Genomic DNA, 144179 nt, shown 5'->3' with positions numbered 1-144179 from the left:
ATTGAATAGATGGACCTCCTAACAGATTTAAATAGGACTACAATTACTTCATTTCCCCCAGAAGTCAGACTATGTACCGCTTTATAGTCCATAAAGTATGTAAGGGGTGAGACTTGAGTTCTTGAAGAGCGAGGTTGGCCCAGTTGGGCGGGGCTCAGTGTAACAGCTCCGTTCTCCACTAGATGGCGATGCTAGCCACTGGGGTGAAGTGTTGTAGTGCTCGTAGATGTGTATGCGCATGCGTGGGAGTGGTAAAAATGGCACCATCCAGCTACCCATTCTGTTCTTCAGAACAGCAGTCTCGCAACCGTCTTCTGTCGTCAGCTTTCCTCCACTCCCCGCTGTTTCACTCTCCGTGACCAGGCCCTAGGCAGTACCTCTCCCAAGTTTTGCCTCAGATGCGGCTGTTTTCCCCGGCCCCTTATGCGGCTTTGACCCAGTCCGCCCCTCTGGGGGAGGGTCTCGCCGTGCAATGGCTGAATGCAGGTTGCACCCAGGAACACCTGCTGGGCCTTGCTGCTGCCGCCGGTGCGGCAAGACTGTGGCCAGGTGCCAGCCCAAGCCAGAAAAAGTTTGCGAGATAGCATAGCAGCAGCTTTTCAGGGATTATAGAAAATCACAATACACATCTGGCACCAGGCTTCACAGTTAATGACCGTGTTCTATCACCAGCAAATGTGGCCCCTTTCTGGGGTCTGCTGGGACCAGGTGGCTTCAACAGTCTCTACCAAATGTCCTTCTAGCAGAGGAACTGCTTTTCCCCGTGTGGCCCGAGAACCTCCCAGACACCACTCTGTTCCTGGGGATTCGCCCTTCCCACCAGAGCACCGCCAGGTATGGAGCTGCAGAGTTGCAGCCATTGCGCTCCCCTTGTTTACAGTCTTAATGAAATTTAAACCCTTTCCTTTCTCCTTTCTCCCTTTTTACTTTAGTCCCTGCGTCTGTTTCCAACTTTCCACTTTCTCTCCAGCTGCTTTTGGGGAGGGGTTCTTTTCCTGTATTCTCCCCTGGCCCAGTCTCCATCCTGTCTCAGCCTGCAAAGGTGTCTCCCTGCCCGCTGCCGGCTTCTCTCTCCCCAAGTTCACCTCTCTGCACCACGTACCTGCTGAATTCTGTGGTTCAGGTTGTGCAGATTTTTGTGTTTTTAACACTTATTTATTTTTGAGAGAGAGAGACAGAGTGTGAGTGGGTGAGGAGCAGAGAGAGAGACACACACACACACAGAATCCGAAGCAGGTTCCAGGCTCTGAGCTGTCAGCACAGAGCCCAACACGGGGCTCAAACTCACGAACAGTGAGATCATGACCTGAGCCAAAGTCAGATGCTTACTGACTGAGCCACCCAGGTGCCCCAACATGGAAATTTTTAATACCAGAGATAAGCATCCAAGCTCAAGTAAGAGCAGGTGTTAGGGAGTGTCAGGGCAGGTGGAAGAGATACTGATTCTCAGGTGACAGAATGTCCTATTGTATACACTGTACTTTTGATAATTCTATCATGAAAGAAAAATACATGAAATCACTTCCACATTGTTTGTTGACTTTTAAATTACATATATGTTAAATTATAGCTCAAATGACATTTATTTAAATTGAAATGTAAGCATTGTGATTTCAATTTTTGTTCAATTTTTCTAAAAATTGCTTACTTTTCTTTTGTAAAAATAAGCAAAATGCTCTCTTTCTCTTTGGTGAATATTACACAAATATATCTATTGTATTGAAATGATACATGTTTTTATTTTTTAATTTAAATTTTAAATTAATTTATTCCACTGTGATTGGATAATTATTTCTCAGTCAACCTCAAATCTTTCCTCTCTCACTTTGGTTGAAACCATCTAATTTAAGTATGAGTTTGGCATGTGTATCTATGTAGAGTAGAGTATTACATGATTATTTTGGGGAGATGATTCTTTGCTGGGGTGCCTGGAGGCTGTCTTGTGCATTGTAGAATGTTTAGCAGCATATCTGTTCTCTCCCCACTAGACACCACTGGCACCCTTTGAACTAGTTCTGATTAGCAAAAATGTCTCCAGACATTGCCAAATGTTCCCTATGCAAAATCTCCCCTAATGGAGAACCACTGATCAAGAGATAGATGATAGTAGTAGTAACATGTCTATTATGCTCTAGAAGCTCTCCAGAAGCTCTCCCATTATCCCCCGTGATATTCAGTTGACAAGATCTCAGTAGACCTCTGAGAGATGTTGTAGTGCTGATGTATTGAAAGTACTCACCTTACTTTCAAATTCCAGTTGTTCATTGCTGATATATAAGAAAGCAATTGACATTGGTATATTACCCTTGCATTGTCCAATATTGATATAATCATGTCTTAGAACCAGAAGGATTTTTTTGATTATTCTTTTTTTTTTTATAAACAAATGTGTCATCTATGAACAAGCACAATTTTATTTCTTCCTTCCCAAGAGCTATACCTTATATTCTATTCTCTTGTTTTATTGTATTAGCTAGTATTTTCACTATCATGTTTAAAAGTAGTAATGAGAGGAGCTATCCTTTGTCTTGTGTTCCCTAATCTTAGAGGAAAGCATCCAGTTTTTCAGCATTAAGTATACTGTTAGAAGGTAAGGTTTTACTGTGTGTCCTTTATCAAGTTGAAAGTTCCCCTCTAGCCCGTTTGCTGAGTCTTTGTTATAAATGGGTGTTGGATTTTATCAAGTGCTTTTCCTGTGTATTATCATATGCTTTTTTTTTTCCTTTAACCTGTTGATATTGTGAACTACATTAATTTTAAATTACACTTGAACATTGTCCTCCTCTGCCACATTTGTAATGAGATTATGGCCTAACAAGGATAATACTTGTGAGAAATTACTGTATGTTTTGCTTACCAAACATTTGAGCACTCATGCCCTAGTTTTTAGACATTTAATCATTTATAGAATGTAGATTAAATTACATTAACTTAAAATGTTGAAATAGCTTTGCATAATTGGAATAAATTCTACTTGGTCATGGTGTATAATTCTTTTTATGTATTATTGGATTCAGTTTGCTAATATTTTGTTTAGCATCTATGTTCATGAGAGATATAGGTCTGTAGTTTTTCTCCCTTGTATGTAATATCTTTATCTGGTTTGGGTATTTGGGTAATTGATTGAATTAAGAAATGTTCCTTCTGCTTTTATTTGCTAGGAGAGATTATAGAGAATTGTACTTAAACATTTGGTAGTATTCACCAGTGAATCCATATGGGCCTTTTTTTTTTTTAAAGGATATTAATTATAGATCTTATTTCTTTAATATATTTAGGCCTATTCAGGTTATCTATTTGTCCTTGTGTGAGTTTTGGTAGTTTATTTCTTTCAGGAATTGTCAAATTATCAAATTTGCAAGCATAGAGTTGTTTATAATATTTCTTTAGTATCATTTTGATGTCCATGAATCAGTAGTGATCACCAATCTTTCATTTCTAATATTGATAATTTGGGTCTTCTCTCTTTTTATTTTGTTTAGCCTGACAAGGGATTTATCAATTTTATTGTCTTTTCCAAGAATCAGCTTTTGGTTTTGTTGATTTTTCTCTATTGTTTTCTTGGTTTCGATTTCATTGATTTATGTTCTTAATTTACTTTTATTATTTTGTGATTTCTTTATAGTTAAATTTCTATATTGTCCTAAGGCAGAAGCTAAGATTATTGATTTTATATCTTTCTTTATTTTTAATATATACATTTAATACTATAAATTTCCCTGTAAGCACTGCTTTCACTCTATCCCGTAAGTTATGATAAATTTTCATTTCAATTGATTACAAATATTTTAAAAATTTCTCATGAGATTTATTTGATTGATATTTACTGGTGTTTTATTTCATCTCTAAATATTTGGGAGAATTCTGACTATCTTCCTGTTATTGGAAGGCGGCTCCCTTCCAATGAGTCTAGTATAGTTTCAGTGTGGTCTGAGAACACACTTTATGATTTCTCTTCTTTCAAATTTGTCAGTAAGTTTTATGTCCCCAAATGTGGTTTACAGTAGTGAATGCTCTTTGTGAGCTTGAGAGTAATGTGTATTCTGCTATTTTTGGTTGAATTATTCTATAAAGTTAATTAGGTCTAGTTGATAGATGGTACTGTTTTATCAACCATATCCTTAGTGATTTTCCACCTAATTGATCTATCATTTACTGGAAGAAGGATGTTTAAGTCTTTAACTATAACAATAGATTTGTTTATTTCTCCTTACATTTTTAGACTCACATATTTTGACACCATTGTTAGGCACATACACATTAAGGATTGTTATGTTTTCTTGGAGAATTGACCTCCTTATTATTATGTAATACATCTCTCTGTCCCTGATAATTTTTCCCTATTCTGAAGTCAGCTTTTTAAGAAATTAATATAGCTACTGCAGCCTTCTTTGGATTAGTGTTAGCATAATTATATTATTTTCTGTCCTATCATTGTTAACCTACCTGAGTCTTTAGATTTAAAGTGAGTTGCTTGTAAACAATATTTAGTTGGGTCTGTTTCTTTTTTTAAACCCACTTTGTCATTCTCCACCATTTAACTGATATGTTTAGACCATTCACATTTAAAATAATTATTGAAATAATTGATTTATATCTCCTATGTAAAGTTTTCTATTTGTTGTATTTGTTTTTGATTTTTATCTTCCCGTTTTTATGCATTTTTGTTTTTTTTTTAAATTTATATTTAAAAAAATGTGTAACATTTATTCATTTTTGAGACACAGAGAGAGACAGAGCATGAGTGGGGAAGGGGCAGAGAGAGGGAGGCACAGAATCTGAAACAGAGCCCGACACAGGGTTCGAATTCACGGAGTGTGAAATCATGACCTGAGCTGAAGTCTGACACTCAACTGACTCAGCCACCCAGGTGCCCTGCATTTTTGGTTTTAACAGACCATTTTATACAATTCCATTTTTTCTCTTGCCATATCAATTATAATTCTTTAAATTTTTTTTTTTGGTGGTTACCTTAGAATTTGCAATGGACCCTTATAACTAACCTAAGTCCACTCTCAAATAGTACTACTGCTTTATGCATAATATAAGTATCTTAGAAAAAATATTACTAATTTCTCCTTCCTGTCCCTTATAGCATTGCTTTCATTTATTTCACCTATAGGTGAGCTATAATCTCTCAATATATTGTTACTGTTATTACTTTGAACAAATAACTTAGCTATTAAATGATAAACTAAGAATAAGAAAATATTTTACCTTCATTTGTTCTTCTCCAATGCTCGTCCTTTATGTCAGCTGAATTTCTGACTTATATCACTTTCCCTCTTCCTGAAGAACATTTTTTAACATTTCTGACAGGGAAGGTCTACTGGTGACAAATTCTCTTTTATTATTTCTCTGACACATTTTTTTTCTCTGAGACATTATGTCTCTGAGACATTCACTTTTGAATGATAATTTCACTGCTTAAATCATTCCAGATTAGTTTTTAGAATTTTCAAAAAAAAAAGTTTTATTGTTTTTGTTTATTTTTGAGAGACACAGAACGAGAGAGAGAGAGAGAGAGAGAGAGAGAGAGAGAGAGAGAGGAGAGAGAATGAGCAGGGGAGGGGCAGAGAGAGAAAGGGAGACATAGAATCCAAAGCAGACTCCTTGCTCTGAGCTGTCAGCATAGAGCCCAATGCCAGGCTCAAACTCGTGAACCACAAGAGCATGACCTAACCTGAAGTTGGATGCCCAACAGACTGAGCCACCCAGGCACCCCGGGTTAGTTTTGTTTGTTTGTTTTCTTTCAGCACTAATATTTCATTTTAATGTCTTCTTACTTGCATGGCTTCTAACAAGGAATAAGTATAATTCTCATTCTTGTTTCTCTATGGGTAGTATGTTTTATTTCTCTGATTGCTTCCAAGGTTTTTTATTTATGTTTCGTTTTCTACAGTTTGAATGTAAACCATCTAATTCAGATTTTTTATTTACTCCATTTGCTATTCTCTGAGCTAGCTTCCTGTTTTGTGGTTTGGTGTTCGCCATTAATTTTGGAAAAAATCCTTCCAATTATTTCTTCAAATACTTCTTCAGCTCCACTATTTTTTTTTCTTTGCCTTCTGGTATTCCAGTAACATATAATTAAACATTTTGATATTGTTCCACAATTCTTGTATTTTTTTTCATAACTTTTTCTCTTTAATTTCAGTTTGGGAAGTTTCTATTCATCTGTCTTAAAACTCACTGATAGTTTCCTAATGAGCTCATCAAAAGGATTTGCCATTTCTGTCACACTGTTTTTGATTTTCAGTATTTTCTTTTGATTTTTTGAGTTTCCATTTCTCAGGTTATATTACCCATCTGTTCTTGCAAGTTGTCTGCTTTTCCACCAGAGCTCTTAGCCTGTTAATCATAGTTATTTAAATACGAAGTTTCATAGATCCAACATATCTCTATTATATCCACATCTGATTTTGATTCTTATTTCATCTCTTTAGAATGTATGGTGGTTTTTTGTTGTTGTTGTTTTGTTTTGTTTTTGTTTTTGTTTTTGTTTTTTTGTTTTTTTCTGGTCTTAGCAGTTTTTTTGTTGAAAGCCAAGAATGTCAGGTAATAGGAACTGAGGTGAAGAGGCATTTAAATGTGAGGCTTTATGTTAATCTTGTGAAAAGTTGGGCTGTGCTTGATGTTTGCTGTAGCTTCTGGTGTCAGAGGCTTCAATTTCCTCTAGTGTCCTTGTTTTTTGTTTCTTTAAAATTCTCCCTGTGTTTTGGTGTTTTCCTAGCATTCCTTCTTTAATAGACTCTGAGCTTTGTGGCTCTTTTAGCTATAATCCAATGTTATTATACTGAATCCCTGTTGATACGGTAGCAAAATGTTGGAAGAGAAGTATTGTCCTCTGTTTCATTCTCCTAGTGGGTGTGTCCATGGTGGTCTCACAAGTGTTTCTCAGCTTTTTCTTTTTCCTCCATTAGGTGAGACAGAAAGGCTAGAGGGGCTGTAGGTGGTTAATTTCCCTTCCCCCACAGATAACTTATTGTGGATGACCAGTCTCATAGTTTTTCTCTTGTTGGGTAGTCCTTTACTGTGAAGAATAACATGTCAAAATGGTTTTCCTCCCTATCCTTGCTAGAAACACAAGAGTATTTCTTGCTTCTTCAACATGAAAACCTAGTTGGGTTCCTGGACATTAAAACTATAAAAATGTGGGGATCACTAAGATTTTGAAATGTGAAACCCAGGAATTTCTTATTGTCATACTAGTTTATTTTCTGCTTCTAGCAATTCATCAAAGTTATCATTTAAGCGATTCTATCAGTTTATGACTCTAGTGACTTCTGATCCAGGTAAGTTAATGTAGCCTGTGCTTCTGTATATTTTCCTGTCTCTACAGATTTTAGGTTAGGCTTTATCCTGTGACCTCAATTCTCAGATGAGTCTAATTAAAGTCATTGATTTTTGTTTTATTCAGCTTTCCTTGGCTGTAAGAGGGAGTGATGACTTCCAAGGTCTTTACATGTCAGAGCTAAAACCAGAAGTCAATACTATTTGTTTTGAAAGAAAAAAAAAAAAAAGAAACAATATTCTGCTGAGGCATGTAGTCTGGTATTGTAATTTAATATTACTCTAAAACATAATTCTTCCTTCAAGCAGACGGAAGAACAAAAGTGCAGCTAGCTGGGTCTGTGTAAAACCTTTGGTCTGCAAAACCTAGTCTGCAAAAACCTTTTTTCATGGATTGCTCAAAAGCAGTTATGATAACATGGCTATACAATAATTCATCCAGAGTTTACATATACTTTTAGACTGACCTTAACTTTGGTGTGTAATATTATAAAAAAAAATTGAAACATTTAACAGAATCATTCATTAATCCTGTTACATTATATTTTTTAATTAATAAACATCAAAATACCAAACTCATTCATTTTTCTATTTTAAATGAAAATAAGTGATTGAGAACATAGGTTAATTTGAATTTTGAAGTTAGCATATTGAGTGATTTGTTCATAGTATAACATAATTTTGTTATAAATGTTATTATACAAATGGCTCTGTATAATCATATTATTATACTTATTCATCCAGTTAATTAGAATTCTTTAACAAAGCATCTCTTTGGAGTTCATTTTTTTCTTAACTTTTTAAAATTATGAAACCATCAATTTAATTTTATTGATTTTTACATGGTTATCTCTGAAAATCATAATCCTATTCATATCTTGGTATTATAGTATATTTTTAACATAAGACAATAAAAAAGTAACCTTGGTAAACATGGTAGAAAAATAACCAAAATGAATTGAATTTAAAATGCTTAGAAAGTCATTTGATGTACTTCTTTAAGCTTTGACATTCAGATGTCAATGTTATCTATAATTAGATAACATTTCCAGATTATAAAATACATAACTGTTTTATCAGAGAAAGAATTCTGCATGATGTGTTTTCATTGTATAATATCCAACTAGTTGTATCCAAGTTATTTAGTTGCCCAAAGTTAATTACTGTCGTGAAGTATATAATAGATGTGTCCATATAGTGTTTTTCTAGCCTAGACTGCCTTTTGGAGGAGATTATAAGTCTATGTTTTTATGCTTATGATTTATGATACATTGAAGTTCTGCTGCTTTCATGTAAGCATTCTTTTTTTTTTTTTTAGACATTTAGAACTTTATTTTTTTTTTTTTAATATATGAAATTTACTGTCAAATTGGTTTCCATACAACACCCAGTGCTCATCCCAAAAGGTGCCCTCCTCAATACCCATCACCCACCCTGCCCTCCCTCCCACCCCCCCTCAACCCTCAGTTTGTTCTCAGTTTTTAACAGTCTCTTATGCTTTGGCTCTCTCCCACTCTAACCTCTTTTTTTTTTTTTCCCTTCCCCTCCCCCATGGGTTTCTGTTACGTTTCTCAGGATCCACATAAGAGTGATACCATATGGTATCTGTCTTTCTCTGTATGGCTTATTTCACTTAGCATCACACTCTCCAGTTCCATCCACGTTGCTACAAAAGGCCATATTTCATTTTTTCTCATTGCCACGTAGTATTCCATTGTGTATATAAACCACAATTTCTTTATCCATTCATCAGTTGATGGACATTTAGGCTCTTTCCATAATTTGGCTATTGTTGAGAGTGCTGCTATAAACATTGGGGTACAAGTGCCCTATGCATCAGTACTCCTGTATCCCTTGGATAAATTCCTAGCAGTGCTATTGCTGGGTCATAGGGTAGGTCTATTTTTAATTTTCTGAGGAAGCTCCACACTGCTTTCCAGAGCGGCTGCACCAATTTGCATTCCCACCAACAGTGCAAGAGGGTTCCCGTTTCTCCACATCCTCTCCAGCATCTATAGTCTCCTGATTTGTTCATTTTGGCCACTCTGACTGGCGTGAGGTGATATCTGAGTGTGGTTTTGATTTGTATTTCCCTGATAAGGAGCGACGTTGAACATCTTTTCATGTGCCTGTTGGCCATCCGGATGTCTTCTTTAGAGAAGTGTCTATTCATGTTTTCTGCCCATTTCTTCCCTGGGTTATTTGTTTTTCGGGTGTGGAGTTTGATGAGCTCTTTATAGATTTTTGATACTAGCCCTTTGTCCGATGTGTCATTTGCAAATATCTTTTCCCATTCCGTGGGTTGCCTTTTAGTTTTGTTGGTTGTTTCCTTTGCTGTGCAGAAGCTTTTTATCTTCATAAGGTCCCAGTAATTCACTTTTGCTTTTAATTCCCTTGCCTTTGGGGATGTGTCGAGTAAGAGATTGCTACGGCTGAGGTCAGAGAGGTCTTTTCCTGCTTTCTCCTCTAAGGTTTTGATGGTTTCCTGTCTCACATTCAGGTCCTTTATCCATTTTGAGTTTATTTTTGTGAATGGTGTGAGAAAGTGGTCTAGTTTCAACCTTCTGCATGTTGCTGTCCAGTTCTCCCAGCACCATTTGTTAAAGAGACTGTCTTTTTTCCATTGGATGTTCTTTCCTGCTTTGTCAAAGATGAATTGGTCATACGTTTGTGGGTCTAGTTCTGGGGTTTCTATTCTATTCCATTGGTCTATGTGTCTGTTTTTATGCCAATACCATGCTGTCTTGATGATGACAGCTTTGTAGTAGAGGCTAAAGTCTGGGATTGTGATGCCTCCTGCTTTGGTCTTCTTCTTCAAAATTACTTTGGCTATTCGGGGCCTTTTGTGGTTCCATATGAATTTTAGGATTGCTTGTTCTAGTTTTGAGAAGAATGCTGGTGCAATTTTGATTGGGATTGCATTGAATGTGTAGATAGCTTTGGGTAGTATTGACATTTTGACAATATTTATTCTTCCAATCCATGAGCACGGAATGTCTTTCCATTTCTTTATATCTTCTTCAATTACCCGCATAAGCTTTCTATAGTTTTCAGCATACAGATCTTTTACATCTTTGGTTAGATTTATTCCTAGGTATTTTATGCTTCTTGGTGCAATTGTGAATGGGATCAGTTTCTTTATTTGTCTTTCTGTTGCTTCATTGTTAGTGTATAAGAATGCAACTGATTTCCGTATGTTGATTTTGTATCCTGCGACTTTGCTGAATTCATGTATCAGTTCTAGCAGACTTTTGGTGGAGTCTATCGGATTTTCCATGTATAATATCATGTCATCTGCAAAAAGCGAAAGCTTGACTTCATCTTTGCCAATTTTGATGCCTTTGATTTCCTTTTGTTGTCTGATTGCTGATGCTAGAACTTCCAGCACTATGATAAAGAACAGCGGTGAGAGTGGGCATCCCTGTCATGTTCCTGATCTCAGGGAAAAAGCTCTCAGTTTTTCCCCATTGAGGATGATGTTAGCTGTGGGCTTTTCATAAATAGCTTTTATGATCTTTAAGTATGTTCCTTCTATCCTGACTTTCTCAAGGGTTTTTATTAAGAAAGGGTGCTAGATTTTGTCAAAGGCCTTTTCTGCATCGATTGACAGGATCATATGGTTCTTCTCTTTTTTTTTGTTAATGTGATGTATCACGTTGATCGATTTGCGAATGTCGAACCAGCCCTGCATCCCAGGAATGAATCCCACTTGCTCATGGTGAATAATTCTTTTTATATGCTGTTGAATTCGATTTGCTAGTATCTTATTGAGAATTTTTGCATCCATATTCATCAGGGATATTGGCCTGTAGTTCTCTTTTTTTACTGGGTCTCTGTCTGGTTTAGGAATCAAATACTGGCTTCATAGAATGAGTCTGGAAGTTTTCCTTCCCTTTCTATTTCTTGGAATAGCTTGAGAAGGATAGGTATTATCTCTGCTTTAAACGTCTGGTAGAACTCCCCTGGGAAGCCATCTGGTCCTGGACTCTTATTTGTTGGGAGATTTTTGATAACTGATTCAATTTCTTCGCTGGTTATGGGTCTGTTCAAGCTTTCTATTTCCTCCTGATTGAGTTTTGGAAGAGTGTGGGTGTTTAGGAATTTGTCCATTTCTTCCAGGTTGTCCAATTTGTTGGCATATAATTTTTCATAGTATTCCCTGATAATTGTTTGTATCTCTGAGGGATTGGTTGTAATAATTCGATTTGCATTCATGATTTTATCTATTTGGGTCATCTCCCTTTTCTTTTTGAGAAGCCTGGCTAGAGGTTTGTCAATTTTGTTTATTTTTTCAAAAAACCAACTCTTGGTTTCGTTGATCTGCTCTACCGTTTTTTTTAGATTCTATATTGTTTATTTCTGCTCTGATCTTTATTATTTCTCTTCTTCTGCTGGGTTTAGGCTGCCTTTGCTGTTCTGCTTCTATTTCCTTTAGGTGTGCTGTTAGATTTTGTATTTGGGATTTTTCTTGTTTCTTGAGATAGGCCTCGATTGCAATGTATTTTCCTCTCAGGATTGCCTTCGCTGCATCCCAAAGCGTTTGGATTGTTGTATTTTCATTTTCGTTTGTTTCCATATATTTTTTAATTTCTTCTCAATAGCCTGGTTGACCCACTCATTCGTTAGTAGGGTGTTGTTTAACCTCCATGCTTTTGGAGGTTTTCCAGATTTTTTCCTGTGGTTGATTTCAAGCTTCATAGCATTGTGGTCTGAAAGTATGCATGGTATAATTTCAATTCTTGTAAACTTATGAAGGGCTGTTTTGTGACCCAGTATGTGATCTATCTTGGAGAATGTTCCATGTGCACTCGAGAAGAAAGTATATTCTGTTGCTTTGGGATGCAGAGTTCTAAATATATCTGTCAAGTCCATCTGATCCAATGTATCATTCAGGGCCCTTGTTTCTTTATTGACCGTGTGTCTAGATGATCGATCCATTTCTGTAAGTGGGGTGTTAAAGTCCCCTGCAATGACCACATTCTTATCAATAAGGTTGCTTATGTTTATGAGTAATTGTTTATATATCTGGGGGCTCCGGTATTCGGCGCATAGACATTTATAATTGTTAGCTCTTCCTGATGGATAGACCCTGTAATTATTATATAATGCCCTTCTTCATCTCTTGATACAGCCTTTAATTTAAAGTCTAGTTTGTCTGATATAAGTATGGCTACTCCAGCTTTCTTTTGGCTTCCAGTAGCATGATAAATAGTTCTCCATCCCCTCACTCTCAATCTAAAGGTGTCCTCAGATCTCAAATGAGTCTCTTGTAGACAGCAAATAGATGGGTCTTGTTTTTTTATCCATTCTGATAGCCTATGTCTTTTGGTTGGCGCATTTAATCCATTTACATTCAGTGTTAGTATAGAAAGATATGGGTTTAGAGTCATTGTGATGTCTGTATGTTTTATGCTTGTAGCGATGTCTCTGGTACTTTGTCTCACAGGATCCCCCTTAGGATCTCTTGTAGGGCTGGTTTAGTGGTGATGAATTCCTTCAGTTTTTGTTTGTTTGGGAAGACCTTTATCTCTCCTTCTATTCTAAATGACAGACTTGCTGGATAAACGATTCTCGGCTGCATATTTTTTCTGTTTAGCACACTGAAGATATCGTGCCAAGCCTTTCTGGCCTGCCAAGTTTCAAAGGAGAGATCAGTCACGAGTCTTATAGGTCTCCCTTTATATGTGAGGGCACGTTTATCCCTTGCTGCTTTCAGAATTTTCTCTTTATCCTTGTATTTTGCCAGTTTCACTATGATATGTCGTGCAGAAGATCGATTCAAGTTACGTCTGAAGGGAGTTCTCTGTGCCTCTTGGATTTCAGTGCCTTTTTCCTTCCCCAGTTCAGGGAAGTTCTCAGCTATAATTTCTTCAAGTACCCCTTCAGCACCTTTCCCTCTCTCTTCCTCCTCTGGGATACCAATTATGTGTATATTATTTCTTTTTAGTGTATCACTTAGTTCTCTAATTTTTCCCTCATACTCCTGGATTTTTTTATCTCTCTTTCTCTCAGCTTCCTCTTTTTCCATAACTTTATCTTCTAGTTCACCTATTCTCTCCTCTGCCTCTTCAATCCGAGCCGTCGTGGTTTCCATTTTGTTTTGCATTTCGTTTAAAGCGTTTTTCAGCTCCTCGTGACTGTTCCTTAGTCCCTTGATCTCTATGGCAAGAGATTCTCTGCTGTCCTCTATACTGTTTTCAAGCCCAGCGATTAATTTTATGACTATTATTCTAAATTCACTTTCTGTTATATTATTTAAATCCTTTTTGATCAGTTCATTAGCTGTTGTTATTTCCTGGAGATTCTTCTGAGGGGAATTCTTCTGTTTGGTCATTTTAGATAGTCCCTGGAGTGGTGAGGACCCGCAGGGCACTTCCCCTGCGCTGTGGTGTATAACTGGAGTTGGTGGGTGGGGCCACAGTCCGACCTGATGTCTGCCCCCAGCCCACCGCTGGGGCCACAGTCAAACTGGTGTGTGCCTTCTCTTCCCCTCTCCTAGGGGCAGGATTCACTGTGGGGTGGCGTGGCCCGTCTGGGCTACTTGCACACTGCCAGGCTTGTGGTGCTGGGGATCTGGCGTATTAGCTGGGGTGGGTAGGCAAGGTGCACGGGGGCAGGAGGGGTAGGCTTAGCTCGCTTCTCCTTAGGTGATCCACTTCAGGAGGGGCCCTGTGGCAGCAGGAGGGAGTCAGATCCGCTGCCGGAGGTTTGGCTCTGCAGAAGCACAGAGTTGGGTGTTTGCGTGGAGCGAGCAAGTTCCCTGGCAGGAACTGGTTCTCTTTGGGATTTTGGCTGGGGGATGGGCGGAGGAGATGGCGCTGGCGAGCGCCTTTGTTCCCCGCCAAGCTGAGCTCTGCCGTCCGGGGGCTCAGCAGCTCTCCCTCCCTTTGTCCTCCAGCCTTCCCACTTTCTGAGCAGAGCTGTTAACTTATGACCTCCCAGACGCTAAGTCGCGCTTGCTGTCAGAACACAGTCCGTCTGTCCCCTCCGCTTTTGCCAGCCAGACTTGGGGGCTCTGCTTGGCCGGCGAGCCGCCCCTCCGCCCCGGCTCCCTCCTGCCAGTCCGTGGAGCGCGCACCGCCTCGCCGCCCTTCCTACCCTCTTCTGTGGGCCTCTCGTCTGCGCTTGGCTCTGGAGACTCCGTTCTGCTAATCCTCTGGCAGTTTTCTTCATGTAAGCATTCTTGAATAGAATTTCTTTTATTCCTGTTGCACAAAAATAAACAATGATATTTTTTGCAGTATTGTCTATATTAAGGTGTTGAAAGTTTCTTTGCAAAGTTTAGATAGATCATAACAGTGAACATAAAATAAGAAAAGGAATATTTTGCATATATTTACTTGAATGAAATATAGAGTTACAGCAGTAACAAAATTTTTAAAAATAAAACATAAAAATCTTTATTATAATATGAAAGGCCCTGTGGCAAAGGATTCTAGATTGACTGAAGAGAAAAAGCTTTCACAGGAGTTTTGTGGTACCTCCCTATTTTGATTAGTTGAAAGCAGGAAGAGGCAAACAACAAGAGAGATTTGTATCCAACACATATAAAGATACACAGTTATCTTCATTTTGCAGTAATATGACCATGAATATCACATGAAATAAGTAAGCTAACTCATGGCTGTGATGCCATGAGCTTAGAAGTATGGTCTATGGTTTACAGAATTCTAGTAGGATTACAGCTGCAGTAGCAGTACAAGAGAGGACAAATGAAAGAATGGTCATATAGTCCATCATCATAGACAATGTTAGAAGCTGAATTATGAGGGTCTTCTTTTACACACACACACACACACACACACACACACACACACACACATGCTTTTATAGGGGTATATATAAGGAAGTCTATAAACTTGTTATTCACTAAATTCATGTTATTCTTGTTAATTGAATGGAATTTATTCAACAAATAGTTACTACTTATATTTTAAGTCATATTCCACCTTCATGGTGCTTATATTTTAGTGGAAAAATAGTTAATATTCAAGTAAACACAAAATACATACGTTTATTTCAATGCTCTAAGAGAAATATAAAGAACAATTGATTGGAGAGTTGGATATCTTCCAATTTCCTATTTCCTTCAAAGAACAGGGAGCCATGATATATAGGGGTTAAAGGCAGGATACTTTTGCATCGGTGCCATGACCTCTCTCTCTTCTTTGGATTCCACCATTTTGGGGTATTTTCTTGTTTGTGCATTAGAAGGATTTAAATAATCATGACTTGCTTCAGTTCACAAGATTTACCAATGTAGAAAGAAGTCATTGTGCAAATTAGCTCCTTATGCTCCAGGTTTTAGAGACGGATACTTTTTTTCTCATTTGCTTTCCCTTTCCTCCTACTGGTTTTCCTCTCCCTCATATGACTGTCATTTGTGCAGTAAGGAATGTGTGCCTGGAAGAAAGGGCAGGTATTGCTCAGTCATGTCTAATCTTGGCAAATGATGTTCCACATATACTGTAGGAAAGAATCTAGTTCCAAATATCTGGCAAACAAAAAGTATAGCAACACATTTTATGGTATTCAATGTTTTCTTTTTAGAATTTTAAATTCTGTGAAATAATTAAATAATTTTCCATCTTTTAGCTTATTAAGAATACATATTTCTTCTTATTGAAAAAGGTAACTTTTGCCTGTTGTAGAAACTACAAAAATTATCACTAAACCAAAAGAAAATATCTAACTTATATTTCTACTACCCAATATTAAACCTTGGTTGAATTCTAGCAAACATCTATATTCATTTTTGTATCTCTTCATCAGGTTGAGTTGGAATGTTATCAGTTTTATCATACACTTCTGAAAAGAAAAAGCTGGGAGGCCTAACTTTCTTCTGTTACCCAGGATTGTCCTGAGTTTTTTCTTGGCCTGATTACCAGTAGTACAAGTTTCCTAGAAAAAACAGTAATTTCCTATTTAATGAAGTATTTATCAATATTCTAGTATATGCAGAAACTGTCAGATGTTGGGGATACTGCAGTGAACAAAAAGTCGGTGCTCTTGTGGAATATGCATTATATTGGAAGAGGACGTACAATCAAGCAATAAATATATACATATGGAAATGATTAGGAAGTCAAATAGAAGTAAAATTAATATTTTATTATCATGTGGGGTTTTGGTATCAAGCAACAATATGGAACTCAATTAAATTGAACTATTGGAAGACTACACTATTCTAATATAGTTGGTCCTAAGTAGTCCTCTTTGTAAGTAATAAAAGAACAATACATATTGAGCACTTATAGTATGCCAGTATTTTAAGCACTTTACATGAGTTCATTTTGCATAGTAATTCAGTAAGGAGGGTAAATGGAGAAGTTAGATTGTTTGATTTCAAAGTTCCTGCTTTTAACCACTGAGTATTATGTCTCTCTAGATAGCAAACTGTGTTTGGTAATAATGTTCAGAAGGTGAGACATTTGTAACAGAAAAAAAGTTGTATCAGGCTTAATTCATAGAAATTTAAATTATACTGTTGAAGCCCAAATATAATAAAACGTAACAGGAAGAGAATGATGTGATCAGCAAGATTGTCCTAGTAAATGAGATTCCAAAGAAGAAGTCTGTGTTATTTTTACATGTCTGTGACCACTAGAGTTGGGTCAGTGAGCAAAGTCAACTTAGAAATCAAAGATTTAGGGCAAACATTGGCAAAGATTGAACGGTAGCGCACCAATCTCTGTCACCCTAACAATAGCCTGCCAACAACCTACTTTAAGTTAATGGTTGGAGAAAGATGGCATTATGTTACAGGATCACACATTTTTGGGCCAGTCTTTTATAACATTTGTAGTTCCAGACATAGAATACATTAAAAGTCTTTTTAAGGGTTGTACAGTGTATTTCTTAAGTGTCATATTTAATAAATTCAGATCATGAATATTTAACTTTTTTCAGAACAAAGAAAATTGAATTTGATAGTAGTATATGTAGGATTTTATCCTTAGAGAGTTTTTATTTCCTTTTGCAAATAGAAATATTGCTATACTGACTTTGGGTTTCAGCTGGTCAGCATATTTTAACTGAATATATGTAACTCAGAGTTAACAATGGACTGGTCAGTACAATCCAATAAATAAGTGTCTAGATATGCCATTTGTCCACACAGTTCCGCTAAAATAGCTAATATGAATTAGAGTCCCACTCTTTTGATTGGATTTTGGAAGATAATGAACCAGTGAGTGACGATCCCCATGTTTCTTAACCAACGACATTTGGGAATGAGGACCAGTAAGACATTAGCAATACTGTAATGGGGGTGATGTGCTGTCAGTCACATAGAGAGCATCATAAAAATTCATTTCTCTAACCTTATACCTGGACTGTTATTGCCAGTAATCCATTTATCTAGAGGGAATGCAGCACAGAAACTTCACCCTATTTCTCTGGTTTTCTACCAAGATGAAAGATTAGGTACTTGAAGTTGAGTCTAAGGAGACATTATTTCCATGGAATATTACCTACATCCTTTTCCTCGTGAGAAAAATGCTTAACTAAGTATGTCTGGAGAGACTGTGTTCTTAGGGCCATATCTACAACTTTTTTTTTCCTTTTGTCTATTGAAAGATAGGTTTCTCTTTTTAAAGTTTTAAAACACTGTTTTAGGGGTTGCCTGGTGGCTCAGTCGGTTAAGTGTCCAACTTCAGCTCAGGTCATGATCTCATGGTTTGTGGGTTCAAGCCCTGCATCGGGCTCTGTGCTGACAGCTCAGAGCCTGGAGCCTGCTTAGGATTCTGTGTCTCCCTCTCTCTCTGCCTCTCCCTCACTCATGCTCTCTCTCTCTTTCAAAAATAAATATTAAAAAAAAAAACTTAAAACATTGTTTTAAGTGTTTAAGGGTTTAATGGTGTTGAAAAATATGTGCAAATTTAACAAGTGTATATAAATCACTCATTGCCTAAATTATCTAACACATACTAAATGAACCATGTAGCATGGGTTTGTATTTATTTATTTATTTTCTTTTTATGAAAAAACAAATTTTAACTTTTATTTATTTTTGAGAGACAGAGACACAGACAAAGTGCGAGTGTGGGAGGGCAGAGAGAGAGAGAGACACAGAATCCAAAGCAGGCTCCAGGTCCTGATGCAGGGCTCGAACCCACAAACTGAGATCATGACCTGAGCCAAAGTCAGACACTCAACCAACTGAGCCACCCAGGTGCCCCTGTAGCATGGGCTTTTAAAAGCTTGAAACCTCTTTAATTTATTTACATTCTACCTAATACCAAAATGGATTTAGTATACCTGCAATATTGTGATTTATAGTAAGAAATATATATTTGATCTTTATCCCTGCTTCTGGCACAGAGCTCCTAAAACCCTTGGAATTTTCTAAATGAAGAGAGTGACAAAGCTGTCTTTTGTTCTGTTGATAAGGAGATTTTTGGACAGCACCTAAGGATGGGGCTTGTTTCAGGGGATCCAAGGTGATCCTTGGAACTTTTAGTCCCACCCCCCCTAATTTCCAGAGAGGAGAGAGAGGGGATGGAGTTTGAAGTCATGCCTATGTAATGCAGCCTCCATAAAATCCCAAAAAATGAGGGTTCCGAAAGCTTCCAAATTGGTAAACACATGAAGATGCTGGGAGAATCTCACTAGGAGTGTAGAAGCTCTGAGACCTTTTCCTGTACCTTACCCTATGCTTGTCTTCCACCTGGCTGTTCCTGATTATATGCTTTGATAATAAACTTGTAATGTAGTGAGTAAATTATTTCTCCTGAGTCCTGGGAGCTGCTCTAGCAAATTAATTGAACCCAAGAAAGGGGTTGCCGGGACTTCCAACCTATAGCTGGTACGTCAGAAACACAGGTTGCAAACTGATTTTGTGATTGGGGTCTGAAGTGTGTGTGTGAAGAGGGGGGCAGTCTTGCTGAACTGAACGCTTAAACTACGGGATCTGAAGCTATCTCTAGGTAGATAGTGTCAGAATTCAGTTGAATTCAGCTGGTGTCAGAGAAATAGTTGGTGTGGGAAAACCCCACAGCACACATTAGAATTGGGTGCAGCACTCTTAATACCCTAAGTATATTTAGTTCTTGGAATATTTCAGCACTAGAGAACATGCACACACACATCTACACTCACACATAAAGACCACTTTATTTGAACACAGAGTTTAGAATTTTAAAAAAGAGGGCCTCTGAGTGGCTCAGTCAGTTAAGTGTCCAACTCTTTGGCTCAGGTCATGATCTCATGGTTCATGAGTTTGAGCCCTGCATCAGACCCTGGGCTGACAGTGTGGAGCCTACTTGGGATTCTGTCTCCCTCTCTTTCTGCCCCTCCCCTGCTTGCTATCTCTTTCTCAAAATAAATAAAAATAAACTAAAACAATTTTTTTGTAAAGAAAATACTTTAAAATTTATTTGTGCAATCCCTCTTGCTTTAATTTTAAAATTGTGAAAAGTAAGTTTTAAAGAGTTTAACATGAAAGGATTAACCAAGGCTGGTTTCCTGAGCCCGTCCGTTGCTCTTTTCTCCCCAACAGGCATTTATTGCATGTGCATTTTTCCTTTCAGTCCCTATGGGAGCCACATGTGCTGCTTGTATCCTGTTTTCTCCACTTCCCCTTTCTCCACATTACTTTGTTTCTTTTATACACAATTTATTATAACATTCTTCAGAAAGATAAGTCAGGATATTGTAGCAGTTCTTGGGTGCTACAGTCAGACTAAAAAGATATAAGGAAAAAGGAAACTACCTCTGTAATCATCTGTATGAATGACAGCTACAATTCTACTTTACCTTTCCTATTTCTTGCTGCTATAAACCTGTGTATGGGTATGTTAGTAAATCTTCCTCTTCTAGGTAAGTATATGTAAGGATTTATTAATGCAAGAGCCTGCCTCTAGGCAATTGACCTTATTTATTAAAAAAATCTATTTTATAAGTGGAAGAATACCAACAAATTATTTTCAGTGTCATTTATTTACTCATAATGCTAAAATTCATTATATTACAACTGACTTACCATAAATCATTAGTTATTACCTTTCTTATTATTTCCTTAATTGTGCTTTTTCGTGTTTGCCGCATTTATCCACATGACTGTACCAGTATTCAATGTTAGTTCTCAAAACTAATAACATTGTGTTTCACTGAAATAGCTTTTTCACTCCAGGGTAATTTTAAACAATACTACTCTCTATAGCTTGGTTCATCTAAATGAGATATGCTGCTATGATGGAGGTAGTCAATTATCTTTCCAGAAATTTAAACACATTTCTTAAAGATTATGTAAAAAGGCTCCTGAATCTATTATGAAGACCTACGCATTTCTTATACTTAGGCAACTTCAGAATGAATGATTTAGTTTTGTTTGAGATCTTTCTGTGTGACAGTAAAACAGCTATGTCTAGGATTTGAATACATTTAAAGCAACCTATGGCCTGTGGCTATATAAGTTTTATGTCATTACTGTATAAAGTAAACACTGAGGTAAATTTTTGCAGACATTCAAGCTGAGAAAAGACTTAATAATCGTCTGGTTGAATGGCTTCCAATCATTTCCTGACTCAGACACTTATTAAGAAAGTGGATATCCAATTTCTTTATGACCCCTTGTCACCTGTGAACACCAAGACATTGACTGTACTTTAGGGATTACCCAATACAGGAATCTCTCTCTCTCTCTCCCTCTCTCTCCCTCCCCCCAGAATACTCTTTATATATTTTAGAGGGAACCATTCAGCTGCTGTTTGAAAAAGGTTCAGTAACAGAGAACGCTCTTTCTCAGTGTGGGCTGTTTCATTGTTTAGTTAGTGGAAAGTTCTTCATACCTTTTATTTTTCTACAAATTCAAGTTAACTTTAAGGCTAAAGAACTAATGATAACATTCAGTTGTTTGAAAGAGATAAAATGCTTCATTTTGTTGAAAAAGTCAGATTCATTTAAGCTGCGTTTAGATCTTAGTGAAAAATATTAGATTTTAGATTTTAGTGAAAGCTGAAGCATAAAATTTTACATAAATATCTTAATGTCTATAAAGGTCAATTATTTTGTAATTTCATTAATTTTAAAAATATTTGGCATGTTTATTCATGTCTGCATCCAGTTAGAAGTACATTGTTTGTTTATTTACTTATTTATTTATTTATTTATTTATTTATTTATTTATTTATTTAGAGAGAGCAGTCAGGGGAGAGGGGCAGAGGTAAAGAGAGAGAATCTTAAGCAGGCTCCATGCTCAGCTCAGTGCTAAGCCCCATGTGGGGTTCTATCCAATGACCCTGGGATCATGATCTGAGCTGAAATAAAGAGTTGGGCACTCAACCAACTGAGCCACCCAGATTCCTCAAAAGTAGGCTTTAAGACAAAATTCAGAGGTTTATAGGGGGTTAACAAAAATTAAGTTTCCATTATGAAATAGATTTGGGAAGGACACATGCTCTTGCTGACATACCCTATACTCACTAATTCATAAGATACATTAGCATATAAGAGGCTTTGAGAATTCATATGCGTATGAATTGATTAACTTGATTTAACCCAAGTTTCCCAAATGCCTGTGGCCAAAGACCTTTTTAAAGATAGGAATAATTGTTAGCAACTGGAGGGACACTCATTACAGTGTGAGAAATGATGCTTTACACATCAGTGCTTACTGGATTGCTTGGACTGCCCACTCCTGGCCACAGTACCTTGACTTTAGGTTTTAGTCCTAATCTACTAGTTCAGATCTTTTCTAAAAACTATAGAACGAGATTGCTTAAATTGGAAATTTGTAAAGATATTTAAAAATTAGATGAGGATGGTTGATTCTGCACAATAGATGGAGAACAATGTATAGTAATTTTCTATTTTGTTAATGAAATATTGAGACATGGTACCAAGGATGTTATCAAATTAGAAAGGAACTTCATTAAGGAATCAATGAAATTCATATCCAGCTAAAACTAAGGGAATTATTTCTGTTCCATCCAGCCAATTTTTTTTATAGTATCTACACTATAGAGAGTAATGTATAAACAAATGTCCAACATAGGCCTTTGCTATTTAATGGGAAACATCACAGTGTTTGCTTTTTGACAATTATACCTCCTCACAGACAAGTTTTTATTCTTTTAGTTATATAAAATGTATGGTAACAACATTTAAAATTTAAGTATGGATTATTTATAATCCATGAAAATGTGTCCATTATTTTCTTAATAATACAATTTCAAATATGTTTTAGCCCTTCTGTTATTCCTTTCTGAACACATTTCCTTCTTTCCCCAACACCCCCCCCCCCACCGCCCCAGAAACAGCTAAGACCACAGATTTGGTGTTTATAATTCACATGTATTTCTTTGTAATTTTCTCTATATGTATGGATCCCTATGAATTCTGCAAAGTTGCATTTCTTTATATGAATGTGTTTTATATACTGGATGTATTTTTCTTCAAATTGCTGTTTGCACAATATTATGTTAGTGAGATTCATGTTTATGCTTTTACTTCTAGTTTTTACTTTTACTTCTAGTTCATTTACTTTTCCTTCTATATAGTATTAAGTTGTATGTATATGTCAAAATATATTTAACTGTATTCATTTTGATGAGCTTAAATTTTATTAAGATTTGTACTTTGTCCTTTCTTTCTTTCACTGGTTTATATAGTTTTTCTATTTGCAAATACTCTTGCTCTATACTCTCGTGCCTATAACCTTCTGTACATGTGAGAATGTTCTGGTTTAAAGAGCAAAATTGTGGGATTGTAAGGTATGTATTCAAATTTATGACATATGTTCAAGCTGGCAATATCATTGCTAAATTATTCTCTTGGTGATTTTATTTTATTGTCCAAATCTAAAGTCTGGATTTAACTCAGAAAGAAAGGGCTCATAGTGGTCCTCTCACTCATTCCTTCCCTACTTGGATATCTAAAAGAATGAATGTTCTGGACCAGACTACCTTCTAAAATGTCAATGACTTTGACAAGAAATATATAAAACCAGTTCAATGCTATGTTAGAGGATTATATTAGCAGGGTACATTTAATCTGTATTTTTATTATCAATAAAATATATATTTATGAATTTGTAGATTATGGATGGTCAGATTACTTACCTGTATATCAAGAGAGAATAAAGCAGAGGAGCCTCCAAACCAAAATGAATTCCCCAGAGAACATTTTTTACATGCATTATTCAAAACTGGCCTGTTAATCTGAAACCAAAATGCAGTATACAGGAGAAAGGGAACATTTTTGTAAGTTGCATCTGAAAGTTTCAGTTTCCTTCAAAAAGAAGTTTAGTCTATACCCAGTGCTTGCCTATGTTGAGTTCTTAGTCAAGTTAGGTGTTGGGTAAAATCTATGGTTTGTGTGAGTTTGCCTTGGCTATTCACTCTTTGCTATTAAAAAATCTAAACCTGCGTTTTATTAAATTTCTGCTGTCTTCTGCTTATAGTGGCTTACACTTTATTATGTGTTATGGAATGTTTTATTGTGAAATCAGAATTGGCTAATATTTGTGCGCAAGAAACCTAGAAAATCTGATTGTCTTATATTTTAACCAAATTAAATTCACAATTTCATGAATAATTTTGTGCAAAAACAAACCTAAAATAAAATACAGGTCTAGATGGATTCTGTTATGGAGTGAATAGTTGTGTTCTTCCAAAATTTATTTGTTGAAATCCCAACCCCTAAAGTGATGGTATTAGGAGGTGGGGCCTTTAGAAGGTGATTAGGTCATGAAAGTGGGCACCTCATAAATGGGATTGGTGCCCTTATAAAAGAGACCACAGAAAGTTCTCTCAAACTTTGTGCCTTGTGAGAACACAGTGAGAAGAAGCCATCTATGAACCAAGAGATAGCCTCTTACCAAACATCAAATCTGTTGGCACTCAATTTTGGACTTTCTAGCCTCCAGATCTGTGAAAAATGGAACGTTTGTTTTTTAAGCCACACAGTCTATGGTATGTTTGTTGTAACAGCCTGAACAGATTAAGGCAGATTCCCTTATGAATCCTTCCAAATATTTTAGCAAGAAATGATACCAGTCTCAAAAACCTTATAATTCATAGATTTAGTTAAGTACTCAGAATAATCTTGCTTCAGTAGTGGGAAATAACTAGCCCTCAACTAAATTGTATTCAGGTCCTTAGTAACAAGTCTTAAAAGTAAGACCCAAATAAAAAGTTTTTTCCAAGTAATTTATCTCCAACACAGAACTAAGCTAAAGAGTATTTTATATGAATGTGAAATAGTATAGCACACAATAAGGTTGAGATTCCACTTGTCTGACATTCAGGTATGATTACCCGACATGCAAAGCAGCAGTAAAATGCAACGTAATAAGCCCCAAAACCACTAAAACCAACCCAGAACTAGAACTAACAAATGTTAGAATCGGCAGACAAGGACATTTAAACCTAATATTGTATTCCATATATTCAAAGAGTTAAGTAGAGCCATAGTGGATAAAAAAAAGAAATTCCAAATCCAATTTCTAGAGATGAAAACTACAGTATAGGAGATGAAAATATACTGTATAGAATTAATGGCTGACATGACATCACAGCAAGAGTGTTAGTACATTTGAAAAAATAACAACAAAGACTATCAAAACAAGTATGTAGAGAAAAACAGAATTTTTTTTAATATATGATATTTATTTTCAAATTGGTTTCCATACAACACCCAGTGCTCATCCCAACAGGTGCCCTCCTCAATACCCATCACCCACCCTCCCCTCCCTCCCTCCCACCCCCCATCGACCCTCAGTTTGTTCTCAGTTTTTTTTTTTTTTCAACGTTTTTTATTTATTTTTGGGATAGAGAGAGACAGAGCATGAACGGGGGAGGGGCAGAGAGAGAGGGAGACACAGAATCGGAAACAGGCTCCAGGCTTCGAGCCATCAGCCCAGAGCCTGACGCGGGGCTCGAACTCACGGACCGCGAGATCGTGACCTGGCTGAAGTCGGACGCTTAACCGACTGCGCCACCCAGACTCCCCTGTTCTCAGTTTTTAAGAGTCTCTTATGCTTTGGCTCTCTCCCACTCTAACCTCTTTTATTTTTTCCTTTCCCTCCCCCATGGGTTCCTGTTAAGTTTCTCAGGATCCACATAAGAGTGAACACATATGAGAAAAACAGAATTTTAAAAAATGAAAGGCATTAGTGAGCTGTTGGACAATTTTAACTGACTTAATATATGTGTAATTGGAAGACAGAAAGGAGAGGGAGGAACAGAAAAGAATGTTTAGAGAAATAATGTTGAAATATTTCAAAAAGTGGTGAAAATTATAAACTCAAAATCCTAAGAAGCTCAATGAACCAAAGCACAAGAAAAAGGAATTTAACTACACAAGGCACATTATGATCAAATTGTTTAAAACTGCTGATAAGAAAAATCTTAAAGCAGCTAGAGAATAAGGGCATATTATACATAGAGAACAAAGATAAAGATGCCAACAGATTCATCATCAAAAACAATGCAAGTCAGAAGACAGTGGTTTAAAGTACTGAAAAACAAAACAAAGCTATCAGCCCCAAATTCTAAACAGCAAAAATATCTTTCAAAAACAAAGGTAAAAAAAAAAAAAAAACAAAAAACCTTTTTCAGACTTACAAAAACTGAATTTATCACCAGCAGATCTACCCTACAAGTCCTTTAGACAGAAGGAAAATGACACAAGATCACTGGATAGAAATACAGTTTTTATTCTTAGGGATGTGGGGATAGTGACTTAACTGAAGCATGAGATGAGTTCCTATAGTGGTCCTGGGATTCCCTGAACTCCCAAATGATTTTTTAAAATTTTGGTTTACTCTTTGTGCTGTGAAGTCCTATGGGTTTTGACAAATGCATAGTGTCATGGATCCACGACTATAGTGGACCATACTGAATTGGTTTCATCACCCTAAGAAATCCTCTGTGATTAACATATTCACCACTCCCACCGCATACTCTTGACAACCACCGATCATTTTTTCATCTCCATAATTTTGTTTTTTCCAGTATGTCATATATTTAGAATCAAACAGTATGTAGCTTTATCAGACTGGCATCTTTCTCTTAGCAATGTGAATTTAAGATTCATTACTGATGCTGCACAGATTGCTAGCTTATTCCTTTTTATTGCTGAATAGTAGTTCACTGTATGGATATACCAAATTTGTTTATCGATTAACCTGTTGAAGGACATTATGGTGGCTTACAGATTTTGGTAATTGTAAATGAAGCTGCATTCTCATGTAGGTTTTAGTGTGGAAATGTTTTCAAATCGAGTAATAATCTAGGAGTGCAATTGCTGGATCACATGATAAGATTATACTCAGGTTTATAAGCATTGCCAAACTGTCTTCCAAAGTGGTTTGTTGTTTTGAATTCTCACCAGCAATTGGTTTTGTCAGTTTTTGGATTTTAGCCATCATAATAGATGTGTAGTGGTATGTCATTGTTTTAATTTAAATATCCCTAATGACCTACGATATTGAGCATTTTTTCATACACTTATTCACCACCTGTATAGTTTCTTTGATGAGATATATATTCAGATCTTCTGCTCAATTTTTAATTGGGTTGTTTTCTTATTGCTGATTAAAAGAGTTCCATGTAAAAAATAAAATATAAAATAAAATAAAATAAAATAAAATAAAATAAAATAAAATAAAATAAATAGAAGAGTTCTGTGTACGGGTGCCTGCGTGGCTCAGTAGGCTAAGTGTCACTCTTGATTTTGGCCCAGGTCATGATCTCATGACTAATGGGATGAAACCCGGTTTCAGCCTCTGTGCTGACAGCACACCACATGCTTGGGATTCTCTCTCTTCCTCTATCTCTGCCTCACCTTCCCTCCCTCAAAGTAAGTAAATAAACTTAAAAACAAAAACAAAAAAAGAGTTCCTTGTATTTTCTGGATACAATTACTTTTTTTCAGATATGTGGTTTTCAAATATTTCTCTTAGTCTATGGTTTCTCTTGATTCTCTTAATAGTGTCTTTCACAGAGCAAATATTTTTAATTTTAATAAAGTCCAATTCACCATCTTATCCTTTCATAGACAGTACTTTTTGTGTTGTATCTAAAATGCATAACCAAACAGAAGGCTACACAGATTTTCTCCTACATATTTTCCTTGAAATTTTATAGTTTTGCATTTTACATTTAGGTAAATGATCCATTTTAATTTAAATTTATGTAAGATATGAGGTTCATATTTTTTTCCATATGGACTTCCATTTTTCCCAATATCACTTATTGAAAAGACTATTATTTTTTTCTGTATGCATTTTATACTTCAATAAATTTCTTACAAAGCAGTTAAAACCATAAGCAAAGATTAATTGATTTAAAATTTTTATTTAATAAAGTGCATCATGAACATTATGGAAAAAGTTAATAGAAAATGGAAAGATAAATATATGTATTGTCTAAAACTGACAAGGGGTTAGTGTCTATAATCTAAATGGAATGTTTACAAATTAGAAAGTAGAAGGCAGGAACAGCAATAGAAAAATTGTCAAAGTTATATGCAGAAATTCATGGAAGTGGAATCTCAAAATGTTAAATATAATAAAGGAAGTGATAACTAAAATAGCCATGTGATATCCCTTTACCTCTAAGCCTGAATACGTCAGAAATCTGGATAATTCCAAGTGTGTGGGGATAGGGCATTAGAAGTAATCCCAGGTCCTGCAAGTTGCATTTGAATTTGGAATAAACTTCTGGCACCTACCAAGTAATGTTAGAAGCATATCCCAACTAAGACTTATTCAATACAAATTCTACTCCTGGGTAGTATTTCATGGAAATTCTAACGTAATACCATAAATGGGCACATGTACAGTTGTTCACTGTTCTCTGATTTGTACTTTCAGTAAGTTAAAAGGCAATCTGCAGGGAACTTGTACTGATTTCAAACCTTAGAGTATTATGCAGAGGTTTGAAACAACCAATTATGTGTTATTCCAGTTGTAAACAAAATATGACACATAGGGTTTAATGAAAACAGCAAAAAAAAAAAAATGGGATGCATAACACAATACTAATTATATAAGTTCAATTTCATGCTCAAAATAGAACATATATTTTCAAGAACAAATAGAAGCCAAACATATAGAAGCCAAAACTAGAGTAGTTGCCTAGGGGATGGAAGAAGGGACTGAGAGTGGGATCTGAGAATAAAATATAATAAATAATAAAATATAATAATAAATCAATTAATTAATTTAAAAGGACAGTGAGGCAAGGTAGAAAAAATGAGGAGTTTCTCCAGGAAGCAATATGTGTGTGTACAAGCAAGTGTTGATGGGGTTGTGGAATCTTTGTATTGTTAATACCAAATACAAGACTGTTCAAAGCCTCAAATCAATTTCATGCTTTGAGATGATCAACATAATTGAGATTGGGAAGCTGGAGGATGCAAACACAAATACTATGGAAAAGAAACCCATACCTTTTTGTCCCAGTAGCCTTTTACTTTAGGAGTAGGGCAGCTTCCTTTTGTATTGAGCCAAGATCTTCAGAATATTTTTCAAACCTTTACTTAGCCCTTAAGATGAAACCCCATTTACTCTAGGATGATTTCAATTCCATATCATTCAGTAGCTAAACCAGGATTTTTCCAACATTTTAATTTGGCAATATGCTTTTTATGTTTGAGAAGTGTTTTAACGCACATTATGATTGCAGGAAAGATTGGCTTTTTTGTCAGATTGGAGTCCAAATTTCAGTACCCATATTTACTAACTTCATGGGAAAAATATAATATTGCTTAAAGTTTCTCATTGATGGTGTTATCAATGTTGTGAAAATAAATGATAAGGTCGATGTTAAGAGTGAAACCTCAGAAAATGTTAATTCTTTTCCTTTATTCTCAAATTGAGTGGGTTATCCTGAAGCAGTGACCGTTATTTAAAACAACAACAACAACAACAACAAAAGGTATTGTGAAATTCAACATGCAAAAACAATGTTTCTATACACACAAATGAACTATCTGAAAAACAGATTTAAAAAAAATCTCATTTACAATTGCATCAAAAACAATAATAATATGCTTAGGAATAAATTTAACCAAGGAGGTGATGGATCTGGTTTTTTTTTTTTTTTAATTTTTTTTTTTTTTTGGCGTTTATTTATTTTTGAGACAGAGATAGACAGAGCATGAATGGAGGAGGGTCAGAGAGAGAAGGAGACACAGAATCTGAAACAGGCTCCAGGCTCTGAGCAGTCAGCACAGAGCCCAACGCAGGGCTTGAACCCACGAACTGCGAGATCATGACCTGAGCTGAAGTTGGACGCTTAACCGACTGAGCCACCCAGGCGCTCCAAGGATGTGATGGATCTGTACACTGAAAACAATTGATGAAAGAAATTGAAGAAGACACAAATGGAAAGAAATCCTGTGTTCATGGGTTAGGAGAATTAATATTGTTAAATATTAATTTAACTAACCAAAGTAATCTATAGACTCAACGCGATCTCTATCAAGATCCCAATAGCATTTCTTAAGGAAATAGAAAAAATAATCCTAAAATTTATATGAAATTGCAAAAGATCTTAAATAGCCAAAGCAATCCCAAGAAAGAACAGAGCCAGAGGCATCGTATTTCCTGATTTCAAACTATATTAGAAAACGATAGTAATCTGAATATTGTGATGCTGGCATCAAAAGAGACACACAGATCAATAGAACAGAATTGAGAGCCCAGAACTAAATCCACCATGTATATGGTCAACTTATATTTGACAAGGAAACCAAGGAGACTCAATGGAAAAAAAGTCTCTTCAATAGGTGTCTTGGTGGAGAAAAGCTATTAGAAAAATATTGTGGTCAAAGAAAGTTTATCTTTTGAATATAGTATTTTAATTTTCTTGCGCTGGGAATGAAGCTCTCTTCCAAGATAATTACATTCTTAGTATTCACTAGAATCTAGTAAACTAATGTTTCATACTTCAACATTTGAAAAAAAAATCTCATAGCTATTGTATGCATATATTCAATACATTTCTGTTATCGTTATGCATTAGCAGTTTTTATCTACTGAACATATGTAAAAAGGATGAAAATTCTCAATTTTAAATGTTATTTTGTAAGTAAATTCCTAAATAATTTCCAAAGATTTTTTTTGTTTTCAGTTTGTTTATCAAATTTTGGCATAAACTACATTCAATCATTATTATGTTTTTTAGTTTAAAATTTCATTAAAACTTTTTATTAGTAGACTCCAATTTTATAACAGTTTTATATACACAAAAAATTGAGAAGATAGTATAGAATTCCCATATGCTTCCTCCCTCTACACAGTTTTCTGTATTATTAACATCTTACATTAGTATGGTACATTTGTTACAATTAATGAACTGGTACTGAAATATTATTGTTAGCTAAAATCCATAGTTTATCCAGATTTCCTTAACTTTTTATCTAATGTACTTTTTTGTTCCATGATTCCATTCAGGTTACTAGATTACATGTAGTTGTCATGTCTCCTCAGGCACCTCTTAGCTTTGACAACTACTCTGACTTTCCTGGTTTTTGATGACCTTGACAATTTTAAGGAGTACTTATCAGGTATATTGTAAGATGCCTTTCTGTTGGAATTTCTCTGATGTTTTTCTCATGATTAGAATGGGATTATAGGATTTTGGAAGACAGCCACGGAGATAACATTTCACTTTCATCCTATTTTATCAACAGTATATGCTATTAACATGACTTAGCACTGTTCATTTGGCCTTGATCACCTGCTTGAAGTAGTGTTTGTCAGGTTTCTCCACGGTAAAGTTACACTATTCTCCCTCTTTCTACAGTGTATTCTTTGGAAGGAAGTCCAATACTTAAGGAGTAGGGAGTTATGTTCAATCTCCTTTAGGGTCAAAGCATTATTATTTTTAAAGCATTTATTAAAAAACTTACACAAAGTTTTCCCCTATACCTCAGAAAATCATATAAATTAGGATTGAAGGTGAAGTGAACCAGGGCCAAAAAGAGTAATTCTTTTGAGGTTTTTAATTCCATTCTCTTTTTGCTTTAGTCTCTCTGATCACTTCTTCCTGTTGATTTTCATCTATAGCTCCCAAACTAATCCCCAGGCTAAGTTTTCTCAATTTTGGCAGTATTGGTATTTTAGACAGATAATTCTTTGTTGGGGGGTCATGCCCTACACACTGTAGGGTGTTTATCAACATCCTGGCCTCTTACTAGATGCCATTAGCACATCCTCTATATTTTGCCTCCAACTGTGACAACCATAAATGCCTCCAGACATTGCCAATTGTCCCATAGATGGCCAAATGGACCTGGTTGAGTACACCTGCTATAGATTGTCACCCATCTTCTGAATTGGTGTCTAATTATTTCACCTATACATTTAACAAATACACTCAATTGTCAATAAATATCAATAAATATCCTAACACGCTTAAATTTTTCCCAGATTATTTATGCTGTCCAGTTATTTATCTTATTTGAAACTCTCACTACATTTTAGAAAGGGAGGATTCTGCCTTATGTCCCAATATCCTGAAAAAAACATATTAAAAATATTCTTCTGAACCTTTACAGCATTTTCCAATCCGTTTTATTTCTCCTTTGTTTAAAAATTCCTCCGCTAGAAGATAAAATTGTCTCATTATACTACTATTTTTCTACCTTCTAATAGCCACTAATTTCCAAACTCTTCTTTGATTCATTGAAGGGTTTGGCACGTGGCTCTCTGCCTCAGTCTCTGCTTGCTCTAAAAGAATGTCAATAGTAAAGACTATGTGTGACCAGGAACCAAAAATGCCGCGGCCAAATTTCTGAGTAGATAGCTGCTTCCTTGTACCACACCCATTCATTTAGTTTGTCCTATGAAATCTCCTCCCTGTATGTCTTTAAACCTGTCTCCCAACACCCTCATGCTCTAGTTCATCATCTCACACTCTCTCACTGAATACATCTAGTAGCGTCATTTCTAATCTTTGTCCCTAGGCTCTATCCTCTATCCTCTTTAATTTATCTATACTACTCTGTCAGGGTAATCTTTTAACATTAGATTGGTTTTTAACTACAATGCTTTAAAAATCTTCTGTTGCTTCCCATTGCCTGAAAAATGAGGCATAAACACCTTAGTATGGCCAAAGGGCTTTCTGATTTGGTCCTTAGGTGATGGTGAGTTCATCTTCTGTGCATACTCTCCTTACACATAGAAACTCAGCACTGCAAGGTTTCTTTTGTTTGTTTGGTTTTTTGTTTGTTTGGTTTTTTGTGCTTGTGTGTGTGTGAGCAACTTTCCAACGTTTATTTGTGCTGTAATAATATGGTTTTGTTGCATAAAGCATAATTTCCAACATTAGTTCAGAAATAAATAACATTTAGCAATTTTACTCCGTGTTTGTTAAAATAGTGAACTGCGTCACAGTTGGCTTTCTTTGGAGAGATGGGTTGATCTACGATAACAAGGATAAGGAAAGAAAGTGAGGTGTGATGCAGTGACATTTATCACTGAGATCATCGACTAGGTCTGTAGCTAAGGTGAATACTAGTTACAGTCTTGGGAACACAAGATAAAAAATAACAAAAAAGTAAACTACTGAATTAGTATATTATATACATGATACATTAGTTTCCACTTTTATTTTCAGAGTTTTCATGCCTTAAAAACTTTACACTCAAATGAGAGTGATTTTAAAAGAATAACCAAGCTTCCAGAGGTCCTCATTAACAATAATAGTATTTAGATATATACGATGTATTTTAAGTGTATTCATTATCTTTATACCATTTTGTTCTATTACTTTTCCTAATAAGGCAACAAAAATTTCTTCCTATTTTCAAATCTTAAGTAGTAAAAGAACATTTACACAATGTAAGCTGTTTTATTTGAATAATGAATCATGACAATGACTAAACAGATTATAGTCAGGCTACAAATCTATCATATCAGTAAGTAAAATCGATAAGAACCATGAAGTTACTGGATTTATGGTTCTAACTAATTTATAATGGGGCACAGGTGACTAGTTGCTATTGTGAAGTGTTATATTTACTTGTTATAAAATGGATATATTACCATTAGTTATTGATTTAGTCAAACTTTATATATTATTTTCTTTTGTTACAAATGAGGCCTGTTATGATCTTTCTCTCTTCCTCAAACCCATATATAATATTCTTACTGTCCAACATATTGTTCCCTAGACCCATTTTAGTATAAATGGGGAACGAAGAATTTTTCAGAATAAAATGCTGAATAAAATTTGCAATTCATCATAAGTATCAAAAAAATCCAATTTCCTAAGGCAAATAAAGTATTGATACAAAGCAGAAGCATCTCATTAAATATAATTCTGAGGTTAGACATTTGCTATAATAGTTACTTTTATGATCATCATCATACTTCCATAGGCAAAATTGTCTAATTCAGTAAGAACTGACAAAAGAGTCTAAGATGTTGCACATTCAAGTGTAAATGAAAAACAAAAGAGACACATAGTGAATTAGGCCATTACATTGATCAACATCCTTGAAGTTTTACTGAACCTCACAGACAATTCCTTTCCTATGAAATAAAGGACATGTAGTTATATATATGTATTACTTTAAATTTATTAAGGTTGAATGACTTAAGAGGAAAAATATCCTTGTAATTGAAAAAAAAAGTTGGCTATTTCTTTCTGATACATATGATTTCTGTAATGATACTTGCTGCTTTGGGTAGATTCTTTTTATTCAAACTTTATATAACTATACTTGCTATAGAAACGTAGTTTCAGTTAGCCAGGATTTTACACAGCGTATCTTTGTCAAACACATGTAGTTCATTTGAGCATATTACATGCATCTAATCAATTCATCAAAAAGTTAAAAAATAAAGGTTCTGTTGCTACTGTTACTTTTGATCTTTTGTTTCTTTTCTCCTTTCAGTGTTCTTATAAATATTTAGATTTAGGGGCACCTGGGTGGCTCAGTCGGTTAGGTGTCCAACTTCGGCTCAGGTCATGATCTCACTGCTGGTGGGTTCGAGCCCTACCTTGGGCTCTGTACTGACAGCTCACAGCTTGCACCCTGCTTCGGATTCTGTGTCTCCCCCTCTCTCTGCCCCTCCATGCTCGTGCTCTCTCTCTGTCTCTCAATAATGAATAAATGTTAAAAAAAATAAAAAAATGAATAAATGTTAAAAAAATATATTTAGATTTATGTTTAAATATTTACAACTTAAATAAATTGCAGCATGTATAGTTTAATTTTACTACTTACTAACAATAGTAAATGAATTAATACAGTTACCTGAGGAATAATTAAATAACATTTACCAAGGAGTATATATTTCCAAGGAATAAAGTAATGTCTTCATACTAATTTAGAGTTCATCATTTCAGATGTTCTTAAATTATATAGAACTAAGCACTGAGAATGTGAGGTAATTTGAAGGTATAGAGTTCAGTAAATCAGTATAGTTCAAGGTATTAGTTATGTAGGAGGTCATCTGATAAAGGCTCTAGCCTCTAAATAAGTGTGCATTTTAAGAACACAAGGCAATATTTGTAAAGTGTCTTTACTTCTAGATTTTCTGCCAATGCCTCAATTAGGATCATGATGCTTCTGAATATAGTAACATTAACGGTGTCCTAGAATTACTCAGCTTGCTCTCAAGTACCTGAATACATTTCCTCAGAGTTCAACTGGATGGGGATGCCTCCCCTAGGACATACTCTAGTCAGGTGATAAATAGTGACTATTTATAAGAATCACTGTAGTTTTAAGCACTGGGTTATTTAATATTTAAAATGTTAATCTAAAATTTTTCTTCTAGTATGAAATATAAGAACTAATTTGTAGTCCATGGATTTATCCAGAAAAAATAACAAGAGAAATAGGCCAGGTTATGTGATGCCTGATCAGGTGTTTAGTCCATTCCTTCCACTCCCTTTCCATTGGTAAAAACTAACAAGGGCAAACCCCACTTCACTGGCCTAGGAAGAATTCTCCTACTATAAATCACATGGTAATGGGTCAAAAAATGTCATATGATTATGCTTGAGTTCAAATGGGTAGAAAAGTGCAAATATTCTTGGAATAAGAGGACTGGATATTTGTGAATAACAAATTATAATCTTTGAGTTGCTGGCAGAAACTTTTTATTAAGGATGTTAGTTGAAAATTTTGCTTGGAAACAATCCTATAGTAGAATAGAATTTAAGTCACATAGTGTTTGTAGATTAGCACCAAATTAAGACGTCTTTGTGGCAGCATAATTAATACTGTTGGAAAAATAATAATTTTGAAGGGAGTTTCGTACAGAAATTAGTTGTGAATTGAAAAATGTGCTCAGAGGCACCTGGATGGCTCAGTTGGTTGAGCTTCTGTCTCTTGATTTCGGCTCAGGTTATAATCTTGTGGTTCATGGGTTCGAGCTCTGTGCTGTCATTGTAGAGTCTGCTTGGGATTCTCGCTCCCTGTATCTCTGCCCTTCCCCCACTCATACACTCTGTCCCAATTATTTTGAGCACAAAAAGGAAAATGTGCTCAAAGTTATTCATCAGAATATTTAAGATTTATTTCTCATGAATAAATTAAATTATATATATGATTATCAATTATTATATATAATTTATTATATATTATTATATATTTAATTATAAATTAAAATTTATATATATGCTTTGCAATTACCCAATAGTTTCTTCTTTCATGGTACTTTTGCTAGGCATTGTTGGGTACATAATCCAAGAGCTACCTATTCCCAACATCTCAATTGCTAATCTTTAAACAATAAAGCAAAAACATAAGACTAAGTATATTGTCATCTGAGTTGCAGCTAAGGTTGGCCATGGTTCCAGTTCTGGCAGATTAGAAGGACATGTAAGTGGAAGTCAGCTTGAGAGGCTTATAGATATTTTTCTTACTCTCACTGATAAATGAGATAAAAGTCCCATTTGCTTCTGACCCCACCCCGTTCCTGCTTGTGATTTTCTTCTCATTCATCATGCTAGGACCTGGAGAAATCAACTTGCAATCATAGCACAAAAGATACTGGAAAAGAAGACAAAGAGAAAAATGTAGAATCTTAATGATATTGTTAAGAGACTGAAGAATGTTTGGAACAGACTACTTCCTAATTCCTTTTTGTATCAGGATAAATTCTACCCTCCTCCCAACCTTGTTTAAATCTCTTTTAATTTTATTCATAAACATTGCTACCTGGTACATTGTTCTCAGGAACTATCAAAACTAAAATTATGTTTGTGTCCATCAAAATTAAAACCATCTCTATGAGCATTTTTTTTTTTAATGTTTATTTCTGAGAGAGAGAGAGTATGAGTGGAGAAGGGACAGAGAGAGAGGGAGATACAGAATCTGAGGCAGGCTCCAGGCTCTGAGTTGTCAGCACAGAGCCTGATGCAGGGCTCTAACTCAGGAACTGTGAGATCATGACCTGAGCCAAAGTTGGATGCTTAATGGACTGAGCCACCCAGCTGCCCCAAGCATTGGTTATTTTGCTAAAACAGAATCATGATTTACAGAAATTTCTAAGAAACTATAACGTAGTTCAGGTTCATGAATCCGTGTTTTCCTCATATTTCACTTGTATTACAAGTTTATATATATATATATATATATATATATATATATATATATATATATATATAAAATGTAAGTCATAGCAAGTCACTTCTATAGATAAAAGCAAGTTAATTTCAAAGTATTGTCAATATAAATTATGTTTACTCAGAAGTGTTTAATTTTCTTACTAGTTTTGTATACAAAAAGAAGCATATGCTCCTTTTCTAAAGAATGATCAACATGAATAGAAGGACAACTTTTTAGAAACTTCTGGCATTTTTGATAATTGCATTGGTAATATTAAAATACTCAATAAATCCTCAAATGCTTGATTTAGAGTTTATTGATCTAGTGCTTGTTCAACTATTACTAATATGTTTTCTTTGCCTGTAGTGATGTTCAAACTGTCTTTTTAAAGAAAGAATGATCATTTTTACAATACAATACAATACAAAAAAAGCCATTTTTGCCAGTTGTTTTCTCCATTAGGGTGGGTTTATGTAACGAAGCAATTCTTAAAGGGTGACTTGGAATAATCTAGTTGCTTAGCTTAAGCTCCCAAAACATTTTCACTTGAAAAAAAACATTTTAGGGGTGTCTGGATGGCTCAGTTGGTTAAGCGTAAGACTTCGGCTTAGGTCATAACCTCATGTCTCATTAGTTCAAGCCCCGCATCTGGCTCTGTGCTGACAGCTTGGAGCCTGGAGCCTGCTTTGGATTCTGTGTCTTCCTTTCTCTCTGCCCCTCCTCTGTTCACACTCTGTCTCTCTTTCTCAAAAATAAATAAGACATTAAAAAAAATTTTTTTAACTTTTTATATTTGCTTACATTTCTTATTTTCAAAAGGCTTTCATGTATATTAAATCTTTGAATTTAAAATAATTTATGTTTGTCTAAAACATAAGGAGACTGGAGACTCAGAGATGTTGAATAATTGCTAAAGCTCATCTGGTTAATAAATGGCAGATCCAAACTTGGATTCAGAACTTTTGACTTCTGTGCCTGTGATTTTTGTTTTGTTTTGTTTTAGCTTTCATCATTTTCCCTGAGAAGTGGGTCAACAACACTGAAGTGGGTCTTCATTCTGTCATGTCATAAATTGGTCCACTGTACAATAATTTTGATGTTTATTATTATATTTCTAGATAGGGCTAAACTGAATTGAGAATTACTAATTTTATTTATTTATTTATTTTTAAACATTTATTTTTGAGAGAGAGAGAGAGAGAGAGAGAGAGAGAGTGTCAGAGTGCGAGCAGGGAGGGGCAGAGAGAGAGGGAGGCACGGAATCCGAAGCAAGCTCCAGGCTCTGAGCTGTCAGCACAGAGCCCAATGCAGGGCTCAAACTCACAAATCTCGAGATCATGACCTGAGCCGAAGTCAGATGCTTAACCAACTGAGCCATCCAGTTGCCCAGAGAATTACTAATTTTTAACCTAAAAAAAAGCACCGTAAGAATCAGAGTCATATAGTTTTTGTGTGAATGATGTAATTTGTTCACTTAGATCTGTTTCTATACTTTCAGTGCAAGTGAAGTTATGTGAAATATAAATAGAGTTTTAATCTCTAATTATAAACATAAATATGCAAATTTCAAACTATTTGCAGGAATTTAATATCCTGTAATTTTTTTTGGCAGAATGATGACTAAGGTAGAACAAATTGATTTAAATAAAGGAAATTATTCTAAATGACAATAGATATGAAAATCAAGGTTTTTTTTAAATGTATAAATTTGGTATTTTTCTTTCTTTTTCCAAACTTCTGCCAATTTTTTATCTTTAGCAATGATAATTACAGTACTGAAGTGCAATTACCAGAATACATTTTTTTAAGGGTGAGATTAAAATTTGGGAAATATAAACGTTTGTATAAATATTAAATCTATTCTGTTAAATACCCCAAAGAGACTTGTCTTTTGAATAAATAAAAACAACAAAACTCAGAGTAATTTCTTAAAAATTATTGCGGAGAATAGGATCTAATTTACTTACAGTTTCTAGTTACAAATTTATTTTTATAAATCGGTGTCTCAGCCATATTTTAGACTGCTAACATAAACGTGTGCCAAGTGATTGCATGATAAGAATGAAGTGTAGACATAATATTTCTACCAGTTTTTCTTTTCTAGTTGACTTTTTATTTGAAAACCAACTGAAAATATTACATAAGAAATTAATTACAGAGTAAAAAATGAGTGATGCAAGTACGAAATAGTCTTCTATCTAAGATTCTTCCTTCTAAAAGGTACCCAACATGGTGCTTTCCTGCTCAGAAAATGGGAAAAATGAATAACACCGTAGACAAAAGTACAAATCCTCTCTTGTAAAAACATAGCACTTTGAAACTACATAGAATTTAAACAGATGTTTCCCCACTTGAGTTCTAAACATATTGTCATTGTCATTACAGAGCCAAAGCATCCAATAAAAGACTGTATTTCCAACTTCCCTAATATTAAAGTTCCACATAAAAAAAAATGTTTATTATTTTTGAGAGAGAGTGAGCCCAAGTGGGGGAAGAGCAGAGAGAGAAGGAGATAGAGGATCAAAAGTGGCTTTGTGCTGACAGCAGTGAGCCTGATGCAGGGCTCAAACTTGCTAACCATGAGATCATGACCTGCACCCAAGTCAGAGGCTCAACCAACTAAGCCACCCATGTGCCCCGATTAAAGTTATGCTTTTTAAAGTCAGAATCAATAAACACATTAAAACATTATTCCACTTTAAATCCAGTACAAATACTTTATCAGTCGTGATGTAGAGAACAAAGGCAAAAGGAAATGTAGACAAAATTAAATTTTCTTATAACTTGCGGCCATTGACAAGTATTTGAGAGAGGCAGAATATGACATTCCTCCAGGAACTACAGAATTAACATTCTGCCCTTGGGCCCTGTCCCTGTGCTTTAATAAGTCCATCTTTTTTGTACTGAAAATGTATCAAGAATCCTTTCTTGACCATTTGCTCCTGGACCCTATGTCAAATCGCATCTTGTCACACTTTTTGAGACTATATTAAATTAGTAGCTTTTTTTATTTGGTAGAATCAACTCCTGTAGTTGTAAATTTTAAGGGAAAAAAATTATGGTAGATCATTTATTTGAGAATCTGAGAGCAGAATGTGTTTTTAATAATCAAATCAATGTCTAATGAAGGGATATATAAAGTAAAATTAATAAATTATAAAACATAATTCATTAAGCAAGTACTTATTGAGTGTTTACTCTGTGTAAGGTACTGGTCTACATGCCTTCCTTTATTAGTTTTTACTCTCATTTCCATACATTTTGGAAATTTTTATGCAACTCCATACTGTAGTTTGCTCCATTGAGATCTCTGAACTCAAGAAATAATTGACCTCTAATCCCAAATTCCTCCTTTGTCACATCAACCTATGCTTTAGGAATAGTGTTCTTTTGGGGTCTAATGTAAACAAGAAGAAAATTGTGAATTAAACAGTGAAACTTTTTTCTTTACTTTCAGGAAAAATACAATTGTAGCTGAGAGTTAAATGGCTGTTTCTATGTGCCAGATATTGTTCTAATGGTTTCACAATTAACTTGTTTAATAAGGACAGCCAGCCTTATGCTGTAGGTCACCATTACCCTCATTTAAAAGGAGATGCTATGTCACTTTCCCAAAGTCACACAGCAGAGAGTCATTAAACCCAGTCTGGCTCCAGAGTCCCTGCTTCTCCTTCTGCACTGTACAACCTGTGATCTGTGACACAATATCTGTAGTTCTGGATGCTTCCATTTCTTATTGCTCTGGAAGTCATCTTTTCATGACTCACCTCTCCGTTTTGTATTTGATAGTCTTTTTAAACAAAAAAGAGGGAAGAGTTTGTCTCATTTTATCAACCACAAAACCTAACTTTACCAACCACCTAGCCTAATTCCTCCTGTATAGTTTCTAAGGGAGGAGGTAGGCCGTTTTTACACCATTCTCATGGAAAACAACATAGGACTCATAATTATTTCTGTGAATTTTATCAGTATAGCTACTTAATTGGATTTTTTGACTTTGTTTATTATTCATGTTAGCTACTTATGATGATGAAAATACCCTTTTCTGCGCCCTTCTGGTGCTTTAACCTTGGTATAAGCCACCATCATCTTTTGCCTGTGGTCATATTGTAATTGTGTCCTACTTCTTCTTACTTCCACCCCAGTCCTTTTTAGTCTACATGCAACACTCTTTCTAGTATAATCATGTCAGGGCAGATGACATCATTTTAGCTCACAACTCCACAATGAGTTTGTGTGTATAGTAGATCCCTCATCCACAGGAATAGAGCCCAACACTCCCGTGGATGCCTGAAAACATGGATAGTGCCAAAACCCTATGTATGCTATGTTTTCTCCTATATATACATACCTATGATGAAATTTAATTTTCAAATTAGGCACAGTAAAAGATTAACAATAATAACTAATAATGATACAGAGAAACTATAACAATGTGGTGTAATAAAAGTTGCGTGAATGTGGTCTCTCTCTCTCAACATATCATATTGTACTGTAGTCACCTTCTTGTGATGATAAAATGTTCACATGGTGAGATGAAGTGAGGTGAATATCATAGACATTGTGACCTAGCATTAGGTCACTCTTGATCTTCTGCTACCAAGTCTGAGGGAGGATCATCTGCTTCCGGACCACGATTTTCTGTGGGTAACTGAAAATGTAGAAAGTGAAATTGAAACCGCAGATAAGAGAGGACTAGTGTAAATTAGAGGAAAGTCTGCCCCTTCTCCTCCACCCTGTTCCTCTCCTGCTGTCCTCATTACAATTCCTTTGTGTTTGCCAGGCCAGCTCAGGAGTCAGGGCATTCACTCCTGGCTCTTTCATCTGCCTGGAGTGCATTTCTCTCCAATATCCACATATTTCACTCCCTCTTTGCCTTCAGGTTTTAAACTTATTGCCTCAGCAACGCCTTCCTTCTCCATCTCTGCCTAAAATATTATACTGCAATTTCTCTCTCCCTTCCTGATTTATTTATTTGTTTGTTTATTTATTTATTTATTTATTTAGAAAACATCAGTATCTGATACACAACATATTTTGTTTATTTATCTTACTTCCTTATGTATGATGTCTGTTTTAGCCATAGCTGGAGCTTTAGCATGAAAAAACAAACACCGTCATATAGTAAGGACTTCATACATATTTGCTGAGTGAATCAAGAAGGAACTTTAGACGCAATACTGAATGAGCTGACTCACTCTGAGGCAAGCAGGGGAGGGTTAGAGAGAGGGAGAGAGAGAATCCCAAGCAGGCTCCACAATGTCAGGGTGGAGCCCTATGTCGGGCTTGACCCCATGAACCATGAGATCATGACCTCAGCCAAAATCAAGAGTGGGATGCTTAACTGACTGAGCCACCTAGGTGCCCATAAGGCAATATATTTCAAATCAATTTGAAACAAGTCAATGTTACCCATTCAGGTTAAAAAAAAAAAAACAAAACCTCAGACTAATTGCTAAATTGTTATTTAACTTTTTTTTTTTTTTTTTTTTTTTGTAGTTGTTTGGCTATTGTATTGTTGCTGAAGTCTATCAGTCCAGGGAAGCACTTAGGAACTGTGAGATATATGCCTATAACTCCTGAACTGTACCATCCTGGACTATCACTGTCCCACTTGTGATCTCTCTCTCTCTTTAACTCTGCTTATCGAATTTGCACAAGTAGTCCAAGTCACTGGCTGCATATAAGAAAAAACAAACAAACAAACAAAACAAAACAAACTCTATTTCCTTCACCTTATAGAAACACACTTAAAGAACAGTCTACTGAATAATTCTCCAGTTTTTTACCTTTGCATTATACTCCAAGTTCCCCACCACCCTAAAGAAAAAAGCAAAGACAAAACAGACAGAAACAAAACAGATTTTTCTGTTTTCTGTATATTCCATACTTGGTCATGACTTCACAACTCTGAATTTGTCCTCCCCTACGCCTTCATTTTCTTCTTTTTTTTTAATCTCCTATCTCTCCAGGTAAATATTCCCTCTCAGACTGTAGAAAATGTTTTGGTCTTGTTCAACATTGGTTTTGTTTTGGTCTTATTTAACATGTTTACCAATTAGTCTGGGATTTGAAAGGTGCTGGGTGATTCATATTTGCTGACAACCTTCAATACATCTTTCAGGCCTCAGGAGGATTTGGAGGCCAAGGTCCTTTTTTTGAATTGTACGGATCATGGTGTAGCAAATATTCACTACATATATTTTCACTTCCTGAACTTGAAACTTTTGAGAACAGCAATTTTTTTTTAAACAACATTCCTGGCTTTATACTTTGTGACCAGTAAATATTAGCTAAGTGAAATAACAAATGTTAGAATCATATACAAAAACCAGAAATGGCAAATGTGAAAGAGAATATATTTTCCTAGATGATAGAGCTTTAAAACTATTTCAGATTGTGACAGGATATTTATTATCAGGCTATCTTAAAAAAGCCATTTTAATAACATAAGCTTTTACATAAAAATATCACCTTATATAAGCATGTGTGATTTTCCAAAAAGTAACTGATTATCTACATACTGAGCATGAAAGAGGAAAAGAAAAGTGGACTAGATAGAGCCAAATAGAGTGGAGAGGAGAGAAAACACTACAGGTATTAGAATATACCAAAATTTTAAAGTGAGACAAAAAAATTACGAGGTTTGAGAATAAGAATCAAATGCATAGGGTTTGACGTAAGAGAAGTGTGACAATGGTTCATCTGTCAGAAATTAAAAAAAAAAAAAAAATCCCTGTCCACGTTTTTTAAAGTTAAAAACAGGGAGTAAAATAGAGGTGATTACATTTTATTTTAGTGTAAGTCTTGGCTTTACATAACACCAAAAGTTTGTCAAAACTACTTTATATTGTTGAGACTAAAAGTTACAATATTAATTATTTTACCTACAAAATAAGAAAAGCACTATTTTTTTAAAAAACAAAGACTAAGCTTTATGAATATCATGTTTTATTTCAGCAATATTCATAGCATGAATGTTTAGAACTCAGCCCTCAGCTCATTTTCCACTGAGTATTACCTGCATTATAGAAATTCTTCAGAGTACAGAGGAAAGATTTTTCACTGTGTAGATTTTCAATTATATCAACTCATAGAAATGTCAGAACTATAATTCTACGTAACAAGGTTTAAATTTGCATATGCTTTACACAAATGTTTTAGATAATCAAAAACAAGTGTTTATCCTTAATCCAATCATCTTTGTGTACAACACACTACTAAACACAACTTTTATTTCTGTTTTTCATATTTTTTTATTTCAGAAAGAGAGAGTGTGCAAATGGGGGAGAGAGGCAGATGGAGAGAGAGAAAGAATTTTAAGCAGGTTTCCCAATCAGCATGGTACCCAACGCGGGGCTCAATCCCACAACACTGGGATCATGACCTGAGCTGAAATCAAGAGTTGGATGCTCAACCAACCGAGCTATCCAGGCGCCCCACTAAATACAACTTTTAATTCAGCTCTATGATGAAATCTAAGAATCTTCATTGGGGATTTATGGTTTTTAGTTAACACTTTTGATGTGCAAAACCCTGGATTAGGAACTAGGAATATAAACAAAAATGTGTTTTGACCCTTGACTGCCAAGAGCTCAATCATTATTAAAAGAAGAAATATGTAGACATATAATTTGCAGTATAACCTGGTATGTATAAACCTTTGGCAAAACTCTTGTAAGAGTGGCAGGGAGAAAGGGAGGGTTTCTGGCCAAGGAATTGTTCAAAACAACTGAGTAAGGAAGGATAAAAATGGAGACTGGTGCAATTACACTGTGGCTGAATCTCAAGAATGATGGAGTTGTAGACGGAAAAGGTGCCCTGAAGATACATTGGAGCAAACTTTAAAAGGATGAGTGCCATGTGTGTAGTGCTCAAATGTGCTGAAAGCAAGAAAGTTGAGTTGTCAGATATCCAAGTAGCTGGTTAAAGGATTAAAGCTACAAGCCCAAAATTAAAGAGTTAAGCTTTTAATCACTTCCTGTGATGATATAAGCAAGAAGCTAAAACTAGAGAAAGTGTAGACTCCCTCTGTTCCATTTTTCCCCATGGAATGGTATACAGGTCAAGGGTCAGGTGGATCAGTGCAGATGTAGGTGGGAGTCATCTCACTATCAAGGGAGTCCAAACAAAAGATTCCTAAAGTCAAGGGAAGGGTGGGAGGAAAGGGTTTGGATTGTAAAAATACTGGGAATAGGGTTAGAATAGAGGAAAGTGTCTTCAAGTTTTCCCCCTACTCTTCCCCATAAGGAGGCTTCTGCAGAGGTGCCTGAAAAGGATGTTTGTCCAAGGCCTTACAAAAAGAGATCTAGGATGAAAACACTTGGGCTAGGAATGCAGCAGTACAAAGAATGTGAACAGCCCTGGGAAGGTGGGGTGGAGGTTGACTCTTTGACTAACACTCTCTTCAACAACCGCAATGCTTTGGCTGTGCACTGTTTGGCTGTGGTTGAGGTAGGTGAAAGCAGTTTGGTCCTATGAGGCCTGCCAAGTAAAGTCTTTGTAACTGCCCATATTTGGGTCTGAAAAATAATGCAGAGGTTGGGCTCCTCATTATGGTAAGACAGTGTATACATAATGATACAGACAGTGGGGAAGTAGGAACAATTTTGAAGCCTAGGATTTACCTGATATGATAAAAGTTTCTGGAAAACAACCCTGATGAGAATTTGAAGAATGCACTAGTTGGGGGTGCTGTGGACAAGAAGAATAGTTAGGAGACCATCTCGATAGTTTAAGTACATCTTTCATTTGTTTGTTTGTTTGTTTTTTAAAATTTTATATATTTTGATAGAGACAGAGACAGTGTAAGTGGGGGAGGGTCAGAGAGAGGGAGAGAGAGAGAATTCCAAAGAGACTCTGCACTGTCAGTGCAGAGCCCGATGTGGGGCTTGAGCTCACAAACTGTGAGACCATGAGCCAAAACCAAGAGTTGGGCGCTTAACCACCTGAGCCACCCAGGCACCCCAGGTACATCTTTTAAACCTTAGGAAAATCCTTTCTCCAACCAAGAAGAGCCCCCTAGAACAGTTTGGAAGGTACTTTTCAGTCAATAAGTCCAGACCTGAGGTTTCTAAGGCACCATGCTTTCAATTCCCTTGTATTAAATAATAGGAAACTTGGAATTACAGTACTGGTTTTCTTCTTTGCTCACATCTGTACATGTTGCTGCCACTTTTTCATTAATTAATGATTGAGAAGTAGGAATTGGGTTCTAGAGTTCTCACATAGTTATTAAGGATTCCTATTTGGTATATATATACATATATAAATATATACATATATATATATTATATCTCTCAGAGCTTCTTTCCATACTTGATATAGAGATAGTAGAATCAGTGGAGTTTTTGTATAACATTGGGGTACTGAGATTAATTGTACTGAGATTAATTGGCTTTCTAGATACTTGTTTCTGCAGTTGAAATGATTAAAAGTATTTGTATCAGGATATTGTGTTTATTTTAAAAAGCAATAAAGTTACAGATGTTCAAATATAAGTTTGATGAGTCAATGGGTTTAATCATGAACTGATATATTCATACATGTATTCATAGTTCAAGAAATATTCATAGTTCAAGTAACTAGTAATAGTCTAAAATATATATTATTTTAGAGTTGCTATGGTAACTTGTTTTCTTGGAAAATCCAATAGATGTGTAGAAACCTACAGTGGTTGTTTATTAGCTATTGGAGAAATAGCACTGCATTTATTTTTTTTAAGTTATGTTTATTAATTGACTTTATTGTAAATTGTCATACATTTTCTCGGTATGAAGCATTTTCAATTGGCATTAATTAAAAGGAAAATGCAAAGCATTAATAATTAGTGTCAGTAAAAGTAATTTTAGAAAATTGTATCTATATCTATAAAATATTTATTGTTAAAATATTTTTGCAGGAATAAGTCCAAAAAATAGAAATGCTATATACAAGTTTTGTTTTTCACAAAGGCAGAAAGCTATTCTCTAATTGCAGTTATTATCAGGGTGAAGTATAGAGTTTGGGTTACATCAATTAGCTTTTACTATGTAAGGAATTATCCCAAAATTTAATGGCTTAAAACAACCATCATTTACCAACTCATGACTCTTTGGTTTGGGAATTTGGTCTGAGTTTAGCTGGGTTATTCTTCTGTTTTCTTTGCCTAGCTCACTCAAGCAACTGTAGTTAGTTTCTGGGTTAACAAGGGGCTTGTTTCGTCTTGGATGACCTCACTTATGTGTCTTACGGATGTCTTGAAGTATCTCACATGGTGACTGCATTTCAAAGCTACAAGAGAAGCAAGGCCAATGAGCAAACATTCTTTGTTTCTCCTTGTGACACATTTGATATAGTTCCGTTGGCCAAAGTATGTCATGCAGCCAATCTCACCCTGTGGGAGGAAATACCCAAGGACAAAGAGCAACAAGTGAAATTATGATGGCCATCTTATGAATGATGTGTCTCATTCGTTCTCTGGATGCACTAATTTATACCTCTTTCATGTGGAAAATGTACTCACTCTCATTTAAAAATTGAGTCTTATGAATTCATCATCTAAATCAAGCTCAGATGCAGATGAAATTTCTTGGACAAGTCTCCTCAGTGATCTTTTCTGGTGTGACTACACTCTCTGAATGGTAGCTAGTTTCAAATAACTTCAAGACAGGGCAATCTCCAATGTACAAGAACTTTCATATTTCTGTTTATGCTACGTTTTCTAAAGTCCAGTACCCAAAGCAATCATATGACTAAAGTTGAATCACATAGATACTATTCAAAAATAAGGATGAAAGAGTAAGTTATGGTGGCAATTTTACAAACAATTTGCTAAAGTGAAGGCGGAGGAAATAGGGAAAGTCAACGGACTAAAACCATGAACTTAGAAGACTATATTACAAGGATCTTCTATGTATCATTTTAATACATTTAAGATATTTTTGTACACTTTAGATTTCTAGAAGTGGTTTAATTTAATTTTTTTTTTTTTTTTTTTTTTTTTTTTTTTTTTTTTTTACTTGAGAGAGAGAGAGAGAGAGAGAGAGCAATCAGGGGAAGAGAAGCAGAGGGAGAGACAGCAAGATTCTTAAACAGGCTCCAAACTCCATTTGGGATTAAAATCCTAGGATCATGACTTGAGCCAAAATTAAGAGTCAGGCGCTCAATAAACTGAGCCACCTAGGTGCCCCTAGAAATGGTTTTAAAATAGAAAGAAGTAAATATTTTCTAAGAGGAATTTGTAGATGGCAGAAGAACACCCCTTTTTGGGTATTATGTGATAAGAGAGATTTACCTTTTTTGAATATTTTCTTCTCTTGGTTGCTGACTCCGTCATTGCATAGCATTACTGATACTGTGTGTTCCACATTTTAGTACCCGTGAATTTTTCTCCAAATAGCTTTATCTGGAGGGCACATCTAGTTATAGTCCCGATGCAGACTTTGAGTTTTCTTATTAACATTCCAGCACAAGCAGCAAAGTAAGTGCAGCATTTGCCTAAGTAAAGAAAAAAGACAACCTATGAAATGGAAGAAAATGTTTGCAGACCATATACCAGATAAGGTGTTAACATCCAAAATATATAAGGAACTCATAACTCAGTTGTAAAAATACCAACAAAACAAAAAACAAAAAACAAACAAAGAAAGAAACAAACAAAACAAACAAACAAACAAAAAACCCCCACAAATAATCCAATTAAAAAGTAGGCACCTGGAGAGATTTTTCAAAGAAGGCAGACATCCAAATGTCCAGCAGGTACATGAAATGATGCTCAACATCTAATCATCAGAGAAATGCAAATTAGAGCCACAATGAACTATCACTTCACACATGACAAGATGGCTACTATGAAAAAGAAAAGATAACAAATGTTGGTGATGATGTGGAGAGAAGGAAATCCTAGTGCACAACAGTGGGTATGTAAATTAGTATATGGCTATGGTTTAGCCACACTGGAAAACAGTATGGACTTTATTCAAGAAATTAAAAGAAGAGCTACCATATGATCCAGCAACTTTGCTTCTGTGTATATATCTGAAGGTAATGAAATCACTGTCTCAGAGATATCTCCACCCCCTTATTTATTGAGGAATTATTTATAATAGCTGAAACATGGAAACAACCTATGTGTCCATTGACAGAGGAATGGATAAAGAAGTGGTATGTGTGTGCCACCCAGGTACCCTGAGATTATTTTAAATTTAACAGAAGTTTTCCTATTGTTTGTATAAATTTTTGAACTAAGTTAAGCACTAGAAAAATATATTTTTTCATGAGAATATATATAATCCAGATTTTTCAGAGAGAAAAATAGGGATAAAGTAATACATGAAAGAAATGAAAAATTTATAAAAAAATATACTCTTTAAAACAACATAAGGATTAAACAATTTACACATCCAGATTACTTTTAAGGAAAGATAGTTCATAATGTAAAATTGTTTTAAAGAATGGAAAAGTTGAAAAATTAATCGTTTATTTTTTAAGCTATGATAACTCTGAAATCAAAGTTCTATAAAGATAACAAAAGAAAATTAAAATATAGATCAAATTAATTTGTGTATATAGATTCACCATTCATAAATAAAATATCCACAAGTTCACATCAGGAATACTTAAAACTGTGTCCTGAAGAAGTAGACATTTATCTGAAATGCAAGATTGATCCACATTAGAAAGTGTTATCAGTGTAGTCCACTGCAGAAGAGATTAAAAGAATAAAACATGCGATAAATTCCATGGATTTCTCAAGAAGTTAACAAAATTAAAGTCACATTGGTAGTGTTCTAAGAAACAAGGGTTCTTCAAAAACTTGAAAATAGATCTATCATATATGATCTAGCTACTCCACTTCTGGTATATATCAGAAGGCAACAAAAAACACTAATGTCAAAAGATATCTGCACCCACATGTTCACTGCAGCACCACATCTAAGACATGGAAACAATCTAAGTGTACCTTGATGAATGAATGGATAGAGAAGATGTGGTGTATACATACAGTGAAATATTATTCAGCCATAAAAAAGAAGAAAATCCTGCCATACCATAACATGGATGGACCATGAGGGCATTTTGTTGAGTGAAATAAGTCAGAGAAAGACACATGCCATATGATCTCAATTATATGTGGAATCTGAAAACAACAGGAACAACAAAAACTGATAGATACAGGGAACAGATTGGTGGTTATCACAGGCAGGGGGTGGGCAAATGAGTGAAAGTAGTCAAAAGTTACAAACTTCCAGTTAGAAAACAAGTACATTTTGGGAATGTAATATACATATAAAATGGTGACTATAGTTAATGATACTGCTTTGTACATTTGCAACTTGCTAAGAGAGTAGATTTTAAAGGTTCTCATTATAAAAAAAAATAATAACTTGGGGTGCCTGGGTGGCTCAGTCAGTTAAGCTTCCAACTTCCGCTCATGATCTCACAGTTTGTGAGTTTTGAGTGCTACGTCGGGCTCTGTGCTGACAGCTTGGGGCCTGGAGCCTGCTTTGGATTCTGTGTCTCCCTCTCTCTCTTCCCCTCACCCACTCACACTCTGTCTCTCTCTATCTTTCAAAAATAAATAAATATTTAAAAAATCACTATGTGTTATGATGGATGTTAACTAGATTTTTTGTCTATATATTTTATAATATATACATATATTGAGTCATGTACACCTGAAAATAGTATAATATTATATGTCAATTATCTTTCTTTTTTTCTCGTAAAGTTTATTTATTTATTTTAAGAGAGAGAGTGTGAGCAGGGAGGGGCAGAGAGGGAGAGAGAGAATCCCAAGCAGGCTCCACACTGTCAGCCTGAGCCTGATGCAGGGCTTGAACTCAAGAAGTGAGAGATCATGACCTGAGCTGAAATCAAGAGTTGGATGACTGTGGCACTTGGGTGGCTCAAGTCAGTTAAGCATCTGACTCTTGGTTTCAGCTCAGGTCATGATCTCATGGTTCGTGAGTTTGAGCCCTGCATTGGGCTCTTTGCTGACAGTGTGGAGCCTGCTGGGACTCTCTCTCCCTCTCTCTGTCTCTCCCTGACTGGTACTGTCTCTGTCTCTCTCAAAATAAATAAATAAGCTTAAAAAAAAAGAAAAAACAAAAAAACAAAACAGAGCTTAACCAACTGTCACCCAGGTGCCCCATCAATTATATCTCAAAAAAGGGAAGCTATCAGAATGGCTAATAAGTACATGAAAGGTGTTTATTAGTCATTAGGAAACATCATTAGTCATCATAAAAATGCAAATTAAATTCATAATGACATATTTCATACCCACAGAATGTGAAAGAAAGGAAGGCAAGAAGGAGGGAAGGAAAGTAGGTTATAAATAAACTTGCACAATTTTGAGAAAACATATATAGCAGAAGCTTACATCAAATGTATTTGTCAAATAGTAGAATAATTCTAATTAAAGTCAGGAATAAGAAAAATATGCTACTGTTTTTACCGACATTAAAGATGATAGCAGAGTTCCTCACAGACACATTAAGGAAAGGAAAAGACATGTGAAGTATAAATATTGGAAAGAGAGAGTTAAAATTATCATTATTTTCAGATAATGTGCTTATTTCCATAGAAAACTCAATGCTCTCAGCTAATGATGTGATTTAAGATAATCTAGGAGGGTGGCCAAAAACAAGATCAAAATAAGAAAATTGTTAGTGTTTCTATATAACAAGAGTAACCAACTAGAAAATGTAATTGAATGGACATCCCAAAACAATTGAGAAAAAATTCTGGAATCTTTAATAATATACCCAATAAGAAATGCATAAGGCTTTTATGAGGAAAATTAAAAGCCTTATTGAAAGGAATAAAAGTAGTTCTAAATGAATAGAAACTAAATCAATTTAATAGATACAAAACTTTTAGAGATATCATTTGTATTCCATGTTAGTCTATAAGGTTATTACTATCCAAGTCAAAATTGCAACAGTTTCTTTTTTGGAAATTGAAGGGAGTCTTGAATACTTCTTATATCTGTAGATAGAAGTGTGATTGTGCAAGTATAGGCCAGACAAATTTTAGAGAGAAGAAAATGCAGGGCTGGGAAGAGGGGGAAGTACTTGAACGTTTCCTTCCAGCTATCAAAAATTTTTGTATTGTAATGTAAACAATATAATATCAGATCTGAAGGACAAATCAAGCAATGCAGCATTATGGAAAATCAAGAAATAAACACATGAGTAGATGAATATTTAGTATGGAGTGATAGTGGCTTTTAAACTGAGGATAATGATAGAATATTTAATTATTAAAATTGGAACAATTCTTAACTCATTTATAGAAACATTAAAATAAGTTCTTAAGTTCAACAAGTATTCAAACATACATTAAAGAAAAACCTGTAAAGTATTTAAGGAAAAAATTAGGATGTATTTAGGATCCTTATATTTTTCTCTATAATTTCAAAGATGGAAGAATAAATTTTTACCTCTATTATAGGAGAGGCCTTCTGACATAGGACAAAAAACTCATAGTAAAAAATTGAAAAGTTGCGAAGGCAATACAACTTAGAGAACAGTTCATTTTGAGAATAGGATTTTTAGGACTTAAGACAAGAGGCAACATTTGAATTAAGCTTTAATTTGGATTTTGAACAGAAGACAATCTGAAACAACTCAAGAAAAAAAATGGAAGCATAAAATTATAGTCAGGTTTGAAAAATTGTTCAGAGTGGCTAGAGTTCAAAATGTCCACGGGGTGCCTGGGTGGCTCAGTTGGTTAAGCAACCGACTTTGGTCCAGGTCAAGATCTCAAAGTTCGTGAGTTTGAGCCCAGCGTCAGGCTCTGTGCTGACAGCTTGGAGCCTGGAGCCTGTTTCGGATTCTGTGTCTCCCTCTCTTTCTGCCCCTCCCCAGCTCATGCTCACACTCTGTCTCTGTCAAAAATAAATAAACTTAAAAAAAAAATGTCCAGTGAGAGTCTGTATGTTAAGATTTTATGAGAGGAGGAAAGTTTTTCAATTTTGCATCTGATTTCTCTACTAAACAGTTCTAAAACTATATGTATTCAATTTAATTTTGTAGTACTACTTAGTAATACACTAAACTAGTCCAGTGCTAGTGTTTAGTAATACACTAAACATTAAAATGGACCCATTTATTTAGACTATAGGTTTAGTTGGATGGTTTGCTTGTGCATAAAAACAAAACCAAACAAAAGCGATCATATATGATTTTGTATGGATTTGGTAATCAGCTTGAAAATAGTCCACTGATCAATTGGGTTAGTCTTTGATTATATCTCAAATTATTTACCAATTAGCATAGTTAGGCAAACATTTAGCAATAAGTCAAGATTGGATTGGCCTATATTTTGATATTATTATGTGCAACATGTGTCAGCCTTATGACTCATGGTTCTGCTACCTTTTCAATAGGCTTCTTTGGCATTCTGCTTCTTATATTACCTATCTATATTTATATTACCTACCTACCTATATTACCTTCTTTATATTACCTAATTGAGTTAAACTTGAATTTAATTTTTTGTGGTCTTGGAAATATTAAATTTACAGAATTCTACAGAATCATGAGTTTACAAATATAAAATCTTAACATCACCAGAAATAGTATTTGAATGCCATTATCTTGTAGGCAGGTTTTGGAGTTATTTCTATTCACTTGTTTATGATATACTTAGGCATAAAAAAGTAGTATTAATATCATAAAGTAGAGGCTCCTGCGTGGCTCAGTCGGTTAAACGTCAGACTTTGGTTCTGGTCATGATCTCGTGGTTTCCGAGTTTGAGCCCTGCATCAGGGTCTGTGTGGACAGCTCAGAGACTGTTTTGGATTCTGTGTCTCCCTCTCTGTATGCCCCTCCCCACTCTCTCTCTCTCTCAAAAATGAACATTAAAAATTTTTTTTGAAAATATCATTAAGTCTATTAATCTTAAATTTTACATGCCAAAACATATCTAGCAATTATTATATGCCTGTAATTATTCTAAGCACTTCACAAATATTAGCCCAGATAATTCTTGTAAGGTATGTATGAGATCAGTTCTAGTATCCTGTTTTCTGATGAGGAAGCTGAGGCACATAGAATTCAATAATTTGCTTAATTCTTACTGCACTGTAAGTGGTGGAGCTTGGATTGTAGCCTAGTCAGCCTGGCTATCTATAATCTGTTCTTAAACCCTGCCATACTACTCTTTTATTCTGTGATAGAAAATTTGTCTGTTAAAATTATTGGCAAAAAAAATGCATACATCCCAAGGAAACAACAATTACACTCTTTTATTTCATTCAAAAGAGATTACATATATATATATATATATATATATATATATATATATATATATATATATATAATTTTAAAATTTTAAACCATTATATACATTTATTTCAATGTCTCTTTAGGGTTAACTGCATTATCTACTGGATACTCTAGAGGTCACTCTGAAAATTTGATATAATTCAGAAATACACAAATTTCATGAGCTAATTTTATTTTTTGGGTAATAAGCCAAAAAATGTTTTCTAATGTTTTCAGAAAATTTTATTTTCTATTTAATATTCTTTCTTTCTTTTTATATATCCATAAGGTATGTTAAGCTAAGTTTTAAACAGTTTCAAATGCCATTCTAAAATAAATGCAGTAACAGATAACCTGCAGATACAGATAATGCATGTTTAAAAACCATTTAAAAGATCTAGCAACTATCATGTGAAATTCTGAAATTAAAATGGTGAATAGTGGGGAAAATTAATTTTATGTTAAAAGTTGTATGCTAAGATAAGCCTTATAGTCTGTGGATCTTCCCAAGATTAGGAAGGTAAAGTCAAGGCCACTAGATAAGTCCATTCTAGAACCTAATTTTTAGTCTAAACCTATAGGTATCTGTGAGATTATTTATGTAGCTAGAGGAAAAGATAGCAGTAAACACTTGGGAAGAAACAGCAGAGAAATATATATTAGGATATTTTTTACTTTATCCCACTGATTACAGGAAGGGTACAGAGAGAGTCAGCATGTTGTATGTGTAACAACAGTCATACCACACCTGGATAAACAATTATTTATCCTCTTGTGCTCTCTAAGGATGAGATACTAAATGAAGAAAAATAGCAGAATGGAAGCATCAATGTGTTTAAGTCCCAGGGGGACAAAGCTTGCTATAGAAAATGTTGTTGGAAAAGGGAGACATCTCATTGATCAAGCAGAAACACTGCTAAGCTTTATACAGTACTCTACTGGGGGAGTAGGAAGGGGGATAAAAATAAAAAGAGGATAGAAACCAACAAGTATATTTTTGTCAACTGTGGACATCCCCAGAGAAGAAATAAAATAAACTTACTCTTGTAATCAATATATCGTGACCACTAAAAATGCAAGAAGATTAATCGGCAACAGACTGCGTAGCACATTCAAATACATTTTTTAAGGATCAGAGCTGATAACATTATTTGAGAGATCCAGTGCAAAATGAAAACACAGGGCCATTTGTTAAAAAAAGAAGGAAAAAGTTTCATTAAAGGTACAATTTGAAACTTTATAATTCCTTCCATAGTCTTTCTCTCAACCTATCTTGGTACTTTTATTTAATTTCTAAATAAAAAAAAACCCTACATATATTTGTAATATATATGATATATGTGATATATATTATGTATATATAATATATATAAAATGTTACATATATACATGAATTATTACCATGGATTTTACCATTGATCTTTATAGTGTGCGAGTTTAGTTTTAATTTTTTTTAATGTTTATTTTTCAGAGAGAGAGAGAAAGAGGCAGAGTGCGAGTAGGGGAGGGGCAGAAAGAGAGGGAGATATAGAATCTGAAGCAGGCTCCAGGCTCTGAGCTGTCAGCACAGAGAGAGATGTGGGGCTCAAACTCATGAGCCATGAGATCATTACCTGAGCTGGAGTCAGATACTTAACTGACTGAGCCACCCAGTCACCCCTAGTGTGTACGTCTAGTTTTAAACACAAATATTAGAACATTGAACTCATATGCAGAATTCCTAAAATTGCACAGTTTGTATAAGATACCTTGTACATGCCTATATATTTCATTTTACAAGAATAGTGAAAATGCTGCACAAAACTAACTGTTTTCATTTCACTTCCTGATATATGCAGATTTTACTTAAAATATCTACCTTCAGCTTACTGGTAAGTAAGGAAGGACTGAAAAGAAAAGGAACTATGGGTTGCCCTATCTTTCTCTTCATTACCATGTGATTATTGTCAGCATAAGTGGCTGACTAATACAGAGAAATAACTAACACACATAAGAAAGGATTCTTTTACCATTAACATACAATTGCTTTCCTGTATTTGGAGCAAATTCTGGTTCTGATGGAAAGTGTGGCCTCTCTGGGTTATAGACAAAACAAGCTTATCTTTTAGTCACTCTGAGTCTCACTGAAGTCCCACATGTCATGTTTCCAGTGGAATTCTGTGCTCTGAATTCTTTTTCTTCCCAGTAAATAACCCATTATTATGGCCCTGTTTATAAGTAAATTCACTTTTTTGCTCAAATGAAATGCAACCTTGTCATATATTAAATCGTCATACATAATCAGATAAGATAGTCAACATTTTTCTATATTTTTAATCTATTTTTCTCTTCATAATGTAATACCCTTATATTTTAATTTGGGTAGATTTACTGCAATATAATATCTGGCAAGCTCCTCACATTATTCAACTTTTTCATTGAGTTAGTACATATTATCAGATATATCTCCTTCTGTATAAAATTTAATATTTTATTCAAATGTAAAAGACATTATTGTCATTACATTTGAAATAGAATTAAATTGATCAAATAATAATTTAAGAAATATTCACATTTTTATTTAGTCTTTCTACCTAAGGATATTTATAGAAATCACCTATTTAGAAGTTCTAGATAGAATACAAATGGCACTATGACTGTAGGTGAAGTTCTGAGAATCTGTACTTCCAAATTCTACTGCACATCCCCACATTGGGACAGCTTCTAAAAACCTCCAAGGTCATGGGTAAACTCAGCCCTGATCAATGGGAATCACTATGTTTCAAATATTATATGTCAGGAACTTTCCCAAGATATAAGAAACTATTCCCAAAAAAACTATTAGTGTCAAATGTGATGATGAATGATTCAATGATGACAAAATAAAAATCATCCTTTGTGCTCATAAATAGACAGTTGAGCATGCAAAAAGAGTACTCTGAATGTCTGTAAGTAAATACACATTTCACTGGTAACTCAGAATTTCCATGAGAAAGGGTTCTTGTGTTAAATATATTATGGGGATTATACTAAAGTTACTTTAATAGGCTAACAACTGGGTAAAGAGATCTCATTTAAGATTTTTGCCTTATAAAACAAATATTTTACTTAATCATTTGTTGGATCACTGGTACCAACCCAGTTTTCATGATTGTATGAAAAGTCTTTATATTTCCTTCAACACTCCCTTTATCTCTTTTAAAATAAAAAAAATTACAGTAGTTATCCATTAAGCCTTTTTAGCCCTTTGATAATCTAACTTCATAGCCAAATATACTCTTGACAATCTATGACTATTACCTAATGTTATTTGCAAGGTTTTAACAAAAGTTTTCACTTCCTAAGAAAAGGGTGAAAATCTTAAAAACTGACAAGGTTTGTGAAAAGTCTCAATTCCAATCAAGTCCAGATTTTTCTTCATTTTATAATCCACACTATGTGAACTGTTTTTTGTTTCAGAAAATATTATATTAATTCAATTTAAACTTAATTTTGTGCACTTCTTTTGTAGGAAGAGAGTAGATTTCTGGATTAGTGAATGTTTCCTTTTTTATTTAATGTTTGTTTATTTTTGAGAGAGAAAGAAGGACAAAGCATGAGCAGGGTAGGGGCAGAAAGAGAGGGAGTCACAGAATCTGAAGCAGGCTCCAGGCTCTGAGCTGTCAGTACAGAGCCCAGATGTAAGGCTTGAACTAATGAACCAGGAGATCATGACCTGAGCCCAAGTCGGACACCAAATCGAGCCACCCAGGCGCCCCGTGAATGTTTCATTTCATTATGGTTTAATTTTATGTAAATATGGGAATTTGAGAGATATAAAATTTAAAGTCATTATATCTGTAAAAATCAGAAACAGTCCGTCTGTGAGAGATTAGTCTTTGGAGCTAGACTAGGCTTTCGTTAATGCTTCTCTAGTTACAAGCCACTGAACCTTGGACAAATTAGTTATATTTTGTGCTTTCAATTTTCTTACATTGAGGATTAAATGAGTTAACACAGGTAATTGCTTATCAGAATGCCAGTATGTTAGTTATCATTATTTTTTTTTACTTGACTCAACAACTTTGAGTAGTTAGGTAAGAATTGCACTTTCTAACACATGTAGACACAGGTGCAATGATTTATATCTATCCAATCAAGAAGCAGTCATGTCCTATTATCAAACCAGGGTTTCTTATTTTCTTATCCAATTCAGTTTCACATGCTGTTGCAGCCAAGTTCTATTTGTATATATGACATATTTAAAATAAAAAAGGAAAAAAAAATCAAGCTCTTGAAGGTGTCAGGTTGAGGGAATGGATATGAGTCTCGGCATCTTAAGGCTTTTTTTTTTTGGCGGGGCGGGGAGGGTATTTTACTCAACCATCACTACTGCAGTGCTTACTCTGTTCCAGGCCCTGTACTATGTTCTGGGAAGAACCAGTAAAGAAGGTTCAGTCTCATTGATAAAATATGAGTTTAGATTAAAGAATCATTAAGGATCACTCTTCCACCTCCTGAATTAGAATAGTTTATGTGTTCCAAGTAAAGCTTTGAATACTTAAAGTGTGGCTATATGTGAAAATTATCTTGTTAATAAATTGATCTTATAAATCAACTTTGTTTCTGAAAATGATTTAGAAATATATGTATATGTATACTTTTATGAAAATGTATATATACACACATATACATAACATGTAAAAGTATATATATAAGTTTATATATTTTCCCTGTAAAACAATTTCCAGAAGACAAGACAGTTCCTAAGTATTATAAGCACATATTAATTAACAAAATTTTATGGATTTGAATGTTGGCTTCATGAGTTAACAGATGTGTGACATTGACCAATTTCTTTAATTTCTTGTGCCTCCATTTTCTTTATCTATAAAATGGGGATAGTAATACTATTTACCTAATCAAAAGGTTATGAAGGTTAAAGAAGTTATTATATACAAAGCACTTAAACATTACCTAGGATATAATAAATGCTTTATAAGTGTTAGCTAACATGTTTTCATTATACTTAAACTAACTTTATTTTTTTAATGCCTATTTATTTATCTTGAGAGAAAGAGATAGAGAATGAGCAGTAGAGGGGCAGAGAGAGAGGGAGACAGAGAATCCCAAACAGGCTCTGCACCATCAGCACAGTGTCCAATGTGAGGCTAGAACTCACGAACCTTTAGATGGCGGCCTGAGCCAAAATCAAGAGTTGGACAGTTAACCGAGACACTCAGATGTCCCTGCTTTCATTGTACTTAAATAAATTTGATCAGTTTACTAATTTCCACCCTGATAAAGGTTGCAACAGGTAAATACAAGCATATCTTTCAGTCTTCTTGATCTAAACAACACTGATCAAGAAGGATCATTTCATGTGCTAAATTCTCACTGTCTACATCTTCTGCCCTCTAGCTTAAAAGATTAACAGGCTCTCACACTTGTGATAAGATTATTCTTTTCCTAGGAAGAATCAAGATTGAGTCCTACATATTTGGAGAAGACCTTGCCTATCCTGATTTAACTCATTCTCCTCTGGTTCTTAACCTGTACCCACAAAATTGAAAATAGTTGGAAAAAACACAACTACTTTGACACATGGTTAAAACCATGACATAAATCTCAAATGAGCCCGTAAAATGCTGCTTGGAAATTGAATTACATTTCTCCAATCCAACCACTTTGTTCATATATTAGAGCATTAACCATTACTTTATACATTCTTTTCAAACCTGAGTCATCTCCTCCTGATCCTCAATCCAAACTTCTTAGGGTTGTTTGGGTGGCTCAGTTGCTTAAGGGGCCAACTTGGGCTCAGGTCATGATCTTACAGTCTGTGGGTTTAAACCCCATGTCAGGCTTTGTGCTGACAGCTCAGAGCCTGGAGTATGCTTCAGATTCTGTCTTCCTCTCTCTCTGCTCCTTCCCCCACTCACACTCTGTCTCTCAAAAGTAAATAAACATTAAATTTTTTGTTTAAATTAAATTTCTTAATGCCTGAGAAAATCAAAGCAATAGGAAAATATAAGGTCCCACTGCTATATCCCTACCACCTTCTCACACCTTTATTCATTTTCCGAACTCTCTCCTGTCACTCAAATTGAACTGTTCACTGCTACCTAAAGCCAACATTTTCCCTTCACCTTTTCATTCCCTCTTTCACAATGAAACACAACATTCTGGGAATTCTGTCATCTCTACTGCATAATCACATTTTTCATAGGTGTATCAACATGGTGTTATTTTCCAATCTTAAAAATCCATCTCTAGAAATTATCCTTCACTAACTCACTCTCTCTCTGTAGCCCGTTTATATGAACACTTCTTAAATGAGTGCTCTATACCTTTGCTATTCAAATAATGGTCCTTGGACCAGCATCATCAACATTATCTGCAAAATTGTTAGAAGTGCAGAACTCCAGCTAGACCAACTAAATCAGGATCTATGTTTAACAAGATTCCCACGTGATTGGTATGTACATTAAAGTTTGAGAAGCACTGGTTTATACTCCTCTCCAATTTTAAAGTAAAGGATTCTTTTACCATTAACATACAATTGCTTTCCTGTATTTGGAGCAAATTCTGGTTCTGATGGAAAGTGTGGCCTCTCTGGGTTATAGACAAAACAAGCTTATCTTTTAGTCACTCTGAGTCTCACTGAAGTCCCACATGTCATGTTTCCAGTGGAATTCTGTGCTCTGGGACCTCAAATATTATATGGAAATAGGGTGACAAGGAACAGTGGATGTGCATATTGCAGGTAACTTCTCTGCTGATGTGTATTGCCTATTCATCTATTGGAATTCACTCCAAAACCGAAGTTTAAAGATGAAATTATTAAGAATTTCAACATGGTGACAGCATAGCATTAAACCAAGCATGGAATCCTTCTCATCACGGGGGTCTGTGTTACTGCCTAGTTTCATATCCATGAATCTAGTTGTGTTAAAGGGAGTATTACCTTTACATAAGTGTATGAGATTGGATTACTTAATTTTTTAGAGTAGGTGTTTTATGCAAATACACCTCCTTCAGGGAAGAATTAAACTGTTAAGGAAAGACTCACTTGCAATACCTGCACAAATCAAAATAAATGCAGATATAAATTGCAAATCAGAATTTCTCTTAAAGCTAAAGCTAAAGAAGGTGGCACGGCTATGATGGGTCATCAGCAACACTAGATAATGAAGAGAAAAGCCAGCAGTGTTAGGGCAGAAGAGAGGAGATGGAGCAGGAAGTCTAAGGCACAGAGGGAAAGAGCCATCCCTGGAGTCCGGATGGGCAATCTGAAATAAGGCAGGACACAGCTGAGGCAAGGCTAGCTTATCATCCCTGGGAGCAAAATGTGGAGAGAAAGTAATTTCTGATGGATCCATTTGTTAAAAACAGATCCAGGGGCAAAAGTGAGGTTATCAAGACAAAACTGAGGCATTGAGGGAGAAAGCTTAGTGGGAAGTAATTGAGGTACATTAGCCTTATATCTGGAGAGTGATTGATCTACTGGGAAGAAATACCAGATTGTCAAAAGGGTGGGAAAGCAGTATGAAATTATAATTCACAGGAATGAGTGATGTGATAAAGGGAGCGTGGAGTTCTGTAACTGGGAGCTAAACTAGGGCCCAGAGCTCGCTGAATGTGGCACAGACTGGGTATGGCTGGAGTCAGACCCACAGGGCAGTGTGAGGTTGATTGTGATAGCTGCTCATAAGCATTGGAGTCAAAGCTAACCTACTAGCCTTTAGATTTAGGGAGTGAACTTAAATTAAAAAGCACAAGGTTGGTGTGTATGAGGCTCCTTTTTGCGTTCTGCTTAAACAGAATTGTCTTGAGACTGGATATTGTTGTCTTCATAAGGGTGTGTTACATGTGGATATCACTAAGAGAATGATGGAGGACAGAGATGATGGAAAAAAGATAGGTTATATTATCAAATATTGCAGTCAAATTTTTCTGGGACTAAATTATCCAACTAAATGCTTTATGTTTCTCTTATCTTTTAAAAGTAGACCTTGATTTAAGTATACTAGATATTCAATTGAGCAAATTAAAAAAAACCATGTTTTAGAAAATGCATGAAATGTGTTAGAGGTTTTACGATGCATTTAAAAAATTTTGCCTGATAACCATGAAGTAAAAGTAAGTAGGGGACTGTTGAAAAGGAAGATGTTTTCATATAAACAGACACATAACATTTTCTAGCCATCTGCTTAGCTCCTTTAAGACACCAAATTATAGTTAGAGCAAATTAAGTTACAGTACAGGAGGAAGTCCTTAACTTCTTAAAGGTTAGGTTATGCAATAAAGACATTTGCATATTGTTATAAATATTTACTATTTAATTTTCATGAAATGAAGAAATTAGAATATAAACTGGCTAATATGTAAACACTGTTATAGTATCTGCAACTACATATTATACAAGTTACTACAAGTTAAACATTAATTTATATATTATTTTATATGAGTATTGCAACTTACTAGTAAGGAAACTAAAGATAAGTTACATTATTATCAAAAACCAGAAACAGGATTTATGTCTGCTGATTTTAGAACCTAATAACTGTTAATAATATTATACTTTATGTATTTATGATAATACATAGAGCTTTTCAGGTTAGATTTATATGATTTTTTAAATGGATATAAAATGTGCACACAGTGATATAAGATTCTGTAAGGAAGTGTTCCATCCGCCTGGTCTATGCCAGATAGGAGAATGTTGTAGCCGTATTGAATCAGAGTTCTGTGTTTTACTATTAAAAATCCCTAGTGTCCTAATCTCTGCCATATTAGCTTAAAAGGTGTTTCTGTTCGAATGTTTAGGCTATACCCCAGTAGTCTCTTCATTGTTTAGTATAAAGAGAAGACAACTGTGTTTATGCAATTAATAGAGTGCTATGGGACTTTGGGAAGTTTGGGCAGGACTGCTGAGGCGTGTTCTTGAGTTACCTAATTCAAATTCACACATTTTTTTCCCCAATGTTTATTAATTTTGAGAGAGAGAGTGTGAGTGGGAAAAGGGCAGAGAGAGAGGGAGAGAGAGAATCCCAAGCAAGCTTTGTGCTGTCTGTGCAGAGCTGGACGTAAGGCTCAATCTCATGAACCGTGAGATAATGACCTGAGCTGAAATCAAGATTCAAACACTTAACCAACTGAGCCAACCAGGTGCCCCACACTTGTTCTTTTCAAGCATTTGTACTATTCTTTTGAGGAGAAAGGTAGACCTCTCTAATTGTTTAGATTATAGAAAGCCAATATTTTGGTGGGGAAAACTCTCTTCCATATAATCAAAGAGAACAGTTTGGAAGAAGCATGTTCCTGACATATTTCTCTAGGGGAACACATTCCGTTGCTGAAATACTGTTGCTCAAATGTTCCCTTTCAAAACATTCTTCAATATGTAGTCACAACCAGAGGAATATCCCAATACCCAAAAACCTTACCCATATTAAAAGAATTGGCATTTAAATTCAATATCTTTACAACTTCATTTTTAGAGTAATAGGTCTTATGGCTCAGAGATAACCAAGGGAAAATTTGCAATTTTCCTGGAAGTTAGACTAAACTAACTGGAAAGGAATCACAATTTCATAGTTCTAAAATAAGAATATATGTGATAAAAAGTAATCTGTTTGACAAATTCTATATGCTATTCTATATATGTATTTTAAATTATGAAGTAATTGATTTTCTAGATTATTTTGAGAATTTAGAAAGTCAGTAACACATTTGAGAAAAGATTTATTGGATAATTTTAAAATATTTTACCAAGGGCATATACAATGACTAATGCCATGACTACAGAGGTTATGTATAAGAAAAATTCTATTTCCAAAATAATTCTATAGGAAAGGAAATTATAGGAAATAAAAAAAGTATGTTGTGAGTTTATGAGCATTATGATGATAATATTTGCCTTTAAGGTATATTACAAGTATTAAAGTATTTGATCTGATTCTTAAAAACTAACTACTCATTCTTACTCTCTAGGTGAATCAGTCTGAATCTTAAAACATGAGCAATTTCCTAGTTTAAACTAGGAATTTACAAGTACATTTTCCAGAATATGTCTACAATTATAAAGTCCTTGAGGCAATTCTACATTCCTCAAGCTTGTTCTGAAAATAATTGACATTTTCATAGGCCATTGAATCAGATTAGTTATGCATTTTAATGCATAGTAAACTCTTGTTCACACAGAATAGTAAATTGGAATTATTTTGGTTAACTGAGAGCTATAGTGTAATCCATATATACATTATGAATTTTCAAAGAATTAGAATACATTGAAGTACATTTGACATAAAATCTAGGCTAATATAATCTGCCTTTTTTGACTGCTATTTTGCTTGTCTGATGATACAATGCATGTTGTATTTGGCAGAAGACTAATAATATACACTAGAGTATAAATTTATTTTAAAAACAAAACCATGATAGCTTATTAGTTACATTTTTTTACTCAAAAATGTCTATTGCAAAGTTGTTTTGCAGTTTTGTGTAGCCCATTGTATATGTTGAGCTTTTCCTATTCTGCTCTTTTTTAGCTCTTTAGTGTATTTTCCTCAAGCATCATATATCTACAAGAATCTAACTCTCAGCCTTCATTGTAGCTTTCATCCTACATTGTATGTGTATGTATGCATATATATTTGTATGTCTATATGTGTGTGCATGTCTGATCTTTATTTCCTTTCATCTTTTACACATCTAACATTTCTCCCACCATGTCAAATTTACCAGTTTTGCATTATACTACTCATTGTTTCATTAATTCTATCATTCCTTCTCATATAACATAACTTTTTTCCTCTGTGCTTTTTTATTTCCATGGTTTATAAATGCTTTCAAGCCATCCTTATTCTAAAAACAAAGACAAAACAAGGTTTTCCATCATCCCTGCCTTCCTGTGTGGTTAAATTCTTAGTTATATTTCCAAACTACAGAACTTTTTGGAAAAAAAAAAAAGCCCTCCCTGCACCCAATACCAATACTCAGTTCCTGAACTCTTTTTTATGACTGCATAATGGTCAAATCCAATAACCTATTTTCAAAGACGAAGGGGAGCAAGTAAAATCAATTGAAGCACTCCACTTTCACAAACAAGTTTTATATTAGGCAGGTGGCCACTGTTGTAGTAGTAAATAAACCTGAGCAAAAATAATGTGTTCAACATCATAAATATTAATTTGTCATTCTTGTAAAGCCCCTAATGAGAGTTCTTGTTTGGCATGTGGCTTTCCTCGTCCAAGTCATGAGACAGGGACTCAAGTCAATTCCATCTTATAGTTCTACCATTTTTAGCATATGGACTCATTGTCACTCTGTTCATCTGTATAAAGATGCTGGAAATGTAGAGGATGCGGTATTGTATATCTAAGTTTTTTATGGTCTGACCCCAAAGTGATTTCCCACTTCCACTCATACTCTATTGGCTCGAACTTAGCTTTGGACACATTTAGTTGCAAAAGAAGGTGAGAAATACAAATCTACCCGTGTCCAGAAAGACGAGAATGAATTTTATGAGCATGTGCCAGGTCTCTGCCATACCACATCAAGATTTTCCCTCAGAGATTTCTGTTTCTTCCATCCACCTCCTTAGTTTTAAAATTCTCTTTATTTCAAATGGAACCCTATCTATGGTTGACCCACCCATCTCTAACTCTGACTCTAATACTGATGACAAGAAAGAGCTATCTATTACAAAGTGCAACCCAAACCATTAACTTCTGCTGATCATCACAAAGGGCATAATATAAGTTTTGCAAAATAGAGGTTAATTTTCAACTCAAGTTATCATATGCAGCCCAACATTGTTTGAGGAATCCACTGGGGGCTCCTTTTACGTTCTACTCCTTAGTCACTAACTGGGCATGAAGACTTTATTCTCAAAACCAGGGACTTTCAGAATGATAGCCTTTGCTCTAAAGAGACCCATTTTACCTACTCCTCTTCTTTCACACCTCTTATTCTCAGTTCACATATATAAATTTTTATGGTTGACATGCTTAGAGATTAATAACCATTTACTATATTTTAGTGTTACTATTTTCCAACAGCCAGAGAGAGCAGAGTTGTCTTTTCAATACACATATTTAAAAATTTTTACTGTGGTATGAGTTCATTCTGAGACACTTCTCCATGGACAGATGATTCTGTTTATCATGTTTCTTATAGTCTTGTTTGCTTCCCTGTAGAAGAGAGGCATGAATCATATTGTAGCTCCTTTTAGTGTTAGAATCTTATAAATGTATATTTATTGAATAAATTTCCTGTTTCAATTTTTTAAAATTATTATATATATATATATATATATGTGTGTGTGTGTATATATATATATATATATATATATATATATATATATATATTTTTTTTTTTTTTTTTTTTTTTTTTTTTTTTGAGAGAGAGAGGGAGAGAGCCAGCAAGCCAGGGAGGGGCAGAGAGAGAGGGAGATAGAAATCCCAAGCAGGCTCCATGTTGTCAGCACAGAGCCTGATGCAGGTCTCAAACTCATGAACTGTGAGATTATGAACAGAGCTGAAACCAAGAGTCAGATGCTTAACCAACTGAGCCTCCCAGGCGCCCCTCAATTTTTTTGATTATTTAAACACTCATGAATTATTTAAGCACAGATAATTTTTATAAAATGCATTCACTATGACTGTACTTTGTTAATTACAAAGAAAAGAAAAGGCAATCTAATTAACTTGATCATTGTAAAAGTCAAAAATTACCTAGGACCAAAGTTATATTTTTGCATAGGTAATTAAAGTTTCTCATTGATTTTTTCCTGTCAAAATTTACAAATCTTTATTTCATTGTTTAATGAACAAAATACATTGTTCGATTTTATTTCATTGAGTTTTTTTTTTTTTAAATAAATGATGTATCTCTATTCTAGGGAAGTAGAATTTATACAAAAGTTAATTTACTGTCCAAAATTACTTTAAAAATATATCAGCTTGAAATACCAATTTTATTTAGGATTTCAAATTTGAAGAGTTAGAGTAAAAAAAGCACATTCTCAGTGATTAGTGAAAAATATTTTGTGTTGTTTCATTCCAATTGTATGGTAACTTTTTTTTCAAGAAATTGTTCAATTCACTCTCCGTTGCATCTGATATTGCTTGTAGATTAGCACTAAACAAGGAATGAGTATAAGATAATAGAATGGTTCTTTTTTTTTTTCAATATATGAAGTTTATTGTCAAATTGGTTTCCATACAACACCCAGTGCTCATCCCAAAAGGTGCCCTCCTCAATACCCATCCCCCACCCTCCCCTCTCTCCCACCCCCCATCAACCCTCAGTTTGTTCTCAGTTTTTAAGAGTGTCTTATGCTTTGGCTCTCTTCCACTCTAACCTCTTTTTTTTTTTTTTTTCCTTCCCCTCCCTCATGGGTTTCTGTTAAGTTTCTCAGGATCCACATAAGAGTGAAACCATATGGTATCTGTCTTTCTCTGTATGGCTTATTTCACTTAGCATCACACTCTCCAGTTCCATCCATGTTGCTACAAAGGACCATATTTCATTCTTTCTCATTGCCACGTAGTACTCCATTGTGTATATAAACCACACTATGGTTCTTAAAGTATTAAGAATACAATGTGAATTTGTGAAAAGTGTCTTTATTGAGTTAAATAATTCTGTAATTTTAGCAGGACTGGAATTAGGCAGACATAGCATTGTAATTTTAGAATGTGAACAGAATTTAAATTGTTATCTCTTCAATGAATTCAACTTAGTGGCAGATTTAGATAAGGCATCAATGGGGTATGCTCATCTATGAGAGGTACCAATTTCCATGTGATTACAAGATTCAGTTTAGCTATGTAAAATTTATGACTGAAAACCAACTTAATTGTGGGTAAAGTGATTATACAAGTTCTTTTCTTTGGAAAGTATAGAATTATACCATGGTAATTCTGGTATAATCATTTATAACCTCCCCCTTTAGTCTCAGAATGTCCTGATCTGAATAAATTATATACTTATTATTGGATGACACATCATATAGTTATTCTAATTATAATTTTTTAAAGTTATAAATATTCTACTTCACATATGATTCGTGAGTTACTAAAAGTTAATGAAAGATGTACTTTATTTTTTATAGATAAAATTGAAAATAATTTTAAAATAAGAGTTGTTAATACTTTTTATGGATCTTTTTTTCTCATGACATTGTGCCACATATATAATTTTATCTACCTAATAACTCTATTAATGCAGATATTATGAATAACCCCATTTCATAATTGATACAGCTGAAGCTGTGAGAGTTTAAATTATATTCTCATGGTTACCCAGTTGGCAAATGGTGAAGCAGGGATGTGAATCCCTTCTGTTGGCACTAGAAGTAGACACCTTAACCATGTATATAGTTGCTTCTCTGAGAGACTAACTGAATCTAATTGTTAATTAGATACATAATGCTTCATAATACTATGAAGAATTTGGCCACTAGTGGCATTGAATTTGAAATGTTCTTTTATTTTTCTTATTAAAGAAAAAGTCTATTGTTATAAATATATCCAACTTTCAGGCTAAAGTGGGTTTTTAAAATCCTAATTTGAACATCAATGCTTTTTTTAATCTGGTATTATGCATCAATCCAATAATATAAATCAATTTAAATCCAGAATTTTCAATTCTGGAAAATTCGGTTGTTGTTTCTTCAACATTTGTTTTCCTTTATTTACTCTTTTTTCTTTCCTTCTGAAAATTCTGTTAGTCATATGCCTATTTTCTACAGTTTCTTCTCATCTATTTTTTCATCTCTTTTATGTCACTGCATTTCTTAATTCATTGTTAGTTACTATTTTATAATTCTCTTTTTAATCATGTATTTTTTAGTGTGTAGCCTATATATTCTATTTTATATATTTTGTTTTCTATAATAACGTTCATTTATGTATTCTTTTTTTTTTATCTCTTTGAAATTGATATTGGCTCAGATTTCTGAAGCTGCATTTTGCCTTGTATTTCTCAATAACAATAAATTAAATGCAGTGTGTTTGGGTCGATAAGTCTAGTAAGTCATTGAAATGATCATCAATCAGTTCAAGACATAGTTCAATCTGGGAGCTTAGAGTAATGACCATAATAGTCAAGGCAAGTAAATGAAGCACAATGATAGAGTTTAGCAGAACATTTGCAACTTGATGTCAACAAAGGAAAAGAAACTATTACAAAGTTCCCAGAGTCAAAAAGTTACCAGAGGATGAAAAGAGGAAAGGAGGAGAGGAGAGAGGCAGAGGAAGAGAGAGAAAGAGAGGATGAATTTGTGTTATAGAAGCAAACGGATGTTAATAGGAAGAAGGGATAATAAGGGAAGGAGATGAAGATGTGGTTGGAGACATGAAGTGGACCGAGGAGCAAGTGAAGTTTTTTTTCTGTTTTTTTGATGGTTGATTATCTGTTTTATATAAATACAGACACACACCTATAGATTATATACATATATGCATACATATACATATATATATATGTATATGCATATATATGTGTAGATTATTATTTATCTTTGAGAATACAGTTTGAGTAAATTGCTGTCATGGAAGCCATTTTGTAGGTTGATTTTTTGGAGTTCTTTTTTTTCAATCATTCATTATGAATACTATTAGATGTCTATTTGTCAAATATTATTCTAAGTGGGGATCAAAGTGAAGTGTGTGGCTCAATGAGCTTACATTCTAAGTGGAAAGGCAAATGATAAGCAGGTATAACAAAAATATACAATGTATTATCCTTTAGCAAAATGCTATTGATATATAATATGATTACACTTCATAAAATACTGTTTATCACTAAACCCTTGGAAGGGAATAGAAGTGGAAAAGAAGTTGTAAAGTATACAAAGTCCAGGTAAGACATTAAAATTCTGGGTAACAGTGGTGTGGATGGACTCAAAACACTGAGGCAGTCAGATTGCTATAATAGCAGATAAAAGCAACTCAATACTTCATTGAAGTTTTTGAGTTTTGGAGCATTCATATGGAAAATGATGTAGAAATATAACAACTTAAAAAAAAAGTCAGTACAAGCCACTGTCCTAAAGGAAATTGAGAAAGGACAATTTAAACAAACAAAGAAACAAACAAATATATCTTGCCCATGGAACCCATGAGCCTAAGAGATACACAACTTTGAATGTTTCTGCTGCCAGTGCTCAGGTCCTTTGACATCTGTGGCCAACCCCTGTGATAGAATCATTTAATAGACTTGGGTTATGGAGGAGGCACATCCCCAAAGCAGGGTTGTGTTAGAGACAGAACTTACATTTGGATGGCTTACACTTGTGTAGCCAAATGAATGCTCAAATATCGAACTCTTTCAGTATTAACTCCAAGCCATGTTGCCCCTATTGTAGAACTGCCCCGTTGTCCATCAATGAAAGAATTAATGGCACACATCTCTATTCTGTCTCTATGGCTTGTCTTCCTTCTGTTTGGTCAGTATCTCTGCTGGTTTTAAAATATTTTATTATCTCCTGTATTAAATTTCCTTGGAAATCTGTGGAGGTAATTCTAGCAAACTCTTTTAAGGTATCCTCATTTAGAGGGATGAAAGTTGTAGTCTATGAACTATGGAGTAGATGTAATTTGTTCAATTTTGAGTCAGTTCCTTTGCCACAGAATAGTGTTATTTTGATTTTGTAAGTGATGGCAAAGTGGTGTAATAAATTCAGTTTTTACCTTTGAATGAAATAAATTGCTTGTTGCTTATTTCTTTTAATTTTAATGTTGCTATTATTGACATTTTACTTTTATGATTAGTCACATTAAATGTCAATTTAAATTAGTGGAGAAGAAAACATAATTATGGTATTTAGCTTCATTTTTACTCTGTCATCCTGGAATGCTTTAATTTGAATTACATCATGTTTAACCTTTATTGGCTTAATAGTTGCACATTGAGATCGATTTATGCTAGATCCTGATTGAAAAATTAATAATAATAAGCAAAATGTGTGCTTAAATTATGCTTGCACTTTACTTATTATTTAAGGACTGGTAAATTGAAGTAATAATTGTAACAATTTTAAAAATGATTCTTCTATAAATATAAATATCCATTTAATTGAAACTAATGATAAAAACATTAATTTATTGAAATTAGGTTTATTCCATATTCCAAGACAAAAATACCCAACAATTGCTTGTTCTAAATGATAGGACATACACAAACAATGAACAAAATTAATAATGAAAAACTAATAGTGAAAAAAATACTGATTTCTCAATAGAAGAAAAAAGATACTAGTGTCTCTGCAGATAATCTTTAATAAAAACTGATTTTCCTAGGAGATAAATATGCCTATTCTTGCTTTTGATATATTTTATACTTGGTTCACATCATTGTTCCCAGTTCTCGTATTTTCGATTATGTTCATAATGCTGACCTTAAGTAAATAATATGTTTAACCACAGGAGAGGGTTAGAAAGTTATGATATTCTGAACTGAGAATATATTAGTTTTTCTTCAAAATTTCAGGCAGGGAAAGATGTCAGAAGAGCAAACACTAGAGAGATCTTGCAATAAAAAAAATCCCTAGAAAACTAATCTTTAATAACATTCACTCAAGAACTATTCTTCAGGGCTCGTTTATTCAAATTCCATAGAAAAAGAAGTGATGACTAGACTTTTGTTTGACTATAATAGTAACCTTTGCTCAATGTAGATGCAACCACAGAATGCACCATTGGATTTTATCTCTTTTCCAGGACGGGCTACTAAAATTTTAAGTATGCACTGGAAGGCAGATAAAAAGAATGATCACTCTTTTAAAATTTGTCATATCCAGGGAAATGCTGCTAACTTTTTAAACAAATCACCCTCAATTAAAATACGATAAAAATCTTCACTATTGGAAACACTGCCTGTGTTTCTACTGGAAATAATTTTATCGTGTACTCCTGGCATTTCACCCTTGTAGCATTTATTGGCTTTAGAATATCTTGCAGGGTTATAGATTTTAGAAAAGTTTTGTCTTTCCATTTCTGCCTCTCTCCACCCCCTAATAAAGATACGGTCTCTATAACTTCAGGTATGTCTTTTTTATAATTTGAAACTGCTTTCAGCAAGCAATCACTTTACTTACCCCCGATCTTTTTGAACTGTTGCATGTACCTATTGAGAGCTGAAGTTACTAAATGACTTCTATACATGTATTAATAAGTTCGATCCTTGATTTTTCCTTTTTATAACTGAAAGCACAGTTTTATATTTATCTATTTTTCTTGTCAACTTTATATCGATCAGGTATGTAAAACTGTAGAACATAGACTCATTTTCACAGTTTTAATCATCACTTTTACACCAGTTCAGAAGTAAGTGATATTGTTTTCTGTGTTAGGCTATTTTTGTATAATGATTTAAGGCAGATATGCATCTGTGATTTGCTCATGTATTTTAAGGAAAATAAGCCCTTATTACGTAAGGTAGAACAATCAAAACAACAACAAAAGTCACACTAGAACTAATAAATCATACTAACTTCAAAACCTCTGTGACCAATATATAATTCATTTTATCTGCACCATTTAAAATGTAATAGCTACATATTTAGGATAATTTACTTTCATATTAAACACAATTAAACACAATAAAACACAATAAAACACAATAAAAATTAAACACAATTAAAAATTAAATTTCTCAGTCATATTAGGCATCTTTCAAATGCTTAATAGTCATCTCTGGCTACTGGCCACCATATTGGATAGTGCAGAGTTAGGACATTTCTATCATCTCTGAAAGTTCTGTTGGAAAGCCACTGCTCTAAATCATTATGTGAGCTTTGGATAAGTATCAAGTTTGGAGTAGATAACTTTTTAAAGAATGGCCACATTAATACATAACAATTATAATTTATTATACTTTTTAATATACATTTTCTTTCAGAACAGTTGCAGATTTACATAAAAGTTGCAAAGATAGTACCAAGAGCTCTCTTATACTTCCCACTCAATTTTCTCTTTTATTAACATCTTGCATTAGTTTAGTATATTTATCACAATTAATGAACTAATATTTATACCTTATTATTTAATAATATTTAATAAGGAACCAAAGTTCATCCTTTTCTCAGATTTCCTTTGTTTTTCCTAATGTTCTTTTTCTGTTCCAGGATCCCATCCAGGATCCTACATTACATTTAGTTCTAATGTATCCTTAGATTCCTTCTGACTATAACAGTTTCCTGGTTTTTGATGACCCTGACAATTTTGAGGTATACTGGTCAGGTATTTTGTGGAATGTCTCTCACCTGGCATTTATCTGATGTTTTTCTCATGATTAGACTAAAACGATGGGTTTTTCAAAAGAAGACACATCATAAAATAACATTTTAATCATATTAAGGGTACATTCTATTAAATTGTCTAATATTCTTGATGTTAATCTTGATCACTTGGCTGAGGGTGTCAAGTTTCTCCAGTGTAAAATTACACTTTTTTCCCCATCCCCATACTGTACTCTTTGGAAGGAAGTTACTAGGCACAGCCCACATGAAAAATGTAGAGTTATGCTGTACCTCCTTGAGAGCAGATTATTTCCATAAATAATTTGTAACCCTGGGTGGCTCAGTCAGTTAAGTGTCAGACTTTGGCTCATGTCATGATCTCACAGTTTGTGAGTTGCAGCCTTGTGTCAGGCTCTGTGCTGACTGCTCAGAGCCTGGAGCCTGCTTTGGATTCTGTGTCTCCATCTCTCTCTGCCCGCCCCCCCCGCACCCCCCCCCCCCCCCGTCTCATGCTCTTTCTCTCTCTCTTTTTGAAAAATAAACACTTAAAGTTAAAAAAATAATTTGTAATTCTTTTAGAAAAAGATTTGTCTAGACTATCAAAATGAGTTAACCTTTTCTACATGAAAGCAGAAATAGCAACTTTCATTTTTATTGGCTATGTGCTTTCTTGAGAAGAATTTAGGTATAGGCTCTAGGAATTTATAAGGGATACATCTGACTTAATGAATATCAGACATTGAATATGGAATTATTTGAAGAAATCCTTTCCATTTTTCTTGGATCAAATTTCTACGGAGACTCATTTATCTATTCAATTATTTTAAAAATATTTATCAAATCCCTAATATTTACCAGGACCTCTTCTGAGTTTTGGAAATACATTATTAAAAAAAAAAAAAAAGATGGTAATGCCCACTCTCATAGAATTTACATAATAGTGGAGGGGGATACTAACAAAAAATAATGAAATATATATTATAATATATTAGATGGTGTTAAGTGTTATGGAAAACATAAATCAGAGACAGGGACTTTGGGGATGCTTTTTTAAATAATTTGTGTTGAGATAACATTTATGCAGAGAATGTATACAAGTGAAGGAGAAAGCCAAGGAATATCTGGAGAAAGCATTTCAAGCAGAGAGAACAGCAAGTGCAATGACCTGGCATTTTCTTTTTTTTTTTTTTTTTTTTTTTTTTTTTTTTTACTTCTTTTTTCAACGTTTTTTATTTATTTTTGGGACAGAGAGAGACAGAGCATGAACGGGGGAGGGGCAGAGAGAGAGGGAGACACAGAATCGGAAACAGGCTCCAGGCTCCGAGCCATCAGCCCAGAGCCTGACGCGGGGCTCGAACTCACGGACCGCGAGATCGTGACCTGGCTGAAGTCGGACGCTTAACCGACTGCGCCACCCAGGCGCCCAGACCTGGCATTTTCTATCATTAGTTAGGTGAAAGTATGGCTACAGCAGTATAAAATAAGCAAAGAAAATGACCTCTTTAACAGAGGTAGTGGAAGGGTGGTGGTGGCTAGATCATCTGAGCCTTTAGGCAATTGATGAATTTTGAATTTAAGTCTAATAGAGATGGGAAACTCTTAAGTGGTATTGAGAAGAGGAGAGATAGGACTGGCTTACATTTTAAGTGCAGGGTGCTAATTAAATGTACAGGGAGCGGGACACCTGGGGTGGCTCAGTCGGTTAAGGATCCGAGTTCAGTTCAGGTCATGATCTCTTGGTTCGTGAGTTTGAGCCCTGCATCAGGCTCTATGCTGACAGCTCAGAGCCTGGACTCTGCTATGGATTCTGTCTCCCTCTCTCTCTGCCCCTCCCCTGCTTGCACTCTGTCTCTCACTCTCTCTCTCTCTCTAAAAAATAAATAAACACTAAAATAAATAATAAATGTAGAGGTAGCAGAGATATCAGTTAGGAAGCTGTTGCAACTGCATAGGCTAGAATTTGATTGTGGCTCTGGCTTAGGGTGACAGCCTTTGACCACAGTGACTTTCTTTGATAGAAAAGTCCCAGTTTATTCCTGTTTTTCTGGTGGATTATTCTCAGTTTTTTCATTCCTGAAAGTGTACTAGTTGAGATAATAACTTTATGGTGACTTTATATAGACTAGTGTGATAGTTTAGAAGTGATAAGAACCGGTCATGATCTGTATATATTTGGAAGATGATACTAAAAGCGTAGGCTAATGGCTTGGGTAAAAGCTGTAAGAGAAAGAAAAGAATCAGAAATTACTTCTGGGGGCACCTGGGTGACTCAGTCAGTTAAGCATCTGACTTCAGCTCAGGCCATGATCTCAAGATTTGTGAGTTCGAGCTCTGCATCGTGCTCTGTGCTCACAGGTCAGAGCCTGGAGCCTGCTTCAGATTCTGTGTCTCCCTCTCTCTCTGCCCCTCCCCTGCTTGTGCTCTGTCTCTCTGTCACAAGAATTAGTAAACATTAAAAAAAATTTTTTTACAAAAGGGCCGCCTGGGTGGCTCAGTCAGTTGAGCGTCTGACTTCAGCTCAGGTCATTATCTTGCAGTCTGTGAGTTAGAGCCCCACGTAGGGCTCTGTGCTGACAGCTCAGAGCCTGGAGCCTGCGTCGGATCCTATGTTTCCCTCTCTCTCTCTGCTCCTACCCATCTCAAGCTCTTTCTCTCTCTCTGTCAAAAATACACATTAAAAAAATTTTTTTGTAAATTAAAAAAAAAAAAGAAATTACTTCTGGATTTTTGCCCTGAGCAACTGAAAGTTTAAACTTGCCATTTATTGAGATGCGATAGTCATGTGAAGGCAGGTTGAATAAGAATTTTAGCTCTGGCGATTTGAGATGTCCATAAGGGTGCTAGATAATCAGTTGTGCATATTCATTAAATCCAAGAGTGAAAGGTCTAGTTGGAGATGAATATTTGTCAACACTGTGTTGTGGAGAAAAGGAAAATCAGCCTTGGAATTGATTTAATAGAGAAGTGAGTGAGAGTAATTAGAAACTCAGAATAAACAGTGCTTTCAGAGAGTTTCACTTTCAGGGATTTACTTCGCAGGGTTTTTGTTAGTATTAAATGTTTTCTGAGAAGTGTGAGAGTATTAGAAGGTCACCACATTAGGTATTTGATATCACTAAATATTATTATGATTGAGTTCAGCATTTGACATGTAATCAAAGATGACCACTCTTTAAAGATAATTTTTCTGGGGTCCCTGGGGTTTATAACATAAAGCCAGTTCTTGCTTCAAAACAGGAAGGAGAGTGAAGATAATATCAAATGAGAATGGAAGTGATTCTTGTCATAAAGGACTGTTGAGTTACAGGAGGCAAAGTGACAGGGTAAGAAGTTTGGGAGAAGTGATATTGGGAGTATGTATGGACCAGGTCCCTTTGCGGGCAATGACTAGACTAATGGGCATAAAGAGAAAAGTTTCCATGAGCCCAAAGTGAGAGGTAGATATAAGGTTGTTGGTGGGGGGAGAAATGGGGAGAGTTCACCAGGTAAAAGAAGACCCCTTATGTTTCTTTCCACTTTTGCTGCTGTAGAAATGGAGCCAACCAATGGCAGTCTTACTCAAAGTAAATGGAATCCAGACATTCTGACCTTCCTCTTGCTGATGGGGATATGGAAGCCAGAGTAGGTGCAGTGCATCAGAATTGGTTTCTTCTTCACAGAGGAGCACATAAAATTGTGGGGTTGACTTTTTATTAATGCCAATAAAGGAACAGAGGCCAGTAACATACATAGGAAGCCACAGGAACATGTGTTTGTTGTATAGAGCATATCAGCATTCAGTAAGCCAACTGCCTCATCAAATGTCTCCAAATTTCTATTATATGAAAATAGTATTTCCAAGACCTTGTGAGTAATGAGGATATTATGATGGTAGAGGTGTCTCATTCTCACAAGAAAATCAGTAGAATGGAAGGAAGTACATATTTTCCAGAGAGCTGAACATGGCAGGTAGTATTTTTCAGGTTTTGTATATATATACCAAGAAAGAAGAGGAAGAAATGCTTTGATCTGTAGCAATGTGGCAATTAATGAACTGTACTGGTATAACTGAAAAATAGAAATTTTAGTAGTTGCTCTAAGTTAGAAATAGTGGAAAGAGAAAGATTAAAAAAAAGATTTTTACGAACATTTGATATGTAATGAGCCCTGTAAACTCTACTCTTTCAATGAAAACCATAGTAAAAATCTGTATTATTAAAAACTTTCAGATGTTGCTTTTTAATGGTGGCACTCAGTTCTATGTGAATGATACTGAGTAACTTATTTATATATATCCAATATCTATTTCAAGGGAGAAATTCCTCTTTCTCTTTTTCATCTCTCCATGGAAACCATGTGCCTATCATAGTTAGCACATAGAAGAATCCTATTAATATTTTCAAATGAATGGATAAATGGTTAAATGGTTTCCTCCTGTCATCTAACTTCCATTTCAAATACATGCTACTTAAACAGAAATCACTATTTGTGATAGAACTTTATGTGTTTTGCTTAACGTTTAAATAGGAAACTATATATTCACACAAAAAAGTAGAATGCTTAAACCTCAGGGTCATATAATAGTGTCAAAATTTCACTGAAAAGAAAAGAATACCTAGAATTTTCAAGTGAGTTAACAATGATTCTATCTCACAGTCTTACATTTTGCTTATTTAAAAATAATTTATTATCAATTAATAAAAAGTTATTCAATTCAAAAATATATTGGAAATAACATTTGCTTGAGGTAAAGAAAACAAGGTTCTAAAGTCTTTATGGCATTTATTACATCCATGGATTTGGGGATATTATTTATGAAGTTGATAATCATTACAGCCCAATGTAATTGTGGTATTTTTTTAAGATGCTTGATAATCCGGAAATGCTGTGTCAAGGATAAAGCTATAATTGGCTTTATCCTTCTTGCTCCTTCTCACTCCTTCTTGCTCACCATAAACTAGACGACTTAAAAGTCTTTACATCATAATTTTATTTGAAATACTGAGAAGCTATTCTTTTTTAAAAAAAACATTTATTTATTTGTTTTTGAGAGAGAGATAGAGTGTGAGTTGTGTAGGGACAGAGAGAGGAGAGAGAGAAAATTCCAAGCAGGTTCCCGGTTTTAGCAGAGCCCAAGGCAGGACTTGATCTCAGTAACCATGTAATCAGGACCTGAGCTGAAATCAAGAGTTCACTGCTTAACCAACTGAGCTACCCAGGTGCCCTTGAGCAGTTATTCTTTTGAAAAGACACACTAAATTATAATGTAGTGATTTGTGTGTGTGTTTTAATCTTCTGGAAACAACATAAAACCAGAGCATCATTCAATGTTTCACTTTTTATGATATTTATTAGATACACACCCAATTAAAGTGTATACACAGTGGTTCAGATGTTGACAAAAGAAAGCCCTTTGGAGCATTAATTTCCAGGCAATACATTCAATAAGTACTATCTATATGTGAACACCAATGAAGAAGTATGATTTATATTCACTTCTCTTAATTGGTGCTATTAAGAAGAGAAATAGAAGCTTAAAATATCTAAATAGCTTAATAAGGCATTAAAGCAGAAATTCTATAAAATTTTCGAGTTCTAGGAGTCAGCCTAGACTTCTTTATAAGTTAAAAGTAAAAAGAATTTACATTGAATAGGCTATAAGCGAATATGAGATTATTCTCTGATAATGTATATGTTTGGCAACTGTTTATCACTGAAGATATGTCAGCTTATTAATGTCTTTCATTCTTACTGCTTTCGCTACATTTTTCTAAGTGAATATTTAGCTTTGGAGTAAAGAATTCCTTGCCAGAGACTAATGTAAATAAAAGTAAGTAATTATTAGATATACCTTTAATACTTTTGAATAATGAGATCCTCCACATGTAAATAAAGATTCTTGTCACAACAGACCCTAACATAGACATTTCAAAAGGTTGTGCCATTTCCTTAAAAAGAAAAATGATTAAAGCAATGAATATCTGAGTCGTGGAGAGGACTATGTGTCATTTATGCTTCCTTTTCATGCTTGTTTATATTTTTCAGATTTTTAAAACTTTTCATGAGTTATTTAAATACTAAAGAAAAATCTGGTTTGTAAATAAATAAATACTTGTTTTCAAGAAAGAAACAAATGTTCCCTTTGAGCTCCAGCTGAGATTTTGAGGTTACTTTTCCACTGCATGACATTAGTGTCGTCAATTTTTTTTTTTTCAACAGAGCATAGCAAAATCTATTTAATTTCTTTTTTCTTCTCCTAGAATTCTTCTCCAGATAAAAATGGGTTGTTTTGGCTACTGATCTAGGGAACAATGCATGCTTTGAAGGAGCCTTCAGGGCCAGATCAGGGCTCTGTTGCTATGGTGATTTTACAACCAGCATAAGTATTGTTGGATTCTCCAGCAAGTGTTTTGTTGTACAATCTTAGAACCATACACATCACTCATGTGTGAAAGGCAAATACCTTGGGTTCAAAGTAGTGGTATTCATAAGACTACCTAATACACCTAGGCTAATAGAATGTGATTGGCAAATAGTTTTAATTCTTTTAATTCTCTCCTAAGAGAGGTGATTTTATATTTAAGAGAATATATTGCCCTTTGCATGCATATATATATATATATATATATATATATATATATATATATATGTGTGTGTGTGTGTGTATATGTGTGTGTGTGTATATATATATATATATATATAACAGAGGGAAACAAAGATTCTGAGTGCTTGAGGGAAGCTTGGAAACTATTCAGTAAAATTTATTTGTCTAAGTGAGGAAATTGAGTCATAGACACTTAAATGAATAGTTTGAACTCGAACAAATGTATTAATTAAAACTGAGTTGCAGCAGTGATAACAATTCAGAGCAACTTAAAAACAAATAAGCAATATATTAGAAGGATACTAGGAATCACAGAAATAAAGGATGCATTGAAAAATGAAGTCAGCATGAAAGAACTTTCTGGAAGCAAATTAATCTGACATATTTACAAAAAATCTTCCCGCAGTAATTTTATTATTAAAAATTCAAATTATACAAAGGTAAGAGCAGTAACAGAAGTTAAAGATTCATTTTGGGATATATTATTATCTTTATGATAATGTCTTTTTCTATATATGAATATAGTTTATTAGTCTATTTGCTGAGGTCTCTTTTACTTTCTAAAAATAATTTTATATGTAAAGATTTTGAAAATTTAGATTTATTCTTTTATACCATATGGGTTCTAGTTTCTATGAATTGGGTTTTAAAAATTTCATTTAAAATTAGTTTGCCAAAGCATAAAAACTGATGATTTGTACATTGATTTTAAGTATTTTAACTTTGCTTATTCATCTTATTATTTTGTCTGTGGATTCTATTGACTTTTCCATGTAGAAAATTATTGAAGAAGATTATAACATTTAAAAACAACAAAATTAAAATTAAAACCACATCATTTTTATCTATTTTTAATTCCTGTATGCCTCATTCTTTTTTTTTTTTTTTTAATTTTGCTGGCCTGCATAGGACTTCTAGTAAATATCTTATTGAATAGAATCCATGATAGTGGGTAATTTTGTTTTTTTTTTTCAAGATAATATATTTACATGTTTTAATCACATATTTGCTAAAGAGTTTTGATAGGTAGTTTTTATTAAATTTTTTTCTTATAATTTTGTCTTAGTAAAGTATTTGTAAATGAGCTTTAAATTTTATCTATCATTTTTCTTCTAGCTACAGCTAAACTCATGATTTTCTTTTTCCTGTAACGATTCATTTGCCAAAATTCATAAAAAAAGATGTTCTCTACATTCCTAAGAATAATCTCACTTGATCATGGGGTGTATGTGTATGGAAATAAACATATATACATCCATATTACTGGTTTTCTATTATTTTGTTTATGTTTTTTGCATTTTTTTTCATATGGAGAATCACTCCACAATTTGCTTTCACTGCTCTATTACTCAATGTTCTCCAGAGAAACAGAAGTAATAAAAGAGATTCGTTGTAAAGAATCGGCTCACACTATTATGGAGACTGACAATCCTGAGATCTGCCGGGTAAGTCAGCAAGCTAGAGTCCTAGGAAAGCCAATTGTATAGTTCAGTCCGTGCTTGAGGCCCAGAATGAGCTACTATTTGTTTCAGTTTAAAGTCAGGAAAAAGCTGATGCCCCAATTCAAAGCAGTCAGGAGGAGCTGTCCCTTACTTAGGGAAAGGTCAACCTTATTGGTCTATTCAGTCCTTCAAATGATTGGTAAGGGTTACCCACATTAGGGAGGACAATCTTCTTTATTCAGTCTACTGATTTAAATATTAATCTCATTCCAGAATACCCAGACACGCCCAGGATAATATTTGATAAAATATCTGGGTGCTCTGTGGTATAATCAAATTGGTACCTAAAATTACCTACCACAAATGCCTTTTTCTGTTATTACTATTACACTAAACTAGATGTATAAAAATACCTGTAATTTTCTTGCCTTTTAAAACAGTAAATCAATACTTTGAATGTTACAGTTTATCCAGTTTGTAAAGTTTCAGTATTACCTTTATATTATATAATCATGGTATTATCTTTGTGAATAGATTCTTTGTGTGTGTTCCATTTTCCATATATATATATATATTTAATATAAATATTATATATATCTAAATATATATCTAAATATATATAATATAAATATATATATATAAATATATATTTGTCTCTTCAGGTTTTCTTAATTTATTTGCCTTCTCAAAGAACTAGCATTTGACTTTGTTGTTAGGTTTGGAATACATTTCTAGGCTCAAGATGGAGCCACTCCTGTCCAGGATGCTAGCCACATCAGCAAACCAAAACTTAGTTAACTTTCTTGTCCCTATAAATGCTCTGCCTTACCAGAAACAGTATATCCAGCTAGCCAGTCCTCAAATGCTAACCAACTCTGGATCTTTTCACTCCAAAGAAGATTGACTATGCATCTCAAGCCTTTAGATATTTTCTGTCTTTCTCTTTTTCCTTATTTTTTATCCTATAAAAGCTTCCTGCCTTCTGCCCCATTTTGCAGTTTTCTGAAAGGAGACTGTCCACTTCCTGAATGTTAAACAAAGTTTGTTTATATCACCTAATTGTCTTCTTTAATTATTTTTTAACAGCTTTTGGTGATGAGGACTGGGATCCGAAGCACACCTCTAATACCCTACAGGATAGCAAGATACACAGGTATGGTGCCACTGAACCTTTTGAGTTTGATTATCGTGTCATTATTATTGAGGGCTGTGGGTAAGTCACTCTGGGATTTGAGCTCATTGTTGGACTTCAAGAAATAAGGCAAGAAATCAGAATGTTTTGGCCAGCATAATCAAAATTTAACTAGGCACAAGTCAGACATTAAAAACTATCAAGGAATCTGCCACTATAAAGAAATCTTCTTGTGATAAGAATAACAGATCTATTGCTAATGTATATCTTGGAAGCTAAAGCCACAAAATTGGTGGGCATGAGTGAGCACTTGTAAGCTATTAATGTGCTCACCACCTACTTCTAAGTTTCCCATGCTAGGATAAGTTGGCCATGGAACAACCATTAGATTGACATTAAATCACCCGCCAAACTCAAGAAAATTTCCATGTGAAAAGGTTCACTGTACTGCAAAACACCACAAAATCCCCGAGGCAATGACATATCTCTCTTAAGTATTAATTTGGCTCCCAGAGCCCTAATGTTTAGCTAAAGAAATGGGATTTTCAAGTTTCAGAGAATTTAGTGCTCTGCATTCTGCCACACTGGCTTGCTTTATATCTGAGGACTGTGGTCTTCAAGGGTGTAGATACCTACAAAAATGCAAAATCTTACTAGGAGAACCTAGAATTACAATGGTCATTATGGGAAACCTTCTAATTAGATAGGATTGTTCATTTAAGAAATGCACTTGAAAACAAGGTTTCCCAAATCAGTAAACTACTCTGTAGTAGTAGTAGTAGGATACCTATTTTAATTGACATGCGGAAACATCCAAGAGGTTTAATATTCCAAAATAGCTTCATTAAAAGATTCATTGTAGGGGCACCTGGGTGGCTCAGTCATTTGAATGTCTGGCTCTTGACTTCGGCTCGGGTCATGATCCAAGGGATCAAGCCCTGTGTTGGGCTCCATGCTCAGCATGGAGCCTGCTTGGGATACTCTCTCTCCTTCCCTCTGCTCTTCTCTCCCACTCTTTCTCTCTCTAAAGTAAATAAATAAATAAATACATACATACATACATACATACAAACATACATAATTACATACATACATACATACATAAAAAAGATTCATTGCAAAAGGCTAACAAAATATTAAAGACACAACAGTTACCTAAAAAACTATAAAACTGATGCAACTCACACTACTCCTCTGTATCCTCCTTTACTCGAGTACTCATTTTACTGAGTTGTCTTTCCAATCTGAAGAGACTACAAGAGTAAACAAATGTCCACCAAGTTGGTGGTCTTACAGCTACGATAGTTACAAGACCAGAAGCCTAAAATATTTGGGCCTCTCCTATTACATGCTCCTAAGGGACCATTATCAAAACACCAACCCAGAAATGGGTGTCTCATTTGCAATCAACTGGGACACCACAGAAAAGAATATGTATTTCCCTTTGCATATATATAACAGAGAGGGGAAAAAAAGTTTCTGAGTGCTTGAGGGAATTTTGGAAAATATTCAGCAATATATTTTCTTACAGGTGGAGAAATTGAGTCATAGATGCTTAAATGAATAGTTTGAGCTTAAACAAATCTATTAATTAAAATTCTCTGAATTGCAGCAACGATATTGATTCAGACCAACTTAAACAAAAACAAGCAATATATTAGAAGAATACTAGAGAGTCACAAAAATAAAGGACGCATTGAAAAATGAAGGCAGCATGAAAGGCCTTTCTGGAGTGCTGAGAATTAATCTGACATATTTCGAAAAAATTTGTAGTTTTCCTCCTAATAATCTTAGGATCAAAATTCAAACTCAACAAAGATAATAGCAGTACAGAAGTTAAAGATTCATTTTGCAGATATGTTATTATCTTTATGATATTGAATCTTTCTATATATGATTGTCCTTAAAGGTTTTGTCAAATCCTTCTACACTAACTCAAATGCCCATATGTCTACCCTCAAAGGTGCATCTTCATCTGGACACCTCCTAAGATTGGCAGGACTTGGAGACTCTCTGGTAAACTGCTACCAGTTACTTCTTAACAGTCAGGGGGAAACTGAGATTAAAATTAATGGAAAATCTTGTAAATTCTGGTAGATACCTGGGCTACACTCTCTACTTTAAACCTACTAACTCAGACACCAGCAGATGGAATCTTGGGAAAACTAGCAGAAGCCAGGGAAAGGTGAGAATTTCTACCTGAGTCAGTTCTCTTGGATCTCTGGAGTGCCAGGCCAAGAAAGGAAGGTAAAATTTCATATCCCTTCCTTTCCAAGTCCAGACTCTTAAAATTTGGTTTTTCTTTCAAGGATAGCTATTTCCTTTTTATTTATCTCTTTTAGTGTACTGAGAAGTTGGCTTGGCTTCCTGTCTGTCTGGGGCATGCACATTGTCTGTTCTTGTGCATGCAGGTGGATCTACTCTTGTGTATGCAGGTGGGGGGGCCCCCAAAATATGGCTGGAAAGAAGTGTGGGCTGCACTTCATTTGTGGCTAGGGTCTTCCCAACTGTTGATAGCTCTCAGGGGGATTGTGTAAGTTCTTCTGTCTTTTTTTTTTTTTTTTTTTTTGAGAGTGGCTCTCTGTCTTGGGAAGGTAGTATCTTTTGGAGTTATTCAACACTGCCAGGAATATTTACTTTTGGTCCTGGCTGAAACTTGATAAGATATTTGAAAAAAAAATTTTTTTGGCCTTCTCCCTTAAGTTAAAATGAAACTACACATCCAGAGGGAAGGAAGAACATTCCAAAGACAAAAAGCTCTAAATCTGGGACATAGGAATCTTCAGATTTCTATCTCAGTTAAAGATCTTTTTCCTGATATAAAGAAACAAATTGAAGATAATGTAGTCAGATGGGTGGGTCAACAACATTTGTATCATTCAGGTTGGAATCTAGTTCTTGGAGGAATTAAAAACAACTATCCTACAAATTGAGGACAGCTTGTATAAGTTGTGTAACAAATTGAATCTTTACAAGAATAGAAAAAGTCCACCTATCCTTTTTACCAATCACAAAACCTCCTTTTATAGGCATATATACCTGTCATATTTATTTGGATTATGAATAATGATGGTGATATTAAATACATTCATCAATTTTATAAAAAAGAAAAATTTACTCGCTTCAACATTTATTTACATATTGTGTGACTAGGATTTGCAAGTCGTATCTGTGCTTTCAAAAATTCAAATTTAGGGACACCTGGGTGGCTCAGTTGATTAAGTGTCTGACTCTTGATTTTGGCTCAGATCATGATCTCACGGTTTGTGGTTTTTTTTGTTTTTTTTTTTTTTTTTTTTTTTTTTTTTTTTACGGTTTGTGTTTTCAAGCCTATATTGGGCTCTGTGCTGACAGCCTGGAGCTTGATTGGGATTCTCTCCTTCTTTCTTTGCCCTTCCCCTGCTAGTGCTTTCTCTCTCGTGTATTTCTCTCTAGTGTATTTAATATTACTCTCATTATTCATAATCCAAATAAATATGACAGAGAGAATGCTTTTGTAAATAAACATTTACAAAATACTTTAAAAATTCAACTTTACACAGTCATGCTCTGACTGGATAGAAAGATAAGGTTCCTACCAATGTAGTCTCATAAATAGGCTTGTTAAATACTTGTTGGAGATACTCTGGACTGCATGGAAACTCTGAATTGAGAATTAAATTAAAAGTTTCAGGGATGCCTGGGTGGTTCAGTTGGTTAAGCATCCAACTTCAGCTCAGGTCATGATCTCACAGTTCATGAGGCCAAGCCCTGCATGAGGATCTATGCTGTCAGCACAGAGCCCAATTCAAATTCTCTGTCTCCCTTTTTCTCTGCCCTTCCTCCACTCTCTCTCTTTCTCAAAAATAAGTAAACATTAAAAAAAAAAAAGAAGTTTCAGAGGTTCCTTTTATGTCTCAGAAATGATTTTATTAATACTTGGATTCCTATATTCCTAAATTCATATGTGTATAAATGACTATTCCAGCTTACAAAGATGAGCTAAATTCCAGGGTAAGGTCTGTAAAGTCCACCTATCAATAAAATCATCGACAGAATTTAAGTTTTCAAAATATTTTGGAACTATTCAACACACACACACACACACACACACACACACACACACACACACACACACTTATTATGTAAGTTTGCCTGATGCTTAAAATGTAGTTGAGCTCCTGATCATATCATTGGTAATATATTATTCTTAGATAGGAAACATGTTTTACTGATTTTAATATGCTGCATGGTTTGTTATATTAACTGAAAACATGAAGTGTCATATTGGTAACTTTACAATTGTGAGGACACTTTACACTTTACATCTAGTGCATATGTGAGTAGAATTCTAATTGAACAGATGGCTGTTGCAGGTGAAGACTAAATAATGAAAAAGTCTTTTCCATGTATTGAAGAGATTTATGCTACAATATTTGATTAAACCCCTTCCAGGAAGCAGAAAATATTTAGAAGTATGTACCTTTAAAAGTTTGTAGAAGCAGCTTTATACATGAAAAAAACTCAAATCTCTTATCACTCATTCATTCAGTTGGTACAGGCAAATTCTGTAGTCAATTAACATAGCTTAAATGAAGTACTCATGTCTCAGCAATCATTATATTACAAATTAAATTTTAGTACAATTCAATTTGTGTAAATGCCATTGAAGACTGAAGTCTTATTGGCCAAAAAATCATTGCCATCTCAACTATCTTTTTTTCCCTTTGATGATGTGAATCAGCCTCTTTTTATGACGTTATATACAAGAGAAAGATAGATCAAAGAATGATTCATTTTTCTGCATTTTTGAGTAGTTCACTTTAATAAATTTGATCTCAAATATAATCTTACACTGGTGTCTGAATAATCACAAATATGTAATAATCATGGGACTCTTTTATGGTGAATCTAATTTACAATTAAAGAGCACATATATCATAATTTACATCTTAAACCTGAGGAAGCCTTATGAATATATGCTGCATTGAACAAAGATCATACAGATACATTTAAATCACTTAATCTTACTCTTTTATGGTCAAATTCTGAATCACAGTCATTTTGAAATTGTAATCTGTGAGTAGAACAGATGTGTAAGACTTAGCTGGAAATAAAATGTCCATAAAAGTAATCTCAGTTGTCAAGTGACTGTTCATCTACTAAAGGAGCAGTGGACTTAAACCCTAGTTGAAATATTGAAGAAGCACCTTAAGTATGTGTTCTTAAAGCATGCATAAAGTCAAGTGATTTACTAAGAATGGATATATTCCTTCACAAGCAATGTTCATTACTGACCTGAGAAGGAAGGAATTTGTGAGATAAATATGCACACAAATGATAATCTCTTAGGGTTGAGTCTTCTCTTGCTAAAATAAATAAATAAATAAATAAATAAATAAATAAATAAATACACACACAAATAAAAAAATATAAAAGATTCTTTTAAAAACTTGACCAAAAAGGAAATAAAACTTAAATGTCTTTGAATGTTCTCTTTTTTAAACATCAGTCCTATGCCCTTCAAAAACTTGATTAAATATAACTGATAATTGCCTTTAATATCTAAGAATTTTCTTAATTGTCACATTTTCAATTAAACTATCTTGTTAGGCCAAAATAAATAGAATTAAAAGAAATTATCCAATTAATTGTACTTGAACAATCCATGCAATTATTTAGTGATCAAATCTGCTGAGAGTCACACATTTAACTCTTTAAGGTATGTAGTAATTTGAAAGGACAGGAAAACCATTTTCTGAGTACTTTTCCTGAGTATTGGATAGTTTACACATTATTTATCTCCAAACACCCATGTGAAGAAAATAAAGGTTCTAAGTAATAACCAGTGTTCAAACTCAGGAGTCTGACTCCAGAGTCTTTGACTTTTAAAAGCTACGTATTTTGTAAAAGTAAGACAGACCAGGGGAGAAATTTTTGTCATGAAAGCTATAGCCCTGAATGAATTAAGGTTTCCTGAAAAAAAATCTAAAATGTCTCAGTAAAGTCAAATGGACATTTAAAGTTTTATTTAAGGCAGAGAAGAGAAACAAGGAAGAAAAACTCTACATACAGTTTGGAATATATGTTATGATATTAGCAGACAAAAGGAGAGAGCACCTTTATTGATCGTTTGCTCTTAGATTTTGTAAAGAAAACTATGTTTATTAATTGCTTATGATTAAGTGAGAAAAAGAGAACATCATCCTGTTTGCATTCCCCAATCTTTCTACCCAGTCTCCACTCACACCCTACTGGTAATCAATTTAATTTCTTTGTGTCATTTTTGTTTTAAATTAGTGGATAGATATATATTTTCTTATTTCTTCCTTTTCCTTACATGAAAGGTAACTTATTATACATATGAATTTGCATTTTGCTTTTCTACTTAACAATATATCCATCCTGGATATCACTCCATATTTGTATGTAGTGATATTCCTCATTCTTTTTACAGAAGCATAATACTCCATTGTGTGGGTTCCATAGTTTATTTAATCGTTCTTCTGGGTATGGGCATTTTTATTGTTTTCAAAATTTTGCAATTATAAGTACTGTTGCAATGAATAGCCTTGTATATATGCATTTTTATCTTGAAGTTGTGTATAAATGGAGTAAATCACTAGATTTACTGGATCAAAAATAAGTGTATCTGGATGAAAAAATAAGTGTATATGTAATTGTGCTAGCTTATTGGAAATTTATTTCCAGAAGGGTTCTAGCATTTACCTTCCCAGAAGCAATGTATGAATGAGAGTGCTAGTTTTCCCAAAGCTTTGTCAACAGAACAGGATGTCATATTAATTTTCACCAACCTGATAAATGAGAAATGCTGTATTATTGATGTTTTCATTTACATTTCTCTGTGACTGAGAATAAATACCTTTGCACATGTTTAGGGCTATTTTTATTCCTTTAATATTAATTGTTTTTGTATCCTTCTCCTAATTTTCTTTTGGGTTTTTGATCCAGCATCCCCAACTTTTAAGAGTTCTTTACATGTTAGGAAAATTAACCCTTCATCTGGAATATGTATCACAAGCTTACAATACATACTTCCAAGCTTGTCAGTTGTCTTATGACTTTGTTTATGGTGGATTTTCTTATTTTGTTTTGTTGCAGTAAAATTAGCTGCCATTTCTAGGTCTCTGGCTTTTAAATTATGGTTAGAATGTCTTTTCCTGATGCTGAAATTAAAGAGGAATTCATATATGTTTTCTTCTAGCACTTGTAGGCTCCATTTTTTTTTATGTTTAAATCGATGATCCATTTGGAATTAAGTTCTTGAGTATGTGGTGAAGTATGGATCTAATTTTATCTTTTTCCAAATGGCTAACCAGTTGTCCCTGTGCCATTTATTAAAATGTCCTTCTTTGCCTTATTAATTTGAAATGCCATCTTTATCATGTGATATATAATAAATTTCTATATACACTTGGATCTATTTCTGGACCTTTATTCTATTCCAACAATCTGCTTGTCTATTCATGTGTCAGTACTATACAGTTTTAGTTCATAGAACTCGTAGCATAATACTTTTCATATTGATCCAGTTTGTTGCATGTATCAATAATTTGTTCTTTTATATTCCTGATAATATTCCATTGTGTGAATACAACATAGTTGTTTAGCCATTCCTTGTTGATGGACACCTGGAATATTTCCAAGTTTTATTATTTTGAATAAATCTGTGAGGAACATTCCTGTAAAAATATTTTGTATTGTATGTTTCAAATTCTTTGGGTAAGTACCTAGGACTGGAATTGCTATACTTATAGGATAACAATTTTTTTCTTAGTTTGATTGTTTTGCTTTAGTTAGAGTTTTGAAAACAATTTTGAAAAGAAACTGCCAAACTTTTTCTAAATGTGGTTTGCCATTTTACAATTCCACCAATGATGTATGAGAGTTCTTACTGCTCCACATCCTTGCCAATATTTGGTAATGCTTGTCTGCTTTTATTTTTTGCCTTTCTGATAGGTGTAGAGTGAGACCTCATTGTGGGTTTATTTTTTAACAAATACTGTAGGGCATTTTTCAGATGCTATTGACAATGTGTATGTCCTTTTTGAGGTATTTGCTACAATAATTTTCTTTTTTAAAAAAAGTATTGAGGTGTATATACCTATGTATATGTCCTGGATATCAACCTTTTGTCAGCTATGTGTCCTGTGAACATTTTTTTTCCAGTCTTCGGATTATCCTTCATTTTTTTAATGTTATCTTTTAATGTCATCACTCTGACGTTTCTCTCATAGAACTTTGCCTATTCTCAATAGATAAGATATCTCATACGCTTTCTTCTAAAAGCTTTACAGATTTAACTTTCAAATTTATGACCCATTTCAAATGTTTGCTTATGGCCTTCATTAGGAGTCAATGGTCATTTTTATTTTACATATATTCAATAGTTCCAGCACTACTTATTGTAAAATCATTTATTTAAATATTGTATTGTTTGGCATCTTTGTTAAAAAACAAATAACTGGGGAAATGGGGAGATATTGGTCAAAGAGTACAAACTCCAGCTTTAAGATAAATAAGTTCTAGGGAACTAATATACAACAGGTCAGTATATTTAATAATACTGTAATATATACTTGAAAGTAGCTAAGAGGGTAGATCTTAAGTGTTTTCAGCCACATGCGCGCGTATGTACGTGCACACACACACACACACACACACACACACAGAAATGGTAATTATGTGACATGATACAATTGTTGGCTAACACTCTGGTAGTAATCATTTTGCAATATATGCATATCAAACTGAAAAGCTGTCTACCTTAAAACTTATACAATATTATATGTCAGTTATATCTCAATAAAGCTGGAAAAAAACCCTCAAAAGACTATAAAAATATAGATGTAGTTCTGGTCTCTCTATTCTGTTCTACTGACCTGTTTGTCATTACTTATGCTGGTACCACATTGTCTTGATTACTGTAGCTTTACAATAAGTCTTATAAAGCCAGGTAGTATAAGTTCCCCAACTTCATCCTTTTTTTTTTCAGGATTTCTTTAATATTCCTTTTTATCCATGCAAACTTGGACATCAGTTTGTCAAATTCTTGGGGAAAAATCTGTTGGCAGTATGATTGGGATGGTGTTACATCATCTATAGATCAATTCAGAATTTGTATCTTAAGTTTACTGTTTCTACTAGTCTCTGACTAGTACCTCTTTGACTAATACCTTTCCATTTGTTTGTATTTATTAATTTCTCATAGGAATGCCTTTTATTTTTCTGTTTAGAGATCTCAGCTATATTTGATTAAATTTATTTCGAAGTATTTTATTTTATTTTATTTTTTTGGGGATACATACTCCTTGTAAACGGGAATTTAAAAATCATCTATTTTCCTATCGTTAGATACTGAAAGTAAGTACAAGGTTTTTCTTTTTGCGTTGATTGTGTGCCTCAAGACATTGTTCAATTCACTTATGAGTTTTAGTAGCAGTTTTGTTAATTTCTAAAGATTTATCTCATAAAGAATTGCTATTTGTAGGGAGTGAGTTCTGTTTGTTGGTTTGTTTGTTTTTTAGATTGCCTTTTAATTCTTTTTCTTGCTTAATTACAATGCCTAAAGACTCCAGTACAGGGTTGAATAGAAATGGTGAGAATGGGCACCCTTGCTTTGTTCTTAATCATGGGAGGAGAATTATCCAATATTTAACTTTTGACTGTGATGTTGGCTGTAAATTTTGCATGTATGTTTCTTTATCAATTGAGGGAGGCTTTTATCTATTCCTAAGATTCTGAATTTTTATCATGGATAGATAATGCATTTTTACAAATTCCTTTTCTTAATTTACTACAATAAACATATGACTTTTCCTCTTTACTTTCTTAATGGTATACCTCCTGAACACAGATTTTCAAATGTTAAAGCAGATTTACCTTCATGGTTTCTTATCCTTTTTATTTTCTACTGGATGTTTTTGGTTATCATTTTGTTAAGTAGTTTTGCATCAACACTCATGAGGGGTATTGGTCTGCAATTTTTAAAAATTTTAATGTCTGTTGACATTTTGATATTAGGTCATATTGATAGCATGTAATAAGTTTGGAGATATTTCCTTATCTTCTATTTTCTGAAGAGTCTGTACTGTTAGTGAAATATGTTCAAGACATGCTGGTTAGAATTCATGAGTGGAATCATTTGGACCTTCAGTTTTCTTTATATGATCATGTTTGATAGTAAGTTTGTTTTCTTAAATAGTAAATGGGCTACTCTGGTTTTCTATTTCCTCATGTGTCAATGTTTGTAACTTGCATTGGGAAAATATTTTCCATCTCATTTAATGTCAAAATGTTTTTGGGATAGAGTTTTTCATAGTATTTACCTTTTATCTTTTTAATCTCTATATGAGAAGTAGTGATATCACTGGTTTCATTCTGGATATTATTAATTTCAGTTCTTGCTCTTATTTTCTTGATTATTATAGCTAGGTGATTATTAATTTTTGTTCGTATATTTAAAAAAGAAAATTTGGCTTTGTTAACATTATCTGTCATTTGTCTGTTTTTTATTTCAACCATTTATGCTCTTTATTATTTTCTTCCTTCTACTTATTTTAGATATACTTTTCTCTTTTTTTCTAAATCTCCTTAAGGAGAGACTTAAGGTATTTGATTTTAGGCATTTCTTTTTTTTCCCCCCTTTTAATAGTTTTATTTATTTATTTTGAGAGAGAAAGCAAAAGTGCAGAAGCGGCAGAGAGAGAGGGAGAGAGAGAGAATCTCAAATAGGCTCCACACTATCAGTGAAGAGCCTGATGTAGGGCCAAACCCATAAACTGTGAGATTATGACCTGAGCCCAAATCAAGAGTTAGATGCTTAACTGACTGAGCCACCTAGGTGCTGCTCTTCTTTTCTTATACAATAGTTTTAAAGCTTTGATTTGTGAATACCTCAGCAATATGATTGACTCCCAGTCATATTATTTTAAAACAGGGATTGCTTTACACCAACACCATTGACATTTTGAACAGAATAACTCTTGTTCTGTGTATTTATCGTGGTGTGTTTAGCAGTATTCCTGACCTATACTTCGTAAATGTCAGTAGTTCCCCAACTAGTGGTAACAATGTTGCTAAATATTGCCAAATGTCCCCTGGGAGGCAAAATCACCTCTAGTTGAGTATCAGGGCTTTAAAGTATTCTTCATGCTCCCAGAGATTCCCATAAATTTTTATGGCATTACTTTAGTGTGAACTGACTACCAATAGCCACCTGACATTTGGGCAAAGACCCCACAATAGATAATGTCTTAGTTTTAGGTTCTACCTGATGTAAACTTGAGACAGAGATTTCAGTACAAGTAGTTTGTTTGTGAGATGCTCACTAGAATTACTGATATGGAATGGCAGACTGAGAAAAAAGAGAAGAGTATATTGGCTAGATTAATGAGTAAGCTCTGATTATGGACAATTTTGATGTACTCCTGTTGAAGATCTCTGGGAACTTTTGAAATATAAGTCTTGTCATACCTGAGGTCAAAAAAGATGATTTATTTATCTGCCAACTTTCATTGTTTGGGGATTGTTTTGTGAGGAATAAATTTGTTGGTATTTCAGCTCAGCTTTCTCCATGCATCGACTAAGGACTCAAGCTCAGAAACTTAGAATGAGCAATGAGAAGAAATTAGAAGAAGTGTAATGTAATGAGGAGATTTAGAATAGGCTTCAATATGGAAGAAGCATTTAAGCTAAGGCATGCAGGATAAAGTCATGGACGATTAATCATTTGAGAAGAAAAAAAGTGCATTCCAGGTAGAAGAATCAGCATATACAGAATCCTTGAATGATGCCTGGAACAATCAATAAATTAATGAAGATTAAGCGTGATGAAGTACAAAATGTAGGTAGGACACATTGAAAGATGAACTGACAGTGATAAACAAGGGCTAGATGCTTCAAGATTTTATAGATGATGTTAAAGATGTTAGTTTTATCCTAAGGAAAGGAGTGAGGATTGAGGATAATTGCATTAACTAAATTAAGTCTTTAAATAGGGGTGACTGGGTGGCTCAGTCATTTGGGCATCCAACTTCAGCTCAGGTCATGATCTTGTGGTTTGTGAGTTCAAGCCCCTCATGGGGCTCCGTGCTCACAGCTTGGAGCCTGGAGCCTGCTTCAGGTTCTGTGTCTCCCTCTCTCTCTGCTCCTCCCCTGCTTGCACTCTGTCTCTGTCTCTCTCAAAAATAAATAAACATTAAAAAAAAAAGAAAATGTCTAGATGGTTTCAACTATCAATTAAAGATTGATATAGAGTGAATAAAAATATCTAATTGGGTTGCCATAACTGTGGATCAGGTAAAGGACCGTGAGGGGTACATATAAATTGGAGGCATATATCAGTGAAGTGGAGGGAAAGATGTAGAAAAAATGAGTTTAGAGATACTTAAGAGGAAAATTCATTGAATTGTAGTGGAGATAAGGTTTTTAAGAGCAGTGTCTTGATTTCTGTCTTGCAAAACTGGTTGTATGATGGTGGTGTGAACTGAGATAAAGAACACTGGAAGAGGCAACCTTGTGTATATGTGTATGAGTGAGCGTGTGTGTCTTTGTGTATCTGTGTGTATGCTTGTGTGTATATACATATACACAGGGAGCAACTGGGAAGACAAATTATATATTTGTGTGAAGGTCCAGTTAGGAGAGGGAAGTAACACTAGTTATATTAACTCAGTGAATTTAATATAAAAAGTAAAAGATTGGGGCACCTGGGTGGCTCAGTCGGTTAAGCGGCTGACTTCGGCCCAGGTCATGATCTCGCGGTCTGTGAGTTTGAGCCCCGCGTCGGGCTCTGTGCTGACAGCTCAGCGCCTGGAGCCTGTTTCAGATTCTGTGTCTTCCTCTCTCTGACCCTCCCCCGTTCATGCTTTGTCTCTGTCTCAAAAATAAATAAACGCTAAAAATAAATAAATAAATAAATAAATAAATAAAAAGTAAAAGATAATGGTAACTAGATATTGAAGAACTGAGAAAAAGGACAAAAACAAAAATGAATGCTGAGGTATCATGGAGATAGTAACTGCAGAAAGCAGCTATCCCTCCTGGGAGTTGTGGAACTAATGGAAAAGTTTGGAATTATTAAAAATTAAAAGCATAAGGGGAAACCGTGAAGTTGGATCTCAAACTTCCAGATCTCAGACTTGCTTGACTGGTCCTAGTGTTGTGAGGTTGGGGGACAAGCAATGTGAGGACAGGACCACGTAGAATATGCTAGCTGTGGTACTGTTGTTTCTGAAGGGACCCAAAGGGACTATGTCTGGGGTTTCTGGAAAGACAACAAACTGGGATCAATTGCTGCTGCTGGTTTCAGTTGTCATTACCAGGATGAAAAACCAGTGTGAAGCTGACACTATCAGGAACTTGAAGGAAACAGCCTGGCATTGCTTAGTCCTCTAGTTTTCCAGTCCTCTCCAGCATCCCTGATTCACAGGGGCTACTAGAAAGTCATCTATCCCTTAGCCAACTCTATTTCTTTACAGCATTATTATTGCCAGATATTATATTATATATTTGTACATTTGTTTACTTTCTCTTCAGTGTCATGTAACCCCCCTAAGAATGTATTTTTTTGTTTTATTTACTATTCTTTCCTTAGTACTTGGAGAAATGAAATGCACCCAGTAGGTGTTTGATAAATATTTGTATGTTAAGGAATAAATGAGTCCTTACAGCTCTCTTTGATGCCAGCTCTTCATTCTGGGATCCTGACCATTGCTTATGACAGAGTCCCCACCAGTACAAACTACTACCTGTTGCTGACTTTGGCTTCATATACCATCTTGTCCGTAGGGGAAATAAAATTATATTCCATAATCTCATTTCACCTTTAGGTACTTGTTACTTACTATTAGATCTTTCTCACCATTTTACTGAAAATAGCTATGCAAGAATGACTGAACAGTGATTTTTTATGTGTACATATATACACACATGTGTATATATGTATTTATGTATATATATATACATGTATATATGTATACACACACAAACATATATATGTGTATATATATGTAAACAATCAATTATAGCATTCTTTAATTATAGTGTCTTAAAGTGGTAAAGATCATGGGCCCCCCAAAAAAGGAATTTTTCCAGATTTCATTTTTTATAAACTAAAAGCTTTGGTGATTTAGGCTTTTGTGTTTTATGTTGTTATAATAATCTCATAAAATTTTAAATATGTTTGGAGAGAATGAATGAAACTACTTTCTGCCAAAAAGACAATATATAACATCATGCAACATAATTTTATTGTTTCTAGTATTAGACAGTTTCCCTTGAAATATAATCTTCACTTTGAATAATAAACCAAGTACTCCCCCTGAAATACTCAAAAAATACTTCACTACTAATCATAAGATGTTTTGACAGTTCCATGTTTTATGAGCTGAACTGAGGCCACAGTGCACAGGATCTATAAAGGAAAGCATTCTCTGTGGGGGTCCATATATTTCACATAATGGTGGCATAATTTATTCTTTTCCGTTGTGAAAAGATATCCTGGCACAACTACTAACCAATGTATAAAACACTGAAACAGGCAAGTTGACATTTTTACTAGAGTTCTATGATCTCATAATTTTTTTCCTTGGCAGTACTTCCACTCGAGATCTTTAAAAGGTCCATTTTTTTTCTTAAATAGTCGCTTCCCCTTAACCTATTACTAATATTGGAGCATAAAATAATGTATAAATAATTTTGACCTTTTCCTGCAAGGTCTGATGGGACTTGGCAAGCCGTCCTAGAGTTAATAATGTTACAACATTTTTTGTTATAAAGTGGTAAATAGGAATACTTTTTCTATTTCTAAAACTTCTATAATTTTGAAGGACCTGAAGAAACTATTGGATCTAAGTAGAAAAATTCCTTTTTTTTGTTCCCTCTGGAAGCCACGTCTATCATTCTAGTGAATTATATTATTACAAAGTATTATCAGTGAGAAATATTTTAAATTGGAAATATACCACTGATACAATCTAATTATCATTATCTAAATTATACAGTTTAGAATGTTGGAGAAACTATTCAAAAAGTATTTTGGTATCTTTTTGCTGCTGGCTTCACAGTTTCTCTTTCAGTTTTAAGTGGCGTAGTTTATAGAATTCATTTCAGCTCAAAATGTACCTAATAGGTGTAAGGTATTGTCAGTCATAAGCAAAACAGTGTAATATTAGATAGAGTAAAACATCGTAAACCAAATAGATTCTGAATAATTTAACATTCTATTTGGTTAACAGAGGCCAGGGCATTGAAAGGACAAACTGGTGGCTGACTGCAGTCAGGTAGGATGCGTCAAGAGAGAGCTTTAAGAGGGGAACCATAGAGCACAGAGAGAAATAATATTATGGTAAGATACAGCAGGCAGATAATGCCAAATTAGGATAAGGTAGACTGTAAAGGGGGAAAAGCAAATTTCAAATAATTGAATATAGAAAATTATACGTAACAGAAAGTTAATAACAAATTGGTTTTAAGCCAGTTGACTGGAAAAACAGCAGTGCTAGTAGCAGTCAGGAGGATGGAGAAAGATGTTAATAGATGTGTTCAGCAGGAAGTGGGGGATTATCTGGGGTTTGAGAGAGATCAGGGATTGATTTGTTAATCCCTGCAAAGTTTATGATTGCTTTCATTAGAATTGTTGGGATGGAAATTTAAAGAAGGTAATTTTTTTTTTAGAAGATTGATTTTCAGTTTTTCTTTTTTCCCAAGTTAGAAGTGTTCTCTGTGTTCATTTTCTACATCACTTTGTACCACATTTACTGCACTTACTATTGTTTGTTTTGATTCATGAATATTTGTGAATTTAACTCACCATTCTATTTGTTTAAATGTTCCTGAGGGGAAGAAACATTTATTTAACTTTATATTTCCTTCAATGCCTTTAGTAATGCTTTCCACATAAAAAGAAGCAACAAATATTTACAGAACATAATAGAATAGAACACAACAAGAGCATTCCAAGCTGGAAATTCAAAGATAAACTGCCTAAATCCAACTTATCTTAAATTCACCAATAAAAGTGTGAAAATTCTAATGTGTTTATTTTGATTGCACCAGACTGAGAATTAAACATAGGACCACTTAAAAACAAACAAACAAACAAACAAAAAAACAAAAGTGGAAATATGAGAAATCATAAAATAAACGTGTAACTTTAGTTTCTCCATTTCTCCCAGCATATTTTCCTTAATTTTATATTGTGATATTTCTCACAAGACTACTTGTGCTGGTTAGCATGGTTCATAGTACAGGCATCAGATTTTTCTTTCCCCCTTTGGCCACTCTGCTTTTATTGGATAACGATGTCTCCCTTCCTCCTGTAGATATGGCTGCACCTATAGAGCTCAGCTGTTACTCCAGTAGTGTTCAACTTTGTACTTTAACCTCTGCCACTGCCCTCCAGAATCACCTGCTAACCTAGTACCCATTGCACTCTGAGAAACATTGCTGACACCCTGACACCTAATGCTGAAAGTAGACATTAACCTGCATCAATGTGGCAGATTAGTGTGAGGCCAGCTTTCACCAAATCCTGTTATTTATTTATTTATTTATTTATTTATTTATTTATTTATTTATCTATCTATCTATCTATCTATCCATCCATCCCTCGGCTCCGGAGAGCACCTTCGCTTCCTAGCTTCTCTTGAAGTTAGCTGAGACACTGTGATTGAATTATGAGATTGAATTATGAGTGGAGGTGATATGCAGCACTTCTGGGCCAGGACAGTTAAGAGCTAGTATGCCATCTTTCCTCTCTTCCTCAATATTATGGCCCAGAAGATCATATGATCTAAACATTCTAGCTGTAAATTGGACAAAGACTTCCCAACTCACATCAGACTGATTTCTGTGTTTATCTGTTACATAGCATAGCCTACTTCTTGAAAGATATATGAGGAAGCATTTTTTAAAAGTATTATTAGAAAGATCTCAAAAAAGTTCTGAGTATACCCAAAGGTTTTAGAGAGTTCAGAATATAATCTTTTTCAACTTTTCATTCCTATGCTGCTTACTACACAACTGAGAGGTAACTCCATTGAGGGCTAAGCTAAATATTAAATCTGTATGATAGTGGCTGTATCATAAATAAAATTTCTCTTTAACTCAGAAGACTAAGGCTTGATATTAGGTCAGGTTTTGTCTTGTCTGTCTCTTTCTGCCCTAAGACTTCTGTATAAATAGAAGCTTCCTAAGAGATAAACATGTCCAGACATGCCTGGATCTTAGCAGCAACAGAACCTGGATGTACATTATCCTAGTGTATAAAAGACAAGCTGATTTATGGACACGAATACTGGTAAATGAAAAGTTTGAATAAATGCATATTATCTAGGTTTTGAAAGGCTTCTCAGTACATGTGAAATTAAGAACTACGTGTTAAAGTTTTCATGATTTCTTGGTTGGGATAACTTAATATTTTTTATCATTCTTTGAATAACACAGTAGATAGAAAATACTGAAAATAAAGAGTGACATATATGTTCTAGAATTATATGGATTATTTTACTAGTAATTTTTATAGCATATGTTAGCATTTGAGTTATATTTATATTCCCAGATTTAAATCCTATAAATTCCCAGTATTCATTTCTAAAAATATAAAGATACATTGAATTCAATATTTCAAAATTTTATGTTAATGTACCACATTTCTCCTTGTTAATAATCATTTGAATATGGTATTAATCAGCACAGTTCCAGTAATTTTCCTGATTAGGATAGTTTTCAGATAGTCAAAGCATTTTCTTTTCCCCTTGATTAAGAGGATTATGGGTTTCATCTTAATTGGTGGTTTTAAAGTCCATCCTTAAAAAATTTTTCGGGAGTAAAACATCTATTTTTCTTTCTCTTTTCCTCCAGTTACTTTAGAGAATGGAGCTCTCCTTGGTATCCCATTCCTCGATTCTACTCCCCCATCTTTCTGCTACTGTGTCTCATGTCTTCTGCCATAATAATATCCATTCTATATATTTTGTTCTTTCAGAGAGAGACCATGTCATATTATTTTTGTATCACTCATGTATATAACAATGCCTGACAAATAAGATCCTTAATACTTTTTTTTTAAAGGATGAGTGGGTGAGTTATCACGTACATGAGTGAAACTTTAAACACCAGTTTAAAGTGTTTCTAAGTCTATTACTGGAAAATGGAGCATGAAGAATCTAGGGCTAGATTAAATTTTTCTGACCATTTCTCATAGAACCATTCCATTACAACATTGGTTAAACTTGGATAAGCCTAGAAAAGACACATTAATACTTTCACACAGTCCAATTAAATTTGAATGATCTTTATTCACATGTCACTTTAGCAAGCTCATTCCTATGGTCACAACACAGAATTCATTTCTTGAAATCTCTCCAGCTCTGAAATGAATATTGCTTTCTTTGAACAAAGTTTTGCTTCTCTATCACTCTCTCGATATTAATAGCCTTCTTTTCAGATCTACCAAGTTCTCCACTTTCCTTTTCTAGTTGTTATTTCATTTTAAACTTCTTTTTCTTTTCTGTCCAGCCCAGATCCCATCATCTATGACATCAATTAATCTTTTTGCCATTATACACAATTCTATTGCCTTTCCTATCCATTTGTTCAGCTGTTCAGGGTTTGCAGAACATACTGCATGTTTGTTTCAAGGTAGTAACTCAAAATTCCTTTTAGATAAAATAAAGTGACTAATAATAAAGTGCCTAGATGCAAGTAAAATTTTTGTTCTCCAATTTCAAGAGGACTAGCAACTCCATCATCTATTTAGTTTCTCAGTACCTTCCACTCTTTCTTTAAGATTTTTATCTCATCATTTCCTCTTTACTTCCATTATGTAATCTTTCTTCCTGATTAGTTCATTAAGCAAGTGTTCTCTCCGCTTACAACTACCAACTTTTCTCCATATTTACCCATTGCTCTGTTGGTAAAAGAAATGTCCTTTCCCTTTATTCAAAACAAATATATCTACATTTTCGTTTCCAGCTCTTCTGGCATTACATCACATACTTCTACAACATTCTCTCCATGAGAGAAATTCAGCCTTTTTACTATTAAATAATTAAATAACAAAACTAAACTTGAAAATTAGAATGTGTGAATTTCAAAACTAGACCTGTCATTTGAAGAGACAAAAATTATTTTAGGGAACAGCTGTATGGGGAATACTTGTGCAACTTACTGATGAAGCTCCACCTCCAAACTGTTTCTGTAGAACAAATGAACAAGGCTTCTGTCAGCCCATTAATTGGCTTCTATATTGCCATTTGATCAAAAAAGATGTACTGTGATGTTTGCTAAATATTCTGGGGAAGAAATTCTTATGATTTTCTAACTGAACTTCACTGGGGAAGGAAACAGGATATTATGTTACAATATCTACCTTGAATGGAAAACTGGCTAAATATGGAGATTTATGGAAGGAGAAAGGAGATGAGAAAGAGAGATAGAAAATCTCTTCCTGGTGGCATAAGATATAATTTGAGCACCCTTTAAACCTTGCCTTAAATCCTTCTTAACCTTACACTTGAGTTATTTTGTGTTAGTCATTTGGAACTGGAAAAGAATTGAGTGATATAGTACTTAGTATGTATTTACTTGAAATTATTTACTGATTATTTCAGTTGAATCTAATTGTGAACCATTACTACTCAATTACTATAATTTTAAATACTCTTTTAGTATGTCATATAGTAAGACTCCTTTACAACATTTAAAACATAAATTTCCTGGCTACTTTCAAGTATTTATTTTACTAGATAAAATTTCATACTTAGATGTTTCCAAAACCTAGAAAAATAACAAAAATTAAACTAAGCAAAACAAGAAAGTAAACACAATGAATTCTGTTAAGGATCACGATGGATTTCCACACTCAATTGTTGGGATTTTATAATTTTATATTTATGCTGAAATATCTTACAGAATGATTTAAAAAAATTTTTAATGTGTATTCATTTTTCAGAGATGGAGACAGACAGACCATGAGCAGGGGAGGGGCAGAGAGAGAGGGAGACACAGAATCTGAAGCAGGCTCTAGACTCTGAGCTGTCAGCACAGAGCCTGATGTGAGGCTCAAACCCACAGACCATGAGATCATGACCTGAGCTGAAGTCAGAAGGTTAACCAACTGAGCCACCCAGGTGCCCCCAGAATGATTTTTTTTTAAGTTTATTTATTTCGAGAGAGAGAAACAAAGAGAGAGAGAGAGAGAGAGAGAACGTGTTTTCTGGGGAGGGGCAGAGAGACAGGGAGAGAGAGAATCTCAAGCAGGCTCTGTGCAGTCAGTGCAGAGCCCAGTTTGGGGCTCAAACCTATGAATTGTGAGATCATGACCTGTGTCAAAATCAAGACAGATGATCAGCCAACCGAGGCACCCAGGTACCCCCAGAATGATTTTCATATACTTATTTTATCCTTCTTTATGTCTCTCAGTAGAATTTTATGATCTGTCTATATAGGTATTTATATTTCTAGTTTTTTTTGTTATTGCATTTTCATATTATTGTCATTTTAATTTAAATACATTTAATTAATTAAGTTGTTGAATATAGGAAAACTGGAATTGGTAGGAGGATATATGAAAATTTGTGAGTGTCAGTGGATGGGAGGCTGCAGTGTGTTCCCATATTGAGAGCTCACAGTGAGTGGCCTTAAGGATATAGTTCCAGATTGCACCATAGAGTAGAGTGTTCAACTAAAGCCAACTCTGTTAGGAATTCTGTCCTCATCAGTGGTATCATATGGAGCAAAACTGCTCATTACTCAAAGAAAGTAAACAGGAATCAGTAATGAATGATTCTGCATGGGGCAGGGTTGGGATGGGTGAGGTGTTGTATTGCTTTTTCATTGGAAAAATTATAAGATCAAATGATAATGGATATAAGTTGTGGATAATTGGAATCATACCAATTCTGTGAGATTTAAAATTAAAACATAAGTGTGACATATATTTCTAAAGAATGTGATCAATAGAAGTTTTATACATGTCAGCCTAATTCTCATCCCCATGTATGTTGTTGGATGCTTTTATCCTAAATTCCTAAATATTAAGGGGAACAAACTAAAAGTTAACATAAAAACCATGCTCATTCTTTAAAGAAACTCAGATTTACATTGATTAAATATCTAAGTCACAAAGTGATGATATTGTGAATAAAATGGATGAGATTACACAATAGACAAGTTATTTTATTTTTACTTATTAAAGTAGAAATGGGGAATTATTTCTTATTGAATAAACACCTTTTAGAAGCTAGTAATCATTAAATAAAATGATGTTAAAATATTTTTCCAGTAATTTATAAAAGGGAATGAAAAATAATGATATAATATCTTGAGACACAAGAACGTAGTATACCGATTTGAATTATCTCTTGGTTTGCAGTTGAAATAACCTTTAGCACAGTGATATTTAATGTGAGAAGTATTGTAATATGATAATTTTGTATGTGAATAGGTTAAAAAGGCTTCTTAAAAATTATTTTGTTATCATTTTCCATGGCTTATGCACTTTGATAATTCCTTTTTCTTGAGTTTTGAGTATAAGAAATATCTTATTGCAAATGGGAAACTAATTTTTTACTCTTTCACATAAAATAGCCAATTTTGCTCCAAATTCTCAATATTTCACCTTTTATTTTCTCTGAATGAGTGAGCCTGAGGCATTTTTCTTGGCTAATTTGCAACAACATAAAAGAGAATATGTGGAGAGATGAACATTTCATCATGAAATCTAACCTTTAGAATTTCAACATAATGTGGAAACATGTTATGGAGGTAATTTGTTGATTTCAAAGTAGTATATGGAAGAGATTCTAGTGAATAGAGAGCATGAAACTAAAATCATAATGTCCTTATGTTTTTGATTTCTTGAACTTTATTCATAAATGTAACTGTCCAAAATAAATTGAATTCATGATTTATGTGATATTAGTATAATCCCTCCTGCTTTTCTAAAGTTAATGTCTTTGTGATATCTTTTTCTGATCTTTCATTTCTTTTTTTTTTTTTTTAACATTTATTTATTTTTGAGACAGAGAGAGACAGAGCATGAACAGGGGAGGGGCAGAGAGAGAGGGAGACACAGAATCTGAAACAGGCTCCAGGCTCTGAGCGGTCAGCACAGAGCCTGATGTGGGGCTCGAACTCACGGACCGTGAGATCATGACCTGAGCCGAAGTCGGACGCTTAACCGACCGAGCCACCCAGGTGCCCCTGATCTTTCATTTCTTTTAAACACACATTTTAGTACAGTTTTAGGTTTACAGAAAAATTAAGAAGATAATATACAGGTTCTTCTATTCCACATCTAGTTTTTTCTTATTAACATTTTGTATTAATATGGTATATTTGTTACAATTAGTGAAACAATTTTGATATACTATCCTTAATTATGGTTGATACTTTATTAAGATTCTTTTAGTTTCTCCCTAATGCTCCTTTCTCTTGTCTAGTATCCCATTTAGGATACTGTATTACATGTAGTTTTCGCATATTATTTGGAATTCTTCTGCATGGGAGATTTGTCTTTTCAATCATTTATGTTTGTTCCATATGGACTTATGGATATTTATTTTATACTTTGGGTATTAGCTTAATATTGTTTTATTTTGTTGATGAAACATTCCAACACTGGCCTTTGGGAAATGTGCCCTGTGGCTCCTATGTCTTTTTCACACCCCATCAATGTAGGTTTTATTTATTTATTTTTTGATTTGACTCAACAAGATGCTTCAGTCTCATCACATGTATTTCCTGCTCAAGTCCTATAGTCAGCCACTTCTCCAAGTAGCATGGTTTCTTTTACTGGGAAATGGTGTTAGAAATGAAGGTATTGGTATTAGGTATATTCTTTGCTACCAAGGTGTCCTTGCTTCTAGGCCAGCTCAGCTGACAGAACAAGAAGGTATATATGTGTATGTTAACATGTGTATATATACACATATCTATAAATATTTCTTTTTTTAACAATCTACATGTATATAAAACTGAATATGAGTTCATACTGATGGTCACAACTATAATGTATCACCACATGGATTGTTCTAGCCTCCTTTTGCTTATCTATAAATTCTCACCTCACCAGTAAGAACCTGGCTTCCTCCATCCACCATACATTTGGTTATTTGTTCAATTTCAACATATGTGTATAGCAGTATAAGAATTGCTTTCCACTGGAAAACTTTCTCAAGTAGAATACAGTGCTTATTTATAGTTTCTTTTACCCACTTGTTTCCAAAGTTACTTTGTCACCGCATCTCCCCATGCACACATCCTGACCTCTTCAGTGAGGTTGTTTCATACATATGAAATGCACTTAGCTTGCTGTATTAGAGTCATTATTCCATCCTGGCATCCTTCAACTTCCTAAATAATTGCATACATTATGTTTAAATCCATGTGCTGTAAAGTTCTATGGGTTTTGACAAAAGCACAATGTCATGCATTCCTCATTGCAGTATCATTTGGAATAGTTTTACATTCCAAAGTCCCCTGTATGTCACCTATTCAACTCTCCCTTACTTCTACCCCCAAATCTCTGGCAACCACTGATATTTCTTTAATTTTCAGAAATTTACATAATTGGAATCATATACTACATTGTATTTTCTGGCTGACTCTTTTCAGTTAGCAATATGCAGTTAAGATGCATCTATGTTTTCCATAGCTTGATAGTTCATTTATTTTTATTATTGAATAAAATTCCATTATATGGATGCATAATAATTTATTTACCCATTCACCTATTGAAGGATAACTCGGTTGCTTCCAGCCTTTGGCAACTATAAATAATGTTGCTGCAAACATTCACATCTAGGTTTGTGTGGGAAGACGTTTCAACTCAATTGGTTAAATATCTAGAAGGATTATTGCTGGATCGTTTGGTGTGGTATTTAGTTTTGTAAGAAACTGTGAAATTGTCTTCTAAATTGGCTGTACAATTTTGTATTTCTATCAGCAAAGACTGAGTGCTCCTGCTGTTCCAGATCCTCAAAAACATTTTGTACAGTCAATTTTTTGATTGGATGTTAGCCATTCTTAAAGGTATATAGTGGTGTCACGTTATTTTAATTTGCTGTTCCCTACTGACATATAATGTTAAATATATTTTCAAATACTTACTTGTCATGTTTGCCATATATTCTTTTTTGAGACATCTGTTCATACATTTTGCCCATTTAAAAAAATTGGATTGTTTGTTTTCTTACTGTTGAGTTTTAAGAGTTCTTTTCATATTTTGGATATTTGGATATAAGTCCTTTATAGGAGACATTTTAGAAATATTTTCTTCCAGTTATTGCCTTGTCTTTTTGTTCAGTGTCTTATAATAACAAAAATTTTTACTTTCAGTAAAGTCCAATTTATAAATTTTAAAAAACAGATTGTTGTTTTGATGTTGCATTTAAAAACTAATCACCAAAACCTAAATCATTTACTTTTCTTTTATATTATCTTCTAGTTGAATATATTTTACATCTTACATTTAGGTCTTTGATCCATTTTGAGCTAATTTTTGTGAAAAGTGTAAAGTCTGTGTTTAGTTTCTTTATTTTCCCCTTCCTTCCTTCCTTCCTTCCTTCCTTCCTTCCTTCCTTCTTTCCTTCCTTCCTTCCATCCTGTCTTCCTTCCCCACTCTCTTTCCCTTTCTTTTTCTTTCTTTCATATTCCAGCACTGTTTGTGTAAAAGACTATCCTTTCTTCTTTACATTGCCTTATTCGTTTGTCAAAGATCAGTGGACTGTATTTGTGTAGGTCTACTTCTGGGCTTTCTACTCTGTTCCATTGATCTATGTGCTTAGTCTTTCACTAATACCATGCTGTGTTGATTATTATATACTTTAATAGATCTTGAAGTCATATACCGTGTTAAGCCTCCAATATTGTTATTGTTTAGTATTATGTTGGACATACTGCGTCTTTTCCTCTTCCATATAAGCTTTAAAATCAGTATTTCAATATCTACAAAATACTTTGCTTGAATTTTGATTGGGATTGCATTGAATCTCTTGATCAAGTAATCAAGAATGACAGTCTTAACAGTACTATGTTCTAATCCATGATCATGTCATTTCTCTCCATTTATTTAGATATTTGAATTCTCTCATCAAAGTTTTACAATTCTCTGCATATAGATCTTGTGCATATTTTGTTCAGTTTCTGTCTAAGAATTCCATTCTTTTGATCTCTTATAAATTGTGATTTTCTAAAAAAATTCAAAATCCAGTTTTCATTGCCAAGATATAGGAATATAAATGACATTTGTATACTAACATTGTATGCTGCAACCTTGCTATAATCACCTACTAATTCCAGGAATTTTGTCATTATTTCTTTTGGGTTTTCCACATGGGCAATCATGTCAGCTAAGAACAAAAACACTTATGTTACCTCCTTCCAAATTTGTATACGTTTATATTGTTTTCTTGCCTTATTGTGGTAGCTAGGATTCCAGTATGATGGTGAATAAGAGTGATCAGGAGGGGAATCTTTGCTTATTTTAATTTTTTAAAAATGTTTTTGCTTTATTTTTGAGAGACAGAGAGACAGAGCATGAGTGGGGGAAGGGCAGAGAGAGAGGGGGACACAGAATGTGAGGCAGGCTCCAGGTTCTTAGCTGTCAGCACAGAGTTCGATGCAGGGCTCAAACCCACAAACTGTGAGATCATGACCTGAGCCGAAGTCGGATGCTTAACTGACTGAGCCACCCAGGGGGCCCTGCTTATTTTAGATCTTAAGGGGAAAGTGTCCAGTTTCTCACTATTAAATATGATGTTAGTTTTAGATATTATCAAGTTGCTGAAGTTCCCCTCTATTCCTAGTTTTCTGAGTTTTAACATGAATGGACATTATATTGTTAAGTGACTTTTCTTGTAACAATTGATGTGCCTATATGATTTTATTCTTTAGTCTATTGATGTGGGAGATTACATTAATTGGCTTTTGAATGTTGAACCAACCTCACATATGTGGTATAAATTTTACTTTTTGTGATCTCTCTCTCTCTATACACACACACACACACACACACACACACACACACACACACGCATATACACACATACACATATATATAAAACATTGTTAAATGCGATTTGCTAATATTACATCGTGGAGTTTTCCCATCTGTATTCGTGAGAGATATTGGGCTTTAGTTTTCTTTTCTTGCAGTGATTTTATCTGGGTTGGTATTAGGGTAATGTAACCTTCATAAATGAGCTGGAAATTTTCTCCCTGATTCCTGAAATAGATTGTAGAGAATTTGTATCATTACTTTCTTAAATATTTAGTAGAATTCATCAATGAAAACATCTGAGCCTGGTGCTTACTGTTTTGAAAGGTCATTAATATCAATTCACTTTATTTAGTAAATTTAGTCCTATATAATTCAAGTGTCATCTGAAAATTCATTCTAATTATTTTTTTTACTTTGCCCATTTCTGTTTTTCTCTTTTTCATGAGCATACAACAAACACATAAATACATGTATGTGTGTATGCATGAACAAACAAAAAACCTACCTTACATCCTATACCTCCAAAGTGGCACCCACATAGCAATGCATCTGCCCCAAGTACCCCAAATATGTTCATTCTATTCCACATATGCATCAGATTATTGTATTCAAAGGTGTCAGGCCAAAGTTTTCTTAAGATAGGCCTCAATGTTATTTCTACTTTTGTTCTAGTTTTCTGTAATTATTCTTACTTTGTAGATTTTGATGATTATGCTTTGCAATGCCAAAATTTCCTTTTGGTCCTTTATATATATTTCTTATAACTTTACTGGTATTCTATATTTAATGAGGCATTTTCATAACATTTTTCTTTAATCCTTTAAACATGGTTCTACATAAGTCTCTGATCATAGTAGTGGATGCTTCGAGATCTTTGTGTGAGTCCAATATCTGGATTTCTCTAAAAGGCGGTTTTTATTGTCTGCTTGTTTTTCTGTGAATAGCCCATACTTTCTTTTTTCTTGTGTGTTTTATAGGTTTTTTTAACGATGTTTTAGATAATATATTGTAGCAATATAGGGGCGCCTGGGTGGCTCAGTTGGTTAAGTGTCCAACTTCAGCTCAGGTCATGATCTCGCGGTTTGTGAGTTTGAACCCCGTGTTGGGCTCTGTGCTGACAGCTCATAGCCTGGAGCCCACTTCGGATTCTGTGTCTTCCTCTCTCTCTGCCCCTCCCCTGCTCATGCTCTGTCTCTCTCTGTCTCTCAATAATAAATAAATGTTAAAAAAATTAAAAAAATATTGTAGCAATATATACTGACACTACCTTCTCCCAACCTGGGGCGTGTTATTATTGTTATTGTTAGCTTGTTTATTTTTTTAAATGATTTGGCTGAACTACTTCAATAAAGTAATTTCCACTGTAAAGTTTAGCCTCTGATGTCACTTCTTAGAATGCATAGCATTAGGCTTGCACACAGTTTTCTTGAATTTCAGATCAGTATGGTTTTGGCCAGGTTCTTTTTGACTGTAACTTTCCCTTTTCTCTCCATTAAGTTTCTGGCTGATCTCCTACTGATATCACACCTACCTGTTAGCCTCCACTAATAGACATCTGATTGATCCATGTTTTCAACAATGCCCTGGGCGTGAATTGATCCTAACGGGTTCTGATTACACAGTTCCAATGTCTGTGTGTGTGGGTTTCCCATACATACACCAAGAAATGCTCTGACACAAGCAGGGTGTCCTACAATTCAACTCAGTTCTGACACCATCTCCCAGGAGATAGTATCAGATCCCACAGGTTAAAGGCTCAGTCATATGGTTAGGTAAGAACTAGACATGAGCAGTAGAGGGAATGCCCTAGGCAGAGTCCCAAGTCATTGAAGGGGTATGATACAGACATAAGCTGGAAGTGAGAATGATGATACTTAAACTAGACATCATAAGCCCAGGAGCACAACATCTTGAACTTGTGGCTTCCAAGACTTGGGCCTGACAGACCAAAGAGGCTCAGGTGAAGAACAAGTGCTCTCCTCTTCCACCTCTGCTCCAGGGTAACCCCTAGATTCATTGTAATGCATTTGCATTGTAGGTACAGCCCCACCTGATGGAGAAAGACAGGATGGTCCAGTACAAACATGTAGGGTCAAAAACACCCCCTCCCAAATTGTGGGAGGAATTTCCCAAATGATTGGAAGCAGCCTCCATTAAAGACTACCCCACTGTACACAGCTCCCCCCAGCCCAGAGAGACCCAATAATGTCCAATCCCAAAACAACCTCGGGGCTGGTTCCACCTCACAGAACCTGTCTGCTCTCCCACCTTGAGAGTGTACTTTTACTTGAATAAACTGCTTTGTGTTTGCTACTTTCCTTCTGGCTGTCTTTATTTGAGGGCAGAGCACTACACGAATCTCATAAGTCTCAGGGAATCCAAGGACCATGACCTTCATTCACACAACTCAGACTCTCTCACCCATAACAATACAGAGTGCCTGCCCTCCTCCTCCCTATCCCCAGAGTGCAGTCACAAGTCCACATTGTCACCTGTGCTTCTGATCTATCTGTTATAGATCTGAGGTTACAATTAATTTGTTAAAGTGGTTCACATAACTCAAGAGAAACATTTTACTTGCTAGAACACAGGTTTATTACAAAATGTCTAACTCAGGAACATCCAGATGGAAAAGATCCATAGGACAAGGTATGAGAAAAGGGCTTGAGCTTCTGCTCTCTCTCTGGGCATCCCATTTTCCTTTTATCTCCATGTGTTCACCAACCTGGAACTATCCTTTTTGGGTATTTACAGAGACTTTATTACAAAACCATGATTGATTAAATCATTGGCCATTGGTGATTGAATTCAGTCTCTAGCCCCTTTTCCCTTCTTATAGGTCCCAGGGTGGGAATGAAATTCCATTCCTCTAATAGCATAGTTGGTTACACTAGTAACCAGCCCCCTTCATTAGGAGCTCTCCAAAAGTAATCTCATTAACATATCAAAAGATACGTTTTCATTCTCACCACTTAAGAAATTTTAAGGGTTTTAGAAGCTCTGTGTCAGAAAAGAGGACAAAGACAAAATATATACTTCTTATGATAAATCACAATATCGCACTCTACAGTCTGATCTAATTAAAGTTAGATCCTTTTTCAGAGACAGTATTTCCAATTTCAGGCTTTCTTTGTCTCCAAGAAGACTCTTGGCTGTCTTCCCTCATTTCCTCTGTTAAACTTTTAGCTGGCCTACCATTTTTCTTATTGTGAAAATAACTTGGAACTATCAACCTCCTTTTAATTTCTCACCTCTGTTATTTCTTGTGTTTTCAAGAATGCCCTTAGGTCATGAATTCTCCAAGCTCTGAATTAGTTTAGAACTCTTAGAGTTGTGGAACTGTCTGTTCGTAAATTCTATCTATCCCCTACTGGCATTATCTTTGTGTTTTAAGTCTCCCAGTTGATAACCATAATCTACATGTCAGGTGTGAGATTTAGCCACTTGGTCTTGGCTTGCCCCTTTTGGCAAGGAATCTCTGTTTCACAGGGAGCTGAAGTACAGGTGATTGGACCCCAGTGCTCTCACCCTGTCCTGCATGGGGTAGAGCTTCTGTCCTTTGAATAGAGGCTGAGTGGGAAACCTAGTCCTTTGGGCTGCAGGTGGCTATAATAGAGATTCTAAAATATAGATATGGGAGGGGTGTGAGAGATGCTAGTGTCCTTATTCTTGAAGGTGAAACCATAACCCTTTACTGAGAGCTTGGGAAAGCTGTTTTCTTAGCTTTACCCACCTGGAGTAGAGCTTCTCTCACAGTAAGCTTGTAAAGATGTATGTGTTAAGGGCACTGGGGAACAAATAGGAGTGTATTGTAGTCTAAGTACCACCGATTTTCATTCTTCTGAGATTTAGTTGATTTTTCTTGAGTAAATATTTATTTGCTATATTCCATTTAAAAGATTTGGTATTTATGATTTTCACCAGTTGAATGAATGCTACTCTGGGGACATGGTCTGTCACACTCCTTACTACAAGATTCTAGAAATCAGCAGCACTTAGGATTTTCCATGGACACAGGATATCATCTATAGATAAAGACAGCATTACTTTTTTTTAATTTTTAATTTTGTAAGTTCTTTATTTCTTTTATTTATTTTCTTTTCTTGTTTAATTATACTGGCTGGGGCCTGCAAACAGTGTTTCATAGACTTCATGACAGGTCACAACCTTTCTTTGGTTCCAGTCTTAGGAGAAAGGCCTCCATTTATTTTTCCACAGTCAAGTATGTTATTGCCTATAGTTTTTTCTATATACCTTTTTATTAGGTTGAGAAATTTCCTTCTCTTTCTAATATACTGAAAACTTTTAACTTAAAGGGGTGTTTTCTTCAAATGCTTTTTCTCTATCCATTAATACTATGACATAGGTTTTCTTCCTTATTCTATTATCATGGATTATATTTTTTGATATTTTAACATCAAATCAACTTACCATTCTTGAAGAAATTGCCACTTATTGAAATATATTATTCTTCTATACGTCGGAGTTTATGTGAAATGTTTCATTAATGGTTTTTGCATTATGTTTGTAAGGAATATGAACAGTTTTCTTTCTCTTTGTGAAATTTTGTTGGTTGTGTTGCCACTTCAGAATATATATCTTCATATTTTTAGCCTCTGAAATAAATTTACTCAATTCTGATATGTCAAGGCAGATTGATGTATCATTAATGATGGTAAACCCAGGGGTGCCTAGATGGTTCAGTCCGTGAAGTGTCTGACTCTTGATCTTGGCTCAGGTCATGATCTCATGGGTTTGTGAATTTGAGTCCCACCTCAGGCTTCATGCTGACAGTAGTGAAGAGCTACTTGGGATTCTCTCTCCCTCCCTCTCTGTCTCTCCCCCATGTGTACTCGCATATGCTCTCTCTCTCAAAATAAGTAAATAAACAAAAAAAAAAAATAAAAAATGATAGGAAGATTCCTTAAAGCCCCTTACTTCTGAAAAATCTCACATGAGATAGTCTACTTCAAAATATGTAAGTAAAACTTTTGGGACTTAAAGGTAAGTTTTAATTCCATAGGTCAAGGTGAAAAATTGAATTAATTAACAAGGGAGGAAAAAAATCAAGTTGGCATCAGAATTTTAACAGCAATGTATAAAGCTGGACCAAAATGAAGATGCATTTTGAGGAAACTCAAGGGCACTAAAATGTAAGCCAAGAATTGAATAACCATCCAAGATGTCCTCATTTAACAAGTCTCCAGAAGATCAGTTTTTTTACAGGCAAGAACACAAGAATTACTGTAATCTCTCATCTCTTAAGAGGAAACTTGCAGAAGATGAGCCTTCTTCAATATAGGAATAATTGGAAAAGAATAGCTTTGTGGGATTCTCAATTTTCAGCTTGGTACTTAGCCATATAAAAACTACATCTCTTAGCTTCATGCATAGTCGTGGCTCCGTTCAAGTCAGTGGAAGTTAAACAGAGGTAGTGTGTACTAATTCTGCAATGTGTCTTTAAAGTGATAGGTTGTGCTCTTGTCTTCCTTATTTCTTCTTCCTTTTGTCTGGAATGTTGGTGTAATAGCTAGAACTGCAAGAGTTTTTTTTTAACTAGGTGGGCAAAGAGGCTGTGCATTATGGAGAAACAAGTCAAAAGGAGCCTGGTGTTATAGAATTTGACATACAGACTCAAAAGTATATACATGAATATGAGAGTTAAACACATTTCTGACTTTTTAAAAGACACTGTTACTTTGGTTTCTGAGATTAGAAGTCAAATATAATCCTAATTAAAACAGAGCTAGTCCATACATTCCTTGCAAGCCATTTATATCATGTTCAAAATTATCCTAAGTGTAAGCACAAGCTTGCATGTGATGGAAGAAAGAGCCATTTACTAGGCCAGGGAACAGTGAAAGTGGATCAAAACCATTGTAGTGGAATTTGCATTATTACTTTGACTATGCCTAAGGGCTCTATCCTTTGAGTTTCTTTGACAAACTGGAAAAGTCACAAGTTTCCCCAGGTTCCTTCAACTGACAGTGGGCATAGAGCATGGTCAGAAAGGAAATATTTTACTGTCAAATAATTATAGTGATAATGTCTTTTTATTGGAAGTTTTAACATTTCAGTAAAATCATAAATCTCATGGGGTTCTATAGCAATATATATGGTTGCGATGCAAAAAATAAGGAACAGAGGAGGATTCTTTCATTTTTAATTTTTGCAGGTCTTTTATTTTATTACTTATTTATTTATAATTTTTTTAATGTTTATTTATTTTTGAGAGAGAGAAAAAAAGAGACAGAGTATGAGTGGGAGAGGGGCAGAGAGAGGGAGAGACACAGAATCCAAAGCAGGCTCCAGGCTCTGAGCTGTCACCACAGAGCCCGACTCAGGGCTCAAACTCATAAACTGTGACATCATGACCTGAGCCGAAGTTGGATGCTTAACCAACTGAGCCACCCGGGCACCCCTTATTTTATTATTTATTTATTTTTATTGTTTGTTTACTCTTGAGAGAGAGAGACAGAGTGATATTCGGGGAGGAACAGAGAGAGAGGGAGACACAGAATCCAAAGCAGGCTCCAGGCTCTGAGCTGTCAGCACAAAGCCTGATGCGGGGCTTGACTTCATGAACTGGGAGATCATGACCTGATCAGTTACGTGAAGTCAGACACGTAAACAACTGAGCCACCCAGGAGCCCAGTAACCCTTTTAAATATAAATGTAGGATCCTGAAAGTGAAATGCCAATATAATGTTTCAGGGAGGAATAATTTTCAGAAATTCAACTTTAAAATGGTCACTTTCTAAATGGCAAATTTCATAGTAATGGTAATCAATTTTTTTTTCACTTTTTTAAAGTTCAATTTATTTTCAATAATTTTCTGAGTTGTCCTTCTTGCAATATTTGTTTTAACGTTGTCTTCTGTGCTGTTTCTTCAAGTTTGCTATGAAACGAAAACACCAAAAAAAAATTTAGTGAAAAAACAAATTGGCTTTGGATAAATTGACATTTTTTCTAATCTCAAGACTGGAAAAGTTTCTTTTAGGCCAAATCAAGGTTCTAAATAAAGCTTACCAGGGAAGGCAGCTCCTTTTTCAGAGATCTTGGTTTGAAAAAGCATACATGGCAAAGCTCTAAAACAGAGGTCATAAACATAACCATCTATCCAATGTGATGGCAGATGGATTTCAAAAAGCTCCTAAACAGTAACATTTTATTTAGATTTTTTTTTTCTATTTTGTGTTAGTCTGGAGACAAATATTTATATAAAATGTGAAAATATTATTTTAGACCAGCAAGGTAGCATGATTTGTTCCTCTATAATCTTTATGCCTCTAATATTATTATGTTCGGAATGTTTCCCAATTGATAACCTTTTGAAAGTCATGCTTTGCAGTTATAGTTGTAGACTTTTGTTTGTTCATAAATTTAATTATATCAAATAAAAGAAATCTTTATAAAAATTATATGCTGTTACATTTTCATAACTAAATGTGATGGAACACAAAAACTCCTTTTTTGGCAAGGTTCTGATTTATGGACACTTGAAGTGTAGAATTGATTATAATAGATAGAATGGTTTTGTTTTGTTTTGTTTTTACTTTCTTTTGTTTTTTTTTTATTTTTTGTTTTTGTTTTTGGCATGAGAAAACATACTGATTTGAAATTGTTAGGATTTTAACAAAATTTAGAAGCTTCAAGTCTTTGCCGTTGTGACCAGAGATATTAGTGAAACAAAATAGTAAAACACAGAAAAATAAATAAAAAAAACAAAAATCTTGGTGTTCTCTGAAGGGATGGAGAACTTTAATGTTGAATAATAGATATGGTTTTCTTTCTTTGGTATTGAAAGAAGTGTTACAGTACTTTCAAAATTGGTGATAGCAACAAAATCACACAAAAATTCTCAACAAAATCTTTGTCCTACTCCTTATCTCCTTATCTCTCTTTAAATTTTCAATGTCATACTGAAATTTTCAAGAGCCTTTATTATGCAATGGGGGCTAAATGTACTATTATTCCATAAACCTATACATTATGTACTTTGGTGAGAAGCTTGCGTTGTCATTGTTTCCTACTATCGTGTGTTATTTTCTTCTTTAAAACATAATTTGACCTCGGAAAATGACACTGCTTATTGATGTGTGTTCAAAATGAATAATTAAATTATACATTGATAGGAAAATCATAAGAATTTTCATTTTCCTTCTATTTTTATAATAGCTGGAATACATATTTAACTGATTAGACAATGCATCTCCTTTGGTTTTTACATATGTAACCATGTGTGCTCTAGAGCACCAATATATAGTGGCTCTATAAAGTACATTATATTGTTTTCCAAAATCCATGTATTATCTCTAAAATAGAAGGCCTCACTTGAAAATGGAAATCTCTTTCATACAGTAAGAGGAAACTTTCTCTAAGACCATACTCATAAAAGAACTAATTTTGAGGTATATACAAAGTGTATTTATAACAAGATCATACATTTTAAAATACGAAAAACATAGGGGCACTTGGGTGGTTCAGTTGGTTAAGTGGCCAACTCTTGATTTCAGCTCAGGTCATGATCTCATGGTTTGTGGATTTGAGCCCCAAGTTGGTCTCAGTGCTGATGGTGCAGAGTCTGCTGGGGATTCTCTCTCCTTCTCTCTCTGCTCCTTGCCTGCTTGCACTCTGTCTCTCTAAAAAATAAATAAACATTCAAAAAATTTTAAATACAAGAAATGAACTAAAATATTTATAGAGAGGAAACTGTTTTAATTTGCTGCCATATTAGCATTTGTAGATGGCTTTGTTAAGAGTTTGGAATTTGAAACAGAACAGATAGTGCTATTTTATACATATATTGTTAAAAGGAACAACTTATAAAAATTATTACTAAAAGGTAATTTTAATGTACTTTGAATGTATTTGATTTCCTTTTCTTAAAAAAAGTATTTATTTTTGAGAGAGAGAGAGAGAGAGAGAGAGAGAGAGAGAGCACAAGCAGGAGGGGGCAGAGAGAGGGAGATGCAGAATCCAGGCTCTGAGCTGTCAGTCCAGAGCCTGGTGTGGGGCTCAAACCCACAAACTGTGAGATCATGACCTGAGCTGAAGTTGGATGCTTAACCAACTGAGCCACCCAGGTGCCCCTCAATGTGTTTAGTTTCTTATAGCCATTAAAGGTAAAGAGAAAACAAAAGCATAAACATTTAAGGGTGGCTAGTCCATTAGTGTCCTACTCTTGATTTCGGCTTAGGTCACAATCTCACGGTGGTGAGATCAAATCTCATATTGAGCTCTTTGCTAACAGCATGCCCCCTTCTTCAGATTCTCTTTTTCTCCCTCTCTCTCTGCCCCTTCTCCACGTGCATGTGTGCTCTCTCTCTCTCAAAATAAATAAACATTTAAAAAAAGCATAAATGTTTATTCTTTATGCTTTTAAGTAGTTAAATTGTGTATCACAATATACCATTCAAAATGATTATTCACTGATAACATATTTGGGAGAAAAACATTTTGCTCTAGAAATCACACAAGATTAACAAGAGAAAACATAACATTTTGAATAATTATTACACAAATTAATTCTAAAATGTATAGAGAGCTTATGAAATGTTTTATTCCTTTTATATGTACTGGAATTTTGTTGTCTGAAAACATGTAAAAGATACTTATGTTACTTTGCTACATGAGAAAAAAGGACTTACCTTGTTTATTGGCCTAGTATCATTGTTAATGTGTCAACATATGACTTATTGAATCATTATTATGAAAATTAAGCCATTTTATAAATAAGACAATTAGAGAGGAAATAATACTGAAAATGTGAATTAAAAGTGAACATTGGGTTCCTGGTTGGCTCAGTCAGTTGAGCATCTGACTCTTGATTTCAGCTCACTTTATGATCTCATGGTTGTGAGATAGAGCCCCACATTGGACTCCACACTGAGCATGGAGGCTGCTTAAGATTCTCTCTCTCTCTCTCTCTCTCTCTCTCTCTCTCCCTCTCTTCTCTCTCTCTGTCCCCTACTCGGCCCTGTGCTTGTGTGCTCTTCCTCAAAATAAATAAACATTAAAAAATTGAATGTTAAATGAACGAAAAGGTATATAAAAATGAAAAACAATTCTGATTCATAATCACTCCTATTTACTTCATTTTTAGTCTAAAAATATTCTTAAATTAGAAAACACTGATTTTATACTAAGAAGTCCATTCTTTGATGAGTGTAAGGCTATTAAAGTCTTGAACAAAGTGTGTAGACTGTTAGAATTGAAGAGATCATGAACATACCTGCCCTGACCCCTATTGTAAAGATAATTGACAGCTGCTTGTTTGGCTGCTACTGATGAAAATGATGACGGAGATTCTAATGATGATAATGTGGAAGTATTGTTGATGGAGCCAAAATTTGAAAGAAACTTTAAGAATACAAATTTTTAAGCTTTCAGAAAGAATCAAGCTTCCACGAAGCATACAGGGAGCATATGAGCAGGAATGGTCTTGGTATATAATCACTGCTTCCTGAAATTTATAGTCTCAGAAATCTGTCAGTAAAGCCAAAGGCAGTGGAGGGAAATATATGAAATCAAACGACCATTGGATAAATTCACTGCCAAAATTAAGCAGACCTCAGAACTTTGCCTGACTAGCCCCTCTCTGAGTAGGAATGTACTTCGGGAAATTAACTGAGTCAGTGAGGACAAAGGTTAAAACTAAAAGTCTAACGAAATTTTATTATACAATAGCCTTGTGTATGTTGACCTGTAATGAGGTTTCTGTAGGACACTGATAGCAGTGATGGCAACTATTCACTGCTCACAAACATCATAGTGTAGGACAGAAAATCTTATATCCAATATCCTATTTTCAGCAATGACTGCCTTTAGTAATGGCTCGCGCAGCATGTTATTGGTAGTTGAGATGTCTACCCACCTCAAAGGGCAGAGCTAAGTTCCCAATCCCTGTTTTAGAGCAGAAGTTCTCAGTGCTGGCTCTTGGGCAGGGGCAACCGTGATCCTGGCAGGACCAGAGTAATGACAATAGCAGCACTTGAGGGATATTTCTCTAGGTAGTCAACATTGTGGATGCCTCCAAATTTGTCACTATGCCAGAAATGCAAACCATTACTCTGAGCTACCTGCTTATGGTAGTAGTTATGAACTTCCAAATTTTCAGGAAGTGACTATTCTAAATCTTGGTGCAAACAATGAAACGGATGAAATGACATTTGTCATTTTTATAAACACCTGGATGACTTTTGCCAAATAAGGAGGAGGGAGAGGGTCTGAATTTTCTTCAATTTGAGCACGTAAAAGATATATTCTTTGCATCACTGGGTGAAGGTGGTGATTGAGGTTTTTTTGTACCTAAAACTATAAATCAGGACATGACACTATGAGAATAAGAAATTAAATACCATTAAGTGGTTAAGGATGCAAAGCTGCTTCTCTTTTATTCTAAAGTCTTTATATTCTCAACATTTCATCCTGTCTTTGAAATGAAAGAACAGAAAGAAAAATGACTTGTTCAACTGATAGAGCTTGAATTTTCAGAAAACTTTAATACTTTAGATAGAGAACTAGAAAGGGGCGTGGAAGAAACTTTGAAAGTCACTGGTGCTTAGCAGATGATAATGATGACAAAAGAGCAACAATAAGTATTTCAACCTTTCAAAATGTGTTTATGATGAAATGAAAGCCTAGCACCAATGTCACCTAGTCTATTAAAGTCTATTCAAGGTCTGTGCTGAAAGGTCTATTTGAAATGGGGCAGACTGTAATTGTTTTCTGGAAATGTCTTGTTTGTTACACACTGGTTATAGTGCAACCTATATAGGAAATTTAGATTATATCAGTTATATTATACTACAGATCTGGTGTTAAATAATTTTAATTTATTTAATTTTTTGTAGCAGTTTATACAGGACATTTCTTCTTTGATTCTGCTTGCTTGCTTTTCCATGTCATTTTAGGTGTCATACCATCATACATTTTCATGTTTTTAATTGTTACACTAGAAGCTTACATTTGTGTGACAAAACTATGTTAAACTATCCTTCTGCATTTCTTTTCTTCCCTAATTTTCCTTTCTCTTGCTCTCAAAATTTGTGGGTCTTGTTATATTGCAGCTACCGCTATATCTGGACCTTTCTTGCCTACAAGTTACTTACAGCTGATTAAGTCCCTGTTATTCCAGTGATGGATTTCCATCACACTGTAATTATTTTACTCTATTATAGAACAGGCTGAATAGATTAGTTGTATTGAGTGAGCATATGATTATTGATAGGCTACAGTTCTCCTATATTCTTTCTATTCACATCTTGAGAATTCCATTTGACCATTATGGGGAAAAAAACCTTGAGAGCTTTTACCAACTCAAATTCCAATATATCTCAGTAACTATTTATCAACAACACTTCAATTCTAGCATTGGACGTAAACATCACATTGAAAGTGACAAATGAGATCTCAACTATCCACTTTCTCAGGAGCAGCCCTTCTGTTAGTGATAGTTGGTTTTTGCCATACCTGATGTGGGTTCATCCAACTGTACTCAGTCCATATCCAAAGGAGTGTCGAACTGGATTCTATATTACTTAACTAAATGAATTCAAAATTAATTAGCTAGACACATCATACATGAAATTAACATCTATTAATAAATATTAATAGATATTAATATTGTGTTCCATGAAGAATTGTGCTGGATGCTTTTGAGTAATTTGGAGTAGTTTATTCACATGGTCTAGGAGGAGATCTTAGAGTGTATCTCAACTATTCCATGTAATTTTTTCCTTTGTTCTAAATATTTTATCTAAAATGGTTGATCATGTTATAATTATTTGGCAGTTACATTCAAGAAAGAATTTTGAGAACTATTTAGGGGAAAAAAAACTTGAAAGAAAGATATTCACAATGATTCTGCCACCATCTTTATCTCACCTAAAATAAATATCAATCACAACAAGTGTAACTCTTTTCTGCCAAAAAGATGATTATAGTAAATCGTCTGCGATCATGACCACCAACAATACTTCCTATCCTTATCTATTCCTCCCATGAATAGGTGGAGGATAGATCTCTTCCTGTGAAACCGTGCTGGTCCTTGGACTTTGTTTTGGCCAATAAAATGCGGTGGAAGTTATCCTGTGTGACTTTTTTAGTTTTAATTTTTAATTTTACTTTTTTTAGAAAAAATTTAAGTTTATTTATTGATCTAGAGAGAGAGAGAGAAAGAGAGAGAGCGCATAGGAGGCACAGAGAGAAAGGGAGGGCAAAAATCCCATGCAGGTTCTGCACTGTCAGCTTAGAACCCAATGAGGGGCTGGAACTGTGAGATCATGACCTGAGCTGAAACCAAGAGTCAGACACTTTACCGACTGAGCCACCCAGGCGCCCCTCATTTTACATTTTTTAAAAACGTTTATTCATTTTGAGAGAGAAAGAGAGATTGCACCTGCACATGTCGGGGAGGGGCAGAGAGCATCCCAAGCAGGCTCTGCGCTGTCAGTGCAGAGCCCAATGAGGGGCTGAAGCCCATGAACCATGATATGACATGACCCAAAATCCAAAGTTGGAAACTCAACAGACTGAGCCACCCATGTGCCCCTCCTTTGTGACTTTTATACCAAGGTCTTTAGAGGTCTTATAGATTTCACCCTCTTGGGATCTGGGCACCATGTAAAGAAGCTTGGGTTAGACTAATGAATAATGGGAAGCCAAGGGGAGAGACAGACAAAGAGAATGAGAGAGAGAATAAACCAGCCAGATTCCAGATATTCTAGCCACTCCAAACTGGGCCAGACCTAAGAATGAAGTCTTTTAAATATTACAGCCCCAGCATTTTTCAAGTGGTTTCATAAGAATGATTTCAGCAAACATAACATGGAAGAGAACTGTGTAGCTGAGTCCAGTCATCCTACAGAATCATTAAGAAAAATACATTTTGAATGTTTTAAAATGATAAATTTTGAGGTCTATTATCACACACCAAGAGGTTAACAGATACCAAATACAATAATTCTCTCTCTGTCTCTCTTTCTCTGTCTCTTTGTTTTCTACTGAGGATGCCAATTTCTATGTAATAACCATTATCAAACTTTTAATTCTTTTCCCACCAAGGGAATGCTTCATTTAGCAACTTCTCCACATCTTGAAGTATGGCACAGAGTCACTGCTATGTCACCTTATTCAGAGTGAAATCCCACATTTCACCACTCTCTCCCTGCATAACTTCTTGTTAGTTAATATTGACTTATTAGTTCTTTTGCTTTATTCATTTTCATATATTTATGGACACCTACTGAATGCCGGTGTTGTGATTGGTTTTACAGATCAAAAGGATAAGTTATTCCTGACCTTAGGAATATTACAGCTTAATGGAAAAGACATGCCAACAGAACTGTGTGAGAATAAAGATAAAAAAGATAATGATAATAATAATAATAATAATAATAATAATGCTAGTATTATATAGTTCATACTAAGTTCCAGACAATTTTATAACATATTTACATCTATTTCATATATCCTACAAGTTATAGAGATTAAGTGATGTGATCAAGGTCAGTCAAACCAGTATATTACATGATGGTAGAAAGAATCTTCCTGGGAATTAGAGAAGGCTCATATTCAGAAGTGAGATCTGAACTGGACCTTAAACTGTTTCATATTAAAGTGGTAAAACACTAGGAAGAAAAATATTATGTGATTCTGAAAATGCATTCCTTATTCTGGGAACTGAAAAATCAGCCAAAAGGTAATTTGAAATAAGGAATGGAGGTTTTTGGGTTTCATAATGATGATTCTAATATTATGTGAAAAATTACTAGAACAATATGAAAGAAATACTTTAATTAGGATGACATTAAAATTGTCCTTAGGAAGAATCAATGTAAGACTAAATTAAGGCAGGAGCAGTGGAGCTGGAGAGTGGAGATTGGTTTTACGGATAATTATGAGGTTACCAATTGGATGGAACCGGAAAGCGAGAGGACTGAGGAATAAATACAGGGCAAGGGAACAAAACAACACATTTGAAATATATACAGAGAAACAATGCCTAACATATAATTTTGTATTAATGCATAATGAATTCTAAAGCTGAATGAGTTCTAAAAAAACCTTTCTAAAACAAGAGCCAATGGTTGTTACCTACGTTATTGGCCCCAGCATGTCTCACAGCAGCTAATTTCTTAAATTAATACTTGTGGTATGCATAATCAATGAATATATAGTGTGCCTATGGCTTTTGTGGGGGGTTTTGGAGGTTAGATTTTCACTGATTGTGAAATTATCTTAAACAATATATAGTGAAAGAAATTTCTCATTTGGACATATAGCTGACTTTACAATGACTATTTGAAATGTAGCTTTGATATTTCCTCAGTACTACAATGAACTTAATGAACTTAAAAATGATAAACTTTTTGACTCTAGCGAATATTATTTGAAAAATAAAATTAATTTCAGAAGGTAGCTAGTTAGCATAGTGTCAAAAAAAAAAAAAAAAAAAAGGCATTAAGAGGTTTACCCAAGCTCCGACCAAAGGGCCAGAACACCTAGAAAGTTATTTTCAAATTCTTAGTTAAAATGGAGACATAAAAATGCATAAGCTACTCATTTTTCTTGACTGTTAGCTCAGTAATTGCTTTTGCCTCCCATCAATATATGCTTTTCAATAGTTCTGGGGTAATATTTAGGTTTCTTACGACAAATTAGAATTTTGTTTAATCATTAAGCTTTTGTGTGACTCTGTTGTTTTATCTCTTGAGCTAGTATCTAGTGATACAAATTAATTATTTAATAAGATTGAGTATAGGGACTGGATACCAGATGAGAATTAATTTTACACATTTTCAGACAACCTTTCTTTAAAGTTTTTAAAATATTTTTTAATGTTTATTTATTTTTGAGGGAGAGAGAGAGGGTGCGAGCAAGCACAAGCAGGGGAGGGGCAGAGAGAGAGGGAGACACAGAATACAAAGCCGACTCCAGGCTCCAAGCTGACAGCCCCACACAAGCCTTGACTTCACGAACCATGAGACCAAAACCTGAGCTGAAGTCAGGTGCTTAACCAACTGAGCCAACCAGGTGCCCCTCAGCCAACCTGCAGTTTTCCTTCCCACAGTAGAAAACCATCTCTTCCAAACACAAATAGCTAAGATGTAAATAAACATCATGTGCTGCCATCAATGAAGAAGAAAGGGATATATGCTATATTTTAGTGAGCATCCCCTCAGCACCAGATACTGCACTTACAACCAGAACATAATGCAAATGATGCTATTCCTTCCAACAGGAAGTGCAGGTAAATGAAGTTTACAGGTTTAATAACAATTTGTTAAACTTACTCAAATAGCCAGAGGCAGAGCCAAGGTTTTCAAACAGGAGTTCAAAACCAATATTCTCCCCCAAGAATTTAGGAGTTTCCCATACAATATTACTGCTAAACAATCACTTCCATCAATAACACTAGACAGGTTCACAGTTGGGCAAGAGAAAGGAAGATCCTGGAAAGACAACTGTAAACCCATAAAAACTTTTTCTAAGAGGGAAAAATTTAATCCATTTTAAGACTAAGAGTGTGGTATAAAAGAAACGCATTGTATTACTTTATACAAATAGTTAAAAGTAAGATAAAGAATAAGCAGTCTATGACCTAATGGGCTTTCGTATCATGAAAAATTAGTAGATCTAGCTCAGAAAAAGACAATATTTTCCCAGTAATTTATACATCACTTAAAGACTTTTGGAAATTATTAATAAAAACACAAGCATATTTAGAAATAGCATTTAAAATGTTATATTAACTAAGGTTGTTAGTTAAAATAATAAATTTTGACTTAAAACATTTTTCCACAAGACCATGAATTAATTTAACTTTATTGAGATTCTTATCTAATTGTCAAAAATGTGGAATTCAAATAGAATTTTTCCTTTAAAAATTTATTTTTTATAAAAGTAAAGTCTCTTTTTGAAGTGTTCATTATTCATTAATTAATGCATTCTACAAATACATTCAACAAATAGCTATTTTCTTCAGCATGTTCTAAGGCATGAACTGCTCACTGAGTAAAGAAGAAAGATAACATGACTATTCTCCAACACATACAGTTCAATAGAAAAAACAGGCAGTAATAGGGGATAAGGATAAATTGTGTTACTTTTGATTTCTTCTTTAACATGTAAAGAATTTGGAAGTTGTCAAACTCATCCTTATAACATTTGAAAGCTGGACAAACAGAAAATCAGTTATTTTTCCTAGAATCATCAGAGAATTAAGGTTTTAGGGCAAACCATTGCCTACAACATACTGAGAAACAGGCAAATCTAGAGAATCACAGCTGATATCTGGTTACCTGGTATAAAAGCCAGTGGATCCAGAAAATGGTAATATTGGTCATTTGCTGGAGGCTCAATATGGACTAGAATCCCTCGAGAGTGGGAATATCCTGGGGACCATATCTTAAGGGTAGTCCTAAATTCTTATGAGTTTCACTTTTGGGAATTCACTAGATTCACAGTGAAGATCCAAAAATATACCTTCATAGCATGCCTTTATGGAAAAGGTATGAGAAGAGTTATTATTAATGAATTAAGCCCAGAATATTCTCTTTGACAAAGACCTATTCTTTAGGGGTAAATCTCTGCCAGACCCTTATTCCAGTTGGGGAAGGGCATTCCTCACATTCTAGTACCGTCTAGTTTTTCTGTAATATCTGAGGAGTGAGGACAGGAGCTATACATGGTAGAAACACTTCTGAAAGTTATAGCCAAGACTCAGGCCTCCTGAAAGACTTAGATTTAATCAGAAGACTATACTGAACACATTCCATCTCATTCACCTTCCCACAATGCCAGCAGCACTTCAGAATAATAACAGTGGATTATAGATGGACAAACATATGTACATATGTACACACACACACACACACACACACACACACATATATATATATATATATATATATGATTATATATATACACAGCAGAAGCTCTTAACCTAGTCAAAGATAAAGCAAGATCTTAAAAAAAAATTATAGAAGTTAAGAAAGCTGGACAAAGAGGTGGGGTCATCCCAGGCAGATAACACTGTATATGTGAAAATACAGATGTATGCAATAGCCAGTTGGAAGACCAGAGAGGAATTAGGCACATTTGGAACACAATGCTGGAAGATGGTGTAGAATTTTGCATTTTACTAATCAGTTTTTATTTTAGAATAAGGATGTTGAAATTGTTAAATAGGATAGAGATTATATTAATGCTTTTAAGATTATTCTTCCTACAGTGTGTACAGCGAATCCAAAGAGACCAAGGAAAAACTGTTATGAGATTGTTGGAATGGTCCATAATTATTTGAAACAGGGCAGTGCCAGGGGACATATTTTAGAGTTGTTGAAGAAATAGAATTGGTCAGGCTGGTAACTGATTAATTTTGGGTTAAGTAAAGGGAGAGTTCTGAGATGACTCTTAGGTTTCTGTTCTTGGCAATTGGAGATATAAAAATATAAGAAACATTAGAAGGAATTCAGGTGTCAGAGATGGAGTGAGGGGTTGAATTAATTAATTTAATTTTGATCAAGTTGAAAAGTGGTATTTTGGAGTCACTTCAGTGGTAAGAACCAATAGAAAAATTGTACATACAGCTGGAACTCATATTGGGTCTGAAAATATTTTTAGTTTTTTTGTTTGTTTGTTTCAAGGTTTATTTAAATTCTAGTTAGTTAACAGATAGTGCAATATTGGTTTCAGGAGCAGAATTTAGTGATTCATCACTTACATATAACACCCAGTGCTTTTCACAAGTATCCTCCTTAATAACTATCACTCATTTAGCCTGCCCCCCCCACTCCCCTCCCCTCCATCAACACTCAGTTTGTTTTCTATAGTTAAGAGTCTCTTATGGTTTGCCTCCCTCTCTTTTGTTCTTCCCCCACCTTCTCCTTTGTTTATCTATTGTTTCTTAAATTCCAAATATGTGTGAAATCATATGGTAGTTGTCTCTTAACATAATATACTCTAGTTCCATCCACATTGTTGCAAATGGCAGGATTTCATTCTTTTTGATGGCTGGGTAATATTCCATCATATATATAGACATCACATCTTTATCCATTCATCAGTTGGTTGATATTTGGGCCCTTTCCATAATTGGGCTATTGTTGATTATGCTGCCATAAATATTGGGATGCATCCATATTTTTGGGTCATAGGGTAGTTCTATTTTTAACTTTTTGAGAAACCTCTATACCATTTCCCAGAGTAGCTGCACCAGTTTTCATCCCACCAATAGTGTAAGAGGGTTTCCCTTCCTCTGCATCCTCACCAACACCTGTTGTTTCCTGTGTTGTTAATTTTAGCCATTCTAACAGTTGTGAGGTGATATCTCATTGTAGCTTTGATTTATATTTCCCTGATAATGACTGATATTGAGCATCTCTTTGTGTGTTTGTTAGCCATCTGTATGTCTTCTTTGGAAAAATGTCTATTCATGTCTTCTGCCCATTTCTTCACTGAATTATTTTTATTTTTATTTTTTAAGTGTTTATTTCGATAAGTTCTTTTTAGATTTTGAATACTTACCCTCAAAACCATCAAAATCCTAGAGAAGAACACAGGCAGCAACCTCTTTGACATCAGCCATAGCAACTTCTTAGTAGACCATGTCTCTGGAGGCAAGGGAAACAAAAAAAAAATGAACTATTGGGACTTCATCAAGGAGTCCCTTGATGCAAAAAGGAGTCCCTTTTTGCTGTGCAAAAAGCTTCTGCATGTGAAGGAAGCAATCAACAAAACTAAAAAGTAGCCTACAGAATGGGAGAAGATATTTGCAAATGATATATTTGAAAGAGACATAGTCTTGTTTGACATTAGCATACTTAGAGTAACTAAGAGAGTAAATGGCCCATGAGAAAAGTGAATTTTGAAAGATTAGTCCTCAAGGAAAAAAAACTTGCACTTAGGGAAAGCTTAAAGGGAGAGGAATGACAAACAGACTAGAGAATCAGCAGCCAGATTGTCAATGAGGGACAGGATAGTGTGATGGAGCCTATTAAAGCCAAAAAAAAAAAAAGAATGCATTAGGAGGAGTGAATTGTCAACAGTGTCGGTTGCTCCTGAGTGGTTGTACAATATTGCCAAAAAATATTTTGTGCAAATTTAGTAGAGCTAATTGGTGACACTAATTAGATCTGTCTATCTATCTATCTATCTGTCTGTCTATCTATATTGGTAACAAAATGATGGAAGGCAGATTGTGGTAGGTTGAACAATGATTTTGAGATATGAAGAAAAAGAATAAAAAATATAAACAATTTCGTAAGGAGCTTGGAAAGTAAACGAGTACTGAGAAGACCTATGGTTTAAGTGGAATATTTTTTCCTTTTTTTTTCATTAATTGTGAGAAGAACTTATAGATATTTGAGCTGGTGGAGAGTAATCAACAGATAGATGAAAAGTAAAGATTAACTTATAGTACATAGAACCTCAGGTAGCAAGAGAGAGGGGCTCCTAAGTAGATATTGTTGGATTGGGTGCAGACAGGTCAAAGAACTTTCCAGGTTCAATTTGCAAATATCATATAATTACATGTAAAATTATTTTTATGGAAAATTTTGACCTAAGTCAATGAATAGCCATAGGTCCTAATTGTTAAAACAATTCACAAGGTCTGGGAAATCTGTTTTTATTTATTGTCAGTCATCATCTTGGAGAAGCTAGCTTTCTCTTTTAGTGACAAAATTAAGAAATATTGGCCTTAAAATAAATACACAGCTGAGCTATAGATATGTACTTCAAATCCATGATTTGTGATCAGGGCTCTAATAACACAGGAGACATCTTATGGAGAGATATTTATCACTGAGATATTTATTTACTAGGCTTTCTGAAGATACGTTCATTTATACAGAAGCATTTTACTCAGGCACCATATTTCTTGCTACTAAATATGTTTTCAAGGTAATGTTATAAAATGCATAAATTTTTCATTCCTCATGTAATAAAAATATATTCATAATGGATACATTATTAATAAATAGTGACTATTATTAATTTATCCAATAAATAATTTGAGCATTACTATTTTTCAGGTTTAAATAATATATAAGGGTCCCAAAAGTAAAAAAAAAAAATGTATTCCATATAAAGGAAAAAAGCAATAACTGAAATTATACTTATAATTGAAATCATTAATAACTGAAATCATACTTAATAACTGAAATCATACTTATCTGATATAGTTATAATTTGAAAATTATATGAAAAAAATTTAAACTGCATAAAGGAGAAGAATAGGTCTGGGCAAGATACTTTCAAATAGGTGATCAGCTCTGTCTCACTGAAAAGGTACCATTTAGAACTTGGAGTAGGTGAGTGAGCAAGTCAGGGTTATATCTAAGGAAAGAGAATTCTAGGCACATGGCACAGGAAATGCAAAGTCCTCTCTATAAGCGGAAGCATTACTGACCTGTTCAAATAGCATAGGGAGGCCAGTATGACAAAAGTGTAGTAAGCAAGATGGTGAGTTGTAAGAAACAAATCAGAGAAACAACAAGGGCCAGATACTGAAGTGCTCTGGGGATCATGGCTTTTACCATGAATAAAAGTGGAACTCTTTGGGAGTTTTAAGCACACAAGCACATGGTCCAAATTCCATTTTAAAAGGGATACTTTGGAAGCTTGTTGAGAATAAATTGTAAGGTGGAGAGGGGTTTGGAAAGAGGAAGAACAACTAGGTTATTGCTATAATCCCATCAAGGGGTGGTGGTAGTTTAATGAAGATGATAACGGGGGAATTGATTTGAGCAATTGAATTATGGATATATTTTCAAGGTTGAGCCAATATGATAGCCTGATGGATGGGATGCAGATTATAGGAGCAAGAAAAAAGTCAAGTTTGACTTAAAGACATTTGTCTCGAATAATTGTAAGGTGAAGTTGTTATTAAGTGAGAATGGCAAGATTGTGGATGGAGCAGTTTTATGAAGGAATAACATAACTCAAATTTAAACATTTTAAGTTAGAGATATCTGTTAGACATCCAAGTGGATTGGTGGAGTAGGCAGTTGTATATGTGAGTCCAGAGAATGAGAGGAGGCATGTTGTCAGATTATAAATACATTTAAATTCATGAGATCTGTAATATGGAGAGAATGAAAAAGGAACATTCTAGAGTCTGAGTGCTTTAAAAGAGGTTACAGAGAAGAGGAGGACTTAACAAAGTAGAATTCACATATGAAAGCTTTGTGAGAGAAGCCAAGTGAAGAAGGTATTTCAAGGAGGAAAGAGTGACACATTTTCTAAAATGCTGTTGATATTTCAAATAAAATAATGATTGAGAACTGGCCATTGAATTTGGCAGTGAGGATGTCATCAGTGACATTGATAAGAGCAATTGCAGTGGAGCTCTAAGAGTGAAATCTTGACTGGAAAGGATTTGAGAATGGAAAAAGTAAAATTGGAGAGGAGTATAAACCAGTGCTTCTCAAACTTTAATGTACATACCAATCACGTGGGAATCTTGTTAAACATAGATCCTGATTTAGTTGGTCTAGCTGGAGTTCTGCACTTCTAACCATTTTGCAGATAATGTTGATGATGCTGGTCCAAGGACCATTATTTGAATAGCAAAGGTATAGAGCACTCATTTAAGAAGTGTTCATATAAACGGGCTACAGAGAGAGAGTGAGTTAGTGAAGGATAATTTCTAGAGATGGATTTTTAAGATTGGAAAATAACACCATGTTGATACACCTATGAAAAATGTGATTATGCAGTAGAGATGACAGAATTCCCAGAATGTTGTGTTTCATTGTGAAAGAGGGAATGAAAAGGTGAAGGGAAAATGTTGGCTTTAGGTAGCAGTGAACAGTTCAATTTGAGTGACAGGAGAGAGTTCGGAAAAATGAATAAAGGTGTGAGAAGGTGGTAGGGATATAGCAGTGGGACCTTATATTTTCCTATTGCTTTGATTTTCTCAGGCATTAAGAAATTTAATTTAAACAAAAAATTTAATGTTTATTTACTTTTGAGAGACAGAGTGTGAGTGGGGGAAGGAGCAGAGAGAGAGGAAGACAGACTCTGAAGCATACTCCAGGCTCTGAGCTGTCAGCACAGAGCCTGACATGGGGTTTAAACCCACAGACTGTAAGATCATGACCTGAGCCCAAGTTGGCCCCTTAAGCAACTGAGCCACCCAAGCAACCCTAAGAAGTTTGGATTGAGGATCAGGAGGAGATGACTCAGGTTTGAAAAGAATGTATAAAGTAATGGTTAATGCTCTAATATATGAACAAAGTGGTTGGATTGGAGAAATGTAATTCAATTTCCAAGCAGCATTTTACGGGCTCATTTGAGATTTATGTCATGGTTTTAACCATGTGTCAAAGTAGTTGTGTTTTTTCCAACTATTTTCAATTTTGTGGGTACAGGTTAAGAACCAGAGGAGAATGAGTTAAATCAGGATGGAATTTTATTCCATGATTACGAACAAATGACAAACTTAAGTGGCATACAAGATGATGCTTATAAAAGTTTGTTTGTTTGTTTTTTGAAAGGTAAGCTAGAAAAAGAGAAGGGAAGATATAAAGCGAAGTAAAAGATAATGAAAAGATGAGAGGATTAACACACTTTAGTAGTGAGGTGAAAGTTATTTTAGAGTTAGGGTACCAGAAAGAGTAAGCTGGACAGATAATGGTTAGCAGTTGAGACGCTTGATATTGAGTTTATAGAGACATTGATTTAGTGGCACTTAAAGTGTAGTGTATAACCATAGAAAATAATGGCTAATTAAAGCCAGAGGAAAAATATGATGTGATGAGAGAGCTCAAGTACTAACGATCAAAATGTTAGAAGAATCATTTGTATGAATATCGATATCACTAATAAGAAAATTGAGACAAAATTAATGAGTGAATAGGAATGCGACTAGACTAGACTCCTACAGATAAATATAGGAGATAAGGATAGGCAAGGTCTTCTCCAAATATGTAGGACTCAATCTTGATTCTTCCTAGGAAAAGAATAATCTTATCACAAGTGTGAGAGCCTGTTAATCTTTTAAGCTAGAGGGCAGAAGATGTAGACAGTGAGAATTTAGCACATGAAATGATCCTTCTTGATCAGTGTTGTTTAGATCAAGAAGACTGAAAGATATGCTTGTATTTACCTGTTGCAACCTTTATCAGGGTGGAAATTAGTAAACTGATCAAATTTATTTAAGTACAATGAAAGCAGGGACATCTGAGTGTCTCGGTTAACTGTCCAACTCTTGATTTTGGCTCAGGCCGCCATCTAAAGGTTCGTGAGTTCTAGCCTCACATTGGACACTGTGCTGATGGTGCAGAGCCTGTTTGGGATTCTCTGTCTCCCTCTCTCTCTGCCCCTCTACTGCTCATTCTCTATCTCTTTCTCTCAAGATAAATAAATAGGCATTAAAAAAATAAAGTTAGTTTAAGTATAATGAAAACATGTTAGCTAACACTTATAAAGCATTTATTATATCCTAGGTAATGTTTAAGTGCTTTGTATATAATAACTTCTTTAACCTTCATAACCTTTTGATTAGGTAAATAGTATTACTATCCCCATTTTATAGATAAAGAAAATGGAGGCACAAGAAATTAAAGAAATTGGTCAATGTCACACATCTGTTAACTCATGAAGCCAACATTCAAATCCATAAAATTTTGTTAATTAATATGTGCTTATAATACTTAGGAACTGTCTTGTCTTCTGGAAATTGTTTTACAGGGAAAATATATAAACTTATATATATACTTTTACATGTTATGTATATGTGTGTATATATACATTTTCATAAAAGTATACATATACATATATTTCTAAATCATTTTCAGAAACAAAGTTGATTTATAAGATCAATTTATTAACAAGATAATTTTCACATATAGCCACACTTTAAGTATTCAAAGCTTTACTTGGAACACATAAACTATTCTAATTCAGGAGGTGGAAGAGTGATCCTTAATGATTCTTTAATCTAAACTCATATTTTATCAATGAGACTGAACCTTCTTTACTGGTTCTTCCCGGAACATAGTACAGGGCCTGGAACAGAGTAAGCACTGCAGTAATGATGGTTAAGTAAAATACCCTCCCCGCCCCGCCAAAAAAAAAAAAGCCTTAAGATGCCGAGACTCATATCCATTCCCTCAACCTGACACCTTCAAGAGCTTGATTTTTTTTTCCTTTTTTATTTTAAATATGTCATATATACAAATAGAACTTGGCTGCAACAGCATGTGAAACTGAATTGGATAAGAAAATAAGAAACCCTGGTTTGATAATAGGACATGACTGCTTCTTGATTGGATAGATATAAATCATTGCATCTGTGTCTACATGTGTTAGAAAGTGCAATTCTTACCTAACTACTCAAAGTTGTTGAGTCAAGTAAAAAAAAAATAATGATAACTAACATACTGGCATTCTTATAAGCAATTACCTGTGTTAACTCATTTAATCCTCAATGTAAGAAAATTGAAAGCACAAAATATAACTAATTTGTCCAAGTTTCAGTGGCTTGTAACTAGAGAAGCATTAACGAAAGCCTAGTCTAGCTCCAAAGACTAATCTCTCACAGACGGACAGTTTCTGATTTTTACAGATATAATGACTTTAAATTTTATATCTCTCAAATTCCCATATTTACATAAAATTAAACCATAATGAAATGAAACATTCACGGGGCGCCTGGGTGGCTCGATTTGGTGTCTGACTTGGGCTCAGGTCATGATCTCCTGGTTCATTAGTTCAAGCCTTACATCTGGGCTCTGTACTGACAGCTCAGAGCCTGGAGCCTGCTTCAGATTCTGTGACTCCCTCTCTTTCTGCCCCTTACCTGCTCATGCTTTGTCCCTCTTTCTCTCTCAAAAATAAACAAACATTAAATAAAAAAGGAAACATTCACTAATCCAGAAATCTACTCTCCCTACAAAAGAAGTGCACAAAATTAAGTTTAAATTGAATTAATATAATATTTTCTGAAACAAAAAACAGTTCACATAGTGTGTATTATAAAATGAAGAAAAATCTGGACTTGATTGGAATTGAGACTTTTCACAAACCTTGTCAGTTTTTAAGATTTTCACCCTTTTCTTAGGAAGTGAAAACTTTTGTTAAAACCTTGCAAATAACATTAGGTAATAGTCATAGATTGTCAAGAGTATATTTGGCTATGAAGTTAGATTATCAAAGGGCTAAAAAGGCTTAATGGATAACTACTGTAATTTTTTTTTATTTTAAAAGAGATAAAGGGAGTGTTGAAGGAAATATAAAGACTTTTCATACAATCATGAAAACTGGGTTGGTACCAGTGATCCAACAAATGATTAAGTAAAATATTTGTTTTATAAGGCAAAAATCTTAAATGAGATCTCTTTACCCAGTTGTTAGCCTATTAAAATAACTTTAGTATAATCCCCATAATATATTTAACACAAGAACCCTTTCTCATGGAAATTCTGAGTTACCAGTGAAATGTGTATTTACTTACAGACATTCAGAGTACTCTTTTTGCATGCTCAACTGTCTATTTATGAGCACAAAGGATGATTTTTATTTTGTCATCATTGAATCATTCATCATCACATTTGACACTAATAGTTTTTTTGGGAATAGTTTCTTATATCTTGGGAAAGTTCCTGACATATAATATTTGAAACATAGTGATTCCCATTGATCAGGGCTGAGTTTACCCATGACCTTGGAGGTTTTTAGAAGCTGTCCCAATATGGGGATGTGCAATAGAATTTGGAAGTACAGATTCTCAGAACTTCACCTACAGTCATAGTGCCATTTGTATTCTATCTAGAACTTCTAAATAGGTGATTTCTATAAATATCCTTAGGTAGAAAGACTAAATAAAAATGTGAATATTTCTTAAATTATTATTTGATCAATTTAATTCTATTTCAAATGTAATGACAATAATGTCTTTTACATTTGAATAAAATATTAAATTTTATACAGAAGGAGATATATCTGATAATATGTACTAACTCAATGAAAAAGTTGAATAATGTGAGGAGCTTGCCAGATATTATATTGCAGTAAATCTACCCAAATTAAAATATAAGGGTATTACATTATGAAGAGAAAAATAGATTAAAAATATAGAAAAATGTTGACTATTTTATCTGATTATGTATGACGATTTAATATATGACAAGGTTGCATTTCATTTGAGCAAAAAAGTGAATTTACTTATAAACAGGGCCATAATAATGGGTTATTTACTGGGAAGAAAAAGAATTCAGTTCTACAACAAACCCCAAGTAAGTTGGAATTTCAGATAAATAGTTTCAGTTGTCAAATGTAATTAAATAAGTATAAAATAAACATCTTAATATTTTAGTTGTGATAATTTTAGCTAGTACATACAACTCTGGAAGATAAATTTGGTGACAATTAGAAATTATTTGGGAAAATACAATGTAAAATAATTCAGAAACATGATAAATTAGAATATTTTCAGGTAATATAGGAAATAAAGGTATACCATCTATACTTTACAACAAAGCTTACAGATTAATTAGGAAAAGACACTAATAGAAGAGTGGGCAAGCATATAAATAAGCATTTCAATAAAGAAAATACCAAAATGGCTAGTAAATATGTGAATAATTGCTCAAATATACCAGTAATCAGGGAATTACACAGTAAAGAAATGATGGGATATTATTTTCCACTACTCAGATTGACCAAAAGCATAAATAAATGCATGAATGGATGCAGGTAGGAATAAATAAAATTAAAATACTTTACGTTTAGTGGCATGACAAAATTAATAAACTCATAGATTATTATTAGGAATGCAAATTTTAGAGTCATTTTGGAAAACAGCTTTTTAATATATATTGATATAAATATATACATTTTGATCCAACAGATACACTCATGAAATCTGCTTCCTAGATGTGTACACACCAAAACATAAGAATATATACAAAACAATGATTTTTGCAGCATTGATAGAGGCAAAATCTGGAAACATAGTGAATGTCCATTCATTAACTGATGCTTGAGTAAATCCTGGTTTATCCACTTAGTGAAATATTATGTAACCCCTAATGCATTCATAATGCCATGGTACAAAAATGATCCCATTTTTGTAAAGTGCAAAGTGACAAAAATAAATACAAGCGTATGTACACATTACTATAAGATTGTAAGTAGATTTGCTTCAGATTAAAATATTTACACACTTACAAATATGTACATACACAAACATTAAAAATATATGAAAGGTTTTTCCAGAATGTTAGTTGCAAATATCTTAGTATTGTAGCATTTCAGGAAATGTTAACATTCATTCTTAAAATTTTTTAATACTTGAGCTCATTTAGCATAAAAGATGTAATATATGAAAAATTAGAAAAAAAATGCTATTTTTGTAAAAAAAATAATGGAAATATAATAGGTAAATCTAGTCTCTGTGAGCTGATGTGACTGTGAGAAGTTACCCTTGGTTATCAAGAAAGACAGCCATGATGGAAGACCAAAAGAAAAAGATCTGCTGAAAAATGAGTTCATAAACAAGCAGAATTAAAGCGGTCACATAATAATTGATTCTAAATGCTGAAGGGTTCAGGGGCACATGGATGGGTTAGTCAGTTAAGCATCTGACTCTTGATTTCGGCTCAGGTCATGATTTCATGGTTATGAGATTGAGCCCCATATCTGGCTCTGCACTAACAGCACAGTTCATTTTATATTGTTACTTATATAAACTGACTCTAATTTTAAAGACTTTTAATTTCCATAGTTTAAGTTAAAGGGAAGGAAGAGAATAAGTTTTTTTAAAAAACAGAGCTGAAGTATATACCAACCTCATTTAAGAAAGCAGGCTGATTTTATCATCTCTTCCTCCACTGTGATCTAATAGTCAGGCTATGAAATACATTCAAACCTGGCCATCAGTCAGCTGGTAAGCTCTGGCCATAGCCAGTCACAGAAAACACAGCTTACCAGTGGATCTCTTTTATTACCTAGAGAAGCATTTTTCTTTCCAGTTCAAACAGAGAATGAGGTTCTCATCACACATTGAGAGTCTATCTAAGACAACATATAAAATAAAACAAACAGAGAAAGTTGACATAAAAAAGTTCAAATAGATGTCGGTAAGAATCAAGAATTACTCTGAAGGGTTTATACTCCAAAGTTCAGCTTTTAAAGTTTTTATTAGAGAATAGTAAAAAGTCTCTTATATCACAGTTGACTTGTGGTGTTCTAAGATATTTGTAGCAATATCTGTAAGAAATGAAGTTTATTATTATTTGTGAAATATAATAACAAAGGAAAACTTTATTTGAAATATGTGAATATATCATTTTTATTATTTCATTTATTAATAATGATATTATAAATATGCAAAACATTGTCACATATTAGAGGTTAATGAAAATAATGCCCTGCACCAAAAACATATTTAACATCCATTTTATTTGAAGACATATAAAAATAAGGTATGTAAATGAATATTTGTGTGCTTTTCAACAAGATGTATTCAAAGAGAAAACTATCACAGAGGAGAAAAGAATATGGTTTAAGTGGTTAAAAAAAATCCCGGAAAGATACAGGTTTCCAATTATGGGTTGAATAAGTCATGAGAATAAAGATTACAGCATAGGGAATATAGTCAATGGTATTGTAATAGTGCCATATAGTAATAGATGGTAAGTACACTTGTGGTGAGCATAGCATAACATATAGAGTTGAATCATTATGTTGTACACCTGACACTAATATAACATTATGTTTCAACTACACATCAGTACAAAAATTTACAAATAAAAAAATGCAAAAATATTGCTGTAGTTTGACTACAAATAAATTAGTAATGGAAAAATGGGGGTAATATAGCAAAGTATTAATGACAATTTGATTTAGATGGACTAGTAATGCCATTAATAATTTTTTCTATATTTTTGATATTTGACAATTTTCTTAGTCTTATTTTCTAAAATAGTCATTTAATTGTGTAAACAGTAATTTAATTATGTATGATTTTCTGTTAAAGTGTAGCTGCCTAGCAACTAGTCACAGAGCAAAAGTCCTGCAGTGGTATGCAACTTAAAATGATTAAAACCTTTATATAATTGCAACAACAGAAATCCTAGACTATTTACCTAGATAAATTCAGATAAGTCATTTAGCAGCCCTGAGGGAGTTTTATCTTTAAAAATTGGATGTGGGGCACCTAGGTGGCTCAGTCGGTTAAGCGTCCGACTTCAGCTCAGGTCATGATCTCGCGGTCCGTGAGTTTGAGCCCCGCGTCGGGCTCTGGGCTGATGGCTCAGAGCCTGGAGCCTGCTTCCGATTCTGTGTCTCCCTCTCTCTCTGCCCCTCCCCCGTTCATGCTCTGTCTCTCTCTGTCTCAAAAATAAATAAACGTTAAAAAAAAAAATTGGATGTAATAATAATGTTCTATTTCTAGTTTAAAGGATTATCATTGGCACAATGAAACTCTGCAAAGAGTTGTACAAACACATAAGTATGTTTAAGACAGCACAGAATTGTGGTTTTTATCCCTGACTTTAGAGTTAGAAAGATCTTCATCATTTTCTTTATATGTAACATTGTAGAAGAAAAAAAGGGGTAACATATGTATAGCAAAAAATAAGAGCCAGTAAATGAGGCTTTCTTCCTTCTTCCTTTTATTTAATGACTTGAAATATTCAGTTTTAAAATAATCTTAAAGTGGAGAGGTAAATTATGCCCATAAAATTAAAATATACTTAATAATCATACCTTTATTCTGTTTGATTTGAAGGAATGTTCTCGTTACCAATATTTTATCACTTGTGCCATCTTTGTTTTTATATATCTCACTATTCTTTTCCCATTGTTGTTTTGAATACATTTTTACACAAGCAGTTGGAAATGTAGTCTCTTTCCTTTTTATTTATTTATTTCCATTCTAACAAGGAAGTTCAAAATGTGACATGTTGCCAGGTAAAACTTTTATTCTCAACAACCTCAAAATTTTAGAAGAAGTTCATATGTTGTTGGCTAAACAGGGCTGAAACTTATATTCACTCTGATACACCACTGTATAGAATCCAAGCAAAAATTGAAATAGCCCTTTAATTGGTCTTTTAACCTACCTAAAATAGGAAAATTGAGGTACAAGGGATCAAAACTGAAGAGGTTGTAGATTTTTAATTTTGCTGAATTTTAATATAACAATTTCCTATGCACTTGAAAAAATATATATGAATATAATTTGCTAGTTTTTATTATAATCATATATAATCAATATGCATGTTAATGTACTTTTAAATTGCATTTCTTAGTCTCTGAGAATGCTGAAAGTAAATGATATAATACTATTTTCCATGACTGTTAAAAAACATATCAGCATTTAAATATGACCTGAGACTACCTTGAAAGATTCAAAAAAACTTTCAAATATTTTGTTGAATAGGATATTAACAAATGTCTAATTCAATTTGCTTGTAAAAATCACCAAACTTACTGGGATAAACTGATTTAAGATTACTCGATATTTTTCTTATTTGTATAAGTTTCATAGAAAATTTTTTATTACTTATCCTTAGCAGAAAAAAATCCACAAAAACTCAAATACATTTAATATATTTTAGGTCAAAATACACATTTTATATACTTTTATCAATTAAAATATTTAGTATCACAAATTTAAGATTACCTTCCAAACTTCAGTAGGAGTATTTACTTGGAAAATACTCTTCGATATTTTAGTTTGAATATAAAAGCTAAATAGTAGTCTAAATTATCAATTAACACTAACTACAACATGTTTAGTTGAAAGTTAATAAAGAGTGATACTGTCTCACCTAATCTGATCATTTTGTTTGCCTTCAACTTTTACCTTAAAAGATTTATTGACTTTCCAATGGAATAAATATATTCATTGACCTGAATATCATAAATGTGATAATTTTAATTAGGAATAAAATTTGGCTGGTTGACCTTTATTTTTAAAGAAACTGGTGGTCCTATAAGACAATAAATATTAAGTACTTACTGTAAATAGACCATAATACTAAATATAAACAAAAACAGTGTTCAAACTACATTCTCTGACTTATATTGGCAAATAGGGACTCAAAAAACACATGACCATGAAAAACCTATTATATGGGAAAATACATCAAATATTTAAAATTTGCAATCTTGAACTTTGGGGATTAACATGGTATATTGTTACAAACAGATATGTGACATAAATATGAAGAACAATTTCATCTTTGAAATGAATCAGAAGAAAAATATTTGCTTTAAATATATTATTGTAGCTTTTACTTGGAGGAGAATCTTTAATGCTAGAATTTGAATTTAAAAGTTAAGAGCTAGTTTAACAGTTTATTATTGGTATAAAATTCAGGGTCAGAAGAAAATATTTTCAAATTTCAAGTTTTATAATCAAGCATATATCTATCTATCTATCTATCTATCTATCTATCTATCTGATGAATATTTGGCCTATGAAATTTTTTCTAGATTTTTAAATTTACATAAACATTGTCTGGAAACAATGATTGAATAAAATTCCTTTTAATCCAAACAGCTTCTAGTTTATAACTGAATTGTGGTAAGTTGCATAAATTTTTGTTTTCTTATAACTATTTTAGTATTTGCTCCCAATAAATTTTATTTTATTTTTTTAGAACAGAAGCTTAGCTTTCTGTTCTTTGTTGCAAGGCTTAGAAAGAGAGGTTTTCAATAACTGTTCCTCAAATTGACCTCTTTTGCTTGAGCACACAAAAATAAATATTTTTAAATAACTATTTTTCCATTTCTTTGACTCCTCTTCAATTTCTTTCATAAGTGTTCTATAGTTTTCAGAGTATAAATCTCTATCTCTTTAGTTAGGTTTATTCCTAGGTATCATTGTTTTTGGTGCAATTATAAATGGGATAGGTTCCTTGATTTCCTTTCCTGTTGGTTAATTATTAGTATATACAGATACAACAGATTACTGTATGTTGATTTTATATCTTGCAACTTTGCTGATCATGAATTCTAGCAATTTTTTGGTGAAATCTTTTGGGTTTTCTATGTAGAGTATCAGATGGTCTATAAATAGTGAGAGTTTGACTTCTTCTTTGCCAATTTGGATGCCTTTTATTTCTTTTTGTTGTCTGATTGCTGAGACTAAGAGTTCCAGTACTATGTTAAATATTAATGGTGAGAATGGACATCCCTTACATAATTATTAAGAGGGAGTAGTTAAGATGGCCGAGCAGCATGGAACCCCCCAACTTGTTTTGTCCCTGAAATGCAGCTAGATCAGCACCAAACCATTTTGAACACCTAGGAAATTGATATGAGGATTAATGCAACAATCTGCATAACTTGAGCCACACAACTAGGCAGGTACATTGCGTGGAGGGGGACACTGGAGGAGAGAAAAGCCAGAGAGGGTAGGGAGCTATTTTCATGGAGAGAGGACAGAAAGAAAGAGAGAAAAGGGGAGAGTGCCGTGCATCAGGAGTGTGCAAGAAAAGCACTCACCCAAAAGTAGCCAGAGAGAAAGAGAGAAGAAGAGTAAAAACACTCACAAAGGACTGAACAAGAAATCTGTTCCCCTAAACCATTGATGAGGAGAAAGGAGAGAGTTTCAATACCACTAGGACTCTATAAACTGTGAAGCACAGAGTCTGACACTTGGGGGCCTTCCAAGCACATCCCCCAGAAGACCAGCACAAGTCACTCCATCTGTTTAGTGTACAGACTATAAAATGCTTCAGAGTTTCAGTTCTAGGAGAAACTGGATGTAACTTCATGCAGGTTTTATTCTGTTTGATGGTTCACTTATTTGTTCATTTTCTTTGCTTCTGTTTTTGATTAAATTATTTTCTTTTTCTTGGATACAAAAAGAGAAAATTTTATTTTTATTTTTTTACTTAATTTAAAAATTTTTTTAATTTTATTTCATTTTCTTTATTTTATGTTATTCTCTATGTATTTTTTTTAATTTTTAAATTTTTCTTACCTTTTTTTCTCCCCTTCCCCTTTTTTCTCTATTCTATCAAGCTTCTTTCAACTTGCAGACTGAAACACACCTAGGATCTACCATCCTTTATTTGTTTTTTTGTTTTGTTTTTAATTTTTTAATTTTAATGTTTTATTCTATTAACTTTTTTCTTCCTCCAAAATGACAAAATAAAGGAATTCACCCCAGAAGAAAGAACAGGAAGAAATAACAGCCAGGGACTTAATCAACACAGATATAAGTAAGATGTGTGAACTAGAATTTAGAACCACAATAAGAATAATATCTTGGGTTGAAAAAAACATAGAAAACATCAGAGAATCCCTTTCTGTGGAGATAAATAAAATCTAGCCAGGCCAAAATTAAAAAATGCTATAACTGAGATGCAATCTCGAATGGATGCCATGATGGCAAGGATGGACAAAGAGCAGAGAATCAGCAATATAGAAGATAAAGTTATGGAGAATAATGAGGCAGAAAAAAAGAGGGAAACAAAGGTAAAAGATCACAACACAAGACTTAGAGAACTCAATGACTTATTAAAAAGGAATAACATCCAAATCATAGAAGTCCCAGAAGATGAAGAGAGAGAAAAAGGGGCAGAAGGTTTATGTGACCACATTATAGCAGAAAACTCCTAATCTAGGAAAGGACACAGACATCAAAATCCAAGAAGCACAGATGCTACCATTAAACAAAAACTGACCATCACCATCAACTGTTTATGACCATATCATAATCAAATTCACAAAATATGCAGATAAGGAAAGAATTATGAAAGCAGCAAGGGAAAAACATCCTTAACCTACAAGGGAAGACAGATGAGGTTTGCAGCAGATACTAATCTATCCATAGAAACTTGGCGGGCCAGAAAAAATTGGCAGGATATATTCAACATGCTCAATGGGAAAACTATGCAGCCCGAAATCCTTTATCCAGCAAGGCTGTTATTCAATATAGTAGGAGAGATAAAAACTAAAGGAGTTTGTGACCACTAAACCAGCCTGCAAGAAATTTTAAGGGGGACCCTTTGAGTGAAGAAAAGACAAAAACAAAAGAAAAAAGACCAAAAGCAACAAAGAATAGAAAGGACTAGAGAACATCACCAGAAACACTAATTCTACAGGCAACACAATGGCACAAAATTTACACCTTTCAATAATTATTTTAAATGTAAATGTATTAAAGACTCCAATCAAAAGACATGGAGTATCAGAATGGATAAGAAAATAAGACCCATCTATATTCTGCTTACAAGAGACTCATTTTAGACCTAAAGAGACCTGCAGATTGAAAGAAAGGGGAGGGAGAACCATTTATCATGCTAATGGTCATCAGAGACAAGCTGGAGTAGCCATACTTATATCAAACTAGATTTAAAAATAAAGACTGCAATGAGATGAAGAAGGGCATTATATCATAATTAAGGGGCCTATCCACCAAGAAGATCTAACAATTGTAAATATTTATGCCCCCAACATGAACCCCCCAATATATAAATCAGTTTATCACAAACATAAATTCATTGATAATAATACTGTAATGGTGAGGAACTTCAATACCACACTTACAGCAATAGACAGATCATGTAAACCAAAAATAAACAAGGAAACAATGACTTTAAATGACACACTGGACTGGATGGACTTACAGATATATTCAGAACATTTCATCCTAAAGCAGCAGAATACACATTCTTTTTAAGTACATATGGAACACTCTCTAGAATAGATCATATACTGAGTCACAAATCAGCCCCCAACAATTACAAAAGATCAAGATCA

Source organism: Panthera leo, chromosome C2 (genome assembly GCF_018350215.1).
Source record: "Panthera leo isolate Ple1 chromosome C2, P.leo_Ple1_pat1.1, whole genome shotgun sequence".
Lineage (NCBI taxonomy): Eukaryota > Metazoa > Chordata > Mammalia > Carnivora > Felidae > Panthera > Panthera leo.
The sequence above is the reverse complement of the archived record's forward strand: the minus strand, read 5'-3'. Positions refer to the sequence as shown.